The sequence below is a fragment of the Stegostoma tigrinum genome, chromosome 27 (assembly GCF_030684315.1).
Source record: "Stegostoma tigrinum isolate sSteTig4 chromosome 27, sSteTig4.hap1, whole genome shotgun sequence".
Classification (NCBI taxonomy): Eukaryota; Metazoa; Chordata; class Chondrichthyes; order Orectolobiformes; family Stegostomatidae; genus Stegostoma; species Stegostoma tigrinum.
Genome location: NC_081380.1, coordinates 8,042,807 through 8,186,985, shown reverse-complemented (window position 1 = coordinate 8,186,985; position 144,179 = coordinate 8,042,807). Strand labels below are relative to the sequence as shown.

Sequence of the window (144,179 nt, the reverse complement as noted above, 5' to 3'; positions counted from 1 at the left end):
GAGAGAGTTAACGAATCAAATTCAATGCTGTTTCTTTCACCAGGGAGATTGAAGTTAATCCACTAAAAACCAGTAAATTCAATTTAACAAAGTGATCAGTGTAACAATAGGTAATCTCCAATTAGCAGACTTCCTCGGCAAGACATCAGCAGTTGTAAAGATCATATTCTTAATTGTGACGTAAAATGGAGATAACAACTGTTTACAAACCAAGGATTGTGGAGGGAATTGTAGTACTTCTTCAAAAAGCAAGGATTGTGGAGGGAATTGTAGTACTTCTTCAAAAAGCAAGGATTGTGGAGGGAATTGTAGTACTTCTTCAAAAAGCAAGGATTGTGGAGGGAATTGTAGTACTTCTTCAAAAAGCAAGGATTGTGGAGGGAATTGTAGTACTTCTTCAAAAAGCAAGGATTGTGGAGGGAATTGTAGTACTTCTTCAAAAAGCAAGGATTGTGGAGGGAATTGTAGTACTTCTTCAAAAAGCAAGGATTGTGGAGGGAATTGTAGTACTTCTTCAAAAACCAAGGATTGTGGAGGGAATTGTAGTACTTCTTCAAAAAGCAAGGATTGTGGAGGGAATTGTAGTACTTCTTCAAAAAGCAAGACTGATATTCATTGTAAGTGTTGTTTACCCTGTTGCTTGTTCATGCATTGAGGGGGAGATTGCTACAGACAAGCTGGAGCTGGCGGGTCTATTCAAAGGGAGATTCAACTGGCAACAAGTACCTGATTGATCTTTAGTGTTGTGACCAGTGTTTAATGACAGAGGCCTTCTGATAACCAGCAACTGTGTGGTTTGCTCTTTGGTAGTTCAAGAAGATGGCTAGCAACCTTTAGACCTCGGAAAGTGGAGGTCGTGTTTTTATTTTCTGCAGTTTAAAAAAAAGCCCTAAAGCCTTTTTCCTCTATCAGTAGCTGTAAACTGTGGCATTTAGATACAGGTGATAGACTGTATTAGTTCTGAAATCATAGAATTGCCTTCTGTAAGCATACTAATATACCTGGAAAAGAGAGATTGAGGAGCAGGATAACCTGACAAGCCAGAAGGATCAAATCAGCAACCCCTGTGGATAGGGATCCCAAAATTCCCCTCTGTCTGCAAAACCCATTTCATTTCTGTGTGTATATGTAAAGGAGGGGATGGGGTGGAAAAGTTTGTTGTTTATAAGGTGGTCAGAGTTTAACTAATGAAGATATACGATATCAGCTCATAATTGTTTACCTGCAGCAAAAATCTTTTTTTTTGTAATAATTAGTATTTATTGTGAACTACAGAAAACTGGACCATACTTTCTCTTGGAGAATTTTGCACACTTGGCTACAATCTTTAGCATTTGCAATGACTCTGGGAAATAGTGGGGCTCCAGTGTGATACCTAACTGTGGTGTGACACAGTTACATTAAGCATCCCATCACTTAGGTAAGAGTCAGATCAAGTCCAGGTCATCCCTTAAGGTTTTAGCAAAGAATTGTGGCATGGGTTTTGGATGAGGTTGTCGACTTGCTTGCCAGGCTGGCTTGTTTTTGTTCAGAAATTTTGTCATCATGTTCGGTACCGTCATTAGTGAAGCCTCCAATGAAACAATGTTGTTCTACTCTGCTTGGAATTTATACTGTCCAGTCCGTTATGGTGAGTACTGCCATTTCTGGTTTTGTTTTATATGGGTTTGTATATGGGGTCCAATTCTATATGTTTGTTGATTGCATTACGGGTTGAGAATCAAGCTTCCAGGAATTCCTGTACGTGTCTATGTTTAGCTTGGGCTACTATGGTTACATTGTCCCAGGTAAACTGATTGCCTTCATTGTCCAAGTGTACTGATATTAAGGAGAGTTTGACATGTCATTTTGCTGCTAGTTGATGTTTGTGTATTCTGATAGCTAGTTTCCTTCCTGTCTGTCTGATGTAATGCTTGTGTCAGTTGTTGCATGTTGTTTTGTAAACTACATTGGTTCTGCATATTGTGGGAATCAGATCTTTAATCCTTGTGTTTGTTATAGACTGGCTGTAGGCTCGTGTGCCACCATGATTCCTAGACTCCTATGATCACTCTATGACAAACACTCACAAGGATTAATCGAGACTAATGACCAATTCCACCTCCTGGAAACTGCTAACTGTGTGGTTGGAGAGGTGGCTATAGGATTGGGATCATCAGCCACACAGTACCCTCAGAACCTATGACCAGTGATATGAAATTTTCTAGGTGAACAGTCGTACTCATTACTGAGTGATTACTAACGACGATGAATTAAGAGTTCTTCAATGAGATGGCAAGAGCTAATTGAAATTGTTTGAATCCCAACTTTGTGTGAAATCACCTCAGCCTTTTAAATTAGTAAGGGTATGCCCTTATTCAGTGTCCAAAGTAGCTGGCTCAGTTTTGCATTCCAATTAGTGTGTGTCATTACGTCTAATAGTATATTTTTCTTTGTTCATTCATGGGACAAGGATGTTGCTGGCTGGGCAACATTTATTGCCCATCCTTAATTGCCCAGAGGGCAGTTCAGAGTCAACCACATTGCTGTGGGTCTTGTGTCACATGTAGGCCAGACCAGGTAAGGATGGCAGTTTCCTTCCCTAAAGGACATGAGTGAACCAGATGGGTTTTTACAACAATCGTCAATGGATTCATGGTCATCACTGGATTCCTAATTTCACCGTCTGTCATGGTGGGATCCATGCCCGGTCCCCAGAATATTATCTGGGTGTCTGGATTAACAGTTCAGCGATAATACCACTAGGCCATCACCTCCCCAACTGGAAAATGTGATTTCTCTAGCATATACGCAATGATAATTGTGGCAGTGAAGACTGGGAAAACTATTTTCCAATGGTTGATTTGTTTATCTATGGAGAGAGTGGAGCAAAATCTGAACACAATATTTTAAACTTTGTGGTCCAATAGTTGTAGGTAGTATATAGTAAGATCCATGTGCAGATCATATTTTTCTATAACATTTCTTGCCAAGGATATAAAAAAAGGAAATAATATGCAAAATCCCAAAAGATGGCATTTCAATTTCAAGGCAAACAAGTGTATCTAAGCTGCTTTAAATGGAGTTGGTTCATGTCCAAAGTTTAAAACCTGCTGTTGAAAGCTCCACTTAATTTTGACACAAGCTTAACTAATGGGGCATTCAGAGATCACAGGAGACTGCTGGCCTGCAGGAAATGTGCTGAAAACAATTGATTTACTGATTCATTCTCTTCAAAGAGCCCATTTTGCACAAAAAATTCATAGCATCCAAGAACAAAGTACAAACAACAGTGGTCAAGGGCTGATATTGAGCTTGGGCAAATAGTACTTAACTGGTTTCATTTGGAAGGGATATTGTCCTGATTACTTTCTACACGGTGTCTACAGGGACTGTATTCAGATACATTTCACTGATACAGAAAGTGGAATCTCAGTAGTAAAGTTTAATACAGTTATTGAATCACTGAAGCTAAATATCAATGCATTGTCTGGGAATGAGACAATCTGTAGATAGATCTGTTCTGGATTTCAACAGAAATAACCATTGGGCAGATTCTATCCTGAAAATGCCAGTGTTATGCTTGAACTGTGATGGTGGAATTGACATTATTTTCACATGTTGATTTTGTGAGAATATGATGAGTTTGGCTTACTGTCCTGCTGGCAGAGATACCACAATGGGTACGGTTGGGTTTATCAATGTGCCACAGAGCGGGGAGCTGAAATTGCTTGTTTCACAAGCCCAGCTTCTAGATCATATTTACCACTAGTTACCTCAGGCTGTATGTTCCTGCTCTGACCACTGGTTACCTCGGGCTGTGTGTTCCTGCTGTTACAGCCGGTTACCTCGGGCTCTATGTTCCTGCTGTCACCGCTGGTTACCTGATCCAGTGGCTGATGTTGGGTCTTTCAACACATTATTTTGGTTCACATCCCCTCAACCATTAAAAGCCCACTTACGAATAACTCCTTTGAGCAAAGGATTCACTACAAATGGCCTCCAGTCAGCACTGCTGTTGAACTGCTGAGAGCCCACAGTGATCTTCTGAATAGTTGATCTTCACGTTCAGGAAACTCTCGGTCTAAGAAACCTGGAGAGAAAATCCATTATCAGCTGTTGCGGACAGAACAGGTTAGGATCTCAAAGGATCTGATACTTGATCCTCCTTAAAATCCTCAACACGATGTCCATCATATCAATGGAACATATAACTATTTTCTAATAAGAGACTCCTCTAGTTAGACCGTAAAATGACATTTCTCTACCACACTAAACTAAGCAGGACTTATTGTTTCCTATATAAAAAGGGGATAGAGGTAGCAACCTTTATCATGAGCAGCAGCTATTCCAGCAGAGTGAGCTAGCTGCACATACAACAGCAAAGACTGTCACTTCCAATTAAACTGAAGATTTAATCACCTCACTGTTTTCATGGTCATTCAATTAGTAAAATATGAGCTTTGATTAATCAGTTTAACATAGTCACTGGTCAGCTACCCAGGGAGACAATCAATCTGTCTCAGTACTTTGGAGAATAAGAATGAGACCTTTGACTGGACCTCACAAACCTTCTGTGGAATACACTGTTGCACAGCTTCCAAACCTCGATTGTTTCATAGAAACCATCAACCATTAAAAGCCCATTTATGAATAACTCCCTTGAGCAAAGGATTCACTACAAATGGCCTCCAGTCACCACTCCTTAGTGTCTGAATATCACTCCCAGCTCCTGGGATCTTGGGACCAGCAAAGAGTGAACACAAGGCTGGTGCAAAGTGTTAATGTTTATTATCTGTAATGCATGCACAGAAGCAAAGTGTTAATGTCTATTATCTGTAATGCATGCACAGAAGCCTAGGTGAGGCAAGCCTCATCAGTTTGATCCTCCATCAGATCTCATGCCCATGTGTCATGACACTGCTGTCTGTGCACATGCTCAGTAACTGTTCTTGGTACGCTTAACACTACATGCTAGGAAGGAGATTTTGGACTAGAATGAAATGTGGCTCCAAGAATTAAATTGATGAGTAATTATACAAATTAAGCTTGTATTTCCTGGGGTTTAGGCAAACAAGGGACATTTTGATTGAAGTTTTTAAGATACTGGCATGAACATCTGGGAGTATTCCCTAGGTGCACAGCAAAGTAGTTATCATTGATGTACCATTCAGTGTGAAAAACACTCCCAACCAATGTTTTCTGAAAGACAACTGCATGTACAGAGCGATCTTGAATGTACCACTCTCTATAATAAATAGGCCATGCACAGGCAAGAGAATTGAGAGGGAACATTGAAATTACGATTAAAAGAGAGAAAATGACTCCATTGCTGGGGATGGACAAAACCTAAAAATTAGATGCCCAGCTTTTCATGAGAGAGGTTAGGAAAGACTTTTACATGTAAACAGTGAGAGATGTTTAGAATGTCCTTCTGGAGCTTCCAGTGGATGCCAGATCAATTACTACCGTTATAGCTGTTCATTTCTAATGTCACTTGTCAATTTTTAATTTAAGACCGATAGCTTTCAGGTTTGAGAGACTTGAAATAAAAACTGAAAATACTGAAAAACCCCAGCAGGTCTGGCAGCATCTGTGCAGAGAGAGAGAAAACAGAGTTAACACTGGGTCCTGTATGACTCTTCTTCAGAACTAGAAGGAAGTGGAAAATGGTGTTCTTTATGCTAGTGACAGAGGGAAAGGAGGAGCAAGTGGAACTGACTATGAGGGTGCCCAGTGCAAAAGACAAATGCAGTGATCAAGTTGGGTGGATGGCGATGTAAAATAGGTGCAAATTAATTTATGAAAAGGAGAAAATAGGTCTGCTTTGCTGAAAGCAAAGACAATAAGACTCAGCTGGGGATGAGGGGTGTACAAAAAAATGGAAGATCATGCTCTGAAGTCATTAAATTCAATGTTGAGTCCTGAAGGCTGCATAGTGCCCAAGTGGAAAATGAGTTTCTGTACTTCCAGTTTGTGTTGAGCTTCACTGGAACACTGTAGCAGGCCCAAGGATGGAAATATTAGCCTTTGGGAGCCAAGTGGTTTATTTCAAGCGACTGGAAGGTCAGGGCTAAGGACTTCTCTTCCTATATGCAGAGTAGGAGGCCATTCAGTTTATCATGTCAGTGCTGGCACACCAAAAGAGCTATCCAATTTGTATCACGCCCCTGCTCTTTCCCTTCAACTCTATGGTTCTTTTTCAAGGTTTACCCAATTCCTTTTTGAGAGTTACAACACATTCCAGATCACAATAACCTGCTGAGTAGAACAATGAGAGGAATTTTCCCAGAAATTGTGAGGAGGGTTTCAAAGCCTGGAGGGGCTTGAGGGACTCACTTAGCTAATTCCTCAATGTATTTCCCTTTCCTCCTCCTCCTTTCCCAGAGGAGACCTCCTTGCAGCAACAACTCAGTGGCCAACACCAGCGAGAAGCCATCAAGGTTCATCAGCAGATATTATGGGAACTGCAGATGCTGGAGAATCCGAGATAACAAAGTGTGGAGCTGGATGAACACAGCAGGCCAAGCAGCTTTTGTGCTCCTAAGATGCTGCTTGGCCTGCTGTGTGCATCCAGCTCCACACTTTGTTATCTAAGGTTCATCAGCAAACATCCAGTGCAAGTGAGAGTTTACCAGCATTACACAGTATCTATCCTCTATCTACAGGTTATCAGGTAACAGGAAGCTCATACAAAGGAGGAGATCAGAGCACTGTGAAAACAATGCCAACTTAAAGTGTATGTAGTTAAATGTATACAGTGTTTCACTGAAGCACGACAAAAACTAGAGGCCACAGTCACTAGTGGAAACGGTCTCACTGTAATTAGGCTGGAAAAGCTACAGTTTTCACATAATTGAATTATTTCGTCCCTTCATATTAAACCTCTGACGTCATGTTCCTGTAAATCTTCTATTTGGTGTAATGTAAAAGTGTGTTCCCTGCCTGGGCTCATTTACCCTAGTGTACTATGTTCTAGCTGTGTATGGAGTCTGTACCATCATTGACTATTTGACTTCATTTGAAGGAGTAAATTTAAGATGTTTTTTAGTTAAATCTCCCCAATGTGTCTTTCCCAAGAAGAGTTTTGAACCATGATTACATGTAGATGTAGAAGTGTTTCCTAACTTAATTGCTAGTTCTAACCTTGAGGCTATGTTTACTATCTGAGATCTCCTACAGGCAGCCTTCTTAGTCTTACTGCTATGACATTGCGACCTGTTTCTGAGCTTGAAACCTTGTTGTGTGTCAATCAAAGTCATGTTAATTTTTATCTTTTTGTTGCTGTCTGAAAGTCATTATACTGATTGAAGACCAAGGAGACTTCGATATCCAGCCATGACTTTCCATCCAGCATGCAAGACATATTCATTACAGTGTGTCTTGATATCACTGCATATTAGGATGAGGAAGTCGACTTTTAGGAGGCTGAGAGCTCAGGTCTCACAATAAAAACTTGAACTGTTACAGTCAGTGCACTCCACTGCACTGTTGGCATCTTTTGGGGGTGAGTATTAACCCAAGGCCAAGTCTACCCTCGTAAGTGAACGTATTTTGAAGAGAGGCAGTGATTTCTTTCCTTGCATCCTTTCTCCCTCAGGGAACAAAGTGAGTGGCTGAACTAGAGGCTTCCGGATTCAGTTCCCAGAAGTGAGACTTCAGCAGAGTGCCATGACATTATTTTGGATTCTCCTGGTTGTCATCAATCCAAATCTCACAACCAACATCACCAAAAGCGTTAGGGCGAGCTTGCTGTGCACAAATTGGTTGCTCTATTTCCCACAATACAACAGTAACTCAACTTCAGAAATACTTCATTTGCTATAAAGATCATTAGATTCTGTTCTTATTCACTCACAGGATGTAGATGTGATAATGGGAACTGCAGATGCTGGAGAATCCAAGATAACAAGTGTGGAGCTGGATGAACACAGCAGGCCAAGCAACATATTAGGAGCACAAAAGCTGATGTTTCGGCCCAAAATGTCAGCTTTTGTGCTCCTGAGATGCTGCTTGGCCTGCTGTGTTCATCCAGCTCCAGAGTTTGTTATACAGGATGTAGATGTGTCTGGCTAGGTCAGCATTTATTCCCATCCCTAACTGGCCAGAGGGCAGTTAAAAGTCAACCACATTGCTTGTGAGTCTGGAGTCACATATAGGCCCAGACCAGTAAGGATGGCAGATTTTCTTCCCTAAAGGACATTAGTGAGTCAGATATGTTTTTCTGACAATAAAAAATGGTTTCATGGCTATTGTTAGATGACTTAATTCCAGGTTCTTCATCGAATTCAAATTCCACCATCTGCCATGGGGCGATTCAAACCCAGGTCCCTAGAACATTAGAGATAATGGGAACTGCAGATGCTGGAGAATCCGAGATAACAAGGTGTGGAGCTAGATGAACACAGCAGGCCAAGCAGCATCAGGGGAGTTTTTTGATGCTTCGGGCCTAGATCCCTCATCAGAAAAGGGGGATGGGGACAGGGCTTCTAAGATGCTGCTTGGCCTGCTGTGTTCATCCAGTTCCACACTTTGTTATCCCTAGAACATTAGCTGAGTTTCTGCATTAATAAATCTAATGATAATGCCATTGTGCCACAGCCTTCCATTAACTGTGGAAGGCAATTACATTCCATGTACTGTGGTTATAAAAGGTGGAAGTACAAATGCAAATCATTCTTCTCTCTTCAGATGTAGCAGGTTTTGGAATGTTTATTGTTCTAGTGTCAGGGTGCAGGATCACTTATGGAGTGATTATTTACCTAATCAACACCCTTTAAGACAAATGACATCATAAAAACAAATAAAACACAAAGCAACTGGTTTTGACATTCCTGGTAAAGTTATTACAGATTTGATCAGTTACCAGGAAAATAACTTGTTGTTACATTAAGATTAGCACCTAATTTGTGAGGACAAGTGCTCTTTTGATGACAGATCAGCTTGAAACATATAAACACTTCCCTTGATCACTCAACTCTGAGTTACCCATGGAAAGTTACACTTCCTTACGTTCAGTCTGACTAGACTCCATTCATCAGCAAGTGAATATTAACATAATGAGAGTTTGGACAATTCTCCACATTGAGAGAGAGGTTCAACAACAGAAACATTTCAATCATGTTGTTAACAGTGTGATACACAAACCATCCGATCTTCCAGTCTCACTGATCATGCTGCCTCAATTCAATCAATATCATTTTTTCCCCCAAAAGGCCATGAGTCTAACTCTCCCTATTAAGACACGATAATGGATATAATCTAGGCTGGTGTTTAACAGAATATGTTGTATTAAGCAGATTTTCAGACATTTACAAATGTTTTATTGTAAACCTAAAGTTTAGCACAAACACAAGTTTCCACCTTTCCCTGTCCAGAACTGGAGAAGAACACAGATTTTGTTTTAAAACAAAAATCAGCCATTGTCCATTCATGGGATAACTGGCCAGCTAGCATTTATTGTCTATCCCTAATTGTCCAGTCAGCAGTTAAGAGTCCAGCAGGTCTGGAGTCACATGTCACCTGTTTAAATATATTATGATACATCTCCTTGGTAGGCAGGTATTGTGGCCCAACGACAGGGATGCTACCACTGTCCCACAGCAGCCCTAAGAACCCAATTTATTTTATTTTAGGAATCCACCACCAAATTACCCCATCCATAAGACCATAAGACACAGGAGTGGAAGTAAGGCCATTCGGCCCATCAAGTCCACTCCACCATTTAAATCATGGCTGATGGGCATTTCAACTCCACTTCCCTGCACTCTCCCCGTAGCCCTTGATTCCTTGTGAGATCAAGAATTTGTCAATCTCTGCCTTGAAGGCATCCAACATCCTGGTCTCCACTGCACTCCATGGCGATGAATTCCACAAGCCTACCACTCTCTGGCTGAAGAAATGTCATCTCATTTCAGCTTTAAATTTACCCCCTCTAATTTTAAGGCTGTGCCCACGGGTCCTAGTCTCCCCGCCTAAAGGAAACAACTTCCCAGCAGCCACTCCTTCTAAGCCATACATTATCTTGTAAGTTTCTATTAGGTCTCCCCTCAACCTTCTAAACTCTAATGAGTACAACCCCAGGATCCATAGCCATTCATCATACATTAAGCCTACCATTCCAGGGATCATCCGTGTGAATCTCCGCTGGACTTGCTCCAGGGCTAGTATGTCCTTCCTGAGGTGTAGGGCCCAAAATGGACACTGTATTCTAAATGGGGCCTAACTAGAGCTTTATAAAGTCTCAGAAGCACATCGCTGCTTTTATATTCCAACCCTCTTGAGATAAACAACAACATTACATTCACTTTCTTAATCATGGACTCTACCTGCAAGTTAACCTTTAGAGAATCCTGGACCAATACTCCCAGAACCTTTTGTACTTCTGCTTTACCAATTTTCTCACCATTTAGAAAATAGTCCATGCCTGTATTTATTTTCCCCAAAGTGCAAAACCTCACATTTACTCTCACTGAATTTCATCAGCCATTTCCTGGACCACTGTCCTAAACTGTCTAAATCTTTCTGCAGCTTCCTCATCTCCTCAGTACTACCTGCCTGTCCACCTATCTTCGTATCATCAGCAAACTTTGCTAGAATGCCCCCAGTCCCTTCATCCAGATCATTAGTATATAAGGTGAACAGCTGTAGCCCCAACACTGAACCCTGCGGGACACCACTCATCACCGGTTGCCAATCCAAAAGAGCCTTTTATCCCAACTCTCTGCCTTCTGTCAGACAGCCAATCCTCAATCCAAGCCAGTAGCTCAACTTGCTCAGCAGCCTCCCGTGAGGCACCATATCAAAGGCCTTTTGGAAGTCTAGATAGAAAACATCTACTGCGTTTCTCTGATCTAACATACTTGTTACCTCTTCAAAGAATTCTAACAGGTTTGTCAGGCACAACCTCCCCTTACTAAATCCACACCATCACCCAAATACCAGGGGCATTACCAAAAATCAGAGGGGGAAGAAACATAAGAGGGGGCAAAATCAAAATGATATTGTAGGGCGGAAATAATGCACCTAGCCCCTGTGGTACCCATATCTCTCTAGAAGAGATTCATGGGTACTGGTGAACACCATTGGCTCTCACTCTAAAGATATGCAGGAATGGACTTATGAAGCCAGCTCTTAAATATAGAGTTAATGAGCAATCACCTCTTCACAATCAACTCTGGAGCTGTTCTGGTTTACTCTTAAAGGGACCTGCATTCCTAACACTGAGAGTTGGCATTCCTGCTGAGGGTGAGCTGCACTGTCAAAGGCGCCAACCTCCAGGTGAGGTATTATCGCGAAACGGCCTGACCTTGCTTTCCTGAACCTACTGTGAAAATCTTACCCTGTGTTCCTACAGTTTGCGCTGTTTTCATTGTACTGTTTCTTTGAGTAAACCAAATCTTAAAGAAAGCAAAACCTGCCCCCCGCCTCCTCCTTGTACATGCCTGTTGCAGGTTTCTCTGTTCACTGCTAACCATGAAACCCAAATCATGGAAGTTATGGGAGGATCACACTACATCAGCTGTCTTCTAAAATGTAGAAAATACTGTGTCAATAGAACAATAATACAAACAGGCTAAAACCAAAACCAAATATTTCAAAATTGGATTTAAAACCAGAAAAGTGTTTTCTTGGTCTTTAACATAATGTGGCATTAATGACTCAGCCTGCATTTATTGTCTATCTCTGAATGTATAAAGGACAATTAAAAGTAGCGGGTTTTGAGAAGATTTGTAGGTCAGGTTGAGGTTCTGGATGTGAGTTTGCTCGCTGAGCTGGAAGGTTCATTTTCAGGCGTTTCGTCACCATTCTAGGTAATATCATCATGATGACGTTACCTAGAATGGTGTTGAAACATCTGAAAACGAACCTTCCAGCTCAGCGAGCAAACTCACATCCAGAACAATTAAAAGTCAACCACTTTGCTGTGGGTCTGGAGTCACATGGATGCCAGAGCTGATAAAATCAGCAGTTTCTATCCCTAAATGACAGGTGGGTTTTACACCAATTGCTATATGATTACCACTTAGGCTAACTTTTTATTCCAGAGTTATTAAAAATTCGAACAACTATGTTTCAGATTTCCTGGATCAGCAGTGTTTTCATTTGATATGAATGAGGGAATTCCTTTTGGCTCAGGCAGCTGAAGGGATGGCTGTCAATGGAGGTGTCAAGCATATGAAGGTTGGATAAGAGGCCAGAATTAGAAGAATGCATAGAGGTAATGGTATGGGAGCTCCAGAGGGTTGAATCTGCTGTTGTTCATGTTTGAGAAGGAATGCAAATAGTTTTACCATTTGATAAACATGGATTCAGAAAACAATGGAGACTTGGTTGTGAAGACCTGACACAAATGGATGACTTTATATGGTGCATAAGGTGTGTCACATCTCCTGGACTGTGAATGTATCAGCACCTAACAGCAAAATGTGCCATTTACTAATTCCAGCCGCACACAGGGATGTGAAAACAATGAGGAGGCACTGTGTTCTTGAAGACAAACAACTGGGAAAGAATGTTATGGCAAAAGGCACAAATCAGATCTTGTGCTTCTGGATCAGAAATTATCAACAACAAGCAGTACTGATTTTATCTCTGTCATTTCCAATTTAGCTCAAATAACATGTCATGCTGCAGTGGTACAGATCATTGGTTAGGCCACTTTTGGAATACTGTGTTCAATTCTGGTCTTCCTGCAATAGGAAAGATATTATGAAACCTGAAAGGGGTTAGAAAAGATTTACAAGGATGTTGCCAGGACTAGAGTGTTCGAGCTGGGAGAAGCTGAATGGGCTGGGGTTATTTTCCCTGGAGTGTTGGGGGCTGAGGGGTGATGTTATGGAGGTTGATTGACAGAAGTATTGTCACATATACTGAAATACAGTGAAAAGCTTTGTTTAAGAGTGGTACATGCAGATCATAGTAAGCAAAGGATGTAAAGATCAAAGAGACTTAGACAGAGGCATATAGGTTACAAGTCCATTCATCAGTCTGATAACGGCCAGGAAGAAGCTGTTCCTGAGCTTGCTCTTGAGTATGTTCAGCCTTCCGTATCTTTTGCCTGACAGTAGAGGTTGTAGGAGATCACTAGCGGGTTGCAATGGATCTTTGATGATGTTGGCCACCTTTCTGTGGCAATGAGCTGTGTAAATGGAGTGCATGGATGGAAGATTGATGGCCTGGGCTATGCACATCACCTTCTGTAGTTCTTAGGGTCCTGGGCAGAGCAGTTGCTGTACCATGTCATTCTGTACCCAGACAGTATGCTTTCAATGGTGCATCTTGTAGAAGTTGATGAGGGACCTTATGGGCATGTCAAATGCACTGAGCTGCATGAGGAAGAAGAGGCGTTGTTATGACTTTTTGACTGTCACATCGACGTGGGAAGTCCAGGACAGGTTGTCGGTTATAGACACTCCAAGGAACTTGATGCTGTTCACCCTCTCAAACTCAGTTCTGTTGTTGTAGATTGGGACGTGTTCTCCTCCGCTCTTTCTGAAGTCAATGATCAGTTCTTTAGTTTTGCTGACATTGAGAGACAGATTGTTTTCGTTGCACCACATCACCAAGCCCTCTATCTCCCTTCTGTAGTTTGACATATTGTTATTAGATATCTGTCCCATTACAGTGGTGTTATCAGCAAATTTGTAAATGCTGTTCATTTAGAATTTGTCAACAAAGTCATAGGTGTAAAGGGAGTACAGTAGGTGGCTGAGGACGTATCCTTGAAGGTCTCCAGCATTGAGTGTTATTGTGGAGGAGATGCAATTATCTATCTTCACTAATTGCAGCCTGTGGGTCAGAAAGCTGAGGATCCAGTTGCAGACGGCGGAACTGAGACCAAGGTCACGCAGTTTTGAGATCAATCTGGAGGGGATAGTGGTGCTGAAGGCGGAGCTGAACTCAACGAGCAGGAGTCTGATGTAGATATCTTTGATGTCCAAGTGTTCCAGGGATGAGTGCAAAGCTAGGGATATGGCATCCTCTGTGGACCTGTTACATCAGTAGGCAAATTGTAGGGGATCAAGGCAAGTTGGGAGACTGGAGCTGATGTAGACCATGACCAGCCTCTCGAGGTACTTCATGGTTATTGAGATCAGAGCCACCGGGCAATAGTCATTAAGGCACATTGCATGTTTATAAAACGGGTTTATAAAATCAAGAGGGGCATGGTTCGAGTGGATAGCCAAGGTTATCTTCCCAGGGTAGGGAAGTCCAAAACTAGAGGACATAGGTTTAAAAAGGACCTAAGGGACAACATTTTGACACAGAGGGTGGTGCGTTTATGGAATGAGCTGCCAGAGGAAGTAGTGGAAGCCGGTACAATTACCCATCCAGATGCCTTTTAGATGTTGCTTCTGATTAGGGAAGGTTTAGAGGGATTTGGGCCTGGTAAAATGGACTACAGCAGTTTAGGATATCAGGTCAGCTTGGACCAAAGGGTCTGTTTCCATGCTGTACATCTCCATGACAAGTCGCAGCTTTTGAAGAAGCTATAGAACAAATCAGGTTTTGCAAGAGCATGTTCTGAAATCTCTGGATGAACACAGCAGGCCAAGCAGCATCTTAGGAGCACAAAAGCTGACATTTTGGGCCTAGACCCTTTATCAGAAAAAGGGGATGGGGAGAGGGTTCTGAAATAAATAGGGAGAGAGGAGGAGGCGGATCAAAGATAGGTACAGGAGAAGATAGGTGGAGAGGAGAGTACGGGTGGGGAATGTTTCAAGTCAGGCGACACTTCATCAGACTGATAGCAGCGGGAAAAGGAGGTATGTATGCTGAAGACAAGATTGGGGGTGGTGTGGGAGAGGATAGGTGGAGATGGAGCCCAGAGAGGGGGAGGTATGAAAATAATAGGCAGATGAGGAGATTATTAGTAATAGGTCAGAACAGAAGACTAGCTGAATAAGTGATGATGAGAACTGAGAATAGAAGAGAATGTGTAGGCTATGCTGAAAGCACAGGACCAGGGTATAGCGGTGGGTAACAACCATGGAAGGGTGAAATCAGTCTCTAAAGTTATTGAATGTGTTGTAGATTCCTAGAGGCTAAAGGGTCCTCAGTGGAAAATGAGATGCTGTTCTTCAAACTTGTGCAGAGTCTCACTGGAACACCACGGCAGGCCTGTGATAGAAATGTTGCCTTGGGAACATTGTGGTATGTTAAAGTAGCAGTCAACTATAAGTTCAGAGTCATTTTTACAGATAGAACGTTCTGCAAAGTGGTTGCCCAGTCAGCATTTCATCTCCCCAGTATCAAGGAGATCGCACTGTGTACAACAAATACAGTACACTAGATTGGATGAAGTGCAGCTAAATTGCTGCTTCTCTTGGAAGATATGTCTGGGGCCCTGGATGGTGAGGAATGAGGAGGTAAACAGGCAGAAGTTACAGCTTCTGTGACTGCATTGGGAAGGTTCCATGAGGTGTGGGGTGGTGTTGTGAATGGAGGAGGACTGGACCAGAGTGTCCTGGAGGGAACAGTCCCTGCAGAATGCTGACAGCAGAGGGGAGGGGAATGTATGCCTGCTGGTGGCATCCCACTGCAGCTTGTAGAAATGGCAAGTCTTTTAGAGACTGGTAGAGACTGGTGGGGTGGTATGTGGGCACCAGACTCCTGCAGTCATCTGGACTATATATCCTCACACCGTGTCTCCTGTAAGGAATCCATCCCACTGTTTATCTCTGTTGTATCTGTTCCGATTATGCTATTTTCTGCAAGGGACCGTCAGAAGTGTCCACCTTTTTCCTTGACTGAAGACTTTTCATTACCAAGGACGACAGGGCCCTGACCCATGTCTAACATATCTCCCGACTTCTGACCTAACCCATTCTTTCATCTCCCACAACAATGCTATATCCCTCTGGTCCTCACTCAGAGAGAGATGACTGGTGGTGGTTTAACTTGATGGTCACCATGCCACTGGCGAGGGGAGACGTTGAGAAGGAGATTTCTTCATTGGTAACCTCAGCTGGTGCAGAAATTGTACCCACCCAGTCAGCATCACTCTGCATTACAAACCAGACTTCCAACTACCTAAACTAACTGACCCCCTCCCTTGATTAAATTTCAGTCAGTCACTGAAAGTTGCTGCTTGGATTTGTCCTCAATACTTTCCAGTGATCTTAGGTTTATGCACGTGTAGGTTTGGCGATAGCAGTATTGAGCAGCCACTCGAAGTTAAACAACTGCAGCCAGGTTGCCACATGCAGCTGATTGCAGCAAAACAATGTAGGGGACTATCCCTTGTTAAGAGGTCACATGTTTACAAGGTTGGATGATACATCTCTTTGCTATGCAGCTTTGCCAGAAATCACCACTCCGTATCTCAGTTTGGCAGTGTGTGTGGTTTCTCAATTTCGACTGTGGCTGCTACTCTCCCTTTCACACACCAACTAACTGTGCAGCACCAACTTTGCTTTCAGTTTGATCTGTCTGCTTAAAACTTAACCTGTCTCTTTTCTCATTCTTTCATGAGATATAGGCATCACTGGCAAGGCTAACATTTGATGTCTGTCTGTAGTAGGCATGGGCAAAAATGAAATGCCAGCCTCGGCAGAAAGGCTCACATCTATGAAAGAAACATAAACTCTCAATGCACAAATGTAAAGATCCTGAACTGCAGAACTGCAACTTTAATGAAATTGTACAGAAATTAAATCTGAATCAGTTTCTGGTGCATCGCAGCAGATGGCACATAAACAGTGCACTGCAAAGGGAAAAGCTCACGGGCACCATTGAGGTTGTAAGAGAGGGGCACAGGTCCAGAGTACTCCAGGGATTGTACAGACAGTTAAAGAGTAGAGAGAGAGATACACAGACTTTGATGAGAAAGGCATCCCACACTATTCATTGAAAGAAATTAAAAGCTACTCGTTATTACGTGTTTTTGACTATTAATGTATAATCTGTAATTTTGTGTTTTGTAATAGCCAAATTGTCATGTGTTTAACCGTCTAAAGGTGTGTAAAACAACAAAGGAATTTTTTAATGAAATGGCAGACACATTCAATAGTAAATGATAAGCTTTTTCAGTACAGGTTAAAGAATGATACACACATGAGTAACCAGTTTGCCCTCTCATGACCTAGACTACAATGAGTAATACACAAAATATTGACTGGCCCTTTCCTACACATGCTAGATGCCTTGCTGTGTTCTTCCAGCCCCCTGTTTGTCAGCCTTGGATTCCAGCATCTGCAGCTTCTTTTTGTCTCTAATGTATGTTCTACCTTATATTATTGAGCCCCTATTTATAGTAGCCTACAAATTGGAGTTTAACCATTAAATATATTGCAGAGGGCTTCCTGTTCTAATTGATATTTAATACCAAATAAACGATTTTTTTACTGCAAATTCTTTGCAAGATGGATATTAAAATTACCAGTGCCTCTGAATACTGCTGGAAAAGGGTTGAAAGGTGCAGAGAAGTATGAAGTGTTCATGGTAGTTTTACAGTCAACCAGAGGAGATGCTTATTCTTCAGTTCCAGTGAGAATAACCCAAAATAGTAAATTACAGAGGCAAGTCACTTGATCTGTTCTTTCAACAACAGTGTGGTTTGCTTCATACTTTTAATGGATAAGGAAATTCTGAGCAATCTCACCAGAGGCGTGATTGAAAGCTACATGCTGATTTGGATCTCGTCTTTATCTACAAAACAAATCGCCTAGTGTAAAATATTCCAGGTGACCCAGCAACAGTGCTGTATGGGCAGCCCCATAGTATCAATTGTTAGTAATGCCTGTCTGATGATGTCTGTCTACAGAAGAAATATTAGTGACAATGTCAATGTGTGATTCATGCTCAGAAACCTTTAAATTAATCATCTACTGCCATCCAAATTGTATTGATCCCAGAATAACTGCTTCAATTTCATTCTTGATCATTTGTTTCTAAAACATTATAATGCCCTGATCAGGAGGAAGCTAGTCATCTTCATACTCCCCCCTTTCTGCTTCAGACAGTACCTCCCTGCACCACAGTCCCTCACTGTGCTCCAGATGGTCCTCATCCCTGCTGCAGACAATCCCTTCCTGTTCCAGACAGCATTCCCTCCCTGCTGCATGCTTTGGACAAGTGCCCTCCTCTCTGCTCCAGACGATGCTCCAGACAGTCCCCCCTCCCTGTTCCAGCCCCTCCCTGCTCCAGATAGTCCCTCTCTGTTCCCAACACACTCTCCCTGCTCCGCATTCCCAGTTGTTCCTCCAGACAGTCCCTCCCTGCTCCAGACAGGCCTTCCCTGCTCCAGACAGTCTTCCTTATTGATCCAAACAGACTTCCTTCTTTCACGAGTGATTTCCACACCCCCTCCTCCCCAATTCAGCTCCCTCCTTGCTCCAGGCCCCAAGTACATCTCCCCCACCCTGTTTATGCTGTAGTTTCTTCCCCCTGCTATGGACAGTCGCTCCCTTTGTATGTTTCAGATCACCCTTGTCTCTGACCCATCATACTCCAGAGAGGTGTCCTGTCTCTACACTCTCCTCCTTCCTACTGTATATTTCTTTTACTGTTTCAGACAGGTGGCCTCTCATTCCTCAGTACATTAGACATTGGTATTCCCCTTTCAGAAAACAGGCCTCCTCAATGTTCCATCTGTCTCCTGCTTCAGATAGATAGCCATTCCTTCTCCAGAAAGACGGTTATCGTTGCTCCAAACAGACTTCCTTCTTTCACGAGCGATTTCCACACCCCCTCCACCCCAATTCAGCTCCCTCCTTGCTCCAGGCCCCTCCCTGCCCTAAGTGCATCTCCCCCACCCTGTTTATGCTGTAGCTTCTTCCCCCTGCTATGGACAGTTGCTCCCTTTGTATGTTTCAGATCGCCCTTGTCTCTGACCCATCATACTCCAGAGAGGTGTCCTGTCTCTACACTCTCCTCCTTCTTACTGTATATTTCTTTTACTGTTTCAGACAGGTGGCCTCTCATTCCTCAGTACATTAGACATAGGTATTCCCCTTTCAGAAAACAGAGGCCTCCTCAATGTTCCATCTGTCTCTTGCTTCAGATGGACAACCATTCCTTCTCCAGACAGACGGTTGTCGCTGCTCTAGACAGCCAACCCTAGACAGACATGCTCAGGTAACAAAGGAACACCTTGGGACCTACAGAGATTGGAACTGGGAAATGTGCCAAGGTTAATGACAAGAGAGTCAGGACAAAACCTCATATTTTATCTTGCTGCCAAAACGTAGAACCTCAGTCATGAGGTCAGAAATGAGGAGCGGCTGCTTAGAGTGAAAGAAAGTCAGCAATGGAGGCAGCTCTCTATCAGAGACAGGGCAAGGTACATGTGGATGTGATGTAGATTCATGAGACTCACTGATAGGAATGATGGAATAGAAGACGTTTGAAGTTACTTCCTAGCTGCAAATTGTCGGAACCATTGCCAGTGGATGCCAACACGGTCTGGTGTGGGAGTGAGCAGAGGTTGGTGGGGGGGGGGAGTGGCTGGTGGGGTAAATAATTTCACAACTTGCTTTGCTGATCAAACATTCCAACATTTGGTCATGACGAGGGATGTCTGGATTGTTACAACACTCCCTCTGGCTTAGAAATCTGGAAGCAATGCCCCACCCAACTGCGTGACTCAGGTGCCTAGCCTAAGGCACTCCCCACCAACACACACATATGCATACGCACACACGCACACACATCACGCAGGCAAACTTAATTCAAAACAAAAACACCAGCACACACCACCTAAAACAAGTTTCAGCCTTGCAGAATGCCAGAGGCAATTATTAATCTGAGGACAACATGGAGGCAGGTGTAAAACTGACATGACTCAGAGGTACCAAACCCCATTAAGGTATGCCTGTGTTAACCATTGCTGTGTCACTGGAACTACCTCAGGTTATAAACGTCCAGAACAATTTCCCAACAGCTCATACAGCTACCTAAATCCACAGGCGTTCCTGTTGTAATCCTTATAAGCATTTCTTTATAGTGTTTCCTTTGGATACCAATTCTTCAGCCAGTGAAAGTAATTCAAGCTTTTAAAGCTTTGCACACCTTATTGAATCTTACATTAGCCATTTCTTCTCTAAGGAGAAATTAAACAACAACTTTAAGAAGTCCCATTTACCAAATTTGCATAATCTAACCTATCCTGTTCGATGCAACACAGTGGCTCAGTGGTTAGCACTGCTGCCTTGCAGTTCCAGGGACCTGGGTTCAATCCCACCCTTGGGTGACTGTGTGGAGTTTGCACATTTTCTGCATGGCTTCCCTCTGGATGCTCTGGTTTCCTTCCATTCCTTCAAAAATATGCAGGTTAGTTGCATTGGCCATGCTAAATTGGCCTATAGTTTCCAAGTGATGTACGGGCTAGGTGGATTAGCCAGGGGGTTCTGGATGGGATGGTCCTCAGAGGGTTGGTGTGGCTGAACGTCCTGCTTCCATAATCTGGACGTGACTCTTTAACAAGGACTGGAAACACATTTTCAGGAATTTGGTGAAGAATCTAGTTGCTATTACCATATAGTTGTACTAGGTACTATCTTAAGCAATCAAAGCAAAATTCGGAGTACACATGCTGCATCCCTAAAAATCAAACAACACATGAGAAAATGGAGAACTTTATGTTTAATTGACAAATGTAATACAGTGTCTAATGGTATGGCACCTTACTCAGCTACTACTAGCAAAATGGTAAAAGTGAAGGTCACCATCAGAGGTCATTTCAGAAATTCACCCTCCAGCCTTGCCTCTAAATACTTGAATTTTTTTACATTTACTTCACGTGCATCAGATTTTCCCAGGTGGCTCAGTGGTTAGCACTGCTGCCTCACAGCGACAGGGACCTGGGTTCACATCCACCCTTGGGAAACTGTCTCTGTGGAGTTTGCGCATTCTCCCTGTGTCTGCATTTCCTCCTACAGTCCAAAGATGTGCAGGTTGGGTGGATTGGCCATGCTAAATTGCGTATATTGCCCAGGGATGTGCACACTAGGTGTGTTAGCTATGGGAAATGCAAGATTATACAGAAGGTGGGTGGATATGGGTGGGACGTTCTTCAGTCAGTGTGGACTCAATGGGCCAAATGGCCTGCTTCTGTACTGTAGGGATTCTATGAAACCTGAATAGATTTTGCTGTATCTTTATTATATGAATGTTTATTAGTTTAAAATAATTGCCGTTAATTCTCAATTTTGTTTTGGCTTGAATGTACTTTACATAACACATTTGCACAAAACTTGTTACAGAAACAATATGTATATATTAATCAGATATGGTTGTATTAAACGAAGACATAAAATGCTGGAGAAACTCAGCAGGTCTGGCAGCATCTGAGTTAATATTTTGAGTCTGGTTTGACTCTCCTACCGACACAATATATTAACGTTGTTTCTCACTTCACTGATGCTGCCAGAATTGCTGTTTCTCCAGCATTCCCTATGCTTGTTTCAGATTTTCAACATCTGCAGTGTTTTGCCTTTATATGATTGGTTGTATTAAATTTAATTTGTTTGCACTCGTAAGTGGCGATCTGGGGGAGAGATCATGTTCAATTTCAAAGTGTGCTTTATTTTGTTCAAAGGTTGGCAAAAAGTGTGCCTTGTCTCCAAAAAAAAGTTAACAACATTCTACAAAAGCTAATAATACTTTTTTAAAAAGGGCAACAACACACTGGAGCAACATGGTACTACGCCAAGAGGAGGAGGAATACCTCTTCCAAGTGTTCAAGGATAATAGATATCCAAAGAACTGGGTCAGGAGATGCCTAAAGGCACAGCATCAGAAAGATTCTACACCACCCGACACACTCATCACACTACCCTACATAAGGAACACATCAGAACTCACCACAAGACTTCTATGACCGCTGGGCATCAGTGTGGCACACAAGCTCACATCAACCCTACGACAAGTGCTACCCTGAACTAAAGAACCACTCTCTGCCATGGACAGGACCAATGTCATCTACAAGATCCCCTGCAGAGACTGTGAGGATCACTACATCAGACAAACAGGAAGGAAATTAACAACAAGAGTACTTGAACACCAAGTGGCTACAAAAAGACATGACCAATACTCAATCATCTCAATCCACATGGACAAGGAGAACCACGACTCGACTGGGACAACACCAAGATCCTGGGACAGGCTAGGCAGAGACAGGCACGAGAATTCCTGGAAGCATGGCACTCCACGAAGCAGGCTATTAATAAATGCATTGAACTCGACCCCATATACGTTCCACTACGGAGGAAACCCGGATGTCAGGCAATCCATTGCCATGGACCTTAGAATTTAAAAACCAGGCAGGAAAACACACCAAGGCTCCATCAGAGGCTGCGCTGAGGATGTTACCAAGCATGATATCGAAATGTCTGCAGAACAACAAACCAGCTCAGCGAGCCAACCAATCTCAACACACATAACTGAGCTACAGATATACTCCAAAACCTTAGAGATGAGCTTACTGGTTACAGCACATAGACTATGCAGTACATATTATATTGTTTAAATGTGTTTGTGGTCCATTTTGAATTCATTTAAAACGTGAATGCAAGATGTGGTTGACCCTGGTCACATGTATTTCCTGGTCACTCTCCTTCCTTTGAGATGGTGTTAGGTGCAGGATTCCATGACAGTGATTCAGTGACACTAAGGTATGTCTTGATATTGTGAAGTGGCTGAGAGTGAATCTGCCGTCTCTCATCACTGACTCTTACTTACTTAAAATGGAAGTGATCTAAAATGGGGTTTACTGCTCACCTTATATTTCCATTCCTTCTTTGATATATGTCCAAATTAGAAAGCTGCACAACTTGGAGATGGTGGTAGTCCCAAGACTTTGTCTCATGCCGTAAAGGTGATGGAGGTCAGATCTGAAAGGGGTTTATGTGCTGCTGTCCAAGATCCTATTGATTGTCTATATTACGGCTTCACTGTACTTAGAGTGGAGATAGTCAAGTTCCTGGGCAGCGGTGAAGTGACCTCTCTGTTCAATGTTTCTATCAAGCTTCAGAGATGAGAGAGAGATTGAGAAATTAAGTAATTTAGGCCTATACTCTCTCGTGTTTAGAAAAATGAGAGGAGACCTAATTGAGCTATATAAGATGCTAAAGGGGAATGAAAAAGAACACTGACATCCTCGTGTGTGGCAATCTGGAACAAGAAATCCTAATTTTAGGTTAAAATAGAGATTATTTTCAATCTGATTAGTTCAGATTCCACATTAGCATTCCCAGGTCAAAAATAATATAGAAATGCATCCAAAAACATCAAAATATGAAAAGGAAACAGAAAGGGGAAGCTGATGAAGAACACATTACATTGGAAAACACACTCAAATAGTTAAAATTCAAAACTTCTGAATGGCAGCACCGTCTCTATAAAACAATTAAATGTTCACAGAAACATTATCAAACAAACAGTGACACTGAACCACGTAAGGAGATATCAGAACAGGCTTGGTTGAAGGAGGTTTTAAGGAGTGCCTTAAAGGAGGAGTGAGCAGTCATGAGACTTAGGGAGGGAATTCCTGAGCTTACAGCCCAGGCAGCTGCTCCTGTTTAATGTTTTCTATAGATCGAGGCATTCAGTTTCAAAGCCCCACCTTTTGCATAAGATAGTTTACTCTCTTCCAGAACAACTCTCTTTGGAAACAGGACTGCACGGAAACTGAATCTCGGACTATCCGAGTCTGACTGGGAAAACTTGGTGGTGGTGGTGGTGGGGGTGGGGGGGGGGGGGGGGAGCGGGTGGTGCTGTTGCTGAAAACTCTTTTATGAACTATTGTCTCTCTCAGAAACAGCCTTAGGTCATGTTAGCAAAGGCTCTCTCCAAATGCTTCGCATATTATAGCCTGCTATCAACATGAGCTGTACATTTACAAGAACTTTAAAATGCCAGCAACAATTCACAATGTTTACTGAGTAGTGGGTTAAGGGGTTTTGGAGAAAAGTGGAGGTTGAGTTGAGGTCAGCCATGTAGAAAGTGAAGAAAGAAAAGTACGAGGGCTCAACCCCCTCATAATTTATAGGTTGGTGCCCGTTTTGTCTGTTTCTTGCTTTAATTGTACTGGGAAATCTGTAAAGGCACCCACTGCATACAAAACTCTACGGAAAACACACCAGATGTCAGACTGGTGCAGGTATTAGTGATAATGGGAACTGCAGATGCTGTAGAATCCAAGATGACAAAGTGTGGAGCTGGATGAACACAGCAGGCCAAGCAGCATCTCAGGAGCACAAAAGCTGATGTTTCGGGCCTAGACCCTCTCTGATGAAGGGTCTAGGCCCGAAACGTCAGCTTTTGTGCTCCTGAGATGCTGCTTGGCCTGCTGTGTTCATCCAGCTCCACACTTTGTTATCTTGGTGCAGGTATTAGGGTGGGTACCACTGGGAAATTACACTGAGCTGCCAGGTTATTCTCTCTCTCTCTCACAAACTCACAAACACACACACACATACACACGCACAGAAAAATCTGTCAGGGAAATCATTTTATCTAAGATGTTTGTTTATTTGCAGATACATTCTAATTTGTTCAAAAAACACACAACTTGTAGTCACAGTCAGTCAGTGTGGTATCTTTTAAATTCCAGCTTTTGGAATAAAGCCAGCTTTATTCCAAGTTAAAACTCTGACTCCGATTATGAACAAGGCCCCATACCTACAATTCAGTGTCTGACCTGAGATGTCACCTTGTGTATATTCTGAAAGCTCTGCCTGATTGCCATACAGCACAGCATTGACATTGACTTTATAAACACTTTACACACTGTCTAACACTCTTGATCATCTGCAAAGACTTATCATCTGACACTCCACTCACACCAGTTATATGACCTTTTGATCTCTCTGCCCTTGATTTCTCTGCCTATAAACTCTGTATCTATGTGCCCTCCTCGCTCACTGCACCTGACGAAGGGGGTGCACTCTGAAAGCTTGTGTGATTGCAAATAAACCTGTTGGACTATAACCTGGTGTCATGTGACTTCTGACTTTGTCCACCCTAGTCCAACACCGGCACCTCCATATCACGATTACCATCAACGCTATAAACTGTGGCAGTCAGTGTCCAATGCCAGGAATGCCATTTTTGAGTTAATGATACAGTTAATAATTACTCATAGCCTTGAACGTTTGAAAGCTTGCAAACTTGTCCAGCAGCAGGTTAGACAATACTCCTCCCTCTCACTACACCCTCCTCACCACCACCACCTCTACTTACCATAAAACCACACATTCAGCCTACTGAGTCTGTTCCACCATTCAAAAGATCAAGCCTGTTCTCATAATCCTCAACTCCATTTTCCTGCCTTTTCCCTATAACTCTTCATTCATTTACTGAGCAAGAATCTGCTTATCTTAGCCTTGAACGTACTTAACACGACAGCCTTAACAGGTCTCTGTCACTGAGAGAAGAAATTCCTTCTTTGTTGTAACTGGGTAAACCGCTTATTCTGAGAGCGACCCCCTGGACCTAGATTTTCCCACAAGGTGAAACAGCTTCTTAACATCTATCCTGTCAAGGCCCCCCAAGAATCATACTTATGTACATGTGTACTTGTGGAGTTGATATAAAAGAACCTCATACTGATAAGATCGCCTCTTTCTTCTAAACTCCAATGAGTATAGGCCAAATTTACTCAATCTCTCCTCAGAAGACAGTTCCTCCATATCACTCCTTCTCTGGACTGCCCCTACGGCAGTATATCTTTCCTTAGAGAAGGGCCACAAAAGTGTTCATAGTATTCCAGCTGTGTTCTGACTACTGCCTTGTATAGTTTTAGTAAGACTTCCCTATTTTTATGCTCAACTCCCTTTGAAATGAGGCCAAAACTCCATTTGTCATCCCTACTACCCACTTAAATTTGACACTAGTTTTGTGATTCGCGCACTAAAACTCCCAAATCCCTCTGTGCTAAAGCTTTCTGCAGTGTGTCCCATTTAAATGACATTCAATTCCTCCATTCTTCCTGCCAAAGAACATAACTCCACATTTTCCAATGTTATATTCCATCTGCTAAGTTTTTGCCTACTCACCTAACTACTTTCTATCCCTCCTCACCATTTGCCTTCCCTCATTCTGAAACTTGGCTATAGTATATTCACTTTCCTCATCCAAGTCATTAATATATATTGTAAATAATTGCAGCCCAGCATTGTGTTTGAGTTTGAATTTGATTTATTTTGTCACATGTACCAAGATACAGTGAAACATGTTGGTTTGTGTGCTGTACAGGTAGATCATACCATACAAAGTGCAGTTGCTAAACTGAACATGTTCCTTTATGCAAACACTCTATTACTTAAACAGTCTTCTATCCATGGTAATATACTATCCCAAACACCGTGGGCTCTTATATGTATGTACCTCATCAAACACTATTTGAATAAACAAATATGTTACAACTATTGGCTTCCCATTATTTTTCCTTCTTATCACCTCCTCAACTAATTTGAACAGATTTACCAGACATGACATTCTCTTCATGAAGCCGTGCTGACTCTGCCTAGTTACATTAAGTATTTCTAAATGGTCTGTTATTACATGCTTCACAATAGTCTCAAACATGGCCGCATTGACAGATAATGAAATGTGAGGCTGGATGAATACAGCAAGCCAAGCAGCATCTCAGGAGCACAAAAGCTGACGTTTCGGGCCTAGACCCTTCATCAGAGAGGGGCATGGGGTGAGGGTTCTGGAATAAATAGGGAGAGAGGGGGAGGCAGACCGAAGATAGAGAGAAAAGAAGATAGGTGGAGAGGAGAGTATAGGTGGGGAGGTAGGGAGGGGATAGATCAGTCCAGGGAAGACGGACAGGTCAAGGAGGTGGGATGAGGTTAGTAGGTAGGAAATGGAGGTGCGGTTTGGGGTGGGAGGAAGGGATGGGTGAGAGGAAGAACAGGTTAGGGAGGCAGAGACAGGCTGGGCTGGTTTGGGATGCAGTGGGTGGAGGGGAAGAGCTGGGCTGGTTGTGGGGTGCAGTGGGGGGAGGGGACGAACTGGGCTGGTTTTGGGATGCGGTGGGGGAAGGGGAGATTTTGAATCTGGTGAAGTCCACATTGATACCATTGGGCTGCAGGGTTCCCAAGCGGAATATGAGTTGCTGTTCCTGCAACCTTCGAGTGGCATCATTGTGGCACTGCAGGAGGTTCATGATGGACATGTCATCTAAAGAATGGGAGGGGGAGTGGAAATGGTTTGCGACTGGGAGGTGCAGTTGTTTGTTGCGAACCGAGCGGAGGTGTTCTGCAAAGCGGTCCCCAAGCCTCCGCTTGGTTTCCCCAATGTAGAGAAAGCCACACTGGGTACAGTGGATGCAGTATACTACATTGGCAGATGTGCAGGTGAACCTCTGCTTAATATGGAAAGTCATCTTGGGGCCTGGGATAGGGGTGAGGGAGGAAGTGTGGGGGCAAGTGTAGCATTTCCTGCGGTTGCAGGGGAAGGTGCCGGGTGTGGTGGGGTTGGAGGGCAGTGTGGAGCGAACAAGGGAGTCACGGAGAGAGTGGTCTCTCTGGAAAGCAGACAGGGGTGGGGATGGAAAATTGTATTCGGTGGTGGGGTCGGATTGTAGATGGCGGAAGTGTCGGAGGATGATGCGTTGTATCCGGAGGTTGGTGGGGTGGTGTGTGAGAACGAGGGGGATCCTCTTTGGGCAGTTGTGGCGGGGGCAGGGTGTGAGGGATGTGTTGCGGGAAATGCGCATTGACAGATGTTAAGCTAACTGACCTAAAGTGACTTTTTAAAGGGACCGGAATCAAAGAATGGGCACAGCAGGCTCGAAATCCAAGAAGAAATTACTTACCTCCTCAGAGTATAATTGCTGGTTGATTTCTTCAAGCTGTTGCTACAATTCCAGAAGAGTTTGGTGCTCGCTATAGCTGTGTCACATTGCATATGTCTACAGGAAATGATGTAGCACGTGTTCAAGGAGTTTTTACTGCGTTGTGCACACAACAGTTGCCTCCAACTGATTCTGTCACAGTCACAGTCTCCATTGTTTGTTGGTATGAGGATGACCATGGCTGGTGAATGAGATGCCTTGTATTTGCAACAACAGTTTATCGTTCCACTGTTCCATAAGGGAGGTCACTGTAAAGCAGACCAAGTACACTTCATTCTTTGTCTATCCAGAGACAAGTGAACAGAACCGTATACAAGGTTCAAGGGTTTCCATTGACTGCATACATCATGCCTCATCTCCACACTGAAACTGACAAGGGGTTCCACTCTATCAAAGCCCAACTGACGTGTGACCATATTAGCAAACGAATGCCCAGTATTCTGGCTTTAGTCATGCTGCCTTCATTCTGTGCCAGCTGCATTTCACCTACCACAGAAAATCAAAAAGTGATGAGTATCAGCTGACATGGCCAATGATTTTCATGCAAAACCCATGCCTGAATGCACATACAATTAACGTTGCAGTGCTATCTGAATGAGTAGGGCATACTGTTGCCCAGACTCCACTATACCAATCCCTCCAATAGTAACAGAACACCTACAAAGCTCTGAGGTGGTCTGTTCCATGCTGGACACCCTCACAGTCAGAATGGTAAAATCCAGTCCACAAACTATTTAACAAACAACTGAGAATGAGGAGGAGGAGCAACTCCCAAACAACATCCTGGAGGTTACCATTGACTAGAAACTGAGCTGGTCAGAGGCTGGGAATCCTGCAATGAGTAACTCATCTCCTGACTTCCCACTGTCTGTCCACTATCTACAACGAGTGTGATGAAGTACACCCACTTGTCTGGAGGGGTGTAGCTCCAACAACACTTCAAGAAGGCCACACCATCCAGGACAAAGTAGGCCTTTGACTGGTAGCCTATCCACCTCCTCTAACATTCACTCCCTGTACCACATACTGGTAGCAGTCTGCACCATCTGTAAGATGCCAGATAGCAACTCACCCAGGCTCCTTCAACAACATCTTCAAAACCTGCAAACTCAACGCAAGGGCAGCTGATACACAGGTTCATCACCATGTACAAGTTCCCCTTTAAGCCACACACCATCCTGGTGTGGGACAATATCACTGTTCCTTCACTGTCAAGAGTAAACATCCTGGAATTGCCTTCCTGCGATTATCCCCACATCACGTGAACTGCAACAGTTCAAAAAAACTGCTCATCACTTCCTCCTCAACAGTAATTAGAGATGGGCTATAAATCTCGTCCAAGCTAGTGATGATATCATTATCCTGTTGTTGTCAGCTCTTTTCTGTCTGTGTTATTCATCAGTAGCTCATTTCAGTGTGTTATCAGTTACCATGAACCCAATAGTCCATTCACTACGTGTACCTTACCTTCCTTATGTTACTTCTGATCACAGCACTCGGTTACAAAAATAAATGCAACTGTTAAATAAACATTCTGAACCAAATTTAAATGAAATGCCATATTACACAGAGAAGTCAACTAAATTGCCTATGCATTCTCTCGGTGCCCATCCTGTATCTATTAGTCTTCATGCAATGTCCTAGCCCAGTGACTGCAGCATGGCTGATGGAATGTGCTGACTCCCAGTGAGGGAGACTGCAGATGAACGTGCAGGGCAGTCTTGAGCTGCTCTGGGAATACACTGGAGTGTGTGTGCATACGTACGTGCATTGGCAGATTGACAAGCTGGCAGAATGAACGGTTGTTTACCTGAATGAGGACTGCAGCCACTGACTCCATGGAAACACTTCTCGACCCACTTGGCAATTTGAGCAGTTCGGTGGAGGGCACGTTGCTGGATTAATGTGAAGCACTGCAGGCAGACTGCAGCAGTTGAAGGTGCCATCTCAAGGGCAACTATGGGCAGGCAATAAATTGCCAGCCTCACCCTGTGAATAAATAAATAAACAAATACCCTGCAGCACACAGTTACATTGGCAGCAGGCACAGCAGCAATCTGAGCTTTCATTGCAGCACTGGCTGTCCCTCTTGCCCTGCATTCTGTGCCAAGTTGGTCTCGAACTTGTTCATTAATCACAGGATCTCTGGCAGACTTCCTAAAGTGCCAGGTATCTCCCTGTGAGTTCCCATCAGCATTCTTTTAATCCAAGAACTTCTGCACTGGAACTTAAACATAACCACACCCTCGAGCGAGCTAGAATCAATTCTATCCTTTCCCTTCCTCCTGGCTTAAGCCCAACTGTGCATGATGTCTTCCCCTCATTCAGATCCTGTCTCTGCGCTATCCTCTGTAGATCTAACAGTGTAAGCATCCAAGTCACTGCCTGTGAGTATAAAAGCAAGTGAAGCGTCTTCAATATCAATTTCTTCATGATTCTTCCCATCGTCCCGCTCAGGTTGTAGCTCTTGGGTGTTTGAAAGGAAAACCACGCAAGTGTATGGGTTGTGACATGAGGAGGGGAGGACAGAAAGAAAGAGAACTGCAGGCTTACATCATCTGAAGCTGTTAAATCACAAGTGTGTGAGAGAGGGAAGTGTAACATATGTAACAGGATTAGATACACCTCGAGTCTTCTCTTGGTTCAGTCCTATTGCAGGTGACAGCCACAGCAATGGGCACCTTAAAAAAATAACAATGCTGGATAACTAATGGTTTGGAATGTGGATTTGAAGTTTATAGCAGCACCTATTGTGTGAGGATCAGAAAGAACTTTTAACTAATAGGTCTGAGCATTGATTGATACAAGTTGTTTGTTGAATGATGGGTTTGGAGTGGAGACAACTGGTTAGATATATTGCATTTGAAGATGCATTCACTGAGGCTGACCACTTATCTGAGGGGATTAAGCTTCTCACAGCACCACAGCCCGCTCCACTGCCTGAAATGTAATCAAGAGGCACAAATTACCCTGCAACATCATCTCTGTATAGATTTTCAGAGGGAAAAGAATTTATCCCCACCTTGTAAATATTTAACACACCTTATACACTCAAGAGTCAAACAGAATGGAAACCCTTTAGTCTAACTAGTTCATGCCGACTGCATTTGGCTCATATCCCTCCAAACCTTTCCTATTCATGTATTTATCCAAATGTCTTTTAAATGTTGTAACTGTACCCACATCCACCACTTCCTCTGGCAGTTCGTTGCACACACGAGCCACTCTGTGTAAACATGTTTACCCTCATGCCGTTTTTAAATTTTTCTCCTCTCACCTTAAAAATATGGCCCCTCATTTTGAACTCCCCCACCATAGGCATAAGACCTTATCTATGCCCTCATGAGTTTATAAACGTCTATAAAGTCATTCTCCTATGGTCCAGTGAAACAGGAATTCGACCTATCCAGTCTCTTGTCATACCTCAGACCTCCCAATCGGGTTACTCCATAGAGTTTCCCAGGCAATTAAATATATTTTGGTGTAGCCACTGACCTAAGGTAAAAAGAGGTGACAACCAATCTGTGCACAAGAAAAACTTCTGATAAAAACAAATTTCATGGTGACCAGATTATCTGTTTTTTAAAAAATTATGCTATTTGAGTGATTAATATTGGCCAGTGCACAGGAGAAATTTTCCCTGCTCTTCTTTGAAAGTTGTCATGGGATCGTTTAGTTAGGTACAGGGTAAGGCGGCGGGGGGGGGGGGGGGGGGGGTGGGGAGGTGGGGGGAAGGCTGCCTCAGGCCCCTGTTTAATGTTTGCTCCGAAAGGACCACAACGCTGGCCTTTGCAGTGCTCTGGCAGTCCTGCACTGGAACGTCAGCCTTGATTCTGTGCTCTGGCCTGTGGAGCAGGATTGAACCCACAATCTTCTGACACAGAGGTGCAATGAATATTTAATTATGTGTCATTGGTTTTAATGGATAATTTCTAGTTCTAGGAACTAAAGTTTAACTGTAGAAAGTGGGGTAGATGTGATTAAAGCAGCTTAAAGCTACGTGTACTAATAAGGTTGAGATCATGTTGTTTTAAGAGATTAACAGCTAAGACGATAACTAAATTGCCAGGCTTTAGCACATTGCCAGAATGCGTAAAATAAATGGTAGTTCATAAGGTTAACTGTGTTTGTTTAGTTGAATCAGATTAGAGGAGACAGATATAAAACAGGGCTTTGTTGAACTGGAAAAGTGTGATTCTGAGAGATGCTTGTTTAGGAGCAGACTTAGAATCCCTTCCAAATGAGACAGAATTTTAATAATGCAGAGAATGCAGCCTGATACCAGATTCAAAATGTTAATTCCATCTCTGTCTCTACACAGATGCTGCCAGACCTGCTGAGTTTCTCCCGCATTCTCTGTGTTTGTTTCAGATTTCCATCTGCAGTATTTTGCTTTTATTCAAGAGTTTTAATGACATTTGACGACCCAGAGTGGCACTAACATCACAAGGTATGTCCTGACTGCGCTGACCATTTAAAATGTAGTCTGAGAGGTGTTTGTTCACAGTTTTGTCTGTTAACTGTTATTTACCCCATATAAATCCTGATTGTTAGATTCTAAGACACAAAAAATGGGATAATGTTTCGGGTTCGGTGACCCTTCCTCAGGACTGGGTCTGAGGGTCACTGGATCCGAAACGTTAACTCTGACTTTTTCTTCACAGATGCTGCCAGACCTGCTGAATTTTAACAGCAACTTCTATTTTTATTCCTGATTTACAGCATCTGCAGTTCTTTCGGTTTTTATGTGGTGATTTGTTCTAGTTTTCTACCCTTGTACAGCAAAATCTGTTTGTTCAAAACTGGGGACTCCAGTGATTTGAAAGTATCTGGAATTTCAATCATTGCTTCAACTTTAAAGAAAAACAAAATTGCAATTCTGTTGAGGATATGAAAAAAGAGACAATATCGCCTGAGATCATATCAAGAATGCCACCTCAGATCCGAAATGGAATCAGGCAGTTTTAATTTGAATATTCAAATGTCAAATTAGTCGCAGCTCATGCAACACCAAAACGTGGTGCAACATTGGTAAGGCGTGGAATAGAAATGGAAGGAACCAGGCGATAGGATAGATGCAACAGAAGGGGCAAGATGTTGAGGCCAACATGATACAAAAAAAGAGGATTAAGCACAAGTAGGAGATAGTAAGAACTGCCAATGCTGGAGTCAGAGATAATACAATGTGGAGCTGGAGGAGCACAGCAGGCCAGGCAGCATCAAAAGAGCAGGGAAGTTAACATCTGAAGAGCAGGAAAGCTGATGTTTCAAGCCTAGACCCTGGGCCCGAAACGCCAGATTTCCTGCTCCTAAGATGCTGCTTAGCCTGCTGTGTTCATCCAGCTCCACACCTTGTTGTCTCGGATTCTCCAGCATCTGCAGTTCCTATTATCCCAGGAAAATTGACAGTTTGGGTCAGGAACCTTCTTCGGAAATCTGAAGATGAAGAAGGCTCCCGACTGGAAATGTAAACTTTCCTGCTCCTCTGATGCTGCCTGGCCTGCTGTCCACCTTCACACTGTTATCTTAAGCACAAGTAAATTACTTTAGTCAGCAAATGATAAGCTGCTATATATCAGAATGGTGTTGTGGAACAACTGGGAGAAACGTTATTTTGGTTTCTGGCAATGCTGTTCAGTCTGATGTTGACAGTATGTTGTAGGTCTGAAGTGTTCAAATAGCACAAGAATAAAACTTAGCCAAGCATTTTAATATTGCACTGTAATTGAGTTCGGTTGCACTTTTTACAGATAGGAATGATTCTAATTAATTGAAAACAAGAGCACTTGACTTTACCATCTTTAATGTAAAACATTTCAGGATGTATTATAAAACAGAAGATACATATTACAAGATGTTAGAACAAATGATCAAAAAGTAGTCAAAATGTTTTCAGCAGCATCTTAAATGTTTACAGCAATGTTCCCAAATGTTGTTCCCATTCAGATACCGCAAGTGTGAGATCCAACAAAATAATTTTCAATGCATTCAAATATACAGGTCTTTTGTGCAATTAAAATCTGTACCAGAGGGCATTGGTTGAGAGGTGATGAAATTGAAGGGAGGAAATTCACAGCTTAGGATCTTGGTATCTAAAATACACCAGCAATGGAACAGTAATTAAAATTGGGGATGGGCAAAAGGCCAGAATTGGAAGAAAGCACTGGAAGGTTTTAGGGCTGGAGAAAGTTACAGAGTTGAAGAAGGGTGAGGCCATTGAGGGATGAGAAAATAAAGATGAACATTTTAAACTCCAGGTGTTGGTGCATCGGGAGTTGACAAAGGTCAGCGAGTATGTGGAGGGGCAGAATTTGGTGTGAGAGAGAAAATTACTGCAGATGCTGGAATCTGTACTGAAAAATAAATAATGCTGGAAATCACAACAGATCAGGCAGCATCTATGGAGAGACAGCAAGCTAACGTTTTGAGTCTAGATAACACTTCATCAGAGCTGATGAAAATTCATCCTGACTCAAAACATTAACTTGCTGTCTCTCCATGGACACTGCCTGACTTGCTGTGATCTCCAGCATTTGGTCTGAGTTAGGAATTGGACAGTAGAGGTCTGAAAACATTAGATCTGGATGTAACAAAGGCACGGTTGAGGGTTTCAACAACAGGTGAACTGAGTCTTTGGCAAAGGTATGGAGATAGAGAAAGGTGGTCTTGAGCTCAACCAGGGATCAAATCTGATGCCAAGGTTGCAAAGGGACTGGTTAAGCCTCAGACAGTTACCAGGGAGAGGAATGAGGTCAACAGGTTGAGAATAGAGTCTATGACAGGACAAAAGTTAATGGCTTCAGCATTCCTGATATGTAGTTGGAGATACGTGTGTGCATGCACAACTGTTGGTTGTCAAATAAGCAATGTGACAAATCAGGGATAGTGAATCCAAAAGAGAAGTGGCAATGTGGTAAAGCTAGGTGTGATCACTGTAAAGCTCGATGTAAAACAATCTTATGTGACCCAGTCAGTTCTTCCAGCACTTTATCTCTGTCACCCACACAAACTTGTACCACTGAACATGTTGAGGTATCTATAACATCTTTGTTTCTACCAATTTCCAGGTAGCTTCAGTTGATAATACAAGCTTTGAACAGTGCTTTAATTTCAGATTACCTAACCAAGCAGACATCAGCTCATTTCTGACCCTCAATATCTGCACAATTTAATTAAGCAACCAAGAAAGTATGAGAGAATGTGGAAGGATGACCACAATTATTGATATTTCAAGTCGTACTCACATAAGAGTAAAAACAATTGGCATACTGTTTTGAACAAACTGCACTCGAATTCTGTTCTTCCAAATGTTCTCTCTCCCTTGGCAAGTTCACCTTCTCTGTTTATTCTCATTTAATGAAGAGTAGGCCAAGATAGTTCGTCATCACATTTTTCTCTCTCTCACTGTTGAAGAAAATCCTTGCCACTGTATTCTTACCTTCGGCCAGTAACCCGACTAATATGAGGCTTGACAGAAGGTGGAACAGTAACAGTAAAGATGGGGCTCTCCACAATTTCGATGCCACTTGGTGAGGTACTTGGAAGATCAGCATTTCTCTTCCACTCATTCCTTACTTGCTATTGTACATGTAGCAGCCTGCCCAATTAGCAGTCAAAACTCTCAAAATCATTTCCCAATAGTGCAAATCAGGTTCAAACATACAGCAGTTCTAAGACTCAAACTCAAGACTAGTTTAGCTGGAGGTACATCCTTCAGACATCTTGACCCATCAGCTGTCAATTCTTAAGCAGCATGTTTATCAAGTATAAATTAAGCCATTTCATACTCCTCAATTGCTCTGTTACCCTAGCTGTATTAATGTTGGTGCATTGGCATTGCCAGTGCAGATTGAAATGCACACTGTGCCCATATTAAGACAAGATGCATTTTATGATACTTTGCAAACAGAAGATAATGTTCCCATCTGTGCTAACAGTGATAATTACAGCACAGGTACAAACAAAAAATAATTAATGACTGTTAAAATAACCAGAAGGTGCAAAGTATAAAAAAGCAAAATTTTTAACACCAATATTTAGTACATACATAGTTGTAGGCTTTCAAGTCTTTGACGCTGAATTTGATGCCAATGATATAACTTACTTTGTAACAATACACACTTTTCTACTATCACCTTGGCTTGAACCAGCACTTGGAAAATTTTGCATTTCTATTATCTGACAATTGGCAATCTAAAAATTAAAAAAAAAGGCATCTTTGGCATTGACTGGTGATTCCATGATGGTGGCACGAACTCTACATTTTGCAAAGGTCGACGCCAACTAAGGACCTAGTTCATGACCACAGAACAGGAATCTTCAAAGTCTTTTCTAACAGATGGACTCGGATCATAACTCTGTTGGAGCCCAGGAGAATTGAACGGTACCTTGGCAGCATATTGGTAATCACCTTTATGATCACAAGTATGTGTATGTCCAGGATTATGGGCAGGATCGTGACTGTCACCATGCCCAGGTATGCATCCAAGATCATGGCTGTGCCCATGCCCAGGTGTGTGTCCAAGATCATGGCTGTGCCCATACGCAGGTGTGTGTCCAACATTGTGGTTATGTCCATGTCCAGATGTGGAGCCAAGATTATAGTTCTGTCCATATCCAGCATCATATTTAAGCCTACGAACATATTCAAGACCGTAACTAGGATTTTGTTGCTGCTCAGATCCAGACCAATATATCTTCGAAAATTGGTTGTACTGGGAGTCAGTGGCTGGAGGAAAGTAATAGGTTTGTGTGGGATAGGACCCTGGTCTAGGATTGCACCTATAATAAAGAGAAAAAAGTTATTGCAATGCTGAACTGTCATATGTATTTTTATCCTCTTGGTGTGTTGATTTCACATATGCAAGCCAACATCAATTCAAGCTTTAGACTGTGAAGTTGTGAAGAAAAAAACTAACATGAATCACAGCACCCAGGATCAATGCCAAAACATAAAAAATACATTTTTTCTTTGTAGGAAACTTGATGATGAAATGCTCTGCATTCCAATTGTACCAACTATCCCATATATGGATTGGTGCGCTGGAACCTTTGGCAAATCCTAGCCCAGTGAAAATATATACAGGCAAGTATATTCTAAATTCTGGGTTTTATAAACACTGAAATTAATTGCAGCGCTAAGGCTTATGACAAATAGTCAGAAATCACATGAAGGAAAAACACACAACCACTTCCAAATAATGAATGCACTCAAATTAATTCTTTCAGATATTTTGCAGATTCCTTCAGTAAAACCCAGTTGTGAATTCCCAAGATAAAATGATTGCGCACCTGTATCCACACCAGCCATTCTAATGACAGACAGATTTTCTGATCCAGGGACGTATGTACCGACTCAGGCTTGAGAAAAAACTTAGAGGCACAATAGCAAGGTATTACCCCAGCCCCTGCCTGGTGGAATGCAGCCATTCTCACAATATCAGCCAGACCAACGGATGTTTGACATCCATCCAGAATTGCGAAAATACCCAACAGGGTTATCCCATTCCCAGAGATGTGATTAGCCTGGTCCCCATCTCATCAAGTCTCCCTCTGAAGAATTCAATCGAGTGACAGTGACCTACCTACCAAAAGACAGTCAACATCACCAGCTCTAAATCATTTGGACTACCTGCAAATATCTCCATGACCAATATATGATGTATCAATGTGTGAATGTACATCGCTCCAAGCAGACAGACCTGTCATAACAGCTCAAAAGCCACACCCTTACCCTTCCTAAGATATACTAATGATCTGAATCTTGGTGTGCTGGGTACAATTTCCAAATTTGCAGATGACACTAAATTTGGAAGAATTGTGAACTGTGATGAGGTCAGTGTGGAACTCCAAAAACAGTGACAAGTTGGTGGAGTTGGCAGATGAGGTTCAATGCAGAAAGCCAAAAAGTAATGCACTTTGGTTGAAGAACATTGGAAGACAGTATAAAATAGGTAATGCAGGAGCAGAAAAGCCTGGATGAATATGTGGTCAGATCAGTTGGCAAGACAGGTGGAGAGAGCAGTTAATAAGGTGCAGTGTTTTGGCTTTATTAATGGGCATAAAGTACAAGAGAAATGAAGTAATGTTGACTTTGTACAAGACACTTGTAAGACTTCAGCTGGGGTACTGTGTACAGTTCAGGGTGCCACATTATAGGAAGGATGTATTGGAGAAAGTGCAGAAGCGATTTACCATAATGGTTCCAGGAATGAAGAACTTCAATGGTGAGGACAGAGTAAAGAAGTCAGGACAGTTCTCCATGGAGAGAAGAGGATGAGAGAAGATTTGATTGAGGTTTTCACAATCATTAGTGGCCAGTCAGAGTAGATACAGTAAAGCTGCTTCTGTTTGTAAAAGAAATTGCAATGTGAGGACATAGATGTAATGAGCAATGCAGCAAGGGTGATGTGAGAAACATCTTTTTCAAACCAAGAATTGTTAGGCTACTGAATGCTCTGCCTGGAAATTTGGTCGTCATGTCCAGTTGAGGCATTCAAGAGGGCAAAAGGATGATTGTTTGGATAAAAGGAACGTGCAAGGATATGGGCAGATCAGTCCTAAGTAATAGTGCCAGACTGGATAGTAGAGGCACGGCAAGCATGAGGGATGAATGGTCTCCTTCTGCACTGTAATGATTCTGTAATTCTGTGTTTGCTAAACGTAAACCCCATTGATAAAGAAGAACAGAAAAGAGCTCTTGTGGAGGAACAAAACCTTGGGATGATTACTCAAAGGCTGACTGAGAGAGTCAGTAGATGTGGCATTTGAAACTTGGAACATGCCAGTACCAATCAGCTGATCTCAGTAAGGCCAGGAAGGAGCAGCCTTCTTTGCTCACTGAGTTTGAGTTTGGTTTACTGTTGTCACATGTACCGAGATATAGTAGAAAGTGTTGTTTTGTGTGCTATACAGGCAGATCGTACCAGACAAGTGCATCAGGGTAGCAGAATGGAGTGCAGAATACAGTGTTATAGCTGCAGGGAAGATGCAGAGATAGAGATCAGAATGAACATTTGAGAGGTCCATTCGAAAGCAGATAACAGAAGAAGCTGTTCTTGAATCATCTGTGTATTCAAATTTTTATATCTTCTGCCCAATGGAAGAGTATAACAGGGGTGGGAGTGGCCTTTGATTATGTTGGTTGCTTTCCTGAGGCAGCAGGAAGTATAGATGGAGATAATGGATGGAAGGCTGGTTTGCCTGATGGACTGGGCTGTGTTCATGACCCTCTGTAGTTTCTTGCAGTCTTGGGAACAGTAGTTGCCAAACCACACTGTGATGTATCTGGATTGGATGCTTTCTATGGTGCATCTATAAAAACATAACAGTCCTTGTGGACATGCTGACTTTCCTTAGCCTCCTGAGGAAGTAGAGATGTTGTTGTGCTTTCTTGACTGTCGCTTCAATGTGGGTGGACAAGGACAGATTGTTGGTGATCGTCACTCCCAGGAACTTGACAATCTCGACCATTTCCACTTCAGCACCACTGATGCGTGCCCTCCACTCCACTGCCTGAAGTCAGTGGCTGGCTCCTGCAATTTGCTGACGTTGGTGGAGAGATCGTTGCCATAACACAATGCTGCTAAGCACTCAATCTCTTTCATTGTTTTTTTGAGATCTGAGTGTAGTATCATCAGCAAACTTGTAAATGGAGTTGGGGTTCAGTTTTGCCACACAGCCGTGAGTGTATAAGGAGTACAGGAGGAGCTGAGTATGCAGCCTTGTGGGGCACTATGTTAAGGATTATGGTTGGGGGAGATGTTATCGCCTATTCTTTCTGACTGTGGTCAATGGGTTAGAAAGTCGGAGATCCAGTTACAAAGGGGGAACTGAGACCTAGATTTCAGCATTTAGAAAGGAGGTTGGTTGGAATTATGGCGTTGAAGCAAAGCTGCAGTCAGTAAGTAGGAGTCTGATGTAGGTTTCCTTGTTATCCAGATGTTCCAGGGATGAGGGTAGGGCCAGGGACATGAGGTCTGCTGTGGACCTGTTGCCTGGTAGATGAATTGCAAAGCATCAAAGCAGTTTGATCAGCTGGAGTTGATGTGAGCCATGACGAACCTCTCGAAGCTCTTCATAATTACGGAGGTCAGAGCCACTAGGTGGTAGTCATTGAGGCATGCTGCACAATATTTCTTTGGCACTGTGATTATGGTTGTTTTCTTGAAGCAGTTAGAGACTTCAGATTGTAGTAAGGAGGTTAAAGATGTCTGTGAATACTCTGTTCAGCTGGTCCGCACAGGATTTGAGTGAACACCAGGGACTCCATCCAGGCCATTCACTTTCTGTGGATCCACTCTCAAGAAATCCGATCTAACATCTGCAGTGCTGACTGTGGGTACAGGTGCATCTAAGGCTGTTGGAATAGGTGGCATTGTTTCACTGACGTCTTGTTCAAACCAAGCGTAGAATGCATTGAGCTCATCGGGTAAGGATGTCTTGTTACTTGTGATTCTGTTCAACTTTGCTTTGTAATCCGTAGTGTCTCATCAGTGTCTGTGTGGTCAGGGAGAAGACAACGGGGTAGGCTGTTTTGATCACTGGTGATACATACTGGAAGTAAATATGTAGACCCTAAAAAGAGGGTGTGAATCCAGAACGTATGTGGGTTCTCACTCTCTGGCAGCCTTCAAGAGGGAGCAGGATCTGCTGTAGGTGAGGGGTACAGGTCACATCATAAAGAAGGAAGATAGATAAACAGTGTTTGCATGTGATATTCAGGACTTGTCTCAAGAGCAAATTCCACAATGCATTTATCCGTCGTTGGCCCTGCGATTTGGCTTTTCCCAGGATGTGGTTGTGGTATTCAAGACTGTAACATTTCCAGCCATGAAACTCTAGCCTCCATGAGTGGATCACTTGTTATGGACCAGCATGCCTTTTCCTACTCCTTATGTTGTGTGCAGCAAACAGCTGAACAGCCCATTGACACACACTGTCGATGTGGAAAACAGTACGTTGGCAAGCAACCGAAGTATACCCTGTGCCTAGCCTCTGTCCTAGAATACCCTAGCCTCTTATGGTGCTGTGGTAGTACCCCTACCTCTGAGCCAGCTGCTGCAGAGGTGTGTAATGACATCTCTGAACAGGCTGCTTCAAAAATATTGATCCTGTACCTGTGGAACAGGAAGTCAACACCTTCAGACCAGGAAATGACAAAGATGAGTGCACTTATTTACAAATTTTAGAACAGCATTTTTCTTAACAGATGTTTTAGAATATCAGTTAGAACCTTAAACACATTTACTTGCTTAGGTTCATCAATTTTTCATACCATAATAATGCTAATTTTGGAGTAAGAATAAAATGGTAGCCCTGCCATGAGGTTTAGTAGCCTGAACTGCCCTCCTTGCCTCAGCACAATGAATTTAAATTCAAAAGGCTGGAAAACCTATCTAAAAACAAAACATTTGGGTTAGGCAGCATCCATGGAGAGAGACCAGGTTAGTGTTTTGAATCTAGATGATTCTTCATCAGAGCTCTGAGGCTGCCCGAACTGCTGTGATTTCCAGCATTTTTTTGTTTACAGTACAGATTCCAGCATCTGCAATGATGTGTTCCTACACCTTGAAGAAACAATTGGTAGGCAAAGAATCAGCTGCAGCCAAAATACTACAGTTGCATTATGCTAAAGCTCACAAGCTAAACAGAGTGAACACACCAGAGAACAATAATTTTCCAGAAGGTGGATATTGAGGGAATGAAGAGAAAACCAAAGATTATTGATTTGGAACACACTCTTCAAGGGAAGCAAAGTGACAGTATAGAAGCATATTTTTTATATTTTACAGAGGATGCACACTAACTATACACAATGGGATAAGGAAACAGAGAAGGGGGAGAATAAATTGATACTTCTCTCTGTCCAATGAATTGTCGATTTTCAGCTACTGCAGCTGTGATAATTAACCTGTTTAATATATCCAATAAATTGATATATCAAAGAATCACACTACAACATGATATATGAATGATTACAATTTATTCATTTTGTAGGATGTGGGTGTCATTGGCTGGCCAGCATTGATTGCAAATCCCAAGGTAATGATGTGAAGAAATCAGATAGTTTAATTGATACAGTAATAGAGTAATGGATACCAAGAAGTGGCAAGACAATAAACTGAGTGGCTCATATGGACTATGATATCTGTGACTTACAGTCTCCTTATGCAGTTCGGTTTCATACTGTTTTTGTGAAATACCTTTGGAAAAGGCACTACCTAATACAAGTTATTTTGTTGACAGAATTTCAATTACAAGAGTGGATGAGAGTGTTCAGGACAGCGTGCAGAACCATAACTGCAGTTTAATCTTGAAGTCCACTCTACGGAATCATTCACTTCTTTTGCCAAACTTCTGGCTAGCATTCATGAGAGGAGATGCGGTGACCGAAAGGTATATTGCTAGGGTCTTCATCCAAAGACAGAGGTAATGTTCTGGGTTTGAACTCTAACATTGCAGATGATGGAATTTGAATTCAATGAAACAGAAATCTGGAATTAAGGCATTAATGGTGACCCTGAAATGCATGTCAGGTAAAATAAAAACACTCATCTAATTCACTAATGTTCTTTAGAGGAGGAAACTTTGACTCCAGGCCCACAGCAATGTGATTGACCCTTAACTGCACTCCACCCAATTAGGGATGGGCAGTAAATGTTGGTCTAGCTAATAATACCCATGATCAATGAATGAAAAAATTCATTCTGAACCTCCAACGGATCATGCCATCTAAACAGCACACTTCACCCTATCCTTGGTTGCCCACTGTCTGCATGCCGTCTCTCAGTAAAGTGATCTGATGAGATGATGATGGAGTTCACACGTACTCAATCCCCTACAGCCCCTCCAAATGCCTGCATATAGTCTGATTGCTTGTTCAATAATCTGGTTTTGGTCCATCTGTAGGTTTCTTCAACTAACCATCAAGATGATCAAAACCATTGATTTTGGTGGCACCACAAATTCCATTTTCTCAACCTCTCCCTCACTGGTAACTGTAAAGAGACTAAAATAGATTGCTCTCAGTCTTGGAGTCCTATGTGATTCTAAGCTGGACTTCCAACCTCATTCTCTCTCTCCATCTAAAAACTAACTTCACCTCCTTAATTCACACATTCCACATGTCTTCAGCCCTACTGTTGCTGAAAGTATCTTTCTTTTTATTGTTTCATCCACTGGCCATTAATGCAATGGTGTCCAAGCCAGTCTACCATCATTCATTGTCTACAAACCTGAACTGATCCAAAGCCCTTTGCCTAGACTCTAACTTACAACAAGGCCAGTCTCTGGGGGTGTCACAGCTCTCAGGCCTATCTTGGCATACAGTCCACTAACATCTGGATTAAAATATTCATATTTTCATGCTCAAGACACTCCAAAACCCATTCTACAATCTCCTCCAGCACCTACAAGAACCTCTGGGTTCTCCCAAACCTGGCCTGTTCTGCATTCTCTTACAACTGTCCCAGCACTCTCAGTCTTTGTAGAATCAGTTCACAGAATCCCTACAAGTGCAGAAAGAGGCCATTCAGCCCATCAAGTCCACACCAAACCCCCAAAGTGCATCCCACCCAGACCAAGCCCCTGCCCTCCCCCTGTAATGCTGCAATCTCCCTGGCTAATCCACACTGCCTGCCACGTCCCTGGATACAATGGGTAATTTAGCATAGCAATCCATCTGACCTGCACAACTTTGGACTGTGCGAGGAAACCTATGCGGACGTGGAGAGAACGTGCAAATTCCACACAGAGGAGGCTGGAATCGAACCCAGGTGCCTGGCACTTTGAGGCAGCAGTGTGAATCACTGACCCAATGTGTGCCTAAAGTGATTCCCTTACTACTGGACACATAGAATATAGGAGGAGGCTATTCAGCCCTTCGAACCTGCTTTGTCATTCACTGTGATCATGGCTGATTATCCAAAGCAATTCTCAGCTCTTGGTTTCAGCTGTCTAGGGCCCTAACTTTAGCAATTTCCCCTCCAAATTTCTCCACGTCCAAAGTGTTCCTTAAGATCTACTTCTTTGATTGTCAGGTCCCCAAAGCAACGATCCCTTGACTAGGTGTTGATTTTTGGCTGATTACTGCTGAGTGAAGTGCCTTGGAAAATTCTGCTACATTAATGATGTTACATAAATCCAAGTTGTTTTTTGTGGCTGTCCATTACATTTAAAGTCAGAAATAAGAATGTGTATAACCAGACATATGAAGAGACGAAGTATGTAGAGTTTCTGTAATTTGAAGCAGAAAGAATCTGCATTTCTCCACAAAGTCTCAGTCCCATAACAGGCCAAAATGTACTCAAAACAGAACGTGGTGCAGCATTTTCTGTCTTGGCGATAACTTGCTTCGTACAACGGGCTGAGTTTTCCACTACACAATTATAATAATTGAGCAAATTGAACACAGACAATCCTTCTCTGCAGCGAATTTAATAAAAAACAAACTATAGATTTCCACATCCCGTAGCTGTAAAGCAATATGTATCTAATAATTCATCACTGTAATGGCAAATGTGTATGTCTGGTGGAAACAGGACTTGTGAATGTTATAAATGCAGTCTCTCAAGCATGCAGCCGTTGCATTTCAGAGAACGAGCTGGTTATCAAAACAAGCTCCGTTTAAGTGGGCAGGTGTTGTAAACATCAATGAGAGGTTCCACAGAAAGAAAATCTTTCATGGGAGATTTGGACAAAAACAATAGAGAAACACGAACCAAACACTGTACTGCTCTGTGTCCCAAGAGCATCACAGCTGAAAACTATCCATCAAAATAAAGTCCCCATTATATAAAACCAATGCTCAAAGCAACTTGGATTTTGCTTTTTTGCAAGAGTTCACAGAATCATCATATAATTCCTATTGTGGAAACATGCCATTCATCCCATTGGGTCCACACCAACCCTCCAAAGAGCATCCCACTTAGACCTACACACCCCTCCCCACAAATCTTTCTCTGTAGCCCTACATTCCTATGGTTAATCCACCTAGCCTGGACACTATGGGCAATTTAGCATGGCCAATCCAGATAACCTACGCATCCTAGGACTATGGGAGGAAACTGTAGCTGACTTCACCAGCTTCAAAATCTCCCCTTCCCCCACCGCATCCCAAAACCAGCCCAGTTCGTCCCCTCCCCCCACTGCATCACACAACCAGCCCAGCTCTTCCCCTCCCCCCACTGCATCCCAAAACCAGCCCAGCCTGTCTCTGCCTCTCTAACCTGTTCTTCCTCTCACCCATCCCTTCCTCCCACCTCAAGCCGCACCTCCATTTCCTACCTACTAACCTCATCCCACCTCCTTGACCTGTCCGTGTTCCCTGGACCGACCTTACCCCTCCCTAACTCCCCACCTATACTCTCCTCTCCACCTATCTTCTTTTCTCTCCACCTTCGGTCCGCCTCCCCTTCTCTCCCTATTTATTCCAGGACCCTCTCCCCATCCCTCTCTCTGATGAAGCGTCTAGGCCCGAAACATCAGCTTTTGTGCTCCTGAGATGCTGCTTGGCCTGCTGTGTTCATCCAGCTTCACACTTTGTTATCTTGGATTCTCCAGCATCTGCAGTTCCCATTATCTCCAACTCACACAGCTGCAGGTGATCTCTCTCTCAATGCAAAGTTTTAATGTTGAGTCTTGAGTTGTGCAATTTGATTCATTTCATGCAATATGGGGGAAATGGGACCCTTGCCATACCAGTAATCCCGCCCTGTGGGAGGCTCGGAAAGGACCAATGCTGTGGAACCATATGCTTACTGGTAGCTGGATGGACCATAAGAACCAGGAGGAGGAGCAGAACTATCAGCTCACTGACTCTACCCAATTATTCAAAAGGATTGTGGCTGATCTGATTGTGACCATATAAACATAGGAAAAAGAGCAGTAATAGGCCATTTAGCCTCTTAAGCCTGCCCAATATTCTATAAGATCAGAGATAATGGGAACTGCAGATGTAAGATCATGGCTGATCTGCCTGAGCCTCAATCCTTTTTTTCTATCAGCTCCTCATAGATTTTTGAAATATCAAGGAGTTGACAGCTATCTAACTTCTCTTTAGATACTGTCAGTGGTCTAACCCGAGACATTCACTACCCTCAGAAAAAATTCCCTACACATTTCAATTTTAAATGAGTATCCCTTATTATGTAACTATGTCCCCAGGACTCCTCTCTAGTGGAAACATCTTACACAGAAACACAGAATATAGACTCGTGGCTTGTAATGGTGGAGAGGCTCTGGGGAATTGGGAAATGGAACTCTTGCCTCAGAATACCTGGCCTCTTTCTGCACTTGTGCCATGATATTTATGTGATTGGTCTGGTTAGGTTTCCGGTAAATGATAGTCCCATGGATGTTGTCAGTAGGGGATTCGGCCATTGCAATGTCATTGAATTTTAGGTGGATGTAATTAGACTCCTTCCTTGTTGGAGATAGTCACTGCTCAACATTTATACACTGCAACTATTACTTGCCACTTAACAGCTCAAGCTTGAACTTTGCTCAGATCTTACTGTGTATGGACACAGATGTTTTAGTATCAAAGGAGTCACGGATGGAACTTATGCTACTGTCCAATCATTAACAACAGCCCCATTTTTAACTTATTGTGGCAGAAAAGTCATTGATGAAGCAACTGAAGATGGTTAGGCCTAGGACACTACCTTTCGGAAATGCAGTGGTGTCCTAGGGCTGAGATGATTGGTATCGACCAACCACTAGTGTCTTCCTTTGCACCAGAAAGAACGCTAGCCAGTGGGCAATCCCTCCACACTCGATTCTCTTTGTCATCAATTTTACTAGAACTCCTTGACACTGCACTTAGTCAAACACTGACCTTTTGTCAAAGGCAGTCACTCTCATCTCACTTCACCTACCAAAAATATAATGAAATCTGGAGCTAAATGGTTCATATGAACCCCAAACTGAGCACTGCTAAGCAAATTATTAATGCTGCTTGATAGCGCCGGTGATAACACCTTGGATCACATTTTAGGATGATGGGGTACTTATTTATCAAGCTGGACTTCTGCTTTGTGTGGAAAGTGTGATCAATTTTCCAATTTGCCAAGTAGATACTAGTCTTCCAGTGAATCATTGCATGACAGAGGGTAACCATTCAGTCTAGGCTGTCTGCATAAGCTCTTCATATGAGCATCATGACATAAAGACATTCATTGCCTTTACCCCTTACACTTGCACATTATTTCTATTCAATTAATAATGAAATACTCACTTGAATGCCTTGATTAAAAATTCCTCCAACAAACTTCCAGTCAGTGCATTCTAGACCCCAACCAATCGTGGTATGAAGAATGGATTATTTTCTCCACAGACATTTGCTTCTTTTCCAAATTACTTTAAATCCGTGCCTTTCATCCTGTTCCTCTTTGAGGGGGAACAGTTTCTCCCCACTTACGCTGGCTAAACCAGTCTTGGACTCCTCTTCTGTACTCTCTCCAATTCACTCACATCCTTCCTGAAGTGTGACTCCCACAACTTGTACATAATATTTTAGCTGCAGTGTAACTAGTGTTTTATACAAGTTCAGCTTAACCTCCTTGCTCTTGTTCTCAATGTCCATATTAATAAAGGATTCAACATGCCTTATTAACTGCTGTTGACACTGCCAGTCACCTTTAATGAAATCATGCACGTCACTCACATCTCCCTTCACTTGAGAGTTGTATTTATTTTATACAGGCTCTCCAAGTTTATTCAAAATATATCATCTCATACTTTTCTGCATTGAACTCCAACTGCCATCTACCCACCCATTCCACCAATTTCCTATGACCTTTTACAGTTCTACACTGACCTCCTGACAGTTTACAATACTGCCACATTTTGTACTGTCTGCAACTTTTGAAATTGTCTCCTGTACACCAAGGTCAGTAATATATCAGGAAAAACTCCCAGTATTGACCCTGGAGAACTCCACTATAAACCTTGCTCCAATCTGAAAAATATTACTAACTATTACTGTCTGTTTCCTACCATTCAGCCACTTTTTAAACCAAATTGCTACTGACACTTTGCTCACAAGTCTGTTAAGTGGCCAGTGTATCAAATCCCTTTTGAAAGTCCATGTACACCATATCAATTACATTACCCTCATCATCCTCTGCTACCACTTCAAAAACACCAGTTCTCCGTTAAGATGTGCAACTAGTTCTGCAGAAACTACTCTCCAGCACTCCAGTCAGGGTCTTATCAGATTTTGTTTTATCCAACACCCTCAGGCATTTCTTGAATTTGCTTAAGAGTTAATCAAGTTGGCTGGAGACTGACCTCATAGTGGTAAGGGATCCTAGAAGGATGATTGCTCATGCTTCAGCATTACCTTTTACACTCATGTTATGGCTTTTGCTATCACTGAGAATGGAGGTGGTCCAGGGAGAAACCTCTTCTGGTTAATAAATGTAGAGCGAGAAACACACACAGCAGGTCAGACAGCATCCAAGGAGCAAGAAAATCAACTCTTTTCAGTCCAAAACCCACTGTCTTCTCCTCTTCTGCTTAACTGTTTATTTGCCCAGTGTCATTCGTGACTGGATGTGACTGGACAACTGGGCTTAGATCGGATCTGTTTGTTGTGGGATTGCTTTGATCTATCCAGATAACACTGCTTCTGCTATTTAGCATGCATAAAATTGTACGTTACAGATTCACTAGGCTATCACATTTTTTGTAACAAAAGGAGAGTTTGGAGCAGAAGTTGACCATTCAGCTCTTGAGCCTGTTCCATCATGCAAAAAGATCATAGTCAATCAGTTTGTATCTTAAATTCCAGATTCCAGAATCTCCATGATCACCCTCGATTCTCCAAACAAAAATCTATCTACTGCTATCTCAAAAATATTTAATGAACATCACCCGACCCCCGCCACCCCCCCGACCCAACCTCCACCCCTGATAAAGGATGGGCGCTCCAAAGTTGCATAACTTTGCAAGAGAAAATATTTCTTCTTATGTCTGTCCTCCAGAGGTGACCTCCTAATTTTAGACTAGTTCTGGACCCCTAGTTCTGGACTTACCCACAACAGGAATGACTCTTTCTAAATCCGCTTTGTCATCTTACATACTCCAACCAAGTCACCCCACACTCTCCTAAACTCCACTCTGTGTCTGTTGCTGCATATCTGTTGCATGTTCTTCCATACACCTCACTATATAATGGTCGTTCTCTAGACTTGAGGCCGCTACTAACATTTTCAGACAGATGCATCTGTGACATGTAGGTTGGTAAGGTCAAGGTCAAGTTAATTTTTCCATGGTGTTGATTCTCTCACCCCTTGCTGAAGATGCAGACATGCAAATATATCCTCGAGCTCAGACAGTAGTGATACTGTCATTGTTGATAATGGACAATGAAATTATTTGCTCAGGAGTTCATACTATACCTTTGCCAACCACAGTGTATTTTCCAAGTGTTCAACATGGAGTGTTATTGATTTATCAGCTGTTGGGGGGGTGGTAGTGGGTGTAAATAAGCAGGAGGTTTCCTTACATCAGGTTTGACCTAATGCCATGAGGCATCATGAGATTCTGAAGAAAAGCTGAGGAGCCCCAGGCCAACTCCCTCCAAACTACGTACGCTAAGGGCTGTGCCGCTAGTAGGTCAGGACTTACCCTAGAATCATGGGCGGTTGGATCTGGGCTACTGCATAGAAAATATGGTACCGTGAGGCTGTTACTTGACTAGTCTGTGGAATAGCTCATGCAATTATGATACACATCCTAGTTTCTAAAGAGGAATGCACAGGGCCAACAGACTGTGCTTTTTTTTGTTCCTGAAACCCATGCCTAGCTTCATACAGGATGATCTGATGAGGTTTGTTTTTGTATAACAAACCATGAGGGGACTAAGTACAACTGAGTGGTTTGACAAGCTGTTTCACTGAGTAATTTCACTAGACTGACAATCCCTGGGAGTATCGCCTCAAATTCTAAGTGACTACTTCAAAAACACGTCATTTGGGATGTCCTGCAAAGATGTTACATAAATGCACATCATGTTTACATTCAAAAGCCCAAACTGAGACAGCCCTGAAGCTGTAGACGGCCATTGATGGCATTCCTCATGTATATTTGCTAATAGAAAGCTACAATATCTAGAGGAAAAGAAGAAACAATGGTGTTTTGGACAACAAAAAGCCATTCTATGGCAGTGTTTGAGCAAGATTATCCAGAAGCAACAAATAAAGAGGAATCACCAAACCACTGTGTTTCAACTTTAAGCACTGGGTAGGGCAGCTACTCCTGGGAGGATTACTGTAAAACTCAAAACTCCTGGCACCCTGAGATATTTGACTGCACAGAGCGGGTAAACTAGAAATGCAGTGGTCATCAAGGTTCAATATTTGTGTCAAACAGATGCGATTCTCCAACAGCTATCATGATTCTCAAATAGTATATTGTGTCTCTAATGTCAGAGTAAAGGATATATCCAAACAGGTGTAGGATACTAGACACGAATTTGAACCACAGCCAGAAATATGGACCACACTGGAACCAATGACAAGAGGCAGAAAAAATGTTGAGGTCCTTCAAGGCAGAGTTTCAAAAACTAGCAGAAAAAGAATTTAAAAAAACAGGACTTCACAATCACAGGATTACTCCCAGACCACATGCTAATGAGTCTGGATGAGGATGGCTGTGCAGTGGAAATGTATGTTTGGATACAGAATGGAGTGTTTCAGATTCTTACAGCTTTGGGACCAGTTCTGGAAAATGGGGCACATGTGCAAGCTGGGAAAAATACTCTCACTGAGACATTAAATATTACTGTTTGGGGAGGTGGGACTGTAAAGGGAAATAGAAGCAGCAGAGAAAAGTAAAAATTGGATGACAGGACAATCAGACAAATAATTAGAATATCCAAAAAAAAGTTGAAGGAAGTGGATTGACAAAAATAACAAAAGTGACAATAGTGGTATTTAAATTTGTATCTACAGTAGTGTCTATAGCGTAACAAATGCTTGGTGAGGTGCAGGCTCACATTTCTACATTGGACTATGACATGTTTGCATTACCAGAAATGTAGCTTAAACACAGTGAAGAATGGGTTCTTGATATTCCTACTTACCAGGTATACAAGAATGTTTGATAAGAAAGAACAAAGGAGGGCTCTTGGACCATGTATTCACGAGTACATGATGAAATAGATTGCAGTTTTGGAGGAGATGAAATAAAATGTGACAGAATGATGGTAGTGACAATGCATTATAGTTCACTCAGGGAGTCAGAGTGGCTGTGGAAACATGCACTTTTTAAAAACTTGCATATTATAACCAGGAGCTACATATCAATGACTGCCAAGGAACCTTTCACAGTCTTGTTGCTTACCACTGATGTGTTGCAGAAGGATTAATAAGTTGACAATAAAACTATTTGGCCATGTTATGAATTATGTTCTTTGGCTATCAAACCTGCAGTGGGACCTGAATCCAGAATGAATCTACTATGACATAATGACCTCCACAGCAGAGCTATTAGGAGACTTTAATAACACATGGACAGCAGCGGTTCAATTGGACAGTTCACCACCACCTTCTCAAGGGCAACTAGGGATGGACAATGAACGCTGGCCCAGCCAGTGATGCTCAAGTCTCACGAAGAAATAAAACAAAACTTTTATGTCCCTGTTATAGATTAGGAGAAACAGTGCCATGGGTAAGGAAGAAGAAATTCTGAATATTTTTAATCAACCTATTCCGAGATGTTTTGACACCTCTCCAGGATAGGTGAGGCATAAATCTCGATCTTCAGGCCCATATTAGTGGATATTCCCAGTCCAACAAGGAAACAAGTAATGTTGTACCCGGTACTGGGCAGGTGGAAGGTATTATCACGGAGATCATTTAGCTAACTGTGACCACAAAATATTTAAATTACAAGTAATTATAGAAAGAAATGGAATGCTTTGCCAGTGGTAGTTGTGGAGGCGGAGTCATTAGTGACATTTAAGCAACTGCTGGACATGCACATGGACAGCAGTGAATTGAAGGAAATGCAGGTTAGGTTATTTTATTTTTGGATTAGGATTAATCCATGGCACAATATCGTGGGCTGAAGGGCCTGTACTGTGCTGTACTTTTCTATATTCTATGAAATCAGAAAATATTAACAATAATAGTGGTCAATTGGAGAAAACTGATTTCAGAGATTTAAAAAACCTAATAAAGTTATATTAGCAAATATGATGGCAGGGACAAACAGTAACAGGCTGACAGAGGACATTCAGAAAGAAGCAGTTTAGGTACAAAATGGGATATTCCTTTGAAAGTTAAAGGTAGAATATCTAAAGCCAATGTATCCTGGATGATAAAACGAGATAAAAATTCAAATCAAATGGAAAAAGGGGACTTGAGGCAAATATCAAGAGCAAGTTTTGGTTAATGATCAGAAACATGACAAAGTAAAAAGGGGGAAAAAAAGGGAAGCAAATCTCAAAATTTACCAAAGGAAAACTTTCATTCTGAGCAAGAAGAAATGGCAGAAGTACTACGAAGTACTTTGGATCTATCTTCACAAAGAAAGCAAATGATGCGAAAAACACAGTAAAAACAGAGTTGTCTACAGGCAGATAATTTTTAATCAGTCAGGGAATCAAGGGTTCTGGGGCTATGACAAGAAAGGGAAGCAGAGGATTATCAAATCAGCCATGATCTCATCAAATGGTAGAACAGACCCAATAGGTTGTACCGAGTCCAATGGTCTTATAATAATTAGACAGGCATACTAAATTAGCATTGTTGAAAGTTTGATAACTTTGATAAGTCACCACGTCCAGGTAGAATGCAGCCAAAGACAAAGAAGGCAGTGAAACTAGAGGAATTGGTCACAATCATACAATCCACACTGGACAAAGGCGTGATGCTGCAGGATAAGGATTCTAATGACATATTAATACTGAGATAAATAAGATGGATAAACCAAGAAACTACAGGCCAGTTGACCTAACATCAGCAGCATGAAGACTATGACTATAAAACCATCATACTGTGGATGTTGAAATTTTGAAACGACAACACATAAGGGCTCATAACATTCAGTAGGTCACCCAGTATTTTCAAAGAACCAGAGATAACTTTCCAACTGAATGACCTTTAGTCAGGACTGAAGAGAGATAGACATGCAAGGTAATTTTAAGCAAGTACAGTGAGAGTAAGGTAATGAAAATTAAGTTCTCTGAAAGAGTGGAAAGGGTTTTCTTTTCTCTGTAGATATAACTTCTCAGTTCTGTATTATTCTAGTTTTTGGCACATCTCGAGGGCCACCATGTCATTTTTGAGATATGGAAATCAGGATAATTCATAGTGCTCCAAGTATGGTTTAACCCAAGTTCTACACAGGTTTAGCATCCTTACAGACATGAATCATGGTGTTTTTTTGTTGTTTTTATGACTGTACTAACCTACATCATTGCTTTGAATGATTTGTGTGTCAACTCTAAAGATATGCAGAATTCTTCTTCCCTACCCATGGCACTGATTTTCCTAAACTGTATCAAGACACACAAATCAGGTTCTTCTGCTCTGCTATCCCTTTACAGACTTGGAATATTAACTATGGAAAGTAGATGGAGTTAAAATGTTGTCCTTTGCTTTCAAAGAGAATGTGACATCTATATACTTCCTACCAAATTATTCCACTTCACTATTATATATCTGCCTGTTGGGCATCCATTCTTCAAGTGGATTAACGTCTTCTTGTGTTTTGTCAAAGTTTACATTAACTGCAGCATGTAGTGTCCAAAAATTCCAGAATTGTAATTCTGACTTCCTAGTTCAAATCATTTACACATAAAGAGTTAACAACAGTGATCCCAGCAACAATCCGTGTGAAACACCATGTTTCATCTTTTGGCAGTTTAAGTGGCATAATTTAAACCCTCCTCTCCATTTTCTCGTCATTGCTATCTATTTACTGCTGACCATCCACCCAATAAAACATACTATGTTCTGGTTTGATCGTCCATCTGAAAAGCAGCACCAATAACAGCTACACTCCTTCAGTCCAGATTATGTACTCAACTCTCTGGAAGTGGCGTTTGAACATACAATCTTTACCTCAAAGGTACATGCGAACTAAATTCAACACATAAAATAACAGTAGCTATTAATTTGCATTTGTTGTTTGCTTCTTTCAAAAAAAAAGGTGGTTTAATATGCCAATACCTGCCAGGTGCAAAATACTTAACTGTTAAGTATTAGTGTCCTAAATATTGCCTAGTTAACTACAAGGTTCCTGCATTCACAGATAATTCGAAATGACTGCAGCAAACATGTGATGTAATTAATACCTTGTGAGTCTTTCTGAAGTAGGTTGTTTGATTGACAGTTACATCTGAAGAATTTGCAATTCATTTGGCAATGTAGCCAGGAACTGCTAATTTGTGGGTTTGCATGTCAACCAACACCCAGCTCACTGGGCAAGTCTGAAGCTGCAGTGGTACTAGTACTATAATTACATAACAAAAAGATTGATTTGTCTGTTCTTGGAGCAATGTGCTATGAATGTGTGCAAGTTATTGAAGTTCCATAGGAAATGCATTAAAATGATGCCATAAAATGATATAATTCAGTTCACTCAGAGTTGGTGTGGCCACGTGCACTTCTAACACATGTTATAGTCTATAACCATGGATACTGAATGGCAGAAGCTCCAACTCATTTCCCATCATGGGGCTAACCAGGAATCGCTTCTGCTCTTAGATCCTGTCACTGGCTGTGTTTGAAAGATTTGCAGCATACTAAACCTCCTTGGGCACATCATAAATACACCTTCTTTGGCCATCAGGTTCTGTGGGACACATCAAACCTGGAGCCTCTGGCTCTTGAGGCAGGGGTGCTATTCATTTTGCCCCAAGACCTCCATTTCTCGAACGACACCTATGTAAAGTACAGCAAAGGCTAAAAAAAAGTTCTTAAACAAAAAAGCTCAAAAAGAAGACATGATAAATGTACTAAAATGGTTAAAAACTTAGATTCTGTCCAGCTTGATAAGTTACTGCAGATGAATTTGGATGCTTGTACTGGAAGACAAACATCAAATTAAATCGGCTATGTTAGGTAATATTTCAAGATACATTTTTCTTAGCTGACAGTCTGGAATAGAACACGAGAGTGAGTATATATTTACTGCTCTCACATAAATTGTGCTCACCTAATTCTGGAATGAAAAGGTTTCTGGTATAAAAACATATTGTTAACTAATTACAGATGTTACAAACATTGGCTTTTAAGTATTCTGAAAAGAAAAAGCACTGGAGATCACAGCGAGTCAGGCAGCATCCCTGGTGAGAAAACTAATGTTTCAAGTCCAAGTCTAGATGACTCATCATCTGAAGTTTTCTGTTGCCTAATTTGATTGCACTGGGTAGTCACAGGAATATCCAGAGATTTGCTGCAAGTTTTTGACTCGTTTTAAATTTCTGTCAAGATTGCATAACCCAGGTGCAACATACCTGGGCAAGGCAGGCTTGGTGGGTTTGACACCTTTTCTCATGCAAATTTTTAAAATCACAAGCAGAAAGTTGTCTTATCGCTTATGTATCTGAGATAATAGGAACTGCAGATGCTGGAGAATCCGAGATAACAAAGTATGGAGCTGGATGAACACAGCAGGCCAAGCAGCATAAGCTCCTAAGATGCTGCTTGACCTGCTGTGTTCGTCCAGCTCCCCACTTTGTTATCGTTTACGCATGCAAGTTAAATGTTTTAGCTCAAGCTCAAGTATCGGGTTAAGTGAGAATGCAAACAGAAAGAACTGTCGATGCTGCAAATGAGAAACAAAACAGAAAATGTTGGAAAAGTTCAGCAGGTTTGGCAGCATCTGTGGAGAAAAATCAGTTAGCACTGGATCTGAGCCATTAACTCTGATTTCTCTCCACCAATGCTGCCAGATGTGCTGAGCTTTTCCAGCAAATTCTGTTTTCTTTCGGGTTCAGTGAGATTTGTGTTAGTTTCCCCAACTAATAAAGTTATATCTTTAACTCTGTTCTTTCTATTTCACTTTTTAAATTTCAAATATATTTCCTCAGAATCCAATCGGCCTCTTTCACTGGATATTGGGCTCCTCTTTGCCCAAACATCACTCGTATAAAGTCCCAGTTATCAAAAGTGCAACCTATGTGTGTGAGCACTCACAGTGCAGGCCAAGTGTTTGTTGAATTAATATAATTCATTACAGCATTGCAGAGAATAAATTGATTTGTATAGACATCCAAATAGCAGCTTATGTAAACAGCACCTCATCATATTACTAAGTTTTAAATGCCCCATCTTTCATATTCCTTCTCCAAATGTTTTTCATGATCACAGGACAAAGTCTACACAATCAATTTGCTTGGACAACATTTGCTTCATGGTCTTGCAAATGTCTACAATAGCTAACTTAAATTGCTCAGCAGAAACGTGAACTATCTCGAACATTAGAGATAATGGGAACTGCTGATGCTGGAGAATCCAAGACAACAAAATGTGAGGCTGGATGAACACAGCAGGCCAAGCAGCATCTCAGGAGCACAAAAGCTGACGTTTCGGGCCTAGGCCCTTCTTCAGAGAGGGGGATGGGGTGAGGGTTCTGGAATAAATAGGGAGGGGGAGGCGGACCGAAGATGGAGAGAAAAGAAGATAGGTGGAGAGAGTATAGGCGGGAAGGTAGGGAGGGGATAGGTCAGTCCAGGGAAGACGGACAGGTCGAGGAGGTGGGATGAGGTTAGTAGGTAGATGGGGGTGCGGCTTGGGGTGGGAGGAAGGGATATGTGAGAGGAAGAACAGGTTAGGGAGACAGAGACAGGTTGGACTGGTTTTGGGATGCAGTGGGTGGAGGGGAAGAGCTGGGCTGGTTGTGTGGTGCAGTTGGGGGAGGGGACGTACTGGGCTGGTTTAGGGATGCAGTTGGGGAAGGGGAGATTTTGAAACTGGTGAAGTCCACATTGATACCATTAGGCTGCAGGGTTCCCAGGTGGAATATGAGTTGCTGTTCCTGCAACCTTCGGGTGGCATCATTGTGGCACTGCAGGAGGCCCATGATGGACATGTCATCTAAAGAATGGGAGGGGGAGTGGAAATGGTTTGCGACTGGGAGGTGCAGTTGTTTGTTGCGAACTGAGCGGAGGTGTTCTGCAAAGCGGTCTCCAAGCCTCCGCTTGGTTTCCCCAATGTAGAGGTAGCCACACCGGGTACAGTGGATGCAGTATACCACATTGGCAGATGTGCAGGTGAACCTCTGCTTAATGTGGAATGTCATCTTGGGGCCTGGGATAGGGGTGAGGGAGGAGGTGTGGGGGCAAGTGTAGCATTTCCTGCGGTTGCAGGGGAAGGTGCTGGGTGTGGTGGGGTTGGAGGGCAGTGTGGAGCGAACAAGAGAGTCACGGAGAGAGTGGTCTCTCCGGAAAGCAGACAAGGGTGGGGATGGAAAAATGTCTTGGGTGGTGGGGTCGGATTGTAGATGGCGGAAGTGTCGGAGAATGATGCGTTGTATCCGGAGGTTGGTGGGGTGGTGTGTGAGAACGAGGGGGATCCTCTTTGGGTGGTTATGGCGGGGGCGGGGTGTGAGGGACACGTTGCGGGAAATACGGGAGACCAGTTTCAAAATCTCCCCTTCCCCAACTGCATCCCTAAACCAGCCCAGTTCGTCTCCTCCCCCCACTGCACCACACAACCAGTCCAGCTCTTCCCCTCTACCCACTGCATCCCAAAACCAGTCCAACCTGTCTCTGCCTCCCTAACCTGTTCTTCCTCTCACCCATCCCTTCCTCCCACCCCAAGCCGCACCCCCATCTACCTACTAACCTCATCCCACCTCCTTGACCTGTCCCCTCCCTAGCTCCCCACCTATACTCTCTCCACCTATCTTCTTTTCTCTCCATCTTCGGTCCGCCTCCCCCTCTCTCCCTATTTATTCCAGAACCCTCTCCCCATCCCCCTCTCTGATGAAGGGTCTAGGCCCGAAACGTCAGCTTTTGTGCTCCTGAGATGCTGCTTGGCCTGCTGTGTTCATCCAGCCTCACATTTTGTTATCTCGAACATTACCCTTCTTTCAAAACCTAACAGCACAGACTTATGACAAGGGTGTTCAAATGTTGATTCGGAATATCAAACTGCTGAACAATTACCAGAACAGCACGTAGTCAAAAAAAGATACATACTAATACTGTGTCAACAGCATGCCTGGTCTGCTTATACTTATGATCCAGAATATTTTCTCACTGTACAAGCTTGTACATTGGATGATTATTTTTAAGCAAAACACTAATTTATTACCAAAGACTACATTTACAAAATGCCTGCCAAAGGTTTAAATGTCTCCTGGTGCCCTTTTCATTATTTGCATGTCAATTTGTGTTGATGTAGGTCTTGAGATCTTAAATTTTTTTTTAAGAGGTCTGCTTCTACTTAGTTTCAGTTTTCATATTTGGATTTGATACAGTTGTTAAGTCTAAAGCCAAGAACAATACAGATTTCCAAGATTGTAAGAGAGTGAACTTAGTCCTTGCAGGAAGTCCTAGGAAATCTCTCTCTACGTGGGAGGTAACATTTGAAACTAAAACAATAGAAGCATATTTTAAAAGGTCAGTGTATGAGTGGTTAAAAAAAAGAATGAAAGCAGCATTGAACTCAAGACCAGTAGCTCAATTCTGAGCAATAACTCAATAACAAGATAAGGAAATACCAAACTATCACCAATTGATTCAAAATGCACAAAGCATTCACCACAAGGAATTTATTAAATATGCAGTAATGGAAAGGCTGCCACCTTTGCTAAAATTGCTGCTATCTGGATCTTTAGTGAGGGCACAAGTTGATTCCACTCTGACGCCATTGCAGTTGAACAGCCAACACAATGTCAAGGCTAATCCATTACACCAACCATGTCCAGCTGAATGCAGTATTACCAGACGTCCATGGAACTATACCTCTCAGAAAGGAAGGGAAGAAAAACTGGCAACATTTAAAATTATGCTAAATTCTGTGGCCCATGTCATAATTTGCAAGAAGACATTACAATAGCATCCAGTTAGATAATAGAATACCTACAGTGTAGAAACAGGCCATTTGGCCCAACAAGTCTGTGCCAGCCCTCTGAAAAGCATCCCACCTTGACTCAACCCCATCCCTGCAACCCTGCACCTCCCATGGCCAAATCACCTAACCTGCACATCTTTGAACTAATGGGAAGAAACCAGGGCACCTAGAGGAAACCTATGCAAACACAGGGAGAATGTGTAAACTCCATACAGACAGTCGCCTGAGGCTGAAATTGAACCCTGCTCCCTGGTTCTGTAAGGCAACAGGGCTAACCACTGAGCAACCATGCTGCCCCTAACTAAGCACCATCTTGATTTTAAAATGCTCATTCTTGTTTTCAAATTGCTCATAGCCTTGCTCCTCTGCATTGCTGTAATCTTCTCTGGTCCCATATACCATTGATGCTCCTCTAATTTTAGCTTCTTGAGCATCCTCGATTTTAACCAGTCCACCACTGGTGACTACTCCTTCAGTTGCCTTGGCCTCAAGCTTGAAATTCCATCCCTACATTTCAGCCACAATGCTCTTATTTCATGTGCTCCTCAAATCCTAATTTCTGAAGAAGGGTGTAGGCCCAAAACATCAGCGTTCCTGCTCCTCTGATGCTGCTTGGCCTGCTGCGTTCATCCAGCTCTAAACCATGTTATCGCCAATCTAATATATGCAGCTTGGTGCCATTTTTTGCCTTATATTGCTTCCATCAAACTCCTTGGAGCAAGTTATTCGATTGAAAGGTACTATAAAAGAGAAGCTGTTGTTGGTAGAATTGAACTATAAGTTACAAGACCAGTTTGGGCTCCATCATTAAATTTGAAGCCATAGGCACTGCAGCTTTGAGAAGAGTTTTGCAAGACCAGCAAGATGTTGATCCCTCAAAAATGCAGAAGAACCAGACAGGAAGTCCCCCAGCTCCATCCGTCCCAATTTGGTCACCAAAAATGCTAAGTCTTCAGCTGGCCGGTCTTTGTCATGTCTGCATACACTTCCCCAACTTAGGAAGGAGAGAGTCAAATAATGTACTTTATAATTATGTAAAGTTAGCATAGATTTTGACACACAAAAAAAATCACAATATTCAGTTTTAGAATCTAACATTAAATGGTTTATAGATTGAAAATAAGGGTAGATACTTCTTAAATTGTTTAGGATATGCTTAAGTGACAGATTTGTTTGTACATTTTTAAGTTTAAGTTTAGAGGCCTTCAACCAGAACACAAATCTCCAACATGTTAAAAAATCTTTCATCCGCGTACACTTAAATTATCCCCTCATTATAAACACTGTGACATGAAGTTAACGAGCCTATGTAAACAGCTCATGCTGTAATTACACCTTTCTGCCTATGGAGGCGCAATAATATAATTACAAGCAGGATACTACTGATAAACAAATGCATGTAGCGAGTTTCTATTGTAAATGTAAACACGAAAATTAATAATGGAAATATAAAAATATGTATCGAATTCAAAGCTTTGCAAACTAAACTAAATTACAGTTTCACACTCTGATTCAATTAACTCTTAGCCTGACAATCATGCAACCCTGGCCTTCCTCTGTGCATTGTCATACCATAATCTAATTTTCTCCCTTCATATCTAAGTATACACCTTTATTTACATTTCTAGAATGATAAACTCCTCATTCCTCTAATAACACAACATTTATCCATGCTGACCTTGTGAAACCAACACCCGACAAATTAATAAAAGTAATTAATTAATTCCAATGGAAAATCTCCTAGGACAATATAATTGACTGGTCTTCCTGCACGTTCCAATATAAAGCAGATTTTGATAGTTCCACATTAAAACCACACAAAAATCAACACAATAAAATGTGATAGCCATTCTCTGGTGACTCCTTAATGTAAACAACATTTTGCAGTTAACTGTCACTCATCACTAACTGCAGCATTCTCCATGGTACTACCTCTGTCGGTCAGAGTCCACCTGCTAATTAATCAATGCTCTCCACTCAGAAAATAGAAATGATTTTCTTTTACTTTGATATTTCTTGTGACTTGCCCTGATCAGTAAAACAAAAAACTTTAGCAAAATGGGTCTTTTTCCAACAAACTCAAATGTTATAGAAATACATTAATTGTAAGGTGGGAAAGAACTACTTTGAAAAAAGAAAACAAACATGACTGACTAAAATTACTGCTTTCAAAAGCTGTTTTTCTGAACAGCTTTACAGTTTAAATTTCTTTCGTTGCTAGGTAGACTCAATAGCCACCCACAATGCTGCAGCTCGCCCATTAAGAACACATGTGGCGTAGCAAAATATCCCAAGCATTTCACAGTATGGAAAAAAAAATCAGATCCAAGCAACAGCTGGAGAAAGGATTAGAAAGGTCAATGTGGTAAGTATTAAGGAGTAGCAAAGATAAAAACACTGGAGACCGACATTCAACCTTGCAACATCTATTCACAGAACACAAACTACTTCCCATTCACATATAACCTTGATACTCAAAACTTTTAAATGATTAAAGTTCCCTCAACATTTGTTGCTTGAATGTAACTAGTGTTTTCCATTCGGGTGGCATGGTGGCTCAGTGGTTAGCACTACTGCTTCACAGCGCCAGGGACCCGAGTTCAATTCCACCCTCGGGTGACTGTCTGTGTGGAGTTTGCATACTCTCCCTGAATCTATGTGGGTTTCCTCTGGGTACACAGGTTTTCTCTCACAACCCAAAGATGTGCACACTAGGTGGATTGGCCATGCTAAATTGCCCGTGGTGTTCAGGGACGTGTAGATTAGGTGAGTTATGGGGGATGGGTCTGGGTGAGATGCTCCGAGGGTCAGTGTGGACTTGTTGGACTTTCTGAAGATAGGTCAAGGCCGGAAACGTCAGCTTTCCTGCTCCTCTGATGCTGCTTGGCCTGCTGTGTTCATCCAGCTCTACAGCTTGTTTTTTCAAAAAACAAAAGTTACTTTGGCAAAACTGGAGAGATGCTGGAATGTTTTGGGGTACAGGTAGAATTCTACCCTGTACTATAGAATGTGGAGATACCTAAATTTTGAAAACAAGGAAATCCACAAACTTTCAGCACCTACCATTAGGAAGTGCGGATAAAAGAGGCAATACATGGTGATGAGCTTGCAGTCATCCTGGGCTTTATGAGTAATTCTGGAGTAGCAAATGTGGTAATTGAATAAAGTGAAAGTTGTTCAGGTTGACAAAAATGTAGATAGTATCGTGATTGAAATTTGGAAGGATGTGGATAGCTAGGGAAAAAGGTACTGATCTTTGCATTTATGTCACACACTACTCTGTCTTAGAAATATGTATATTAGATATCTGCCTACCACCACTATGAGAGCCATAATGACTGTACCTGCACATGACAGTAACCTTGCTGGTGAGAAAGGCTTCATGTGATGTTAGACAGTTGACTGCAGTGTGTCCAGAGGAAAAGACACAGAAGTGTTTGGATGCAATGTGAATGCACTAAGGATGAATTATCACTCAGATGTCTCGCTGTAGAAAATAGATGAGGAAGTTGTTGAAGAGCCCAAGAGACAATGGATACTGAGAACTTTGTGAAAGCAGTTTATTGTGATGATAGATATTAGCCAAATTTTATTATAGGGTCAGGGAAACCCAACCTGTGCACATCTGAGCCTTCAAAAATGCACACAAACTCCTACATGACTCTGCCCAGGATTTTTCATCCTTTCACACAGTTTGAGTTCAGAGTCTCATCTGTGAGCCGGGATGGAGGCTGAGTGAAGTAACTTATCAGGGGCCGTCATCCCATCACCAATCACCATCTACTTACAAATGCATAGCCTTCGACAAAAGCACCTACCTCCCACCAAATCAGACAAAATCCCTGACATTCTCCCTTTTATGTCAGCAACGTCTCCCTGATTGAACCAAATTAACAGCTCCAATCAGGGAACACATATTCTATGAGGTCCAGCAGGTTACAATCACTACAGTGAGGAGTGTGGGTGTGAAAGTGGGCCAATTATAAGGCCAGATCCGATTCTCCAGCACAGCACCACAGATCCAAATATCATTTATAAGTCCCCCAAACCTCACTTCTTCATTCCTGCTCAAAGCACCCACGCCACAGATGCCTCTTCACCCAAAGTCCCACTGCCCAGGTCACTCCATGCCTCCTTAGATCCCATAACTTATTCAGTATGCGCTATATACAGTCCTCAGGAGTGATGTATTAACAATAGGAATTATTTTTAAATAGTTGGGCAAAACAATTAAATCTCTAACAATCTAACAAAATTCTATACATACTGTAATAAATAATGACCGAGGGGGAAAAAAACTACTCTAGTGCAAAAAGTAACTGTTACCTTTTAGATGCCTTATGATCATTTTAAAAAAACACCACAAATCAGATCAAAGACATATTTTGTTATCAGTCTCTTAAATGTTTCAGTCATTCTTAGATTAAAAGGCCAATGCTGGGCTGAAACTATTACCACATCTTTCAACCTAGCCAAGCATTTTTAATGGCTAAAGACATCAGAATAAAAACTTTGAGCTATATTGCCTAAAATTAACAGAGCAGAATAGTGCCTCATTTTCATTTCAAGGCTCAACGTCTGTCAATAAATGGAGAAAAACAGGGGCAGAGATTTGTTTCAACTCTTCAAAAGCAGTTTTTCCAAGGACACGGGTAGTCCTTTACTCTGTTAATTTACTTCATTAAACAGGTGATTTGGTGGTAGTTTATTATTTTAAAAGAACTGAGTTTTTATAGGAGGTCTTTTGGTGCAATGGCAGTGTCTTTGTTTGAGCCAAGAGGCCTGGGTTCAAGTCCCACCTGCTCCGAACATCTCTAAACAGACTGATTGAAAACATCTACAGGAGTTGTGTCCTTCCCCAATGGAGTGTTGGTTTCTGGTCTGGGAAAGCATCCAGAAGATGAAGGTGAAAACTAATGCTTATAACTAAACCACAGCTGTACAATAAAACCCTGGTAAATCTTTCAGAGGTATTCTTTCTGCTTAGCCCAGAAAATTGGTTTATTATGTCAATCGTTGCCATTACTTTATTAAATGCAGTATAGCTGAAGAGGCACTGATAACAAATCTCTTGCAACTTACCCAAGTGACCAATTTTCATAGATGAGCCAAGACTTAAATGTCAATTGGTCTGTTTCACCTGAATAAACAAATCAGGAATGGATCACTAGTTTATCACTTATAACCCAGGAATGCTGAGGTTAACTATAGCATCAAGATGACCACCCTGGACAAAACTGGCTACGAGGCCAAGAATCCAATCTTTGATTTTCCTAGTCACTGTATCTCCAGAAAGTGTTAGTAAGCAAATGGGAAACACACGGCAGTATCAGACCATTCAGTCAGATCTGTACCTCAACTCCATTTACTTGGTTTAGCTCCATAATCCCTTGACCGTCTGAAATTAAATCTCTCACTTTGTCTTGAAAGCTCCAAATCTCCCAGCAAGGGAAAGGTGGAGAGAGAGAATTCAAGATTTCTACTGGCCTGTGTGTGAAAAGGTAATTCCTGACTTTTCTCCTAAATGTCTAGCTCTAACTTTGTGTCTTCTCATTACTTATTTCTCTTACCAAAGGGGATGGGATATGTCTCCACAACGTTTCAATGTTAGAGCAGAAAATGATGAAAAATTGCAATGAAAAGCACTATGCATTTTCTAAATCTGACCAGCTGGACCATCAGCTCATTTGTCATCCTCCAAAAAGACTATAGTTGACAATCTGTTACAACCAGAAAGTCCAGATTCACATTCCACTTGATATGGAGGTGTGCCATTACATGTCCAAACAGGTTGCTTAAAAATACTTTACATGATTCTTCAGTACTTTTAAAGAAGGAAGCTTTCAGGAACTTTCTCACTGTTATATTAAATCACTGCCTTGATGGTTTTGGCTTATGTGGCTTTCAAAAAAGATGCAAAACTGAACTATTTAATGAGCCAGTCCTACACAAGTTACTGAATGTAATTTTTTTCCATGGGAAACATTCTTGTAATAAACCATTTTTTAGCTTGAGCACAAATGATACAAGATTACTATAACAGAGAGGTACTTATAGTATATTAAGAAGATTGAGTTAAGAAGATTGATTCAAGAAAATAAACTGATAGCTTGAAATCCTTGTACAGAATTAAGAACCTACTCCTACTATATCAAGTGTATTTTACTTTAAGTATTTTTTTGATTGCAAATATTCTGCAGTATAGTCTTAAAACAAACTAAATAAACATTATTGGTGAGTCTACATCTCATAAGAGAATTCGCTTTCATCCTTAGCAAGATAACTAACACACTGACAAGTTGCAATAATCATAGTCGAAGACTGATAATAGAATATTTTCAGAAATACTTTTCTTGCAAGATTTAGTTCCTTCATGAGACATAAAGAAAGTCATTTAAATGGATTTATACGTTTAATAATAAACTGCGGCATAAAGTGCTCCAAAACAATGCAAGGCATATAATATTGAACAGAAGATAGCTGAATGCAGGGAGAGAGCGCTAATGAAAACTGAAAGGGAAGTAAAGTAAGTACAGATTTTTCGGCTGGTGGGTTTTTTCAATTGTTGCAGGAGTCTGGGTTGCGCATTTATTTTCTTTTATTTTCTGTTTATGCAGTTTGAACGCAGGCACAAGAATGTGTTTGAAGCATGCTGACAATATCAAATTAGAGGCACAACAAACTGTGAAACCAAAAGAAGAAAACAGTATGACAAGCTAAAATGAGTGGGCAGATAGATAGTGACAGAAATATGAAGGAGCAAATTTAGGAAAAGGACAAAATGAAAGGAAACAATCCATTAAACAGAGTAAATGAGATCGGAATCCAGCAATATATACAGACTTGTCTTTAAAAGTTGGGAACGCAGGTAGAAAAGGGCACATAAAAGGAAATTTGGATTCTGGATTGCTGTGTGCAAGCAAAAACTAACAGGAACTGACATTGAATTGGTCATGAAGTTGGCTAAATTATAATGTCATTTCATAGAACATAGAACAATACAGCGCAGAACAGGGCCTTCGGCCCTCGATGTTGCGCCGACCTGTGAACTAATCTAAGTCCATCCCCCTGCACTAGCCCATCATCATCCAAATTCTTAACATCCTAGTGCAGGAAGGATAAATTCAGTGAAAGGTTATGTAACTGAATCCAGAAACATACCAAAAATTAGAGGTGATAGAACTGAAGAAACCCTAACAGAGACAATTCTTGGAGAATCTAACAGAAATTGTTACAATTATGAGTAGCTTTGGAAAAGCAAATAATGAAGCAAACTATGCAAAAATTTGGGTAAGGAAGACTGGGAAACTGCACTGACGGGATGGTAGTCAAACAATTGGTGGAATTAAAGAATTAATACATAGTTTGCAACAAGTTCCTTTCAGGTAAAAAGACCAAACAATGAAACTCCAACTGTGGCTAATATGAGGTTTATAGTGTTGCCAGAAAGAGTAGCAAAACCGAGGATCTGTTAGAATTCAACAGGAAATCAAGAATTTGATAAGGAAAGTGAATAAGAAGGTAAGCAAAGGTATGTAAATAGGATACTGCACAGGCTATGGCCCCAACAACATTCCAACAGTAGTCCTGAAGATTTGAGCAGAACTAGTACAACTGCCAAGCTGTTCCAATACAACTAGAACATGGCATCTACCAGGCAATGTGAAAAATTGCTCAGTTATGTCCTGTCTACAAAAAGCGGGAAAAACATAATCTGGCCAATGATCACTCCATCAGTCCACTCTCAATCATAAGCAAAGTAACGTAAAGTGTCATCAGCAACATTACCATGTGACACGCAACTACAACCGCAGGTTGTACTCTTGGTCCAAACATAGTCATAAGTAGTAAATTCAAGAGGAGAAGTAAAAGGTGACAGCCGTTGAGATCAAGAGCATTGACCTATGACACCATCAAGGAATCCTGGCAAAAGTGAAGTCAACGGGAATCGTGGGAAACTCCCTACTGTTTAGAATCATACCTAGAACAAAGGCTGTGGTTGTCCTGGCTGGATATCACAATCCTAAGTCTGTGCTTCTGGAACCCCTCAGGTATCCTGATAATTAGGTCAGAAATGAGGGTGTTTGCTGATGTTTGCACTATGTTCAGCACAATTCAGAACAATATGGATACTAAAGCAGACCCTGTCAATGTGCAACAAGATCTGGAGAAAATCAAATTTCAGGTTGATAACTGGCAAATAACATTCGTGTCAAGCAATCAGCATGTCCAACAAGAAAACCTAATCATCTCTTCTCAATGGCATTACCATCCCCCACCATCAACTTCTTGGGATTACCACTGACCAGAAACAGAACTGGAACAGCCACATTCACCCAAATACTGTGCCTACATCCAGATCAAAGGCTGGAAATTCTGAGATGAATAACTCACCTCCTGTCTCCTTAGAGCCTGTCCACTATCTACAAGGCACAAGTCAAGAGTGTGATGGAATACTCCCCACTTGCCTGCATGAGTGCATTTCCAGCAACACTCAAGAAGACCAACAACATCCAGGACCAAACAGCTTACCTGACAGGTACACCATTCACCAACCAAAACATTCATTGCCTCCACAGATATGCAGTGACAGCAATGTCTATACACATAACATACATTGCAGCAACTTGTCAAGGCTGCTTTGACAGGACCTTCCCAACTCCCGAGCTCTACCACCTAAAAGTGCAAGAATTGGAGACAAATAGGAACGCGTTCCCTAAAGATTCTCCTCCAAACCACACACTACCCTCACTTGGAACTATACTGTCACTTCTTCACTCTCACTGGGTAAAAAATCCTGGAACTTCCTTCTTAACGCCAGTGTGTACGTACACTTGCACGAGATGGACCGCAATGGCTCAAGCCAAATTAAGGATGGGCAACAAATGGTGACTTTGCCAGAGAACATCAGATACCATGAAATGATTAAATAAAAGTGATTGGTGGAAGCAATGCAAGCCCATTAGATGCAAAGAAAATTTAAATTGTAATGGGGAATAATAACATATTAAACAAGCGCTTTGCAACCATACTTAAGTGGAAGACATAAGAAACATTCCATAAACAATTGGTATCAATGGCACTAATGAGCATCAGGAATTCTAAGAAATGAGTCTAAGAAATATTTCTGAGCTAACGAATGCAACTAGGCAGCAACAAATTCCCTGGACTTCAGGGTTTTAAAAGAGATGGTTGCAAGATAGTGAGTGCATTGGTTTTTATCTTCCTTAAGTTCATAAACTCTAGAACAGTTTTCAAGAATTAGAAACTGCAAACATATGCCAGGAGGAAGAGAAAAATTAGGTAACTATAGGCCAGTTACCCTATTAATCTGGATTCTATCATTAGGGATCAGGTAACAGAGCAATTAGAAAATCATCCAATGATTAAGTGAAGATGTATGAAAGGGAAATATTGTTTCAAAAATTTGTTACAAGTTTTGTAATGAGTAAGATGGACCTAATAGGCAAAGATAACTTAGATGAAGAGTTCATAGCATGTTTTCAGGATAGATTTTTAGAACAACATGTTATGGATCTCCTGGGGGTGGGCTACACTAAATGTAGCATTGTGTAATGAGAGGTGATTAGTCAATGATCTCATACTGAAGGTGCCATTTCATAGCTGCAACCATATGACTGAATTTTATATTTGAGATAGAGAGGAGTGGGTGCAGGACCACATTTTTAAAAAGTGACTATGAGGACACGAAAGTGAACTCACAAAATAGGTTAAAAGACGTCAATGGAGATGCAGTAGCACATGTTTAAAGGGATATTCCATAAATCACAGGATAGATACATTTAAAAAAGTAATAAGGAACTCCAAGAGAGGGCCAATATCCATGATTAACTAGAAATGTTAAATATAGTATCAATCTAAAAGAATTATATATAGTTGTCCAAAGACCAGTGGCAGATCAGAAGAGGGTCAGAATATATAAACCAGCAAAAATGTTACCATAATATTAAGAGGGAAAAATTAGAATTACCAGACAAAGCCAGTCGGAAATATAAAATCACAGACCAAGAGTTTCCACAAACATCTAAAGAAAAAAAAGTGAACAAAGTGAGTACAAAAGGTTAGTATGCAGGTACAACAAGTAATTAGGGAAGCTAACACAATGTTACTGTATTTTACAATGGGAATTCAAATGAATAGCTCCAGTTAAAGCATGGACACACACATAGTTCACTGGAAGACCACCTCGAATACTTCAATTTCAATGGCTCACTATGCCAGGATGCTCACTACGCTCAACAAAATGACATTAAAATATAAATAGAAAATGTTATCCCAGGAATTATTTTGCTGTTTTTAGCATTATAAATTGCTAAGATAGATTGCTCTTGAGTCTCTGCTGTTACAGTAAATAAGGTTCCTAACAATCTAGCAATTAAGAATCAAATAAGTAAGTGATGTGCATCGCCCTGGTACTACTGGATTGATCCATCTAAGGCAGCTTCATCCACTCCACATATGCAGTAGTTCTTAATTAACTCAACAATGATCTAAATTCCTCATGTGATCTTCAAAAAAAAGTTGTTGAAAATGTCCTTAATAGTTGTATTGATTTGTAAATAAATAATATAAATATATTAACAGAAGTTTTGTGGTTTTGTAAGGTCATCCTATTGTTTTAAGTATTTTACACAGGAATATGACCTTTAATCCAATGTAATCTCAGAAGTCACTTTACGCAAACAAATTTCTAAAAGAAAAATCACTACTCAATAGCCGCTTAAATGATTAATATCCTTAGTGTTTATTAGTGAGGAACTGGAAAAATATCAGAAAGGGAACTCAGCATGAAAGAATAAGACAATTGATACAATAAAACAGCCAAACACCTACTTCAAAGCAACAGAAAGCATTAGATATGAATAAACAAAGCCCAAAACTCACTTAACATAAAAATACAAATCCCTTCTACTAAATCAGACAACACGCAAACTATATCAACTGCTGGTTTTCTGGATACTAAACGCAGGGTAATGTTTGCCAGGGTGGCCTAAACACCTTCCATTTGTTTGTTTAATGGGAGCCTGATTGCCTTTGATTGGGATCTTACCCAATGGCATGGCTGAAATTGGAAACTACATGAGTTCCCAATGGCAGTAAATTTTGGGTACATATTGATCTCACTGCAATACTATTTACTGCAAAATTTCTTAATCTTTGAACCTTATTTTTGGGTTGGTTTGATTAACCTCAGTGATCACATTCCTGCTGTTTGGTTAAATCTACCTTTCAAAGCATTCCAAGACTGTAACACTTCAAGGCAGGAGGTCTTTATGCTTGGATTCATTTCTTGAAAAAGCTATTGTTATAAGCATACCGAAGAATGGCACAGCAACTTTGGAATAATGGATACAATCATATTAACCCTTTTGAAATAGTGGCTTTTCGTAGAAGCTAGTGACAGAGTCTTTTTGGGAAAATTCAGCACATAGCTGAATTGGGGAGTACACATGCCTAATGATGAGCAGTAATAAGAGAGAAGATACAACCAGATATAGATAACGTGCTTCCATTTGGCAAGATTGTACAATACTGAATTAATTTGGGATTGCTCAGCCAAAATTTGATTTGGCAGTCGAGGCTTGTTAATGAATATTGCTCTTCATGCATCTGACATTAAAGAATATTCTTAAAATATTAAGACGCTGCAGAAGCTATGTGTAATTTGAAGACTTATTTCTCAAAGTACAAATCATTAAATTATAAAGAATGGCCAATGGTTAGAATTAGGAAAACAGTGTTTTAACACTTGGTTGGCTTTGAATAAAATCATCTGGATTGAAGTCGATGTAAGCGTGCAATTAAATACATAATTAAAACCTAGATTTATAGATTGAAAAATTAAGAGCTCAATTTTTTTTAGAAGTCACTTGATAGCTCACAGGCTTAGTTTTGTTACCGTTACTGCCACAAAATCCATCCTCATTTGTCAACAGCACTCCTTCAAAATTGACGCAATTTCTACATCTACAAGCGCAATTTTAGCAGAAATCCAGAGCTAGTTATCAGAGATTCATTTTTCTTCATAGATGCACTACTGAAGTCCACACAGACAAGTGGTAATGAAAACGCTGACAAGAAATTATCATTGTGTACCATTCATAACATAATAAAAACCCTTCAAAAAGCATCATCTTGTGACTGAGATGTAACTGGGTTTTTAAATGAGCTGCTAAGCACATAATTACAACTGAACTGCTTCATTATCTCTGAAAAAACTACATTTGTGGATGTCAAATTTCTCAATGATGAAGGTGACGTTTTCATATTTCAGCTTCTAATTTAATCGCTTGTCTCAGTCCCTTCTTTTGTTATTCATTTAGGGGACGCGTTTCACAAGCTGGACCAGGACTTAAAACCCATCTCCAATTGTCCTTAACTAAGTTGCCTTAATGAATCACTGCAGTCTGTATATTTTCGGAATACTCGCAGTGCTATGAGGTCGTTGCAGGATTTTAACCCAAAAGCAGTGAAGGTACAGCCATATATATATCTAACTCAGGATGGTGTGTTATTTGGAGGGAAACATGCAAATGTTTAGATTCCCATATGTCTGTTGCCCTTGTCCTTCTATGTGGTAGAGGTCATGAGTTAGGAAACAGCTTGGTGAATTGTTGCAATGCATCTTGTGGATGGTATACACTGTAGCCACTGTACATTAGTGGCACAGGGAGCGAGTACTGAAGGTATTAGATGGGGTGCAATGAAGCAGGCTGCCTTCTCCTGGGTGATGTCGAGCTTTATGGACTTAGACGGAGCTGCACCCATCCAGGCAAATACAGCATACTCCACCACACTCCTGGCTTGTGCACAGTGGATGATGGACAGGCTTTGGGGAATCAGGAACTGAGTTACTCACTACAGAATTCCCAGCCTTTGAACTGTTCTTGCTACCACAGCAATAATTTGGCTGGTCTCGCGTGGTTTCTATTCAATGGTAATTCCCACAACGTTGAAAACGTGGGCTCAGTTATGGCAATATCATTGAATGTCGATGGGTTGAATTTTCTCCTGTAGGTGGTGGTCAGAGGCTGACATTTGTGCATAACATTTAGGAATGTCACTTGCCACTTGTCAGCCGAAGCCTGAAGATTGTCTAGGTCTTGTTGCATATCAACCTAGGCTGCTTCAATATGTGAGGAATCGTGAACACTGTTGAGTAAACTATTTAAGTGTGTTTCATCATTCCATAAGATCATGGCTGATCTAGTTATGATCTTAACTTCACTTTTTCATCTGCCCACATAACCCCTGGCTACCTTATCCATCAAAAATCTAATTAAGCCTTGAGTAAATTCAATGACCCACTGGAACAAAATTTCACAGACTAACAATCCTCTGAAACAAAAGTTTCTACACATCTCAATTTAAGAGGTGCATTCGTAATCTATGTCCCCTGCTTCTGGTCTCTAAGCTCCAGTAATATCGCCTCGCATTCTTATAATTTCCAACCGATACAATTTTTCTTCACAAGATAAACCCCTCATTCTAGGAATGAGTTAAGTGAACCTTCTCTGAACTACTACTAACACAATTATGTATTTTCTTAAACAAGGATACCAAAGCTGTACACAACACCCCACAAGATCTCACAAAGGCCCTGTACGGTGCAGTCAAACCTCAGTTTTTGTATTTCATTTGCCATCCTACTTACTTGATGGGTCGCCCTTTCGTGATTCATGCATCAAGACACCCAGATCTCACTGTACTACCAGTTCTGTAATTTCTGTTTAAATAAACAACTTTTCTATTCTTGCTGGCAAGTAGGCAAGTTCAGAACTATCGTTGTACACCTTGTACTGGCAATTTTTCACTTAGGCATTCACTTAACCTATCTACATCCTTTTGCAGAATTTCTACCTCATCTTGATAACTTGCTCCCAGCTACCTTGGACTCATCATCAGTTTTAGCTAGCATATATTTGGGCCATTCATCTAAGGCATTGATGTAGATTGGAAATAGTTAAGGCCCCAGCACTGACCTCTCACCAATGGAACAGAACAAAAGATGTAACTCAGCCCCCTACCGATGTTGTCTATCACTGTCTTCTGCAAAGTCCATGGCTTTGAGGCTGTGAAAAGTGCTATATAGTGCAACACTTCCTGTTCTTATTTTTATGACGTAAGCCTAATTGAATAGAGCAAGAATCAAAGCAATCTGAGAACAACAAGCCAAACCAAAACACCCATTTATTCTTACTTTCTGATTCCTATTAGAAAATCTAAAGATCTCACTAATGTCAATTCTACCACTCTACGATAGGATACGATGGATGTTCTAACTTTAAACAAGAAGAACTCCATTAACTGCTGTACTCTGTAGCTACCTCCTTCTGTAGAAATGTTATAATGATCTTATCTAACAGATGTTAATACTTAAACTGCATTTGAAACACATTCTGACATGTTCAATTAGATTCAGTTTTGATTCTTCCTCATAAAAATGGGTGTTAACATTGATAAATGCATGATTAAACTGTAATACACTTGTCTGGTGGCACTGTCTACTGGACCATGTGAGTTTACACATTCACTTCCCATCTGGTGAGTCCTGAGCTCTTCCATGAGAGTAGGAAGAGAGTAAAGAGTGAAAAACAAACAGGGAGGACGAAGAGACTGAACAAAAGAGGGTAAATGTAAAAAAGTAGAGAACTGAAGGATAGAACGTGTGTCGATTAGAAACTTATACAACAGAGGGAAGAAAACAGTTAAATATTAGTTGTGTGGACTGACAAAGACAGAAGAAATGGACACTATTGGGCAGGAAGCACAGTTAGAGAAGGAGCAAAGAAGATTTACCAGGATGTTGCCAGGACTGGAGGGCTTGAGTTAGAGGGAAAGGCTGGAGAGGCAGGGATTTTTTCCACTGGAGCACTGGGGGTTAAATCATGAGGGGCATGGATAAGGTGAATAGCCTTACTGTCTTTTCCCTATGGTGGAGGAGTTTAAAACTAGGGGACATGTTTTAAAAGTGACGGGGAAAGATTTAAAAGGGAGCTGTTTTTCACACAGAAGGTAATTCGTTTGTGGAATGTGCTAGCAGAGGCCATGTTAGATGCAGGCACAGTTACAACATTTAAAAAATACTTGGACAGGTACATGAATAGGAAAGGTTTGGAGGGATATGGGCCGAATGCAGGGAGATAGGACCAGTTAATTTGGGATACTTGGTGGGCATGGACGAGTTGGACTGAGGGGTCTGTTTCTGTGCTGTATGACTCTATAATTCTATGACCTATAAAATTAGCCTAAAAGTATAACTATGAATACATAACTGTAAACATATAAACTATTAAAAAAAAACTATGTATAGGTTATCTAACTCTTTAATTTTCCTTGGTAGAGAGAATGTTGTACAGTTGGTTCTCATCACCTTGCTTCTCTGATATCATCTGGCCTGTACAAATTTGACATGGTTGACAGCTATTTAAAGTGCATCAGGCTCCGAGTCAAAAGGACACCAAATTGATTACTGAAAAATTCCTCTCCCTGAATTTATGTAACAGTCACTCCCACCTGGCAAACCACCTGAAAACAAAATATTTCTGTTAGGCAGGGTTTGACATAACACTGCATTTGAAGAGAATGAGTCTATTACCCCCTCCCGCCCCCTACAATGGAAGGATGGCCCCACGGTAAATACAATTAGTTTTTCACAATTTGGGCAGCAAGCTTGAAATTAGGGCATTGTACCAGAAACTTTTATTGACCAACATATTCTCTTCCTCAAAAGAATTTTGTTTGTCAGGTAAGCAATGTTAGGGATAGGTATTAGGGATAGGTATTTATAAGTGCTATCAAAGAATTAATGTTAAAATTTAGCATGGTTAGCATTAGCAATAGGGACCATCAAAACTGTCCCACCATCAGGACTACAACTCCAAATGAGTTAGTGAGACCTTTCTTCCATTTCCCACATCTGTTACCAATGTGCCACAATATCATAAGTTTTAAACTTAACAACTTCAGTTAATTAATGGCAACAGAATTCCATTTAAAGTCCTTGATGATTTCTAGCTGTGCAATCAGCTACATTCTAGCCATATTTACACTGGTACACTTTAATTGGTACTGAGAGACTGAAATCTAGTTGTCACCTCGGCAAGTTCACACTTCCAAATGTACTTCTGTTAGGAATTGGTCTTACAATTTCAACTAGTAGATCTATAATGAGGAGAAAGGGAGTTGGATTTAGGCTAATACAGGAAGTAAAATAGTTGATGTTGGATTCATACTGCCAGTGTAAAGCTGCCATTATTATGCATTCCCATCAGAACACATGTTTTTGTAAAATAATGTTTGACTTAAATCACTGTTGGAAGACATAATTTGGAATTGTCTGTTAATCATTCCTCTGGGAATTCTGCACTTTTTGATGAATGGATTGTGTTCTTAAATGTTAAGATTCCAGTGGTATTATGTTGTGCAAAATTTCATTCACTAGCATTTTCAATGCTAAGAAACTCCAGTTTTAAAAAAGGAGTTTCAAGTGTCAGTGACTAGATCACACTGTGAAATATTATAACAATCTGACTTTGTACGGCAAATTCATACTTCATTTACAAACACAGTATTAATTATTGCTTGACACCACAAAACATAATAATCATTTAATCTGCTGCAATGACAGACAAGGAGAGCAAATACCAACTATACAGGAACACCACAATATTCTGGTTGAACAAAAATGTGGAAAATGCCCAAATCATGTTTGAAAGAATGCAATTATTTTAAACACCTTATTTGGCTGATCAGTATCAAGTTGGTATTTTGAGGACACCACACAAACACTTGAAAACAAATGGGACAGGATCTTGTGCTAGTTTGGTGGAGTGGGAAGACAGTGGCTGGGGGCCCACCTCCTCCATTCAGATTATGCCTGTGGCAACAGGGTAAGGGACAATTAATCCTCCCTTAATGTCACTGCTGATATTAAGCCATCAATGGGGTGGGGAACTGTTTGCCAGATTCTTCATTCAACAGGTATTCACTGTCTGATTGAAGGACTTCATATCAGGAAAGCAAGGGAGTTCTGGGATCATCTCACAAGCCCTTACTTCCAACTCTGCTGCCCCATTGACTCACAAGCCATAACCTGTAACACCCCCATAATCATTCACCTGTAGCTTGGAATACAATGATGATCCATGACCTTGAGTGCCGCAAAAGCAACACTACCGCCTCACAGTGCCACGACGTCTAATTGGTCAACAGTTCTTTACCCTTGGATCCTGGATCCCTAAGAGAAGGCCTGCTGCAAGCCTGTCAGCACCCAAGCGGGACGAGACGCAAAGGAGCTTCATTAATAAGGAAGGACTCTTGCTGGCTCTCCAGCCCATGACTGAGACCTCCCCCGCCTCAATAGGATTCCTTCCATTGCGTAGATAATTATCCCATGATATCAACAGCATTCATACATTTAACAAAAAATAGTGAACCAAAACAAAAATAACTTAATTGTAACTATTATAATAGATTTTTTTAAAAGGAAGAGGAAACCTGAGGATGCTATGTCTCACAGGAAGTCTGTAGTTATTTTGGAAATTCATTCAGAAGTTAAGGCTCCTATTTGTGACATCTCAAACAATATGAACAGAATTGGAGGATAGATAGGATGGACTCAATTTCAGACTTCAATTTGCCTCCTGCAAAACGGTATCCCTCCACACTACATTCTCCAAGATACACTGCAGAGCATGAAGTTTACAAGTCAAGTTCGATGCTGAGCTCGCATTCACACCCAAAAAGAAACTGTAGCACTGTCCCAGAAACAATGGCTCAGTTGCTTACAGTTCTGTCTCAAAGGATAGTCACATCATTTCATAACTCTCGTAGCATACTTCTGGAAATTGAGTATCGGGGGGGAATGATTCAATTGCATCATGTACAATGCAGAAAATAACACAATTGAGAGCATTTAATTTGAATTTAAAAAATACTTTAAATACAAAATTTAACAATACTTTAGAAAAAATATTAAAGGCATCTCAGCATTTTTCTGAGCACAAAAGTTGGACTTTTTATTTGCAGTATAACTCTCCCATTTAAAATCTGTGATAGGCCTGGCCAGGACAAACTGGAATGAAGTACTGGCAATTGAAATGGAACAAAGGACAGTCTTTTTTTATTATTATTCATTCATGGGATGAGGGCATCGCTGGCTAGACAGCATTCATTGCCCATCCCTAATTGCCCAGAGAGTGGTTACGAGTCAATCACATTGCTGTGGGTCTGCAGTCACATGTAGGCCAGTCCAGGTAAGGATGGCAGTTACCTTCCCGAAAGGACATTCGTGAACCAGATGGGTTTTTCCAACAATCAACAATGGATTCATGGTCATCATCAGACTCATAGTTCCAAATATTTATTGAATTCAAATTCTACCATCTGCCACAGCAGGATTCCAACCCAAGTTCCCAGAACATTATCTGGGTCTCTGGGTTAACAGTCCAGCAATAATACCACTAGGCCATCACCACCCCTTTGAAGAGGGAAATGTTCAGACACAGTCAACGTAGAAGCTCACAACTGGAACAGGCAGGACAAACAAAGCTAGAGCCCTCTGTGTGAGAGAAGAGATTGGGATGAAGTGGCAAAAACGATGTGAGATTGGTAACAGAAATAAGAGCCAGGATGACCACAGAAAATTCAGGGGTCAGGGAAGAGTAAAAGAAAATAAGAGAGGAAAACACAGATTATGAGAAGAAGCTGGCTGCTAACATTAAAAAAGGGAAGCCAATGGTTTTTGTCACGGCACACAAACAGCAAGAGAGGAGGGATAATTAGGGGCCAAAATGGGGACCTGTGGATGGAGGCAGTGGGCATGGCTATGATACTAAATGGCTAGTTTACATCTGAAGGTGCTGCAAAAGCCACAGTGAAGAAGGCGGTAACTGAAAGAATAGATGAACTAAAAAAAAATACTGCAACATGGACTAATAAGTCACCAAGACTGCATGGAGTTGAGGGCAAGGCAGAAATTGCAATGGTGGTGGCCAAAATCATCCATCCTCCTGACAGGATGCAAAGAAACTGGAGAATTCCACTTTTTAAAAAAAATCTTTCACAGGATGTGGATGTTGCTGGGCTGGCCAGTATTTACTGCTCATCCCTGTTTGTCCTGGAAAGGTGCGTTACCTTCTTGAAATGCTGCAGCCCATGTGAGGAAGGGAGCTTTTTGAGGAGCCATTTTCTCATTTGCACAACCTATAATTTAAACATATTTTATGTCTCTATCTCCCCTTTACCACACTAACACTCACTTTGTCCTTTGCTCTGCGTACCATGAAAATCTGTTCCACTCGCTTCTCTATCAATAGCATAAAACCATCATTTTTCAGCCCCTTTCTGTTCTGAAGAAGTCATGTCAGACTCAAAACTTTCAATTTGTTTTGATCTCTACAGATGCTGCCAGAACTGCTGAGCCTCTCAGTACTTTCTGTTTTTACATGCAGGACTTTAACCTTTATAAATCAAGGCAGAGAGTATAAACGTTAGGAAATTAATTTATAACCTTTAGAAAACATTGGTCCATCTCACTTAAGAGTGTTGTGTCTAATTCTGGTTACCACATTTTAGCAAACTTAAGAGGCTTGTAGCTAGGATAAAGTAAAAGGTTTGTTAACATAATTCCAGGGATGAGAAGAAGATAGACTTGTGAAGCCGGAGTAAGTCGCCTTAAGGGAAAAAAATGCTAAGCGGGAATTTAGTAAAGGAACTCAAAACCATGAGGGATCTGGACAGCACAGATAGGGAGAAGGGTTCCCTTTGGCAGCAGGATCAAGAACCAGAAGACATTGATTTAGAGACAGTAGGAACTGCAGATGCTGGAGAATCTGAGATAAGGAGGTGTAGAGCTGGATGAACTCTGCAGGCCAAGCTGCATCAGAGGAGCCAGAAGGCTGACATTTCAGGCCTAGACCCTCCTTTTCTGAAGAAGGGTCTAGGCCCAAAACGTCAACCTTCCTGCTGTTCTGATGCTGCTTGGCCTGCTGTGTTCATCCAACCCTGACATTGACTTAGAGCCAGTCACAAAAGAATTGAAGATGACATGCATAAATGTGGTTTTTATGCAATAAGTGGTTGGGAGCTAGAATGCACTTACTGAGAAGGTGGCGAAGGCTGTTCGACTGTGACTTTCAAAATCGCATTTGAACAGAAAGGATTTACAGGGTTACCAGAAAAGGGCAGAGCAGTGGAACTAACTGAATCCTGCATACAGTCAGCACACAAACACAACAAGCCAAATAGCCTCCTTTGTGGTGTATAAGCTTTTATGATTTTGCTTTTTAAATATGGAGCAGGGTCCTTTAATGCCTGCATCCGTATACTGGACACCTATTGTGGCAGTGAACCGGATAGAGCTTGCTCCATCATCCAAAAGAAATAAAGATAATTGTCATTGGGAAGAAAACTAACCAAACACTGGCACATCTCATCATTGTGCAGACATCCCTACTTGTTCGTATGTGGGCATAATCTGCACTAGCTGTGCAATTAACCAGTGCTCACTGCTTAGGCTCACATCTCACTGCTTACAGCAGTCATTTTGATTAAGTACAGAGCCTATAAGAACCTGTGGAACCATGCTTACAGGAATCCAGGCCCTTGGGCGACCAACGATAAAAAGGAAGAAAGATATACTCCTAAAAAAAGTAAACTGTGTTGAAGTAAAACAGCCACTTACCTGTCAGTTATTTCGACGTTTCTCACCTCCCACAAGGCTGAATAAAATGTGATCCCTGGTATAACCTTCAGATAAGTAAAAGGAAAATTCCTTTCCATTGATGCAGCAGTCATCTCATGCAAATCCAGGTAAGGAAAGAACCGTCGACCATAAACATCTTGCAAAGGGGGTGTTATTAAGGATAAATAGTATTGGTTTCATTAAATATAACAACTGACTTTGTTTCTTTATTCAGGCATTACAGTTAAAGATTTCTTCAAGAGTCTAAGGTGAAAGACTCACAGTGAAGAAAATTGGCAAGGCTGAAAATAGTAGAAGGAAATTGAGTGAGCAATAATTAGATGAAGTCAAACTTGAGACTGTAAAAGCCTGTAAACTGTGACAGTAGGACTTTAAATAATCTTATGAAAGTACTTGCAAAGAATTAAATAAAACCAACAGTTTTTGACTTTATCACAAGGATTGAGTGAGTAGGAACAGTGTGTAGGTTAGCTGATTTTGAGTTTAGAAAGAACAAGAGAGGGAAATTCAGCAGCAACAGAAATCTGTGTGAGAATATCAGAGAAAAAGAAAGGCATCAGAAGATGCAGGCAGAATCACCAAATGGAACTTAGAAGCGAACAGGGATTACCGAAAAGATGACAATTTTTTTTCTCCAACGCTAGAGTCTTAGAAGTATTCGAAAAACAAGTCCAGATGTGCAAGGAACATTCAAGTAAAGAGACAAGTAAGGAACATGAAACATACACACAACAAAAAACCCAGCCGATCAGGTACACCAGGGGCTAAAGCTTCCTGCATTATTCACAAAGTTTCTTAATGCTGATGATGGGTTAAAATGTCTCAAACCTTGCTGTCTTGGCTGAAGAAATCTCTGTCTGAGGTATCTAAAACTCCTGATTTACCACATCGGTTTGGAGTACTGTTGGTGTGGTGTCCACAGAACAGTCAAAATTTTAATGACAGATTATGGTTAGACCATCAAACTCCTGGAGAAAGGATATATTTTAGCCAAATACAAAATTAGAACAATAATTCAGATTTAGCTAGCAAGACGTTTCGAAAAAAAAAAGGATACATGCAACTCCTGCTCCCAATGCACAAACATTGCCAATGATCGATGATTCCGGAATGAAAATTGCAATGGCAAGTAAAATGAATGGGAGGTAAATCAATTTGATAGTTGTTATAAAGACAATGTACTTCATAGGAGACAGAAATACAGACATCCCCACACAGGCAAAAACGAGTGTAGTAAATCCCTGAATTTCTTTTAGGTTACGCAGTCCAAAAATCATTGAACCAATGAGGAGATAGATGATTCCAGTGAGAATTGTGAACAGGAGAGTGAGGTATGCGTACTTTACTGTTCCGATGCTCTTCTCCATAGCACCACCGAAATACCACAGCATAAGAACATTGCACACCAGCGCGCTCATACTCTTATGGATGAACACATAACTAAACAACTTGTACACTGTAGTTAAAAAAAAAGAAAAAGATGTTAGTGATAAATATACAATGTAGTTTTTAAACAATTGCACAGGTAGTGCAGAACTTAGCTTGTGATATCAGTGCTGCTGAACATTTATATCAATGAATATGGCAACAAATACCATGACAACGGTGATGTGGTCTGACTTCCCCTGATTATCCTGCCCTACAATGGAGCCACTAAATTTCAGGTATACTCCCCTGAAGAAGCTGTAATTGAAATCTCCTGCTAGAAATGTAGAGCTCTGTCTTGACAGAAATGAAGTAGGAGAAAAATGTTAGTCTGACTGGTTGTCTGTCTGAAGAATGGCAATCAAGCTCAGTCAGGTCTGGGGGAGTATCCCATCACAACAGTCGAGCGTTGGGTTTCATATAGGCTTGCCCTCTATATATACACCACATACCCAGCTTAAAGTCTTCCTAAAGCCAAAAATAAAAAAAAATGCACTTGCAAAGGTGTACTGAAATCACTAGAAATAAGAAAGATCACTACAGTAGTTAAGATCAAAAACAGAAAAATAGCTCATTTTAGTACAATGTTTTCCTCTCCAAATTTCTGCAAAGAAAAATGAAAACCTACCATACTGTACCTAAACTGTCCATTTAGGGCAAGAAAGCAGATTTTTACTACTCTGGCCTTATTCAATATTCCAGTTTTAAGATCAAGAGGTAGACAAATCACCATCATTTCCCTAATGTTGTTGCATCCAATGAGGTTAACAAAACCATACCAGGGTCCAGCTTGAGCTGCTACCTTAGACTTCAGACGAGACCAGAAGAAAGATTATCTGCAATAAATATATGTGGTTGGAGAGATGAGATTCACTGCTTACAATCACATGAAGAATGGTATGCAGATAACAAAATCATCATTTATTAGAACCTTTCTGTCAAGCAAAACAATTGGCTTCCAATTACTAGGCTGGGTAAGAGCAAAGTGGAATTTCATTTTTAAATAATCTTTCTGGATACATGAATAAGCTACAGGAGCAAAGTGACACACATAGGTTCTGTCTGCCTGCTCAGCTGGCGTGTGAAAGATTTTATCACAGTATCCAACAATGAGTAGGGTATTTTGCCCAGTGTGCTAGTAAACTTTATGCATCATTCAACACAATCAAAACTCTAATTGGTCATTTGATGCCTACAAAACAAGTGAACATATTTCAAAAGTAATTAATTGGCTGTGAAATGCTTGGCAGACTCCAGTGATCATGACAGGCGGAACTCAAACATTAATTACGAGGGTCTTGTGGCAGAGTCAACAGGTGTGAAGCTGGAAAAACACAGCAGGTCAGACAGCATCTGAGAAGCAGGAAAGTCAACATTTCAGGCCGAAACCCTTAGTCAGAACTGGGGAAGGGGAGGGGAGCACAGAAGTAAATGGAGAGGTTGGGGCTGGTGGGGGGGGTGTTAGGTGGCATGGTGATAGGTGGATGCAAGTAGGGGGTTATTGTGAATAGTCAGTGGGAAAGCTAGAGTGGATAGATGAGTAGGAAGACAGACGGGTTAGGTCATTAGGGGCAGCCCCGTGGTTCAGTGGTTAGCACTGCAGCCTCACAGCACGAGGGACCCGGGTTCGATTCCAGCCTCGGGCGACTGTCTGTGTGGAGTTTGCATGTTCTCCCTGGGTCTGTGTGGGCTTCCTCCGGGTGCTCCGGTTTCCTCCCACATTTCAAAGGTGTGCAGGCTAGGTGGATCGGTCATGCTAAATTGCTGGTAGTGTCCAGGGGTGTGTGAGTTATGGGGGATGGGTCTGGGTGGGATGCTCCAAGGGGCGGTGTGGACTTGCTGGGCCGAAGGGCCTGTTTCCACACTGTAGGGAATCTAACCTAATCTAATTTCAGGGAGCTGAGGAGGAGGGGGAGGGATTTTGAAGCTGGTGAAGGCAATATTGAGGCCATTGGGCTGTAAGCTCCCAAGGCAAACTGTCAAGTGTTGTTCCTCCAGTTTATGTTTGGCCTCATTTAGAGTGCAGGAGGCCGTAAGACTATAAGACATAGGAGTGGAAGTAAGGCCATTCGGCCCATCAGGTCCACTCCGCCATTTAAATCATGGCTGATGCGCATTTCAACACCACTTCCCTGCACTCTCCCCGTAGCCCTTGATTCCTTTTGAGATCAAGAATTTGTCGATCTCTGCCTTGAAGGCATCCAATGTCCCGGCCTCCGCTGCACTCTGCGGCAATGAATTTTACAAGCCCACCACTCTCTGGCTGAAGAAATGTCATCTCATTTCAGTTTTAAATTTACCCCCTCCAATTTTAAGGCTGTGCCCACGGGTCCTAGTCTCCCCGCCTAACGGAAACAACTTCCTAGCGTCCACCCCTTCTAAACCATACATTATCTTGTAAGTTTCTATTAGATCGCCCTTCAACCTTCTAAACTCTAATGAGTACAATCCCAGGATCCTTAGCCATTCATCACACGTTAAACCTACCATTCCAGGGATCATCCGTGTGAATCTCCGCTGGACACGCTCCAGGGCTAGTATGTCCTTCCTGAGGTGGAGGGGTGGCCAAGGGTGGGCATGTTGCCAATGAAGTGGAGTGAGAATTAAAATGGACGGCAACTGGAAGGTTGTGTTGGTTGGTGCGTGCAGAGCACAGATGCTCCGCAAACTGGTCCTCGAGTCTGTGTTTGGTCTCCCAGATACAGAGAGACCATACCAGGAGCAACAGATGCAATAGCTAAGTTTGGATGAAGGGTAGGTGAATCTCTGCCAGATCTGGAAAGATTGTTTGGGGCCTTGGATGCAAGTGAGAAGGGAGGTGTAGGGATAGGTGTTGCACTTCTTGAGGTTGCAGGGAAAGGTACTGGGCATCGGGAAGTTGGTGGAGAGTGTAGAGCTGACGAGGGAGTCGTGGAATGAACGGTCCCTATGGAAAGCAGACCGGAGTGGGGGGGTGAAGGAAACATCCTTTTGGTGGTGGGGTCAGATTGTAGATGGCGCAAGTGTCAGACCATGATGCATTGGATTTGGAGGTTTGGAGGATGTGGTGCATGAGGATAAGGGGACTCTATCTTTATTGTTGTAGGGGGGAGGGGGTTTGAGGGCAGAAGTGCAGTAAATGGAGGTGATGCAGTTGAAATAGAGCTGGGGAAATTATGCTCCCTAAAGTAGGAGGATATCTGGAACGTCCTGGATTAAATGCCTCATCGTGGGAGCAGATGCAGCAGAGATGGAGGAATTCAGCATATGGGATAGCATTTTTATAGGACAGCGGGTGAGAAGAGGTGTAGCCAAGGTAGTTGCGGGAGTCAGCGGGTTTGAAATGCATGTCAGTGGTGAGGCGGTTTCCAGAGACGGAGGCGGAGAGGTTCAGGAAGGGGAGGGAGGTGTCAGAAATGGTCCAAGTGAATTTGAGGGTGGGGTGGAAGGTGTTGGTGAAGTTGATGAACTGCTCGAGCTCCTCATGGGAGCACAAGGCACACCAATGGAGTCATTAATATCACGGAGAAAGAGGTGAGGGATGATGCCAGTGTTGTTGTGGAAGGGGGACCGTTCCTCAAATCCTACAAAGAAGCAGGCTAGCTCAGGCCCATGTGAGAGCCCAACACCACTCCTTCAGTTCGTTGGAAGTGGCAGGAATCAAAAGAAAAATTTTTGAGAGTGAGGACCAGTTCTGCCAACCAAATGAGAGTGTCAGTAGAGGGTGACCGGTTGGGCCTACAGGAGAGGAAGAACCGAGGGCTTTTAATACGGGTATAAGGGGACTGTACGTCCACGGTGAAGATGAGGAGTTGGGAGCCAGGGAAAAGGTGGAGGGTGAAGGTTGTGTCATGAATGTAGGTGGGGAGTTCCTGGACTCAGGGGGAAAGAATGGAATCAAGGTAAGAGGAGATGAGCTCGGTGGGGCAAGAGCAGACAGAGACAATGGGTCAACCAGGGCAGTCGGATTTATGGATTGTGGGAAAGAGATAGAAACAGGTGGTACAGGATTAGAGAACTATCAGGTTGGAGGCTATGGATGGGAGATCTCCTGAAGTGATGAAGTTGTTTATGGTCTGGGAGATGATGGCTCGGTGGTCAGAGGTGGGGTCAAGATCAAGGGGATGGTAGAAGGAGGTATCAGAGATTTGGCGTCTGGCCTCAGAGATGTAGATGTCAGTTCACCAGACAATGACCATGCTCCCTTATCGGCAGGTGTAGTTGTGAGGTTGGGGTTGGAGCGAAGGCAGTGGAGGTCTACACGTTCCGATGAGGAGAGGTTGGAGTACGTGAGAGGGATGGACAAATCTGAGTGATTGATGTCACGGCAGCAGTTTGAGAGGAAGAGGTTGAGGGAGGGTAGAAGGCCAAGAGGGGTGTTGGGATGAAGTTTGCTGGGGGGAACGGGAAGGGGTCATTAGAGCATGGGTTTAATTCCTGTTCAAGAAAATAGATGTGGAACTGGCAGAAAAAGAGCTCGACATCATGACATGCATGGAATATGTTGGTGTGTGGGCACAGGGGAATGAGTTTTTTTGCTGAGGACTAACCATTCAACCTCAGTGAGGGGGAAGTCTAGGGGTATGGTTAATACCTGGCAAGGCTTGGAACTGGGGCCAGGAGTAGGGGGCAAAGACTTCATCCAGAGTGGGTGTGCGTGCAGGAGCAGTCACGTGGGCAGAAGTAACCCAGTCACCAACGATGTCAGCAGTTACATGGACTTCAATGTCGGCAGAAACAGCAGTTACATGGTTTTCAACGTCAGCAGAAGTGGTGATCATGCCATCTATAGGAGTGATTGCAGCATCTGCATGGTCAATGGCATCAGGCTGATCCCAGAGAAAGTCAGAGATGTGGTTAGGATGAAGTATGATTGAGGAGGTCCATGTCTGGTGGTAAGTACGACAGAGTTTGGCATACTTATGGTCTTTGATGTTGGATAGAGTGAGGAAAAAGCATTTGTTGATGGTGTGGATCCTTCTGAGAACAAAGAACAATTGAGGTCCCCTGCAGATCTGGGAAAAAGAGGCCCTGAGCTCGGGCAAAGCTGAATGCTGGGAGAAAGATGTCAACGCATGGCAGAGCGCGTAGACCTGAGAATCCGCAGGGACAATCATTTCTAGAGGCACTGGAAGTACTGTAGATAACAATTGTCATGGTTGGGTCCAAATTGTGAAGGTCTGAACATTATTTGGTGTCCATGGGGGAGCGAGCCAGCTGTGTAGACAGGCACTGAGGAAGGAGGCCTGACAGTAGTAGCAAGATTGCTTCTGAATGTGGTTGAAGAGCTTCAGGGCAGAGGAGACAACTGGGGGGTTGCAGTGGGAGAGAGACTCACTGAGCTCTCTTCGGAGGGAGGATGAAAACTTCTTCAAGGTGGACATCCTTAGAAGAGACTTTGCAGTGTTGGTTATCAGTGATTTGGAGACAGTAAGGACTCCAGGTGCTGGAAGCCAGAGTCAATAGATGTAAAGCTGGAAATGCACAGCAGGTCAGACAGCATCCGAAGAGCAGGAAAGTGAACGTTTCGGGCCAAAACCCTTTGTAAAGGACTGGGGAGGGGGACGGGAGCACAGAAGTAAATAGAGGGAGGGAGGTGGGGCTTGGGGAAGGGTAGGTGGGATGGTGATAGGTGGATGCAGATGGGGAGTTATTGTGAATAGTCAGTGGCAAGCCTGGAGTGGACAGGTGAGTAGGAAGATGGATAGATTAGGTCAGGTCAGGGAAGCGAGGAGGAGGGGGAAGACTGGACATGGGCTAAGGCTGGGGATGGCAGGATTTTGAAGCTGGAGAAGTCAATATTGAGGACCTGGGCTGTAAGCTCCCAAGGCAAAATATGAGGTGTTGTTACTCCAGTTGACGTTTGGCCTCACTCTGACAGTGGAGGAGCCCAAGAAAGGATATGTTGCCAAGGGAGTGGGGAGAGGGAAGTAAAATGGATGGCAGCTGGAAAATTGGGTTAGTTGGTGTGTGCAGAGCTTAGATGCTCCACAAACTGGTCCTCAAGTCTGTGTTGTCTGCCTGATACAGAGAGACCGTATTGGGAGCAACGGATACAATAGATCAGGTTGAACGAAGGGTAGGTGAAACTCTGCCGGATCTGGCTTCAAATCCCATTGTTGCAGATCTGTGTTATAACACGTTTGAATGAGTTCATAAAAATCCATGAATGAACATTATTGCTTCCTTCCTTGAAATTTTAAAGGAATTTACTTGTTTCATTGATTCCCAGTTTATGGTTTCCATACTGCTGAGGCAGCATTTGGGCGATCAGAGGCGAACACATTGCAATTCCTAAAACCTCAGCTGAAAAGCTCTTGTGGTGCAGTGGTAGTGTCCTTGCCTCTGAGTCAGGAGACCCAGCTTCTAGTCATACCTGCACCACGTGTGTTGTCAAACACATCTGGGCAGGTTGACTAAAAATGCCTGAAATTGCAGATATTTTTATTTTCCAAGATTGTGCATGGTTCCATACGAGAACACAAGAACTAACAGCTGCAGTGGCTCAAGTGACCCTTCATGTTGCTTCACCATTGAACAGGACCATGATCAATCTTTTACCATTATTTCACCTTCCTGCACAATCCCTTTGTACCCAGTACTCCAGTGACCTTTGTCTCAAATACATAAAACAATTGCTTTCTGAGGCAGAGAACAGCAAAATTTCACAACCATTTGAACAAATAAATTCCTCTTCATCTCAGTTCTCAGTGACCAGCCTGTCATTAGCAATCATCCATTACCAAGTATGACTGACCACCTAGGAAAGGCAGGGGACGTCTTTTAACATGGGAATACTGTTGCAGATCAGTAGATACATGGTCCTTGACGAAAGTGGATTCCATTCCATTGACAAGCAAACCTCAGTGCCTGGAGATCTCCCTGTTATTGAAGCTGTTGATATTGCACAAGGGTCTTTTGCTAGGAACACTGTTAAGAATTTGTTTTGGGTTGTACTTTGTCTGTTCCTTCCCTGTGACTTTACCATCATGGTGCCCCTGCCAGAAGTTGAGAACTCTTTATGGCATCACTCACAGGATCAACAAAATACTCAATACTCTCTACTGCAGCAAGGAGGCAGTCCACGGAAAGCCCATTATTCCAGGATTGTGACACTGTGTTCTTGATCCTGAAAGATTGTCTCAGCAATTTTTAATACCTAATCAGTATTTGCTCAGCTGATTATTGTGCTTCAACTTCTGTGCAATCATAAATCTTGTAAATGAGCCTGACTACTATATTTTGCACAACCTGACTTATCAGTGTTTTCCAATTTTCAGAGGAGCATGCTTACAGTCTAGCCATGGATCAGTGATAAACATCCTGATACTCCAGAGCAGTATAGGGGAATTTGGGCATGGTTGGACACGCCTTGTTTCAATGAGACGTTAAGCCAAGCTCCCATCTACCTGTCTCCGAAGTGATTGTAAAAGACCCCATGGCACTGTTTTAACTCCTTTCTAACGCCCTCAGCAACATTTATCCCTCAGCCTACATCACTTTAACTGATTATCTGGTAATAATGTGACAACTAATTATGTAATTATGTTTTTGGGACCTAACTGTGTGAAATTTGGCTGCCCGGTTTTCTACATGACATCAGTAGTTATTAGTTGTAAAATAAGTTTGGACATCCTGAGATCATGAAAGGCACTATATAAATGCAAATTTTTCTTTTCATTCTCTTTCAGGATCTCTAACAACCTCTAATGGCGTAAAATTATAAATAGAAACTCTTGACATGCTTCTTCCAAACAGAGCAGATATAAGGAAGTACATTTCTGATTTCAGGATATGGCAACACACGTATGCTCTTTGCTTCCCTTAGTGAGCAGTGTTTCTTTCTTCCCCCAATGTGGCTCCCACATTCCTGGATTTCATTCAACATTGAGACTAAACTTCTGCATTGGATACACGGGAAGACTCAGCTGCTATGTCACTGATCCTAATTTTAAAAGTAATTTTGATCAGCGTTAAACCCTTTCACCAATGCACCATGTCCCCTCACTGCTATTCCCTACCAAGCCTGTGATTGACCTACTAGTGTAAATAGCTATTCAGCTTTAGTGACAGTCTGTTTCCTGGCCAGGAATGTACCCCATCTGAGCATCACATTCTGCATGACTTCTGGATCTAAAAGCGACATCCACTCAGTCACTTAATTTTTCGGCCCCACCCATCTCCTGTATCTTCATTTCCACAGAAATTCCTTAGTTGGTGCTTCTACCTTCTATAAACCTAAGCCTAGCCAAAACTCTGCAGCCTACATTTTAACTCTGTCATATTCACCCAGCACTCCTGTATTTGCTGACCTACACTGGCTCCCAGTTAAGCCGCACCTCAAGTTTAAAATTCTCATCCTGGTTTTAAAATCTCTCCACAGCCTCATCCCTGCCTATCTCCACAGTCCCATAAACTTCAGAGATGTCTGAACACTTCTAATTCTGATCCTTTGTATGTTCCAGATTTAAATTACTCCATTATTGGTAGCTTTGCCTTTATTTGCCAAAGCTCTAAGTTCTACACTTGCCTCACTAACCTCTTTACCTCTCTTCTCTCCTATAAGCTGCACCTTAAAAACTCTGTTTGATCAAGCTTTTGATCATATGCTGTAATATCTCAATTACGTTACTTGGTGTCAGATTTTGTTTGATAAGGTTCCCATGAATTGTCTTGGAACATTTAGCTCTTTCTCCATCATACGTAGACCCTTAGGGATCAAGGAACCACTCTAGTTGGCTGGGTTCTGAGGTGGTCAGTAAGTCCAGAGCAGATACTGCCACATGTAGGATATCTGGCACTCAAAGGGTAGATAGGAAGGGATGTTTGGACATTCAGACATATGCTCCAATGCCTTGACTTATCTCTGCATACTCACAACAAACAATCTCAATGGGATCACTGCATTCCCAAATAAAAAATATACAATTTTGTTTGTGGCAAGCCGGGGTCTCCCAGGTCAGTGAATATGTCTGGCCCGTTCATGTATACTTTGAGGGTTCCTTTTCCCTTGTCTTCCTGACAGTGTCCTGCCACAACTGATTTCAAATCAGAATGACGTTAGACATTCAAATAACATGGTCTGCTCAGCAGAACTAATTTTAAATGACTGGTGTCTCAATGCTGGGCAAATTAGCTTGGGAGAAGACACTGCTGTTGTATTGTCTTTCTTGCCAGTGGATTTGGAGCACCTTGCAAAGGTAATTCTCCAGTGCTTTGAGGTACCTGCTGTAGACTGTACAAGTCTCTGAAACCTATGAAAAAGCAAAAATCACCGCTGCTCGGTAAATCATGACCTTAGTCTTCGGTTTTAGATCCTCGCCCTCAAATACCCTTTCCCTAAGGGGGCTGAAAACCGAGCTGGTACAATGGAAGTGACGGTGAATTTTTCCAATATTTGCTTTTGTCAAAGGAAGTCTCCCATGATGTGAAAATTGTTACCATTGCTCTTAATCCATCTTATGCGGGACATACAGGCAGTAATTTGGGAGGAATTTTGTTACAGGAACTGACTGGAAGAGGGCCTCTGTTTTTCAGGTGTTCAGTGAAAGGTGTATTTTCCTCATTTGCTTCAAGGAAGGAAGTAACAATGCCGAAGAGCTCATCAAAAATGGTCGTGATGTTCCGTTCCAAATCAAGACAATGTTTTCTACATTGGCCGTACTCCAGGTCCTAAATGCTTTTCTGATATTATGTGATAGTCAAAGTATCACAACAGTCCACTGCAATCGTGACACACTTTACTCCCTTGCTGAGTCTGTATCTGGTTCAGCTGGTTTTACAGCTTCAGCCTGTTTTCATCCAGAGGTCACATACACATCCATACAACTCTATGTACAGACCATGCTAATATCTCACATCAACATGCATTAACTCATCACATAGCTAATCTTCCAAATGTTTTGAAGATTGGGGAATATCACAGATTATTATAGGGTCGGTAGGCGTTCTTCAGCCCGTTGTGCCAGTGGTAGCACCCCAAGGTCATCTCACCTAGCATCTTTCTCCCTATAACCAGGTACATTGATCCTCCTCAGATAAAGACCTTATGCCCTGTTGAAGGCCTCAACTGCCCTGGAACAATTTCAAGCACAGCATTCCAAAACCTAACCACTCAGACGTGGAAAGATATTTCCTCATGCCTTCGTTGCCACAATCAAACAAAGCTTAGATATTTCACGCCACTGAAGTGCATAGAGCCTGACTGTATCAGACCCTTCCAACACTGACCATTGCTATGTCCAGCATGACTCCCCTTCCCCCTTACCTTGCAGGCGGCTGGTGAAGTGGCCCAGGGTGAAGGTGTGCTCATCGAACATCTTGTACCTGCAGGTCAGGTAGAACATGATCCACCCGAGCAGGGCTGTGGAGACGGTGGCACAGGGCAGCACAGGGATCACAGACTTCACCATCCGCACCAGGCTGGGCGGTGGCGCATGCTGCTGCTGCTGTTGTTGTTGCTGTAGCTGTTGTTGTTGGTGATGGTGATGGTGATGATGATGGCCAGGAGCATGAGGAGGCTGCACCTCGCTCCTGTCCGCCATGGCCCGCTGGCTCTCTGGAGATTCGGTGCGAAGACGAAGAAGAGGAAGAGGCGGCGGCAGCGGAGGGCCGGGCCGAGTTGGTAGCGGGCGCTGCGTCTGACGGCAGGCGAGCACTAATTTACAGTCCGGCTTCACAGGCCCCAAAGTGACGCAGTACGCATGCGCGCCGGCCTCGGTGCTGCCCGTTGTCATGGCAACCAGCTACTGTCCGCCCAAGACAACTGCAAACTTCAAATATTGTTCCACATTAGATCATGGCACCACTATGTAACTATATTGACATTATCTCATCAGTTGTTGAAACACGATTATTTTAATTCTGAAGTATGTCTTCTTCCTGCTTCTCTCTAACTTGTTGCTTGGCCCCAATAGAAAGATCGACCTGGCATTTCTTTAACGAAATGAAGAACTGAAGATGCTGGAAATCTGAAACAAAAACAGTTCTGGCATCATCTGTGGAGAGACAGCACAGTTTGTGTTTCGTGTCCAAACCAAAGAACTGCAGATGCTGGAAATCTGCTCCTTTACAGCCAACTTAAGTGCTTTTTAAAGTGTGGCCACTAATGTGAGATTGAAACATCAGCAAACAGTATGTGCACAGCAAACTCACACAAACACAAATATGGTAATAATGAAATAATCTTTTTTTTCCTGATGTTAATTCAACTACGTACGCTGCCCAGGACACTGGGGACAACTCTGCTCTTTGAGGTAGCGCCTTGGGATCATTCACTTTCAAATGAGGTGAGGGTCCCTCGATTTAATAGCCCATAGAATTGTACAACACAGAAACAGACCATACAGTGCAACTTGTCCATGCCAACCAGATATTCTAAATTAATCTAGTCTCATTTGCCAACATTTCACTGATATCCCTCGAAAACCTTATTCACGTACCCATCCATATGCCTTTAAAATGTTATAATCATAATTCATCTGTCCTATCTTCCTCTTTTGTACTCACTGAATGTAGCTCTGGGAGTTTTCCAGCGTTTACTATCTTTGAGGTTGTCCGTGTTAATTTTCTATCTAGCTCCCTAAATTCTGATTTCAGGGCGCCTTTCCCCATCTTACTTATGTTGTTAGTACTAATATGGATCATGACTTTGATTGTACCCCACCCGCTGAATGCCCTGCAGCTCCTCAGTCACTTCCTTGATCCCAGAACCAGACACAATCTACTATCCTGGAGTCATACTGATGGCCTGAGCTGGTAGCGGGCGCTACCAGTAGAATGTAGATGTACCAGTAGGGAGTAGAATGTAGATTTACGAGAATGATATCTGAACTTCAGGTGTTAAGTTATGAGGAGAGAGTTTCCCTAGAATTTACAAGGTTAAGGGACGATCTGATTGAAGTCTTCAAGACATTGACAGGAAAAGACAGGGTGGATAAAGCTAAACTACTTCCACTGGTTGAGGAACTAGGGGATCATAATCTGAGAATTAGGGTGAGATTGTACAGGACGGATGTTAGGAAGCACTTCTACATACAATTAATGGTAGATGTTTGGAACTCCTTTCCTCAAAATGTCTGCCTGCTATGCTAACTAAAAAATGCCCCTCAGTACTGCCCTTACACTACAATTCCCTCCCTTCTGTATAGATGGGCTACCTGTGGTGCTATGTGCTCGATTGTTGCTGCTCTCCTACAAGGATCCCACCACTATCCAGAATGGGAAAGTGATTAGTAGTGAGACCCTGCATCTACCTGTCTGTTTCTCTTGGTCAGTCTGGTGATCTACATTCCCTATCTGTCTGCTTGGCCCCAGCTGCAAAATGACAACTTCTCTGAACATCATTTCCTTGTAGTTCTCTGCCTTATAGATACAGTCCACAGTGACTTCTGCCACTCCAGTGCCAAAATTCAGAGCTCAAGCTTTTGCAGCTGGTGACACTTGTACACATAGGTTCATTTAGGTCAGAGATATGTTCATGGCTCCCAATGCCACCAGATTTACAGGTATTTACTCAGTGATTTCTGCTTCCTCCCCTCACAACTTCTTCTTCACTTGCTTAGGCCCCACATTCTTTCCATTTAAACCCATCTACGCTTCAAGCTCTTTCTTCCTTTTTGATACTGCACAAATCCACAATACTCGATCAAGTGTCCATTCATTCCTTCCTAATGTTTCTTTTTCATTCCAATGCACCTTGATATGCTTACATATTTCAAATGGTATATAAATGTAAATTATTGTTGTCTTTTCTCTGAACTCTGTTCAGAAATTAAATCTGTCAGCTTCTTCACAAATAGACTGCACAACGGGCAGTTTGAGTGCAACTTCACATTTTGATTTCTACAAAATAAAATCTGTGAGAGTATAGTGCTCCCTTACTACTGTACTGGAGTTACAGCGTTGATTTTTGTTATCAAGCATTAGAGTGAGACTTGAACCCAGAGGCAACTGAACTATGCCTTTACACTAAAAATCCCTCTCTTCCTGGTAATGTCATGAAATATGTACATATAATTACATATTACTGTATGTGTTTGTGTATTATGAAGCGGATACATATGGAACTATATATTATATATATTTCCGATGACAGGCAAGAAACATCAATTCTGTTTCTCTCTCTGAGATGATGTCAGATCTATTTCTCCTTGGAATATTTCAATCATTTTGTTTTATTTATTTCAAGATTTACAGTATTCAAAGTATTTTTGTCTGTTTTAATCGTTTTGTTAACAATCCTTGGACTGGAGGACTGCAAATCAAGGTTGTAGTATAAAAGAGTGAAGTATGATTATTCTATGCTAATGATACACAATACACATCATAAGAGTAGCAGTGCACTATCACATGATTTTGTTCAGATTTGTAGCCACTTAGCAAAATGATGCCACTGTAAGGTGTTATTTAATAAAGTTAATTCTTTCCATATATTGGCAGACTAAATATTCTTTAGCACAAGACCAAGAATATTATAAACACTACTTATTGTGGTTATCAATAGGATGATTAAGTGATAAATGTGAAATAATTAAACTCTGAATCATAAGTGGCTTCTTTCCATTGAAGCTTAAACAATAACTTTCAAATTATGACAAATCGAATATTAAAGGAAGTCTAGATCTATAGAATGGTAGTTAGAAAAAGTCTAATTTGCTACCCCACAATTCTGAACCACGACAACATTTCAAAACAAATTAACTGTTCTTAAGTACATGAAAAGAACAAAGGAATGGCACAAAAGACTATAATGGGTATAATCTGCCATTGCAGAGCCAATTATGGAGCCCAACGTAAGCAAGAAAGCTAATGGAATGTGGCAATATATTCTAGAGGACTGGAAAATAAAGATACAGACGCTATGCTGCAGTATACAAAATTCAGGATACCTCCATTGGAGTAATATGAGCAGATCTGGGCACCACACCTTAGGAAAGGTATATTGACCTGTCAGGGAGTAGAATGTAGATTTACGAGAATGATATCTGAACTTCAGGTGTTAAGTTATGAGGAGAGAGTTTCCCTAGAATTTACAAGGTTAAGGGACGATCTGATTGAAGTCTTCAAGACATTGACAGGAAAAGACAGGGTGGATAAAGCTAAACTACTTCCACTGGTTGAGGAACTAGGGGATCATAATCTGAGAATTAGGGTGAGATTGTACAGGACGGATGTTAGGAAGCACTTCTACATACAATTAATGGTAGATGTTTGGAACTCCTTTCCACAAATGACAATGGATGCTGGTCAGTTGTTAAATTTAAAACTGAGATAGACAAGTTTTTATTAAGCAATGGTATTAATAGATGTGGGCCAAAATCAAACGTATAAGGAGATAAGGCACGGATCAACAAGATCTCATTGAATGCTGGAGCAGAGTTGAGGAATTGATTGGCCTACTCCTGTTCCTATATTCCTATGACATGGTTATGAGGAGATTAAATCTGGGAACTGAATATTCAGGAGGATGTTACTTTCCAAAAGAGCAGGTAGGAGGGAAAGGGTGATGGGGTATCTTTGTTAATACAGGATAGATTCAGTATAAAACAAGAAATTATCTTGAATCGAAAGATGTGGAATCCATATGGGTGAAGATAAGAAATAACCAGGGAGGACTCTGGTGGGTACAATTTATAGGCCCCGTGACAGTAACTTTAGTGGAGACAGAGAAATCAAGAGATAATGGTGCATGTAAAAAGGCAGGATTTACTTTGAGAGTCAGAAAACATGGCTCGGACGCAACTGTACTAAACAAAGATAAGGACAATTGCAAATAATGAGGTCAGAGTTGGCTGGAGTGTACTGGGAAATGAATTTAGCAGAAAAGACAGTTGATGAATAATAGCACATATATATAAGAACATAGTACATGACTTATAGCAAAGTTATTATCCCAGTGAGGAAAAAGGATTCTGGGAAGGAAATAAATCAACATTATTAACCAAGGAACTTGAGGGCAGTATCGAATTGAAAGAAGAAACATACAATGTAGCATAGATGGTGGGCAGCCAGGATTGGGAAAATCTGAAAAACGAAGAAAAGTTAACCTGAAAAAGGGAGAAATTAAACATTAATGGTAAAATAGCAAGTGATAACAAAACTAACTGCAAGCGCTTCTTTAAATATCCAAAAAGGACGACAAAATGCAAAGTGAACATCAGCCCCTTAGAGAATAAGCCTGGGGAGATAATAATGTGAAATCAGGAAATGACAAAGGTGTTGAATAATTACTTTGCATGAGTCTTCATGGTAGGAAACATGAATACTAAACATTCAAGAGGAATTAAATACAATAACTACCAATAGTGAGAACATACTAAGGTGGCAAGGTAGCTCAGTGGTTAGAACTGCTGTCTCACAGCACCAGGAACCCATGTTCAATTCCATATCTTTGTGGGTTTCCACTGGGTTCTCTGGGTTCCTCCCACAGTCAAAAGATGTGCAAATTAGGTGGATTTCCCATGCTAAATTGCCCACAGTTTCCAGGGATGTATAGGTTAGGTGGATTAGCTGATGGAAATGCAGGGATTAGGGTAAAGAGGTGAGTCTGAATGTGGTCTTTTTGGGCCACATGGCCTGTTTCCACACTGAATGGATTCTATGAAATTTAGTGGAGCTAAAAACCAATAAGTCCTCTGGGCTTGATAGGGTGCCCTCTAGAAATTAAAGGAATAGCTGCAGAGATAGTGAATACATAGATAGTTGTCTTCCAAGAAGTATTTGATTCTGAAAAAGTCACAGAGGACTGGAAAACTGTCAGAGTAGCATTCATTTTCAAAAATGTAACTGTCGGCCAATTAGCTTAACATCCATCATTGGGGGACATTGCAGTCTAGTATAAAGGATGCAATAGCATAACATTTAGAAATGCAGAATATAGTCCAGCAAAGTCAGCATGCTCCACGAAAGGGTAATCACATCTGGCAAATGTATTAGAATTCCTAGAGTAAGTAACGAACAGGATAGCTAAAGGGTAACAGTGGGTGTAATATTTTTAATATCTAAAAACCATTTGCTAAGGTACCTCAAATTAGGTGACTTAATAAGAGTTCATGATACTGGGGGTAATATATTAACATGGTTAGATGGTTAGCTAACCAATAGAAGACTGAAAGCTGAAGGAAATGGGAGGCATTTTCAGGGTGGCAACCTGTAACTAGTGGAGTACTGCATTGATCAGTGCTGGCCCACAATTATCTACTAAAATATATTTCACAAGATATATTAATGAATTGGATGGGGGTCGTGGATGTACAATGCCAACTTTGTGCATAATGAAAAAATAGGTGTGAAGGCAAGTGTTGAGGATGACATAGAATCTACAGAGGAATATAGAAAGATTGAGTGCGCAAAAACTTCATAGATGAATATAATCTGGGAAAATGTGAGGTTATTCATTTGGAAGCCAAGAATATAGGAGCTGAATATTATTTGAATGGAAAAGAGTGTAGGAAACTACAGCGCAAAGAGATTTGGGAGTCCTCATGCATGAATCACAAAAAGCCAGCACACACGTTCACACAGTAATGGGAAAGTTAATGGAATGTTGGCCTGTATTTCTAAGGGAATGGAGTATAACACTAGGCAATAAAAACCAGAAGAACTACAGATGCTGAAGCAACACTTCATCTGCACTGCCCAGAATCTAGTTGACTGCATTCGCTGCACACAATGTGTCCTGCTTGACATTGGCGAAATGAAACATACACTTGGCGACTGCTTCGCAGAACATCTATGTTCTGCTCGCAAAAAAGATCCTGAACTACCTGTTGCCTGCCACTTTAACACACCACCCTGCTCCCTGGCCAACATCTCTGTCACTCGCTTGCTGCAGTGTTCCAGTGAAGCCCAATGCAAGCTGGAGGAACAACACCTCATTTACAGCTTGGGGACCCCACAACCCTCCGGACTCAATATTGAATTCAATAATTTTAGGGCCTAAACTCTCCCATGTCCCAGCATCCCCACACACACCAGGCCTTGCTACCATGTAGCCTGTCATTACACCCCTGCTGTTGTTAGTCACTAACAGTCCCCATTAACAACTATTCACCCTTCCCAGCCTGATCATTAGCAACTCCTTTGTTTGTCCAAATGTTTTTCTCTTTCTTTGGCCTTTATCCTGTTGATTCCTCCCTACCCCACCCACCTCCCTATTTTCTGCATATAAACTGACATTTTCCCAGCCACCATCAGTTCTGAGGAAGGGTCACCAGAACCGTAATGCTAACTCTGATTTTTCCTCCACAGATGCTGCCAGACCTGCTGGGCTTTTCCCGCAACTTTGTTTTTGTTCTTGTTTTCATATAGCCTGCCATTACACACTATCTATTGTTGGTCACTAACAGTCCCCATTAACAACTATTCACCCTCCTAGCCAAATCGTTATCAATTCCTTTGTCCACCCAGCTGTTCTTCTCTCTCTCTCTCTTCGGGCTCTATCCTATTGTTTACTCCCTACCCTATCCCCTCCCTATTTCCTACATATAAACCAACGTTTTCCCAGCTACCATCGGTTCTGAGGAAGGGTCACCGGACCCAGAACGTTAACTCTGATTCCTTTATCCACAGATGCTGCCAGACCTACTTTTCCAGCAACTTCTGTTTTTGTTCCTGATTTACAGCATATGCAGTTCTTTCGTTTTTAATTTCATAAAATTGTCGAACTCAATATTGACTCCAGAGGGCTGTAAAATGAGATGCTCTTCTTCCAGGCTGTGCTGAGCTTCGCTGGAGCGCTGCAGCAAGCTCAGAACAGAATGGTAGCCGAAAAACAGGGTGGTGTGTAGAAGTAGCAAGTCAATGGAAGCTCAGATAATAAAGTGTGAAGCTGGATGAACACAGCATAGACCCTTCATCAGAGAGGTCTAGGCCCGAAACGTCAGCTTTTGTGCTCCTGGGATGCTGCTTGGCCTGCTGTGTTCATCCAGCTTCACACTTTATTATCTTGGATTCTCCAGCATCTGCAGTTCCCATTATCTCTGATACAATGGAAGCTCAGAGTCTTTTTTATGGGCAGAACGTAGGTGTTCTGCAAGGCGGTCACCCGGTCTATGCTCTGTTTCCCCAATACACAGAAGAACGCATCATGAGCAGCAAATGCAATAAACTAGATTAAGTGAAGTGTAGGTACAGTGTTGCTTCACCTGGAAGGCGCTGTTTGTACTCCTGCATACTAAAGTGGAAGGAACAAAACCGGCAGGTGTTACACCTTCAAGGCAGAGATTGACAAATTCTTGACCTCACAAGGAATCAAGGGCTACGGGGAGAGTGCAGGGAAGTGGAGTTGAAATGCCCATCAGCCATGATTTAAATGGTGGAGTGGACTTGATGGGCTGAATGGCCTTACTTCCACTCCTATGTCTTATGGTCTTCTGCGCTTGAGTAGGAAGGTGCCATAGGGCTGTGGAGCGGTCTTGGAAGTGAAGGAGGAGTGAACCAGAATGGGCGTGATGGAGACAGAAGAAATGGGAGAATGGATTAGAGTCCTTACAGGATGTAGTGTGTGAGAATGTATAGTCCATCTAACTGTGGAGTTTGGTGGGTTTGCAGTGAATAGTGGTGGCCAGCTTATCCCCAGCAATGGAAACAAGAGATTTCGAGGAAGGGAAGGGAGGATTCAGAGATGAACTGGTGAAGGTGAGAGCAGGGTAGGAATTGATGCGAAATTGCGAAATTGGAATGCTGACAGGAAAGGGGAGGGAAATATGTCTCTGGTGGTGGCATCATGCTAGAAGTGGTGGAAATGGCGGCTAATGATCCTCTGGATGTGAATGCTGGTGGGATGGTAGGCGAGGACAAGAGGGACCCTTTTGCTAATGCGAGAGGGAAGAGCGGGGTGAGGGCTGAAGTGCTATCGGTGGATCAAACCTGACTGAGGCCTGTCAACAACGGTGCTGGTAAATCCTTGGTTGAAGAAGAAGGTGGACATTTGGGATGCTCCCTTGTTGAATTTGGCATCATCAGAATGGGCGTGATGGAGACAGAAGAAATGGGAGAATGGATTAGAGTCCCTACAGGATGTAGTGTGTGAGAATGTATAGTCCATCTAACTGTGGGGTTTGGTGGGTTTGCAGTGAATAGTGGTGGCCAGCCTATCCCCAGCAATGGAAACAAGAGATTTTGAGGAAGGGAAGGGAGGATTCAGAGATGAACTGGTGAAGGTGAGAGCAGGGTAGGAATTGATGCGAAATTGATAAATTTCTTCAATTCCAGACGAGAGAGGGAAGCAGCATCGATGATATCATTGATATACTAGAGTTGTGGGTGGAGGCCGGAAAAGGACTGGAACAAGGAATGTTTCATGTACCCCACAAAGAGATAGGCACAACTGGGGCCCACGTGGGTACTCATGGCCACGCCTCTGACCCGAAGTAAGTGAGAGGAGTTAAAAAGAGAAGTTGTTCAGGGTGAAGCAAATTTTGCTGAAACTACAAGGCTCTAGGTATAGCCCAGCACTGTGGACAATTTTGTCTCCTTGTCAAAGGACAAATATACCAACACTGGGGGTAGTCCAGAGAAGGTTCATTGTGTTGTTCCCAGGTATGGAAGGTTCTTTTTGTGGGGTGAGGGGGAGTAAGGTGATCTTGTATTCATTGGAGTTTGCAAAAATAAATGTTGATCTTACTGAAATGTTACATATATTCAAGGCTGAGACAGATAGATTTTTAACCGGAAAGACAATCAAGGGTTATAGGCATAAGGCAGTAGAGTTGAGGATTTTGAGATCAGCCATGATTCTGGATGTGAGTTTGCTCGCTGAGCTGGAAGGTTACTTTTCAGACGTTTCGTCACTTTTTTTTAATTTGAAAAAATATACTTTATTCATAAGATGTACAAAAAATAAAACATATTTATACACCTACCCAGTCATGCAAGCTGCTCCGGGTTACCCAGGGGGTACGTACACCAACTAAAGGATAAGAACAAACAAAGAAGAAAAAAAAAACAAAGCAAAGAAAATACCCCGGCAGTCGTCTCCCCGCACAGTCCCCGTTGGCCCCCTGACCAGTTGGGGAAGGCACCAGCTGGGCCCAGTTACCAGATAGGGCCCTTTTTTTCTATTCTGGACGAGGGGTTTCATACGGTGGTCTTTCCCCACCGCGCCTTGGCGGCGGCTGCCCTAATCTTTAGCGCGTCCCTCAGCACATAGTCCTGGACCTTGGAGTGCGCCAGTCTGCAACACTCGGTCGGGGCCAGTTCTTTCAGCTGGCAGACCAGCAAGTTGTAGGCAGACCAAAGAGCGTCTTACACCGCATTGATGGTCCTCCAGGTGCAGTTGATGTTGGTCTCGGTGCGTGTCCCGGGAAACAGCCCGTACAGCACGGAGTCCCGTGTCACGGAGCTGCTCAGGGCGAACCTCGACAAATACCACTGCATCCCCCTCCAGACCTCCTGTGCAAAGGCACACTCCAGAAGGAGGTGATCGACAGTCTCGTCCCCTCCGCAGTCACCTCGAGGGCAGCATGCGGTGACGCAGAGGTTCCAGGCATGCATAAAGGATCTCACTGGCAGAGCCCCTCTCACCGCCAGCCAAGCAATGTCCTTGTGCTTGTTTGAAAGTTCTGGCGATGAGGCATTCTGCCAAACGACTTTGGCAATCTGCGTGGGGAACCACACGACGGGATCCACCTTCTCCTTTTCCCGAAGGGTCTTGAGGATACTATGTGCTGACCACTGCCTGACGGCCTTGTGGTCAAAGGTGTTTCCCTTCAAAAATTTCTCCATGAAGGTCAGGTGGTACGGGACGGTCCAACTACTCTGAGCGTTCCTCGGCAACGAGGCCAGGCCCATCCTTCGCAACACCGGGGACAGGTAGAACCTCAGTAAGTAGTGACACTTGGTGTTTGCGTACTGAGGATCTACGCACAGCTTGATGCAGCTGCACACAAAGGTAGCCATCAGGGCAAGGGTGGCATTCGGTACGCCCTTTCCCCTATTTTCCAGGTCTTTGTACATGGTGTCTCTGCGGACCCGGTCCATCCTCGACCCCCAAATGAAGTGGAAGATGGCTCGGGTGACCGCAGGTCCAGGGAATAGGCCAGGCCTGCGCCACATACAACAGTACCGAAAGCCCTTCGCACCTGACAATCAGGTTCTTACATGCGATGGAGAAGGACCGGAGCGTCCTGCTGCCCAGCTTCTGCTTCAGTTTGGTGATACGCTCCTCCCAAGTCTAAGTGCATGCCCCAGCTCCACTGAACCAAACACCCAGCACCTTCAGGTAGTCTGTCCTGACGGTGAAGGGGATGAAGGAGCGGTCGTCCCAGTTCCCGAAGAACATGGCCTTGCTCTTCCCCCTATTGACTTTGACACTCGAGGCCAGTTCAAACTGGCCGCACACGTCCAACAGCCTACTCACCGACCGACGATCAGTGCAGAAGACGGCGACATCGTCCATGTACAGGGAGGTCTTGACCTGAAGGCCTCCGCTGCCTGGGATAATCATGCCCTTCAGGCTCACGTCCTTTCTGATGGATGCAGCAAAGGGCTCCACACAGCACACGAACAAGGCAGGAGAGAGTGGGCAGCGCTGCCTGACTCCAGATCTGACGGGAAAACTGTCCGATTCCCACCCGTTGATCGAGACTGCGCTAACGATGTTGGTATAGAGTAGCTGGATCCAATTGCGGATGCGCTCCCCGAACCCCAATTTGGAGAGGACGTCCCTCATGTAAGCATGAGAGACCCTGTTGAAGGCCTTCTCCTGGTCCAGGCTGATGAGGCAGGTGTCCACCCGCCTGTCCTGCACGTAGGCGATCGTATCCCTAATGAGCGAGAGGCTCTCAGCAATCTTCCTGCCTGGCACAGCACAGGTTTGGTCAGGGTGAATCACCGACTCCAGGACAGACCTGACTCAGTTGGCTATGACCTTGGCCAGAATTTTGTAGTCCACGTTCAATAGTGAAATGGGGCGCCAATTCTTAATTTCTTCCCTCTCCCGCTTCCTCTTGTAAATGAGGGTGATGATGCCCTTCCTCATGGACTTGCACATTTCCCCTGCCCAAAACGCACTATCGTACACCTCCAGCAGGTCCTGGCCGACGAGGTCCCACAGAGCGGAATACAGCTCGACCGGTAAGCCGTCGCTCCCAGGAGTCTTATTCCTCTCCAAGGACTTGAGGGCTCTGGTCAGCTCGTCCAGGGATATTGCCCGGTCCAGCCACTCCCTCGTGCCGTCGTCTAAGACCTCCGTGATAAACGACAAGAACGACTCAGAGGCCGTGCTGTCCGTGGGCTTCGCGTTGTACAGTCCGGCATAGAAGGATCTACTGATCCTCAAAATGTTGGGCTGAGACGACGTCACCGAGCCGTCGTCCTCCTTCAGCCGGCTAAGCACAGAGCTGAAAGAAGAAACGCGAGCACGTCTCGTCCTGTTCCATGGAGCGGACCCTGGACCGGAAGATTATCCTGGAGGCCTCCGCGGCGAACAGCGAGGCTTGCTGGCCCCTCACCTCGCGGAGGTCCTCCGTGACATCGACCCCCATCAACTGCAGAAGGAGCAGGTTCTGCACCCTTTTCTGGAGTCGCGACAGCTTTCCCCGCCTCTCTCTCGCCTTCCGAACACCCTTGAGGACAAAGAACCTCTTGATGTTCTCCTTCACCGTCTCCCACCAGTTGCCCGGAGACTCAAAGAGGGGTTTCATGGTTCTCCAACCGGCGTACTCCCTCTTAAACTCCTCGACGTTCTCTGGGGTCAACAGAGTCGTGTTGAGCTTTCACGTCCCCTTGCCGGCCTGCTGGTCGTCCTGTAAGTGACAGTCGGCCAGCAGGAGACAGTGGTCAGAGAAGAACACCAGCTCGACGCCGGTGGACCTGACCGAGAACGCCCGTGACACAAACAGGAAGTCTATCCTTGAGCGGATAGACCCGTCTGGCCACGACCAGGTGTATCTCCGCTGCGCTCCATCTGCAGGGGTGCTGAAGACATCGAGCAGCTTGGCGTCCTTCACCGTGCCCATCAGGAATCTGGACGTGACGTCCAGTTGACTCCCCCCACCCGCTGTCTCCGCGCCGGATCTTCCATCTGCATCGATGATGCAGTTGAAGTCTCCGCCTAGGATGACCGGCCTGGATGTAGCCAGCAGGGGTGGAAGCCGCTGCAGGACGGCCAACCGCTCACTCCGTACCGCTGGGGCGTACACGTTGATCAGCCTCAGGGGAGCGTCCCTGTAGATGACATCAGCCACTGGGAGGCGCTCCCCCCACCACCTCCTGAACTTGAGAGATGGTGAAGTTGCGTCCCTGCAGCAGAATAGCCAGGCCCAAGGACCGACAGTCATTACCCCCCGACCAGATCGAAGGCCCACAGGTCCAGGTGCTGGACCAATTCCCGTACCTGCTGAGGTGCGGTATCCCGCACTCCTGCAGAAACAGGAGGTCCGCCTTGACGGTGGTCAGGTAGGCCAACATGGACACACATCTTGCGGTGGACTTGACGCTATGTACATTAATGCTCGCAACTCGTACCCCCATTGTGGGCAGTGACCGCAGTACCCTCCCCAAGTCCAAGGTCCAGCCCCTCCATCTGTCCCTTCATGCCCATTGCCTGGGCTAACTGCTAGACGCTCTCTGGGCTCAGGAAACCATCCGTGCTGCCTTCCGGGTGGCATCCCCCTGTTGGGGGTACGGAGGCAGGAGAGTCCGGCTCTGGGTCAGGCTGGGGACATGCTGTTTCCTCCTTCCAGCCTGGAAGTTCCGGGGGGCCCTCCAGGGCCCCAGCGGCACGTGGCTGGGTGTTGGAGGGAGCCTCAGGACGCCTCCCCTCACCTGGAAGCGGGGTGCTGCTTTCCTTCTCCCTTGAGATCTTTAGCTTCTGCTTTGGGTGGACCTCCTCCGAATCTCCCTTGTCAGAGGAGCTCTTATAGCCCCCCAGTAGCTGTTTCTTCCCGCCTGATGGTTGCGGTGCCTGGGCCCACCGGCGCGCCTTCCTCCTCGCTTTCTGGACCGTCGTCCACTCCCCTGGGTCACCTGTCACCGCCTCCATTGACTCTGGGTTGTCGGGGTGGGGGGAGCAGAGCCTGCAGGGGCGCTTTGCTGGCCTCGGGTCCAACCTGCGGGGCTGGGCCCTCCTGCACGACCTGGCCCTCCTGCACATTAGGGGGGCCCTTGCAGGGCCCTGGTGCCTTCCTCTCCTCCAGGGAGGGGCTTGCCCTGCATTGCCCCTGCCAGCGACCTGGGCGTAGGTGGTCCCCTGCCGCGGGTATGCCCTATAGAGGTGGCCCACTTCCCCGCAAAGGTTGCAGCTTTTATCTTGTGGGCAATCTTTTGCAAGGTGTCCCTCCTCCCTGCAGTTCCTGCAGATGGTGGCTTTGCAGTTGGCCGCCACGTGACCTGACCTACCACAGGCATGGCAGACTTTAGGTTGCCCTGCGTAGGTCAGGTAGCCCTTGCTCCCGCCAATCGCGAAGCTGGATGGTGGGTGTACAATGTTCCCCTCTGCGTCCATCCTCAGCGTCACCTTGACCTGCCTCTTACTGGTCCAGATGCCGAAGGGGTCCATGATGTTGGTTAGGTCCCCTTCCACCTTCACGTACCTTCCAAGGAAGGTCAGGACATCAACTGCTGGCACATGTGGGTTGTACATGTGTACAGTCACCATACGGCTCCTCGGCGCTGGCATCACGAACAACGGGACAGCGGTCAATACAGAGAGGGGGGCCCTCACCTCCTTTCTCCTTGAAAACCTCCAGGAAGCGCTCGCAAAGCTTGGCACTCCTGAAGGTTACATCGTAAAAACCTCCTCCGGGGAAATCCTGCAGGCAGTAATGTCCGCAGCAGCGAACCCACAACAGTCCAACAGGACCCTCTTCACGAAGACGGCGCGGTCCACAGGTGCACCTCCATCCACTTTCTTCACAGAAACGCGGATGGTATTCCGGACCCCCTGAACCGGGGCACGAGCACTCGCCGCAGCCATCTTTGCAGGTTGGCTGCTCCCCTGAACCAGCTTTAGGCCAAAGCCAGCATTAAGATCCACCGGTTGCAAGGGTGCACAGCCAACCCGACGTCTTCCTTCCAGCTCCAACACAGTCGTGCTCTCCTCTTCTCGGTCAACAAAAGAGTGGGTCTTTATTGCGTTCCGGGTGTGAGCTGATTCACTGAGCTGGAAGGTTAGTTTTCCGACGTTTCGTCACCATTCTAGGTAACATTATCAGTGAGCCTCCGATGAAGCGCTGGTGTTATGTCTCGCTTTCTATTTATCTGTTTAGGTTTCCATGGGTTGGTGATGTCATTTCCTGCATTGGTGATGTCATTTCCTGTTCTTTTTCTCAGAGGGTGGTAGATTGGCTCCAAATCAATGTGTTTGTTGATGGAGTTCCGGTTGGAATGCCATGCTTCTAGGAATTCTCGTGCGTGTCTCTGTTTGGCTTGTCCTAGGATGGATGTGTTGTCCCAATCAAAGTGGTGTCCTTCCTCATCTGTATGTAAGGATATGAGTGATAGTGGGTCATGTCGTTTTGTGGCTAGTTGATGTTCATGTATCCTGGTGGCTAGCTTTCTGCCAGTTTGTCCAATGTAGTGTTTGTCACAGTTCTTGCAAGGAAATTTTTGTAGATGACGTTCGTTTTGCTTGTTGTCTGTATAGGGTCTTTTAAGTTCATTAGCTGCTGTTTTAGTGTGTTGGTGGGTTTGTGGGCTACCCTGATGCCAAGAGGTCCGAGTAGTCTGGCAGTCATTTTGGAAATGTCTTTGATGTCGGCGAGAGTGGTTATGGTTTCTGGGCCCGTTTTGTTGCTGAGAAATCAGCGGACTGTGTTCACTGGGTACCCGTTCTTTTTGAATATGTTGTATAGGTGATTTTCTTCTGCTCTGTGTAGTTCCTCTGTGCTGCAGTGTGTGGTGGCTCGTTGGAATAATGTTCTAATGCAGCTTCGTTTGTGGGTGTTGGGATGGTTGCTCCTGTAGTTCAGTATTTGGTCCGTATGTGTTGTTTTCCTGTACACGCTGGTTTGAAGTTCCCCATTGGCTGTTCGCTCTACTGTGACATCTAGGAATGGCAGTTTATTGTTGTTTTCCTCCTCTTTTGTGAATGTTATGCCAGTAAAGGGTATTATTGATGGTCTTGAAGGTTTCCTCTAATTTGTTTTGTTTAGTGATGACAAAGGTGTCATCCACATAGCGGACCCAAAGTTTGGGTTGGATGATTGGCAGAGCTGTTTGTTCGAGTCTCTGCATTACTGCCTCTGCTAAGAACCCTGATATCGGAGATCCCATGGGTGTACCGTTGGTTTGTCTGTAGGTTTTGTTATCGAAAGTGAAGTGGGTGGTAAGGCATAGGTCCACTAGCTTGATGAAGTTGTCCTTGCTGATGAGGTTGGTGGTGTCGGCTGTATGTGTCTTTGGTTCTTCTGATAGTGTATTCAGTGTTTCTTTGGCCAGGTTGATGTTGATGGATGTGAACAGGTGTGAATGATGTGAATCCATCAACATCAACCTGGCCAAAAAAACACTGACTACACTATTAGAAGAACTAGTATCCTTACATACAGATGAGGAAGGACACCACTTTGATTGGGACAACACATCCATCCTAGGACAAGCCAAACAGAGACACGCACGAGAAACCTAAACAGATAAATAGAAATCAGGACATAACACCAACGCTTCATCGGAGGCTCACTGATGATGTTACCTAGAATGGTGATGAAACGTCTGAAAACTAACCTTCCAGCTCAGCGAGCAAACTCACATCGAGAAACTCAACCTGAGCTACAAATCTTCTCAAAACTCGCTATCAGCCATGATTTCATTGAATAGTGAAACAGACTCAATAGGCTAAACAGTGAAACAATGAACCAGTTCGGCGAGCCAACCAACTACAACATCCACAACCCAAGCTACAAATCTACTCTAAAAACTTTGAGACCTATGGGCAAAGCATGCTCAAATTGGCATGAAAATGTGAGAACGATGCCAAACGATGATTTGGGGTTGGGGACCAAGTGTGGTGTGTCAAAATTTACAAATAACACTAAGGTGAGTGGTAGAGAAAAGTGTGCAGAAGACACTGAAAGTCTGCAGAGGGATATAGGCAGCCTAAGTGAGTGGGCAAAGGTCTGGCAGATGGAGTACAATGTTGATAAATGTGAGGTCATCCATTTTGGTGGGAATAACAGGAAAATGGACTATGTTTCAAATGGTAAAAAATTGTAGCACGTTGCTGTGCAGAAGGACTTGGGTGTCCTTGCGCATAAATCGCTAAAAGTAGGATTGCAGGTGCAGCAGGTAATTAAAAAGGCAAATGGAATTTTGTCTGCCTTTGCTAGAAGGATGTAGTTTAAAAACAGGGAGGCTATGCTGTAGCTGTATGGGGTCCTGGTGAAGCCACACCTGGACTACTGTGTGCAGTTTTGGTCTCCTTACTTGAGATGGGATATACAAGCACTGGAGGGGTTGCAGAGGAGATTCACTCGGTTGGTTATGAGGAGAGACTGAGTAGACTGGGATGATACTCATTAGAATTCAGAGGAATGAGGGGAGATCTTATAGAACCATATAAGATTATGAAGGGAATAGATAAGGTGAAGGCAGGGAGGTTGTTTCTGCTAGCAGGTGAAACTAGGACTAGAGGGCATCACCTCAAAATAAAAGGAAGCAGACTGAGGTCAGGAGGAACTTCTTCACACAAAGGGTTGTGAATCTGTGGAATTCCCTGCCCAGTGAAGCAGTTGAAACTACCTCTCCGAATGTTTTTAAGGCAAGGCTTGATAAATTTTTGAACAGTAAAGGAATTAAGGGTTATGGTGAGTGGGCGGGTAAGTGGAGCTGAGTCTCAAGAAGATCAGCCATGATCTTATTGAATGGCGGGGCAGGCTCGAAGGGTCGGATGGTCTACTCCTGCTTCTAGTTCTTAGGCTCTTATTTTCTTATGACAGAGCACTACCCGCGAACAAATCTACTTCCTATATGGATGCCACAAGAACCAGGTATTACCATGAAATGTGAAATACAAACACCCCATCAACAACCCACAAGCTCGCAAAACAGCCAAACAAAACAGCCGCAGGATGGTAAAGGTGATGATAAACCATGCACACAACTGGCTCCACAGATACAACAACGAACTTACGTGCCAAAAACTTTATTCCTGGAAGCTACCAACCAAGACTGAACAACGGACCTAGAACAAGTCATCAACTTCAGTCAACAGACCAAAACAGCCAGGAAAAGACAGGGCCTTCAGGACAAATTAGCCAAACTAACCCACAAAAACAACAACAATAGAGCAGACACCTGCATAAGAAACCTCTCAAACAAGAAACTGACAGACACAGAGAAAGCTGTTCCCATCCGCGGACTTAACTACAACTAGAGCGACGCCAACAAAACTGAATTCCTTGCCAAGATAACAAAGTGTGGAGCTGGATTAACACAGCAGGCCAAGCAGCATCTCAGGGGCACAAAAGCTGACGTTTCGGGCCTAGACCCTTTAGAGTAGCACACAAACCCACATCAAGCCTACGACAACTGCTCACCCGAACCAAAGACCCACTACCCACTATGGACAGGGCCAATGTCATATACAAGATTCCCCGCAGAGATTGTGACAAACATTACATCAGACAAACAGGAAAGAATTCCTAGCCACACTGAGGTCCAACAGCATCAATGAACAAACACAAGAAACCATAAGATAGACAGTGATCCCAAAACTGAAAAAGTGAACTCAACACCCTCAACACCTTGGAGAGGAAAGGGCAAGAAGGACTAAAAAAGGACAAGAATATTACAATACTGTCAGCAGACAATGAGCGCATGACAGTAATACTAAATAAACAGGACTACCTCTCTAAGGCACATGCACCACTAGCCGATGAGAACACATACCAGCAAGTGCAGACGGATCCAACACCACAACTAGTCAACAAGATCCTCAACACGCTAAAAAGACTCAAACAGACCAGACAGATAAACAAAACAGACTTCTTAAGAATGAAACCTGAAGGAGCTAGCATCCCACCAATTCTAAGGCCTCTGAAAAGTACACGAACTGGAAGTATCCCTTAGACCCACTGTCTCCCTACCAGGCACATCATCACACAGATTAGCCAAGGAACTACAAAGGACACTAAATCACTTTGTCAACAAGTCACCCCACTCAATCCAATCAGCCCAAGAGTTCCTCACCTCCGTCAAGGATATAAAAATAGATGATGACAAGACAATGGTATCATTTGATGTTACTGCCCTTTTTACATCGATAGACATACCACTAAAAGGGGAACACTGACAGTGCTACTAAAACAAGAACAAGACCCTAGTGACACCATCTCCACAGACAACATGCTGAAGCTACTGGACGTATGCCTCACCACCCACTTCACCTTTAATGGCAAATATACGAACAGATCAACAGGACACCCATGGGATCACTTATCTCTGGACTAATAGTTGAAGCGGTGATACAGAGATTTGAAAGTATGGCCCTTCCGCTAATCCAACCCAAACTATGGATACACTGCATGGATGACACCTTTGTCATCATAAAATGGACCAAACTGGAGGAGACACACAAACTAATAAACAACACCCTCACCGGAATCAGATTTACCAGAGAAGAGGAGAAAAACAAACAGCTCTCATTCCTAGATGACATGGTAGAGCGCAGGGCAAATGGGAAATTCCGAACAAAGGTACACAGAAAAGACAAACACACAAAAGCGGTGCAGAGCTATGCTGAGAAGAAGAGTACATCTTCCAGGCTTTCAAAGACAACAGATACCCAAAAAATTGGGTCAGAAGATGTCTATTACATGAATGATACCAGGAAGATACTACATGCCCCGACACACTCATCACGCTGCCTTACATCACGAACACATCTGAACTGACCACAAGACGCCTGCAACCACTGGGCTTCAGAGTAGCACACAAACCCACATCAAGCCTACGACAACTGCTCGCCCGAACCAAAGACCCACTACCCACTATGGGCAGGACCAATGTCATATACAAGATTCCCCGCAGAGATTGTGACAAACACTACATCGGACAAACAGGAAAGAAATTAACAACAAGGGTACACAAACGCCAGTTGGCTACAAAAAGACACAACCAATACTCACTCATCTCTCTCCATATGGATAAGGAGAACCACCAATTTGACTGGGACAAGACCAAGATCCTGGGACAAGCAAAGCAGAGACAAGCACGGGAATTCCAAAAAGCCTAGTACTCCACGAAGAAAGCCATCAACAAACACATAGAACTCGACCCCATATACACTCTACTGTGAAGGAAAACCAGAAGTGAGATAATCCAGCTCAAAGGACTCCAGAGTTTAAATAACAGGGGGTAAAACACAATGGTGCTTCAGTGCAGGCTGCACTGATGATGTTACCCAGCTCAGTAATGAAACATCTGCGAAACAACAAACCAGCTCAGCGAGCCAATCAACCACAACATCCACAACCCGAACTACAAATCTACTCTAAAACCTTAAATGGACCTAATCCTGATCATACATCTTCTGGTCTTGTATATTAAAAAAAACAATGAATTGCAGTCATTGTTGTAAAGCTACTACCAACGGCCAATTTGCATTTAGTAATTATATTGTTTATAGAATAAACATTGCCCAGGTTAGCGGGAAAATTTTCTGTTCTTCAATTAATATCATGATTTTTAATATCCATACCAACTACTGTAGGAGAGAGGATGTTGGTTTAAACTAAAAGGCAAATATGAGAACACTGGGCAGTACAGCACCCTCTCTGAACTGCACTAGTGTTTATCATGAAATCTTGGGAGTACATATTGAATCTACAGTCTTTTCACTCCAAATTGAAAGCCCTATGCAAGGCAGAGATGATACTAGAGATATCTTACCATCAGGAAATAACTTGCAATTGCATAGCACCATATTATGGCTCTCAGAAACATTCCACATGATTAATTATCTTGAAGTATGCTTGACATGTTGGCAAAGGAATGCTTTTTTTTGGTCTTGCCTGTGATTTAGAAGTTGTTGCAACCAATTAGTTTACATAGCCTGTCTTAGAATCATAAACACCATGCTGACAGAATAAGGACTTTGAGCTCATCATTATTGTCCCAGTTCTCCAAAAGAGCTATACAATTAAGTAAGGGAGTGGGAGTTTCTCCATAGTGCTACAAATTGGTGCTTTTCAGTGTGCATTCACTTCTCTTTTGAAAGCTACAACATTGAATGTTTTCTTACAATCATTTCAGACAATGCAATCCAGATCAAAACTTGCTGTGCTATTCTTGTTAGCATTGGAACAAATTCATAACATTGTTGATTAATAGAAGTTCTAAATGATATTGACTATTTAGTGAGACCTCGTATTTGTGCCAGATTTATGGTTATCTTTTCCCATCTCCATAACATTGTTCAATTTTCCCTCTGTTTCAGCTCAACTGCTCAAATCATCGCCTGTGCATTCATCATTGCTACACTGGACTATTCCAAAGCATTCTGATAGTCTTCTACTTTCTACCCTCTATACTCTAAACTTGAGGTTATCCCAAATTCTCCTGTCTTAACTCACAGCATGATCCATTTCATGTCATCCCTGTGTTCACTGACTTGGTTGGCTCCCGGTCAAATGACATCCTGATTTAAAGATTTTTATCCCTTTCAAATCCGCCATGTTCTTGCACCTTTCTATCTCTGCCATCTTCTTCAACACCACAACTCATCGGGTTATGTGCATTTCTTTAATTCCTGCCTCCTGTGTGTTTCAGTTATAATCGATCCATCATTGATGGTCATACCTTCAGTTGTCTACTCTAGCCTTGAAATTCCCTCTGTATTTCTCACTATCTCACTTTCCTACTTTAAGACACTCCTTAAAACCTATCTCTTTGACTATACCTTTGGTCTATAGATCCAATATCTGAGATTGTAGGTTCATGTAGTAAATTGTCTTACAATTTTACTATGAAGTGCCTTGGGACATTTCATTAGATTAAAGGCACTATATAAATATGAATTAAGTTGATGATTTAGTGTGGTGTTTGCTGAAGGACACCAATGAGACCAGCATTGGGACCACTTATATGCTGTTCATAGACCTAATTAAAGCTGTTAAGAGTGAGTGTCATCCCAATCAACAGCACTTATTCTACAAGGTGGTATGGATATGCCACTATTGAAGAAGACATCAGTGCCTGTGTACAAAAAGAGTTCTACTCTTGTCACAATCACGATCATGTCTGGAAGCAGCATTTTAGAAATTAGTTTCATAAACTTCAGATTTGCAGACCATTTCTCTTGGAAAAATACTTCAGAGGACACATAGAACCAAGCACAGAAATTTGGTTCAGTATGCTTTGTGGATCATCAAACCTGCAGCATCTAATGTGCCCAGAAGAATGCCAGAGATAACATATCTGCAGAGGTCCCCACAAGCGTCAACAACAATACTTGACAATTTTATGGATGCCCATGCTATCAGACTCTTCAGTCATGACAGAAAATGTAGAGGACAATGAAGTCACTGACAGTTTAGATATAGAGATAATCGGAACCGCAGATGCTGGAGAATCCGGGATAACAAAGTGTAGAGCTGGATGAACACAGCAGGCCAAGCAGCACCTTAGGAGCAGAAAAGCTGATGTTTCGGGCCTAGACCCTTCATCAGAAATGGGGGAGGGGGAGAGGGTTCTGAAATAAATTGGGAGAGAGAGGGAGGCGAATCGAAGATGGATAAAGGAAAAGATAGGTGGAAAGGAGACAGACAAGTTACAAGAGAGTTGGAGTGGGAGACAGATCCCCTGAGGTTTGTAAATGCTGCAGATGCGGAGAATCCAAGATAACTCCTCCCCCATTTCTGATGCAGGGTCAAGGCCCGAAACGTCAGCTTTTCTGCTCCTAAGATGCTGCTTGGCCTGCTGCGTTCATCCAACTCTACACTTGGTTATCACGGATTCTCCAGCATCTGCAGTTCCTATTATCTCTGATACAATTTTAACCTCACTGTGAAACCTCTTCTAGGGATGCTTAACCTGAAGAACTTACCCTCCTCCCTCCCACTGCAACTCTCTTGTAGCTTGTCTGTCTCCTCTCCACCTATCTTTTCCTCTATCTATTTTCAATCCACCTCCCCCCTTCCATATATATTTCAGAATCCTCTCTCCCTCTCCCATTTTTGATGAAGGGTCTAGGCCTGAAACATCAGCTTTTCTGCTCGGCCTGCTGTGTTCATCCAGCTCCACACTTTGTTATCTACAGTTTAGATATGCTTGAGTAATGAGAAATTTCCTGCTATTAAGTGCATGGCTTTCTGATAAAGGGAAGACAACAACTTTCAATCCAAAGTAGTGAATTTGACGCCGACATAAGAAGGAAAATTGGAAGAAAGTCTATATCCTGGCTGCCCACAACAAGGCTACAGAAGACAACTTCTCAAGTGCCGCCAAAAACTGTGATCTCCAAATTAGCATCTCCAAGACCAAGATCACATTTCAACCAGCACCAGTCACATGCTATGAAGTTGGCTGTCAGCTCATGAACTGAACATTGTTTGGAATGATGTTTATAACTCTAATGTGAAGTAATATTTGTGCAAAGCGTACAGCTAGCCATGATATTTTCTGTCTGTTTGCCTCTCAGATGCAATAAAGTTTTCTGAACAGCAGCATTTAATTTCTTGTAGAACTTAAGATTCATTAATGTTTCCCTATTACTTATCTCCTTTACGATAATGATATTTCTGTAGCTGTTCTCCATTAGCTGCTCATCGTTTATAAGGCATCAAATGCTGAACAGTAGAATCATACAGAAGGAGACATTGCCCACTATGTCTGTGCTAGTTAGCAAAGAGTCACCAAAAGCTAATCCCACCCTTTTACACTGGTTAGAATTGGATGGGTTGGTCAAATAGTGGAATTTGAAATTTAACCTTGAAAAGTGTTGGGAGGGGCACGGTGGCTCAGTGGTTAGCACTGCAGCCCCACAGCCCCAGGGACTCGGGTTCAATTCCAACCTCAGGCGACTGTCTGTGTGGAGTGTGCACATTCTCCCCGTGTCTGCGTGGGTTTCCTCCGGGTGCTCCGGTTTCCTCCCACAGTCCAAAGATGTGCAGGCTAGGTGGATTGGCCATGCTAAATTGCCTGTAGTGTTCAGAGGTGTGTGGGTTATAGGGGGATGGATCCGGGTGGGATGCTTCAAGGGGCAGTGTAGACTTGTTGGGCCGAAGGGCCTGTTTCCACACTGTAGGGAATCTATCTAATAAGTGTGAAGTGGTGCACTTTGGAAGAAGCAATAAATACTCAATGAATGCCAGGGCACCAGGAAGATCACAGGAATAGAAAGGTCTTGAAGTTCTGTCCACACACCCCTGAAAGTAGCAGGGCAAGAAAACAGATCATCACAGAATCCCTACAGTGTGGAAGCAGGCCATTTGGCCCATCGAGTCCACACCAACCCTCTGAAGAGCCATCCAGACCCACCCACCTACCCTATCTCTGTAACCCTGGATTTCCCACAGCAAATCCCTGGGCATGATTGCATGGCTAATCCATCTAACCTGCACATCTTTGGACTGTGGGAGAAAACCAGAGCAAACCTGCACAAACTCAGGGAGAATATGCAAATTCCACACAAACTGTTGCCCAAGGGCAGAATCAAACCTGCATCCTTGGTCCTATAGGGAAGCAGTGCTAACCACTGAGCCACCATGCCACCCTATTAAGGAGGCATACAGGACATTTACCTTTATCAAATATGGCATTAATTATAACAGCTGGGAAGTTATGTTGAAGTTGTTCAAAATGTTGGTTAGGCCAGAACTGGAATACTGTGTTGAGTCCTGTTCACCAAACCGTAGGAAGGGCGTAATTACACTGCAAGGAGTGCAGAAGAAATTCACAAGAATGTTGCCTGGGTTGCAGCATTTTAGCTATGCAGAGAAACTGGTTAGGCTTGGCTTATTTTCTTTGAAGAAGAGAAAGCTGAGGAGGTACCTGACTGAGGTGTACCAAATTATGAGGGGCATGAATATTTAGCAGCTGTTCCCCTTCATTGAGCAATTAAAACTGATTAACCCCTTCAGGCCGCTGACCAAGCTTGATTACCTTCATTGAAGGGTCAGTGCTGAGTGGGCATAATTTTCAGATGAAGGACAGGAGGTTTAGGGGGAATTTGAGCAAGTGTTTTTTTTTAAATCCAGGGAGTGGTGGGAATCTTGAATGCACTGCCTGGGACAGCAGTAGAGGAAGAAAAACCTCACAACCTTTAAAAAGTACAAGGATGAGCACTTGAAATGTTGTAACATTCAGGGCTATCAGACAAGTACTGCAAAGCAGGATAATTGTAGATAGATCTGTACAGATTTGATGGGCTGAAGATTCTCTTCTGTATTGAATGGCTCCTTGAAACTATGACTATATGATTCCATTTAGCCCCATAAAACACAGTATAGGCTATGTGGACGTAAGTCATACTCACATTCCACTATAGATTCAAGGGAAGGAGTCCATGACCTATATTCTCATTTCAGCATGGAATTGACAGGTATGTGGCTAATGTGAATGCAAAACAAATTAAGTTCTAATTATAACAGGAGCCAGAGCCTCCAGAATTCCAAGCAAGTGTAAAGGTGATTGATTCTGGACCTTCATCCAGCTCTTACGCAAATTGGAAGTGCTAGACAAGAAAAATAATATACAGTGGTAATAATACAAACCATATAAAAACATATAAGATCATGAAGGGACTTGATAGGGTGGATATCAGGAGAACGTTTCCTTTCATAGAAAGACTATGAACATCGAACAATAGTAGGCCCCTGGGCTCCTCGAACCATGGCTGACTTTAACCTCAACTCTACATTCCTGCATATCCTTGATAATCTTTCATCCCCTTGGTAATCAAGAATCTACCTACCTCTGCCTTAAAATATTTAACGATTCTACATCCACTGCCTTTTGAGGAAGGGAATTCCACAGACACTCAATGGTGTGAGAAAACATTCCCTCGTTTCTGTTTTAAATGGGCACCTGCTTATTTTTACATTATGAGCCTTAGTGCAGATTTTTCCATGCCAAGAAACATCTTCGCAACTTCCACACAGTCAAGTCCCTTCAGGATCTTATACATTTCAATTAAGTCAACGCTGACTCTTCTAAATTCCAGACGACACATGTCTAACTTGTCTAGCCTTTCCTCCAAAGGCAATCCACTCATTCCAGCTATTAGCGTAATAGTGTCTGGACTGCTTCAAACACATTAACATCCTTTTATAAGTACAGAGACCAGCACTATAATGCTAGAAATAGGAGACTTACTTTAAAAATAAAGGAACTCTCATTGATGACAGAGATGAGGAAACTTTCCTCTGTCAGAGAATTGTCTTTACAAGAAGTCGGGGGAAACAGGATAAATTATTTATGGCTACGGGAGGTAGATTTTAGATCGACAAAGAGAGTCAAAGATTATAGGAGGGGTTGACATGAGGGTGGATTTGAAACCAAATCAGGTCAGCCATGATTTTATTAAATGGCAGTGTTTTTGTCAGATGGAGATACTGCCAGCTGCCCAGAATGTCGTGGCAGAGAAGAGCAGACCCTCATTGACAGGCAGGGACAGTTGAAACACCCTGAGAGAATGACGTGGAGGTAAACGGAGCCAAGAAGAGCAGGGCACATCTTGAATGAAACAGAAATTGCTGGAGAACCTCAGCAAGTCTGACAGCAGCCGTGGAGAGAGAGGAGAGTTTAAAATCCTGACCTCAGTGACCCTAATTCTGGAACTTACTGCAAGTCCACCAGGCCAATCCAAGGTTCCACAATGTGGGCGTATCCCCAATGTGCCACGTGCTCCCTGTGTAACCGGTCCCAACTCGTTCGAGAGTAGGGTCACACCGGGATCTACCACCTCACATTCGGGGGGGGGGGGGACATTGGACACGTGACATCTGCTTTTTGACTTAAAGGAGTGGGGTAATCAAGCGGCGGCCCGAAAGGGTTAGTTCGTTTTATTTGCTCCAGGTGAAGTTTCCCTAATTTGCTGAGTCGCGGTTTGACGTATCGGGCGGTTGGTTTGACAGGTTGAGTTCCCCCGCCGTAGGTGTTGGTGTGAGCCGGGGCCTCCTTCAGCTGCTGAATTCGTGTCGGCGGGAGCGGCGGAAAAGAACAGCCACCACCAGAAGCAACAGCATGTCCGGTAAGGGCCTTCATCAGGATGTTATCCCCGCTTGCAGAACCAGCATAGGTGTTTTTGGGTCTTCGGCCCGGCCTGTAAGGTTTGACGACTGTCCTCGGCCCCCACCCCTCGCTCTTCCTCAGCGCGTAACTATCTCCTGCCCTTTCTGTACCCGATTTGAGGCCTAGCCCGGTACCGCAAGTCGCAGTCGGGAGGGCCGCCCGTGTTCAGGGGTATGGGGGGGGAGGTGGGTTCCCTAGGTCCCGGTGGTGAAGTGAGCTGATCTCTGACGGGCTGGGGGGACCTCGGGCGGTTTTTGATCCTGTCTCCCGGGCCCCTGTTACTGCGGCCTGGCGAAACAGCGTGACGCAGTTCCAAATGACCCGGCCGCCATCTTGATGGGCGGGCGGGAAGGGAAGGGAGACTGCTAGCCTCTCTGCTCTTTCCTCCTCCTCACCACCCCCCCCCCCCCCCCCCCCGGTTTCCCTAACTCTGTGGAACGTCAAGAGTTACCCCATCTCCTCCTTCCCGACTACAAAAATGACCCCCCCCCCCCCCACCCCACTGGATCCCCTATCTTTTGCCGTATTCTCTCCTAGGCGATTCCTAACGTGCCCCCCCCCCCCCCGCCTTGCTTAAGCACCATTCCCTCACTTTCTCTCTCATATGTGCCTTCTGCAGGAGAATGCAACGAAGTCATTAGTTTCTATGATAAAATTTGAGCTTCTGAAAACAACGTTCGCTTTATTTGAATAGTATGGGCCTAGATGTAATACAATTGTTTGGAATGATACTTCTGTGAATCAAATTTCTTTCTTCTGACACCGAGTTAAGAAAGTGGCATACTACCAGAGTTAACAGCTGCTCTTGAAGATACTAGATTGCATGCTCAACTTGCTGGCTTAAAGCTGGGCAAATGTTTGTTATGTGAAGTATTGCAGGATTTGAGGATGAGGTTATACCTCATTAATAATTGGAATGCACCATCCTTCAGATTAAATTGTGGGTAATTTAAGATGACTGAAAATGAAAGGTAATGAGAACAAGTGTGTTGTGTACAGTTGCAAATGGATTGTGGAAATCTAGAGGTGTGAACGTAGTGTAGAAAGTAAAGTTTAAAGTTGGGGATGGTGTGATCCAGTAGACGACTGGATTTTTTGGGTGGTGTTCGAGTTCTAAAATGTAAAGGTAAGCTTGAACTTGTACCAAACTGTCTGTATGGCTCCCCAAAATCTTGGGCAATCTAGTTTAAAAGACTTAATTGAAATAGAATAGCCTCAGCATGCAAAGTGGAATGATAAACTTTTGCGGTTTAAGGTTTGGTGTTCTCAAACCTGAGGGTCAAGTGGCAACCACCTTCAAGGTTCTGAGGAATTAGAAAGGAAGTAACATTTTGTGACTTGACATTGGAAGAAGCAGTTAGAATAGCTGTAGAGTAAACTTGAGGATACGTAAGTATCTTTGTATAAAAGTTGGGCAGAGTGTACGCATTGGAGATAGCAAGAACTGCAGATGCTGGAGTCAGCCAGTACGGTGTGGAGCTGGAGGAATGCAGCAGATCAGGCAGCATCAGAGGAGTAGGAGAGCCGCTGTTTCAGTCTTCGACCCTTCTTCAAGACTTGATTCCAAAGTTCTGAAGTAGTGCTTAAGCCTGAAATGCCGACTCTCTGCTGACACTGCCTGACCTGCTGAGTTCTTCCAGCTCCTCTGTGTATCGACAGACTGTGAATGTTCTGCTGCAAAATACTCACTCAATTGAAAGTCTCAATTACTCCAAAGGAAATTGGGTTAGTGCCTTAAAGTATACTGAAAGGTACAAATTCATTAATTTCCTCTTACAGTAGAAGGGAAAGTTTTTTAATAAACATTTTAATCTCAATTCAAAATGAACATTTGCATCATTCAAAGTTGCCATTTGGACATTTTTGTTTTCACTTAAATGTAATCTTTTGACAATCTCACTGGTATTAGCAGCATTGGATGAATTCCTGCACCAGCTGAGGTTATCTTGAAAGACTTTTTTTTTCTGAACTTCTCTCCTTGTGTGAGGTGTTGTGACCCTCTGGTTAAACTCACCACCACTGTGTCTCTAATGAGAGACTAGCCCTATGGTTGGTCCACTTGTACTATGGTGACATTACTTTGCGCCTGATGTGAGTCTACCTACTATATTGAATTTTTGATTTGGAGGCACCTATTAGCTTGTCTTAGTACTAATTGACTGTTGTAAGACTGCTACCGCCCAGCTTAAGGTGTAGTTGAATTAAACTGCTAAAAAATTATTTGGGATAAGGACTTGGAAGCTGGAGTGCTTTGTAAAGAATTATTAATTTAAATGAAAATTTAAAAACGATGACTGCCGGAGAAACCATCTTTGCTTATGATTCTTATTCAGCATAATTTGCTCCTGGTTGAGATTGCAGCTATTTTTGTGCAAGTTCCCTTATGTCAGTTTCCTTAAAATCAAGGTGGTTTGCGTGTAGTTGCTTAACTACTATAATTTTGACAGACTAACCTCTAATATCCATGCAGCCACTGAAACACTCTTACTTTTATTTCTTGTGAGCTGAACGTCATGAGTTTTCACTAAACTGGGCAAAGGGAACTAGTTCTGACCTACCTTTCCAGGGCCCTTGCAGGTAAATCTTTTACAAGTGAGCAAGGTTGCGACGTGTTGGCTGATAGCACCAGCAGTCACTGAATTTTAAAAAAAAAACTCTCTTTTAAATTAACAGATTATGGAAATTACAGTCAACCTGGAGCTCAAGCACAAAGGTATGCATGCATGTCAGGACTTACAAAAAAAACCAAACCTGTAAAACTGAAAACATTTAGAAATTTGAAAGCCAGAAAGTGCTGGAAATACAGACTTGTCATTTTTACAGTTGAATTTTTGAATAAAAAGCAAAACATTGCAGAAATTGGAGATCTGAAACTTTAAGTGCTGGACATAATCAGCAGAAGTTCATAAGAAGTCGAGCACTTTGGCACCTCAGGGTTGCTGCACCTCTCAGTAGGTTCATGGCATGATCTGACGTTCGTCATTCTACTTTGCTGCACTTCACCTGCTCTGCGATTCCTCAAATGATCAAGAATCCATATCTGTGTGCCTTAAGTATACACAAGGACGCTGCGCCACAAGTCTGTGGCAAGAAAATTCAAAGAATTCACATAGTTACCTGCTTTTCCCTCGTGCCAGCAGGTCTAGCAACATCTGTAGACAAAGAAGTAAAGATTTTTTAGTCCAATTTGCTTTCTTCAGATTTTGTGTTCCAAAGAAGTCACGTTGAAATCTACGTAAGATGCTGCTAGACTTGCTGTGGTCTTTTTCTAGCATTTGCTTCTTATTTCTGATTATCAGCATTGTGGTTCATTTTTAACTGAAAGATTAACATTCCAGGTTTAGAACCTAACTGTGTTTCTCTCAAGTCTGGTGTATTTCAGTTTTAACTGTTTAAATCTTTTGTACTACATGTGCTTTGCTTTGCAAGACCCGCATTCGCCACTGAAGGTGATGAGGTGCCATTTTAGACATCAGCTCTCCATGTGATATAGGTGAACCGTCAGTGGTGTTAAGGAGTTACAGGGTCAAAAATGTACTGGAACTTGATATTTACAAGTCAGGATGGTGTCTCACTTGGAGGGGAACTTGCTTGTCACCCACGTGTCATCACTAAGTACAAATGTGTTGATCAGCCTGTGCATATTTAATCGGGTTATAGTTTTTCAGGTTTTCTAATCAAAGACAAATGTTAGTTATAGCCGATAACTTGATTGGAATAAGTGAGTTCTGCCATTTTGGTATATGGGCTACAGTATCATCAAATACTGAAAATTCAGAACCAAAGTGTGGTTAACTTTTTGAACTGTCCAAAATTTAACATGTCACTGTTTTAACAAATGATTTACAGAAGGTACTTTTTTGAAGCACTGTTGTAAACAGCTCTAAAGATTACAAATCCAGGAATCAAACAAACTCAATATTTTAATGAATTCTGCAATGTTCTAGGTGTAGTGCGATTACATAGCAATCTCAAGGATAGGGTAAAAGAAAACTTGATATAACTAAACACTTTGAACATGTAGCCATTTGACTTGAGTATTGTCAATGAAAATTTGTTTCAATATCACTTTTTAAAAAATAAAATCCTAGCTGAAAGGCAGTACGTTGGCTGAAGGTCAGTTCCTGATGATAAGGACTTTGAAACCATAGAACTTTTGTCAGGATACTGCATTCACTTTTGAACAACACTGAATATTGTGATATATGTGATGTCACTGTTTGTAATTATGTGCTTCACAGCCCAATGTTTTAGTGGCAGTCTCTAAAACGTGGTTTTTTTTGTTTCTAAAATGATATTGTTTTTTTCTCTCTCTTAGCTATGGAGCCTATGGTACCCAGTCAAACCAAAACTATGGGCATGCTTCACAGGTATGTTCAGCTAAATGACTTGGGTTTGAGTGATTTGGAAACCATCATGACTCTGCCTTTTGGTTAACTTTTTCCTCTCTGGTGTTCTTTGTTTTTTTTCCATGCAAGTGTTTTGACTTTACAAGATTAGTCCTACTAAATGGTTTTGGATTATTAATGCCCAAGTGCTTAATTAAGTAGGCATCTGAGATAGTGGCTGTAAATTAAAATAAAAATCCTACAATCTTGAAACTTAAATCTGAGTATCATCCACTCAAATATGTTATAGTGAGAGTCACTTCTTTGCGTGAATTATCATTGGTAATCAGTTGCTAGCAAGTATGATTGTTCACCTAGGAAATTCTGTACTTAACTGGTCAGGTCTGAGTTCTTGCATGGCTGAGGGCTGATCCTATAGCAGTCTTTCTGACCTCACTTGGTAGGTGCAGTTGGCCCTTGGGATTGATTTGCTGGCATTCTTTTCTCTGGTTCCTTTTATTACTTCCTCTTCCCAGCAGGTATTCTTGAAGAACCCTGTCTCCTCCTACAGGAGATGTGAATTGTATATTTGCAGCTAAGAGCTTTCCTCTAAGATGCTGACTGAATAAGCATGCAATTTAACTTAATGATTATTGTAGATCAGACTTGAGCCATATCGATTATTGCCAACATAGCTACTTCTGATAGCTCAAAAACAAGATTCATAAAGGAAGCCATGGGCTTTGTTATTCAAGTAAGTTAATAGCCCTGTTTGAGTTACTTTGTTCTTTTTGCCTTTCAGACAACCTATTATTTCTAGGTACAGGTACAAGAGTTAAACTTGTTTGTGGTTTTCTCCTGCTTGGCATCAGAACTACTTTAAAAGAATTATGGATATGTTACTGTGTTTCCCTATATAACATTCTGAATGTACAGTTTGGTAGTGTTCCTATCTCTGAGTCAGGAGACCTGGGTTCAAGTCCCTAACCTTCTCTAGAGGCGTGAATAATATCTCTATCTGGCTTAACAATAATTGAGTTTTCTGTTAGAGCAGGTTTTATTCTGATCTCAACTCCATTTTAAGCAAAGGTCATGATTATGTTTTGATCAGCTTGCCATTAGTGAAATAAACTCTTCATATCTGATTACACCTAATACCTTTTGATACTTGTGCAGTAAACTGTAGGCTTTCAAATGATTTGTGGACACCAATTTTAAATGTCTTGGTGAAGGCACAACTGGCTGTTAATATCTTGAACAAATACTTGATGTTTGTAGTCATATTTTCTGTTGCACAATTTTATAAGTCACATTTTTCATTACACAATGCTATGAAAGCTGAAACCAGTATCTATACTTCTACTTCTGGCCTTGGTTGTTCCAGTCCTCTGGCTATCCTCCTCCATGATCTGACCTTCACTTTACCCAAAATTGTTCCGATGTAGCAAAAGCTTCATTCGCTCATCACTATGGACACGATGTATCTGTAAATTGGTTTGACTGCCTGATTCATGTGTGATCTTGCCTTTCCTACCCCAAATCCTACACGCTGATCTCTACACTCCATTTTCAGGCCTCTTGTACATCCCCTCCTTCTGACACTGCAGTAATTGCAGCTGTGCTTCTTAGATTCGTGGGTCTAAATTTTAGACCATTCTCCTTATTTCCCCTCTAATTAATTCTGTTTATAACTTAACTCTGCTGAAATGTCTGCTGTCTTTTAAATAAAACTTGATGCCTAACATCTTGTGCAGCTTGGCAATGTTTTATGTGAATAGCCTGAGACATCTTTACTATTTAAAGATGATGTTCAAATGTAAGAAGGCCATCCTGGTGATGTAGCACTGCAATTTTTAACTCCGTACTACCTGGTTGAAATACTGAAACAGACATTTTGGGTCAGTGTGTTCATCTTGTGATCTACCCTGCTCTAGAAGCAAATAATACTAATTCCATATTCCACTTGTGTAATATAATTTTGAATCAGAGCACTTTCTGCTTCAATTGTCAATGCTGGAAATGAGTTCTAAATTTTAATCCAAGGCACATCCATCATTTATACATAACTCTTCAATATAAAACTGAGATGGAAATGCCTATTTTGAACATATTCACTAATGCAGTGAAACAGCTAATTTTGTGGAAACAGCAATAAATGCATTTAACTGGGTGCTTTGGTCATATTTATTTTTTTAATTGAATTGATATTTCACACTAACTCAGGTGTTAAAATATTGGGGAATCTTTTTGTTCCTATCTAGTTCTACCATCATTTTGAAGATGGTAATTTTACAGCCCTGCACTGCAGTGTACTGTTGCATGGACCTATTATTTAGTGGGGCTTGGCTGTAAACATTGATTCATGAGCAGTGTTCCTCAGAGACTGGCAAGAATGCATTTTGCTCCACACGGTGATTTTCATAATTTTTTTAAAACTGTTTTTGGCGTATGTTTGTTTTCAGCCATAACTCTGATTGCTTAACCTCGTGTCTCATTGCAACCTGCATTTAACAGTGGTGTAATTTTGAGTTGATATGCTTTTGAAGGCATCCAAATGCACCAGTAATGATTTCATTACATGTATTGAAAAGATGAGATGACATTTAATCTGTCACTTTACTTCCAACTTGTTATCTATTTGAACAACTATCAACTTCTTTGGAGTCAGCAATGAGACTTATTCAGCTCAATTCTTTGCAAGTCAACTTTCTCTCTAACTCTTGAGGATTTTGGTACAGTTATTAACCTGAACGTTTGTTTTTTGCTTTCCAACTTCTAAAATGTGAACTGCATTCCTGTTTCCCAGGTCTTTCTAGTAGTTAGTGCTTTTGTTGGGAAATGAAGAATTTCTTTTTCTGGATGATCTACAGATCTGGCACGCACTCATTCTGCTTGACATCACTAGAGCTGATCTTGAAATTATACTGTTCTGAGATTTCACTGTTACCAAGATTTTGGTTGCTGTGCTCCTTTTTTGTATTAAAGTTACAATGGCTTTCCTATCAACTAGGTTCAATAATGGAACAAATATGAATGTTAACCAGAGGGTACCTAATTTTTCTGCAAGATGTTGAACATCTTAGTATACTAACCATTAGTCATTTTCATGAGGAATTTTTTTGAGCATGGCAGTAAATCATTGCATTTTGTCTTGTATTATTTCAACACTTGTATACGTTTCCTCAGTTGGCAAAGAGGACAGTCGAGAGGTGCTTTTCAGGTCTTATGCTCTTTTTTTTTCAGTTTAAAATTACCCAAGACATTCATGTAAACCTGGTCTCCTATCTGTGAGTGCTGTCATTTGTCCAGGAATTCACTTTTGACCTGGTTTTGTGTCCCTGAGATTCTTCCATATCTCCATTCATTGCAAAGTTTTAAAATAGCGGTCATTTATTTGAGATAAGGAGGTGTAGAGTTGGATGAACACAGCAGGCCAAGCAACATCATGGGAGCAGGAAGGCTGACGTTTCGGGCCTAGACCCTCCTTCATTCCTGATGCAGGGTCTAGGCCCGAAACATCAGCCTTCCTGCTCCCATGATGCTGCTTGGCCAGCTGTGTTCATCCAGCCCCACACCTCATCTCTGATTCTCCAGCATCTGCAGTTCCTGTTATCAGTGATTTTATTCAATTTTTAAAAAAAAAAATCAGCTAAAGTGTAATAAATAGATTATTTTCATGCTTTACAATCAGCTGAACTGGCCCATGCTGCTTTTATACTCCACATGAGCTTCCTCCCAGCGCCGACAACATTTTCCTTCTATTTCTTTTTCACCACTGTTCGGATAACTTTCCTTTTTTAAACAAATCCTGTGCTGTTGGGCAATGGTGTGAGGCTGGATGAACACGGCAGGCAAAGCAGCATCTGAGGAACAGGAAAGTTTGACGTTTCGGGCCAGGACCCTCCTTCAGAAATAGTCAACACGGAAACGCCAAGCTTTCCTCCTATGCTGTTGGCCTCTCATCCTGTGGTTTTGAGTTTTACAAGCTAATCACGGAACAAAATTTCCTCCGAGTCCCCTGTTAGATTTCTTTGACTTGTTATAGTTCTTTGTTTTGATCTCAAGTGGAAGTATGTTTAAGTTGGCCAGTCAGTGATAAAGAGCTCTTCCATCAACTTTAAATTTAGCTGGGGTAGTGTGGCTTGAATGGAGGGACCCAAGTTTGTTTAGCCTTTTATGAGCAAATACCTTCTTGTTCTGGTGTTATCCATGTCAAACTTTGCACCTTCTCCGCTGTGTGCCTTTTTAATAAGGGACAGTTCTGGTTTATGTGTGGTAAAACTAGTTTCTGTACAGATTATTTTGCTGTCCACTGGAATTTGACCCACTGTTACTTCCACTACTGCCTTGTTCACTGATTATGGTCTTCTGCTTTTGATTCCTTTATCCTTGAATCTCTACTCCTTGGAAAGTTGTCTCTCTTCCCTAACAAAATGCCTGACTTCATGATTTTGTCTTGAAATTCAAATGCTAGTGGTGACAGTTTTTGCAGATTTGTCAAAGTCCCCTTTACTTTGTGACCACTGTCTTCATTAGGTATAAACAGTTATGGTTCTCCCAAACTTTGAATAGCAGTTAAGAACTGAGCGGCATAACTATCTCCTAATGAAGTAGATAGTAACACTAACACTGAATGTGTTGGTCTACAGCTGATCTTTTCAATGTACCCTCAAATTTTGTTGTGCTCGCATTATTTTTGACATAACAGGGTCTTTGGTACATTCCAGGTTGCTGTTGGGCTTGGGAACGTTATGCAGTTTTCCTTTCTTCTACAGAAGCTCTGATTTGAAAGTTTAAGTCTTTGGACAGGACCTCCTAACTTTCAAAAGTAGGAATAATTTTGTCAATGACACAAAGCTGGCATCCACACTAATTATACAAGTATATTTTTGTTTTGAATGGATTCTTTGTGCACCAGAATTAAATTCTATCCTTTTTTCTCACTGAATTTTGTGAAAAATGAAGACTTGCAGATTTAATGGCTTCTGTGCATGTAACTTATCCTAATTGCAGAGATGTAGCAGCATATTTTGTGGATGAGGGGGATTAAAGTTGGCAAAAGACTACCTTTTTTCCAAATAAATCAAATAGTTTGTACAGTAGTGATGAATGATTTGAGAATATAAATAAAAAGGAATAAATTCCCTGGCAGAGCATCCTACTAGGAAAGGGCATGCTGGTGGTTGGGATGGTATGTATGAGTGAAACAATTTTATAATGTAACTAATGTACATCTCTCTGCCAAGGGTTATAGTGGATATGAGCAGTCTGGTGCTTCTGGATATGGACAAAGCCAAAGTGGGTATGGCTCAAGCTATGGACAAGGACAGTCAGGTATACCATGGCTTTTGTCTGAATTGTAGCTTTCCCTGAATAAGGGAAACTTACATTGATTCAGCTACGTTTTCTATTTTACAGGGTTGAATTCTTCTCAGTCTTCAACAGGCTATCGACAGAGTGGACACAGCTATGGAAGTGAGAGCTCTCATAATACTTACGGACAGCAATCACTGTATGGAAATTATGGGCAGCGTTCGGATTCCCCTAGCAGGTAATGTCCCAGTAATTCAAAAACACTCAATCACACGAGTTTATTTCTTTAATTGTATGGAATGTATCATATTTTCAGTCGGAGTAAAATACTCCTTCAGACTGCTGGTCCTGGTTCGGTTCGTTTAAAACAAAAAATCGCTGCTATCCTTTGTGGAATGCATTAGATTTCTTAATTGTCTATTTATTTAAAATTGCTACCTTTAATTGCCGCCTCACTTTTTTGCATCTGGTTGTCATTTAAATCACATTTGCCTATAATTGCCATATTTTTGGAATTCTTCAAGGTAGTGGCATTGCACCCTAGGGTATGTTCAGCCCTTCAACTTATCCCACCATCTGGAACCCCCAATGACTTGAGTGTAGGACAGTTCCTACTTAAAGTGCATTCCTTCTGGGAATGTAGCCTCATCAGAAAGTGCTGCTGTTTTGGATTTGCCATGGTAAAAGTGACTTTCTTGAGAGCAGGATATTTAGAAAACTTCTTTCCCCTTCTCTTCCTCTACCCCAAAGAATTTTCTCACCAATTATTCATAATTTTTCCAGTTACAGTGCCCTTTGCACCTCCCTCCTTCCAAACACATTCACATGGTCCTCCTGTCAGATTCCAAGATCACATGTACAGGGCACAGCTGTTTGCCACATCCCATGTCACCATGTGCAACAGGATCGGAGGATTACTTGTATACATTACAAGATTGTGTATAGCGCATGCCTTGCCAACTTCCTGTACCATTTAATGCCACACTTATATAACTAAATTTATTTTAGCCTAGGCAAATTTATTCTACTTACCCCTGATTGACTTATTGTAACATGGGATTGACTCCGAGCCCTGGTCCTCCCAATCCCGACTTCCACTTTGAACAGCTGCAGCACAAGAACTTAAACGGTAAGTAAACCTTCATCCTGCGGCTATTGCATGACCATTGTTAAAGTACACTTAATGTATTTGGGTGCAGAGTGCTCCTATCCACTACAATCCTGAATTCACATGCAGTTGTGTAGTTGTACCTTCCCTAGCAATAACCCATTCCTGCTGTGCTGATTTGTATCTTGTTTCTGCTTTAAAATCATGTGTGAGCTGTATTATCAAATTGTTTTGAATAGACACTTGATACCAGGTTGTGGAGCAGTTTTGCATTTCAATTGAAATCCTGTTGATGCCAAGCTCATAACTTTATTCCACCATAATCTTAACTCTTGGAGCCCAGTGACCTTTTTTGGTTCCTAGGACAGGAGTTTACAGCATTTTCTTTTCTGCTTCTCTTCCTCTTATTTGTTAGTGGTCACACCAGCTTGCACAGTAACTTTCCCTGAAGCCTTAATGACCATGCCACAATTTTTACCACTTCAAGTACAGGTTCCTCCGAGGACAAGACTGCATCTTATCTCTTGAACAGTCTTATGAAATATCCTGTAATATGATGCAATTGGTGTTGTAGTTTTCAAAGCTTCTGTCTCTAATTGAGAGCTTGTTTGTGCTTGCTATCTGGTATTGAGTTTAGAATTACTTTTAAATTCCAGGTTGTCTACACTTTTCCTATAGCAGCAGCCATAACTTTATATTTACCTGATGCTTCAAAACGTGAATGAACTCAGATTCTGTCTTGCCTCAACCTCGAGTCAATTAATAGAAAGCTTTATGGAGCATTATATAAAAGGCTGTATGAATGGATGCTTGATATGCACCCTATAAATCATGACCCACCAATGCTCCGAAACTGGAGTTAACAGTTAACTTCATTAAACGCTGAATAGCCTCTGAACGTTCTGTAGCCAAGTTCACCACCTCAGATGGGAACAGTGTCATAATTAGAACAGTGCCTCTGACTGCTAGATAAACCTTGGTCACCATCTAAAAGATGCTGGCTAGTCCATTTAATAATAACTTCTTTTACAGCTATGGCTCAAAGTCTGAGACACAATATAGTACCCAGCAAAGCCAACCAAGTTACAGCCACTCAACTTCGTATCATCCACCTCACGACAACTATGGCCAACAGACCTCAGGAGGTAAGGGCAATGGGGAACTATAGAAACATTGTTTTTTTTTAAATGTACTAATCCTGAACTCTGCATGTGGGAGAGCCAGAGTGAATGGGATGAATTATGGGTAAAAGTTGAAAATTTTCATACCTTCACTTGCTCAGTGAAAGTTTGAGGGTGGAGGGGTAGAGAGGGCAAGCAGTACCAATTTGAGGTCACATAACTGCTTATCTTGGAAACTAACTTGAAAAATTGAGCAAAATATTAATTTTTGAGAATGGAGGCTTGTGCAAATTACAACTAGTTATGTAACACAAAATACTATCTAGAGATGTTTCAAGTGACTATTGTTGGTAACCATTGAATTTTCTTTCCAACTCCAAGATGACTATGAGCAAGATAGACCTAACAGGAGTAAATTTGGAGATGACAACCGGAGCTTTGGCAGATCACAGGGCAATGGAGGTAGAGGTCGTGGAGGATATGGTCATGGTGGCTTTGACAGTGATGGTAGAGGGGGACGTGGTAGAATGGGGTAGGTGCTTCTTTACTATATTTAATTAAAAACATGCCAGTCAGGTCACATCTTGACAATTTGTTCCATGTTGCATAGAATATGGGAGTTAATTTATGTACTGCACTGTACTTGATTTAAATCAACTTTAAACTGGAAAGTTGTGTAGTATCTACCAAATGGTAGATGACATTAGTTAAGACAAATGATTTCTAACCCGTTTGTTAGAGCTTCTCTAAAACTTGTGCCACTGCATATTGTGTAAGTGACTGCTGTCTTACACTTGGGTGTGTTGACTTGTTTCATAGCTAATTGTTATGACAGTCTGGAATATCAGTGTGGTTATCTTCTAGTATGAGTCCACTTGCTATTTTAGACTGCATTTCTCCCACAAACTTGTCTGCTGTGTCCATCTTCATGTATATACAGATGTTTGAGCAATAATACTGCTATGGTCACTTGAATTGACTAAAATGTAAATGCAGTAAAAACACTTGTATTACGTGCTGCATTTCAGTGTGTGGAAGCTTTCAAATTTGGGTTGGGCTACACTAAGCAAATCAAACAACTTGAATTCAAGTCGTAGCTTGTAAAGTACCTAGACTGAGGCAACCATTTTTAATCTTTTAAACTACGAACAAAAACAGGACTGAGGAAGTATTGCCAGACCCAAGAAGTTAACTCTAGATTTTTTTTGCTTTACAGATGCTGAAAGACCTGAGTGTTTCCAGCAACTTGTTTTTGTTCCTGATTTCCAGCATCTGAAGTTCTTTTAGTTTTTGTTAATTTTAAAGTTATTTTAATTGTTTTCAGCTGTAGGTTCACTTTTCTCCCAGAGTAGTGTGACTAGTTTTTTAGTTTTATGAAGCACTTATCCATTTAAGAAATACAAAACTTTAACAGGGGCAGCACGGTGGCTCAGTGGTTAGCACTGCTGCCTCACAGTATAAGGAACCTGGGTTCGATTTCACCTTTGCACAAACTCCCCACGTTGCCCATTCTCTCCATGTTTGCGTGGGGTTGCTCTGGTTTCCTCCCATGGTCCAAAGATGTGCAGGTTAGGTGGATTGGCTGTGCTAAATTTCCCTGTAGTTTTCATGAATGTATAGACTTGGTGGGTTATAGGGGAATGGGGTCTGGGTAGGATGCTGTGAGGGTCAGTGTGGACTTGGGCTGAAGGGCCTGTTTCCACACTGCAGGGATTCTATGATTTTTTTAAACCATTTCTTCTATAAATATTGATTACTGCAGCTAACAAAGCTAAGCTTGGTGAAATAAATATAGTTTAGCTGCATTTATTGTTGAGCCTCCCTGAGGTGATGCTTTCTGTCCATCTGTGTAAATGATACTTGACAATCTAAGGCTGCTGCACCAAAAGAAATGTGGCTTCCTCTGCAATAAACGTCTATAATTGTTTTGCTATCTAAGTTGCTGTATGGCTTATTTTGATGTCCAAGTTCAAGATCCTGTTTTCACACTAACGTGGCACTTCTGAATACCGCACTGTTCAGTGGTGTTACACTTTTGGGTAAGTTTGTAACCTGGTGGTCTCTTAATGTGGGAGTTCCTGTGTCAAAGCTATATTTTGTGATTGTCAAAGCTGCCAAAAATACTAAATCATTCAGTTGTCATAGGTTCACCAACCCTGCCAAGATTGTTCACATGTTGGCATGCTGACCGTGACATTTGCTCCCAGTTTGGGAAGTTGATTTCATGCACAGACCTGAATCCTGCACAGCAAAAAGAATTTTACACTGGATGTAATTAGCTTAAACGTCTGTGCTGTCAGTTGCACTGGGACCTGAGCTGAATAAGTTCATATTGCATTTTGTCCATGGTGGGATCAGTTACTTGAATTGTTCAATATAATGGGATTTTTTGAGTCCCAAACTACCTGTGAATGGAAAGACAGTATGAACACTCTCTACTATTTTTGGTTTTATGCTTCAGATAGGATTTTAGTGACTCTTTGTTTTCTACATTGAAGGTGCAGGACCACTTTTAAAAGTGGGTCTACTACATATACTGGCTAAAATCTGCAGATTTTTAACATATAGGTTCTTCCATTAAACTATATTTTGCATTTTTAAATGTTGCCCTGCACATTATTAAACTTTTCCTTGGGTTTAGTGCTGTGAGTTGCTGGTGCAAATTAACGATCTCCCAAATTAACTAGTGTTGTGCCTCAAGCTGGGTGTGAGTTTGCATGATGTGGCTAACACTTCTTCTGTAGTTGAGCATCCTAATTTTTTTGGAAACTAGAGAAATGAGATGGGTTTTTACTTTGATCACTGTTTAACGTTGATGCTGTCTTTTCACTTTAAATTTATGCCAGTTTATCTCAAGGTGGGACAGTACTAGCAGACTTATTCAGATGTTGCATTTATTGTGATCTCTTGCTGAGAAGGCAGGGCAGGTTTGAATTCACCAGGACTAAATCATTTGTTTTTGCTCTCTCTTCTGAAATACTATAGGAATTGGATATTTGTCAGTATACATTGCAATTATGGTGTGCTGACACTTGTCAGTAAGGTTAATATATTTCACAAGATTGTGGTGTGTTCAGAGTTCTTGAAAGAAGAACTTTTGTGTGGAACAAAAGAGTTTTTTTGCCACTTTTTCCATGTTGCAGTGCTGCTTGTAATTGTTTTACTGTTACATATGTTCAGTGCATTCTACTGTGCAAGCAGTAATGTCAAATTTATGTAATCTAAGTTACTTGTTTGAAATATTGTGCCCTTCTTTCTGCCATGAATGAAGTTCTAAGCCATCTACAGCAAAATTTTCAGAGGCTGCAACGTACCTCCAATTCACAAAGTCAACTGCATTTAGATTTATTCAATATAGTCAACTTGTGCCTAAGTACAGTGAGAAGTGGATAGAGTTACTGCCTGCACTGGAAAAAGTGAGACTTCAGGTTTTTTCCAAATAAATCCAATCTTAAATTTTTCATAAGGTCATTTTTCATTTCAGTTAATAAACCTTCAGTTGTAGTGCTTTATGGTAACTGGTGGTCCATTTATTAATAGTTGTAATGGAGGGTATTTTTGGGTGTATATTGTTATATTGTGCTTGCCTTTGGTTTATGATTGGGCTGTGCTGCAAATGGGAGAATTTAGCATGGGTTTTTTCTGGTCATGAGTGGGAGCAAGTGAAGCAATGCCACCTAAATTTGAACAAACCTAAGATGTATTATGCAAGTAAAGTTGCTACATTAAAGCTGTAGAATTTTTATCCTCCCCAGGGAAGTGTCTGGTTTCCACTTGATCAAGTATTTTGGAACACTAATCAAAAGTTCAGGATGAAAAATAATGATCACCAACCTTCCAAATGTGTCCCTCAGCAATGCACTGTTGCAGTCACTAATCTTGCCATTGGAAGCTGTTGAACCTGGCTATTGTACTGGGGTGTTCTATCAGTTTGTTTAGACGTAGGTCAAAACAAACATCGAATGCATACAGCTTCTCGCTAAAGATTTGGGAGTTGCTTCTGCACTTGGGTTTATAGTAATTTCATCTTCACTGGTAAATATTGAATTGGTCTCTTTAAACTACTTGTGTATTTTCTTATCTCTCTCAATTGCTCAGCTGATCCTGCTAGCCCTGCAGATAATTATAACTCCACATGGAATTAAACTTCCCTTTTGTCTGTTAACTGGTAAATATTTTAGTACTGAAATAAAAGTTGAAAATTTTAGGAATTATCTGTTTTAGATTTCCAATATCCAAATTACTTTTATTTTGAATTCTTGGGCCAGCATTTATTGTCAGCCTGACGTGCTGGTGGTGAAGGTTGTTTGCTTTAATACCTTCTAATTAAGGTAAGCAGTAAGGACATGTTTGTCCAAGGGTGAAATAATTCAGTTATTTAAGACTGGAGGCTGTACATATTAGCACTAGGTTCGTTTGCTCAACTTCTTGTTCTTCCTTTGGTTTTGAATGTAGACCTGAAAGAATCCAAATATGTACAATCTTAAAGAAGACATTCATATTACTCAAAATACCATAGTTCTTCAAACTGTCAGTTTGGATGTAGGATATCCCTTTCTTTCATTTTGTGGTTAGTGTAAATTTTGGTGCAATTAATGAAACTTTTAAAGCCAAACTTAAGTGAAGTTCAAGGACTAGGCTTATACCGGCCATGGCACACCCTCATTGGCTGTGCTACGAACTAATGACTGTGTACTAGTTCAATTCTTAACCATACACTGGTTATGTAAGGGGGAGGAAAAAAACTTATTGTAAGATTATAAAACTTGTTTTGTTAATTTGCTTTTTTTTGTGTACCACAAGTTTGAATGAGTGAGCTAGTATGCTTCTCAACCTCAACTGAATTTCATGCATTTCACCCCTGTGGCCTCTGAAGCTTAAACCCATAAATTGTTAAAGCTGTTGTAGTAGCCTTGGCCATATTTCACACAAATGGTCCAAAAGTCTGCTGGCCACCTTGTTTTGAGCAAACTGTACCATACCTAAGGGCTAAATAATAGGTTTACTCTGGTAGAACTCATTTTTTTGAAACATGGTTTCACTTGCCCTAACGCTAGACACTAAAATTGGGTAATCTCATCATTTCTGAAGTTGAATGTTGCTGTTAAAGTTTCAGCAATCTCCTCTGGGGGTATTGAATGACCTGGTTACTCAACTTGTGACAGGAATTATCAAAGCTTTCATTATACCAAGATAAAGCCTTTTGGTTTAAACCTTTTTTAACTGGCATGAGGAAATCATCACTTCTTCAATTTCTTTTTCCTCTGCAGTGGTGGTGATCGTAGTGGCTTCAATAATTTTGGTGGTAAGTTTTTGAGTATTAGAACTTTAAGTGAAATTCCGTATGAAGCCTGTGACACACAGCCACCATTTCCTCGTAATTTGCAGGTGGGAATGTTTGGTATATACCAACCTGGAAACAGTGACAGGTTCAGCCAGCAGCAGTGTTGAGACTTGATCCTAAGTTTGGGGCGGTGGCCTAAGTATGGAAAGAAGCATGGAGGCAATGGGTGGTGAAAACGAGACTAGATGCAAACTTCTGCAATTGATTCTAGAGATGCACAATCTACTAGAAAACAAACCTAGAGGCTTGATATTTCAGTCCCATCACTCTGCCTTCCAGTCTGTAGGCACTTGTAGCGTGCATAGCAACCTGGAAACTATTGAACAGGTTGCTCTTAAGGTGCTGTGCAAACATTTTTAAGATTCAGTTTTAAAATGAACTGACCCTCTGAATTTCTGTTGTAACCAATGGTCCTATCGTTTTAGTGGGTAGTGCTTGTTCAAATATCTCTGCAATCATCCAATATAATATCAATTTGAAACTTGCACCTCAAGTGTTTACTTTGGGTAGTAACAGCTGTATTTGCTTAAAATACATATGCTGGGAAGGGTGTGGAGGGAGAACCATCAATCTGATAAATTTTGGGATTTATCAAGGAAAGCATTGTTTTGTTTAATTAGCTTCATAAACATGTTTTGTTTTGAAACACTGCATTAAATTTTGTGCTAAGTCTTCACTGTGCTAGAGTCTATAGAACAAGGTCATGATATTTAGCAATAGAAGTTGGCTGAGTCACATTATCCAAGAGTGTTTGGTCCAGGCAATATTCTGAATTCAGTCTGTGACTGTCTTCTATAAGAATTTTCTTCAGACTTGTGCTGTGCTTTGACCTGTGGCATCAAGATAGAAACTGTTCTTCCTTCTAAAGATAGAGCTGACTGTAAATCGCTCCCATCTGTGAATAAGTTCACTTAGTTTTGTCTACTGATACTCACTCACCTGCCATAAAGTCCAACAACAGACAATCAAATTGTATGTAGGCATTAAAACATTAATTTCAGATGCTTTTGTTCTGTCAGCCAATACATGAAGGGCAAATCCCTTTTCACACAATTAACTGTGGGGATGCAATCAATATGGTTCAGGCTTCAGCTTGAAGAAATGAAGCAGCATGCATGCCTAATGTATATACTTTCCTCTTGGAGGTTAACTCAGGACTTAATAAATTCAATGGCCTTTGTTCATGATAGTAAACTGAAAAGAGTTAAATGATTGTGGTTGTCTTTTTATGAATGCTCCCCATAAATGCTATTTAAAACAGTGTTCAACTTTATTGCATTCTACAATGTTAGGGGAAAAAAGTAGTTTCAGCCTCTCTTTCTTCTTTCCAGGCTCAAGAGACCGTGGGCAAGGACCTAATCCTGGTAGGCAAACTTCAATATTCTGCAGAAGAGTGGTGCTTCTGCCGTTGCTTTCTCTAAGTAGTTACTGCAGCTAGTTATTACCTTGATACTTTCAGGACTTTAATTCACCTGAAACAATTGTGGAGTTATTTTATCATCTCCACTAAATCAGTTTTAGTTAAAATGAAATTCTTTTGACTGCAAGCTGAAATTTGAAATAGTAATCCTATTTTCTGGTTTTAATTTGGTGTAGATCACCTGAGGATCCTTGTTTTGAAAATGTACCTCTTTTTGCACAGCCCATTAAGTATGATGTGCTTTCTTTCATGATTCATTTTTAACTAGTTCCATATGATATGTTGAGTTTTATATTTGGTACACAGTCACAAAAACTGTACTTCAAAGGGGAGCCAAGTGCTTGCATTTTCAGTATTTCAACTTGGCCTCGGAACCAAATATTCAAGATTTTTATCATGCAATAACTTGAACATCTAGAAGGAGGGCTAGCAAGATAATAACACTTCCTTTGTATATCCACAGCTTCTGATGACAACTCTGATAACAACACCATTTTTGTCCAGGGTCTTGGAGATGATGTGACAACTGAACAAGTTGCTGATTTTTTTAAACAGATTGGCGTGATTAAGGTTTGTATGTCTGTCTAATTTTATATCATTCTGGGGAAGGGCATTGAAGATCATTCTTATGGAACCTTTCATTCTTAGATTAATAAGAAAACTGGAAACGCCATGATCAACCTCTATACGGACAAGGTTACAGGCAAACTAAAAGGTGAAGCAACGGTGTCTTTTGATGACCCACCATCAGCAAAAGCTGCAATTGATTGGTTTGATGGTAAGATCCTTTTTTATATTGGATTCGCATTCCACTGAACTTCTGGACCATTGGCCGTTTTCTTGAGTAGTGGGTTGCACTGCTAAAATGTTATAGTCCATAATCAAGTATTATGCAATTGACTAAACTTGTGTAATCTAACACATGTTTTTAGTACCCCCTTTTTTTAAAGGGCGACTTTGTTTCCATTGTAGTACAGTCATGGTGAAATTTTTTCTTGCCCCACTGTGACCTGCTTTTCTTTAGGATGCTATAAACACAACTTGGCAGCATCTCCATTCAGAAGGATTTCATTGACACATTTGATAAACCTGGATGTAGAAATTCATAATGCATGCTGATATGATTTGCATTTAAGTACTTCCACGTGATTTAATGCTACAGTCTGACAATGTAACTGCAGCAACTGTCAACTTACAAATAAGTATGTGAAACAGAATTCAGTAGCCCTGCTGACACAAGTGTTTGCCTTTTTAGGAAAGGATTTCCATGGAAACATAATAAAAGTTTCCTTTGCAACAAGGCGATCAGAGTTTGTACGAGGTGGTAGAGGCGGTCGTGGAGGTATACAAACTTGTCTGTATGACAATTTTTAACACTTTTTAAAAAATTTAAGCTAAATAGTTTCTGCAAAACATGACTTATGGAGGGGCTCTTTTGCTTGTTTGTTTTTTGTTTTAAACAGGTCAAATGGGCAGAGGTGGTCGTGCATTTCAGGGTGGTGGTGGTCCAAGGGGTGAAGATTGGACTTGCCCAAATCCGTAAGTGATTAGTTTTTAAGCAGAATTAAACTTTTGTCAATGTCACAGTTGTTAGCTTAATATCTCAAAACAACAATTTCAGGACATGCTAATTGACAATTAAGACTAACTTGAGGTATAATTTGAAATTCTAGTTAACCCAACTGTTTGGATGTAAACCAATTTTATTCCTTCTAGGTCATGTGGTAATGTCAACTTTGCTTGGAGGAATGAATGTAACCAGTGTAAAACTCCTAGAGCTAATGGTGGTATGTATTGGCTTGTTTTTTTTTTTTGAACGAACATTTTTAACCTTGATTCTGTTTTGTATTTCTCCAAAAGCTTTGAAAGAGGGTTGCATTATGTCTTCCTCTTGTTGATCACCCAGATGCCTAAACCATTCAGTTAGAGTACTTTTTTAAAGTATGGCCACTTTTTTTGCTATTTGTTGAAACCTGTACTGTACGCTTGAGTAGACTGGTTTTGTGGCATTGATTTGTGTCTCTCTCTGGGACACTGATTCTCCTGCTCCTCTCAATGATAGTGCCATCAACTGATCAGACAAATGTTTTTTGGTTTGATGTCTTATCCAAAACCGAGACTCCAATAGTGTAACATTCCAACAGGCCTGCATTGAAGTATCCATGGTAGTGGTAGCAGTGGTATGGAGTTTGTCCCCACACCCTTTTAATTTGCAAGTGAAACTGCTTCCCACTAAGCATCAGGTGAACTAACTTCTATGGCTGGATTTTATAGATGACTCTAGAATCATTCAAATCCAAAATGCCACACTTCACTGCTACTTTTTTGGAATGTCTAAATGCTTTAATGTTGAGGCCATTGGTGTTTGTTCTTTTAAATTTCAAGTGCCATCTTTCAAATATAGAAACCTTGCTGTTGTGCCCCCTGCACCACCCCACGCGCGCACACCTGCCTTTCAGTTCTTAAAATCACTTGCTTGTTGCTTAGAACATCATGGAAGAGGTGGCTTTAGAGGTCGTGGTGGATTCCGTGGAGGCAGAGGTAGTGATCGTGGCTTTGGCTCAGGAAAAATGGGAGGAGGAAGGTATGTACTGAAATAGAATTCCTAGGTGAAAGAAAAACAACCAATCTTGTCTCCTTTCTGAATGCCATAAATATCCTTGACCTGAAACAACTATTTATAAATTAAATTTGGAACAATGTTTGCCTAATGCAAGGATGTGCAGACATCAAGCTTTATTTCCTCCTTGTTTACATTAAGTTGGACTTTTTGAAAAGGTCCTTTAGATAATAAAGTCAACAATAAGCTGTAATTACACTTGCCAGGTAATTTTGAGTTGTTGACTTAAGCCAAATGATTTATTGGATAGGATGTATACTTAGTTCAATGTTCCAAATGATTTGCAGACCCTTTCTTAAAAGCAGATCTGACCTTCACAATGCTGAAAACCAAAACTCCATTTACCTCAATTTTCAAATCCAAGTTTCCAGAATTAATTTTTCTTTCTTTGTCTCAACCTTGATTTTAAACTCTTCAGTTGTGGGCATTTGTCAGAATTCCATGCTACTTAATTTCATGCAGGCATTACTATCTAATAGAAACTTATGGAAGAATTTGAAGCATTGTTAATATTGAAATATAACTTTGTGGGGATAATTTTATTTTATTTTTTCAATTTCAGAAGTGATCACAGATCAGATCGACGTGACAGGCCTTACTGAAAGCATGCTGGGAACCAGAATTTTCTTTTTGCTTTAGTGGTGCTTTAACATTGATGCAATGTAATGTACTTTTTCATAGTATGTATTTGAAGACAAAGATTAAAATGAATTTTTAATAAATTGCTTGTACAGTGACTTGTCTTTGACTACTCTTGTTGGGTCAGTAGCATTGTCATTGGTTGTTTCCTGTGAACAGTACACTTGTATGCAACAGTGTGTGGTTCATTTACCTTGTCATTTTTGCGTGGTATCTTTCCCTACTTCTGTATAGAGGGATTCATAAATTGTATTTAAAAAAATGACTGCAGTCCTTTCAGTTGAAGTTGGTCTTAACTTTTAGTAATGGATACTAAACATGTTGCTTTTTTCTCAACTTGAAATCTGCAATAAAAGTGTATGTATCCAATGGTTTGGCTTCTAATGTCCTATAGCAATAAGCGTGTTGCCAAATGATGACTTTTTTCAATTGGTACTTACATGTCTGCAAGGATTCATCTGGCTGTTCTTCTTAAGTGTCCTTGGTGAAACTTGGCCTTTTCTACTGTACTATAAAATCTAACCTAGGAATGTAGTTGCTTATTTCAGTTGTTTAACATCTTTTGTATTGCAGAAGATGAAGGAACTGCTCCGCAATGGATTTTACTGTTTGTTATGTATAATTAAAACAGTTTTAATGTGTTGGATTTGAGGCACACCTGTACGTTTCCAGTCCCCCTCCCTTAGGCTGACACAGTGGTTAGCATTGCCTCTCAGCGCTCTGGACCCAGGTTTGATTCCAGCCTCTGGCGTCTGTCTGTGGAGTTTGTACGTTCTGTGTCTCAGTTTACTCCCAATGTGCAGTTTAGGTGGATTGGCTGTCCTAAATTGCTCAGTGTCCTAGGGTATGTAGTTTTGGTGGATTAACTGTGGGGAAACGCAGGGTTAAAAGAATAGGATAAGTGTGTTGGGCTAGGTGGGCTGCTCTTCTAAAGGGCAGTGTGGACTCAATAGGCTGAATGGCCTGTTTCCACACTAGGGATTCTATGCTTCATCTTCAGCTGATAATATTTCTGAATGTTAATTTGATGTCCAATATAAAAGTTAGTGTGGGCCCACCTCATGTCATCTTATTGTGTGCTATGCTGCTACTTCTGACAATAACAGCCAAGTTGATCTCCTAAGCATTTTTATTGTGAAAAGAGCAATGTTTTTGTCTTGCTTACAAAGTCCTGGCACTCAATTGTGGGCATCATGGATTTCCTTTCTTTCAGTGGGGTGGGCAGGGTTGTTTTGTACTACTTAGGTTTAACCTAAACAGATAAATAGAAAGCGGAACATAACACCAGCGCTTCATCGGAGGCTCACTGTTACCTAGAATGGTGACAAAACGTCTGAAAACGAACCTTCCAGCTCAGCGAGCAAACTCACATCCAGAACTACTTAGGTTTTACTGACAGGCTTCGAACAATGCAGCAGAGTTCATTATTTCCTAGTCTGGTCTACCATTTTTTCTAACTTTTTAACCACAGAGCATCACCCATTTTAATTGGGCCAGTAATGAAATTTCAGTTTATGGTATACAAACAGCTCTTTAGTAAGAGTGGAAAAAGTCTGCAGGAGTGTAATGTTGAGGGAAACAAATTTTATTGCTCATCTTCTCTTCCAGTGAAGAGCATTCATACAGCTTCTTGATTAGCTGCTGCTTCCACTAAATGACCTGAACCCAACTTAAATTTGCTACTTGTTTTTTCACTAGTCATCTCTAGATTATTGGTCCAGTGATATCCATTGCAGTAGCTTAGTGATTGCACTCCAATTTTATGGCCGTCTTTGTACACTCAACTCTGCTTTTTACAATCAACTGACAACTTTTTGCATAATGCTGCTCTTGGTTTTTTTTTACTTTGTCTTTGAGCCTACCTGATTGTGACACCCCTGTGTTCTGATAAATAGGTTTTTTAATCACCCTGTTGAGGTATGCTATGATGCACTGTTGGAGCAGGTGGAACTAGAACCTAAAATACTGAAAAGCTTCATGAAGTGCCTTTTGGTCACAATGGTGTGCTTCAAAAGAGTTATGAAACATGGACTGTGGTTCTGGGATAAGTCTGCTAAGTTGTAAGGTGGTTCCCCCTACTTGGTCAAGATAATTATGCTGATCTGTTACAGTTCTCCTGGATCTAGAAAGAAAGACCCCCCTCAAACTCCCAGATTCGTAGATTAGCATTAGGTCACGTGTTTGTTTTGCAGGTTTTTTACCATTTGTTATTCAGTGATAACCACTTGATAAAGCACCTGAGTTGAGACATTGCAGTGACCATGTTTGGGATGTGGCTGGTTAGTACCTGTCAGTTCTTGGATGCATCTACAATGGTTAGTCCAAGCATTTTTGTGACACGTGTGCCTAGAAGATGCATTTACTATTTCTTTTCATGGAATACTCTCAGTATTAGTACTAAATTTCTTTTGAATTTCTGCTTTTGATTTTCTATTCTCTCTTTTTTGCATACTTATTATGGAAAGGTCATTTAGTGTAAACTTGACATTTCTCTGGGGGTTGGTGTGCTGTGGTGTCTGCAGTGGAACATGGTAGGTCTAAGCTGATACATCAGTCATAATTAACTTTGTACTTTTTGTCTAGAATAAGCTCTGTTCATGTGTCCTGGTAGTCCAAAATACAACTGTGACCTATGTTGTTCAGTATTTAATTGAGTCTTACCTTTGACACTGCTTAGAGTTTGTGTAAATACTATTTTCATATTAGTCTAGACCTGGTGTGCTAAATTTTTAATAACCCTGGAGAGTTGTTTAGCTTGTCTCCACACACTTTCAATATTCTCTCTCATATTTTTAGCAGTCTTTAAAAGTAGAATGCAATTGGTTATTTGGCATCCCTGATCAAAGTTACTGGATTGATGTTTTAATTAGGAGTCAATAATTTTTACTAGTGTGTGGTTAATTCCTGTTGTGGATATTCTCAACCATTTTGTTCAGGTTGCTTTGTCATACTAATTTTACAAATTGAGATGTCCTCAAAGCTTAACCAAACTTGAGTTGATGTGAACTATTTCTCTTGGCTTTCTTTTTGTGGTAAAACTGCTGTACTTTCACTACAGCTCTGGATCTTTGACAATAAGGTATTTGTTGCCAGTGTAGATAGGGAGTTAATGATTCTGTCGGACTCCAGCAACTGGTATTTATATTGCACTTTTTAACCTAATGAAATGCATCATGAGCTCTGTCAAACTGAAATTGGCACCATTCCACACCACCTAGGGCTGATATCAAAATATGTAAATTGAGTAACTGAGGTTTGGAGAAGACATTTTAGAGCTTGAGTCTGTTCTGGTGATGCTTTCAGCTAACAGTAGTTGAAAGATTAAAATCATCTGCTGACACTAGAATTATTAGGCTGAGACCAAAATACTCCAAAACTGATTTGCTGTGGACTTCGCAGTGGGACCTTCCATATGTAAAAAATGGAATACAAGATGCATTTGTTAAATTGAATAGCTTTCCATTGTCAGCTGATTAATTTTGGGTATACAGTGGCGGGGGGGAGGAATTGAACAAGCCACAATTAAGCGTGCACAAGGAAGAGATGTGCATTGGACTGACCTCCAGCCCTGTAGCAGAGCCCTTGTAATATGTGCTTTTTGGCCCCACTAGTTAAGACTGTGCTGCTGTTTGTTTTTTTTCTCCCAATTCAGTTTGAAGTCAGTCAGACTCTACTTTTCAGTTATCAGCATTCACTTACACAAAATAACAATTTTTAGATGCAAGCTAAATTTTATTTCCTGGACTTGAACCAGCGTTTATTGTTCCATCACTAACTGCATTTTGAGAAAATAGTGATGTGCTGCTGTCAGTGTTCCTGTGTACTCACTGTACCTGCTAGGTGTTCCAGGATTTTGACCTAGTGATAGTAAGATACAGTTCCACATTAGGTCTTGGAGGCAAACCCAGCTGTTGTAGTGGTCGCCTGTTCTGCCTTTTTGTTGGAAGTAAAGGTGATCTGGGTGTGTTGTTGAATAAGCCTTGGCAAGTTGGTGCAGTGCAACTTTGTAAATGGTACACTCTCTCTAATGCCATTGCATACCAGTAGTGAAGGAAGTCAACCTTTAAGGTTGAAGTGATGTACTGATCAAATAGGCTGCTTTGACTTGGCTGATGCTAAACTGCAATCATGCAGGCTAGTTAATGAAGTGAATAAAA

General features: G+C 42.1%; 2 protein-coding genes across 6 annotated transcripts; one reads left to right on the top strand and one right to left on the bottom strand.

Moving 5' to 3' along the window:
* Positions 1 to 33,578: 33,578 nt before the first annotated feature.
* Positions 33,579 to 117,825, bottom strand: rhbdd2 (rhomboid domain containing 2). 3 transcript variants are annotated; one of them, XM_048557597.2, is made up of 6 exons: positions 117,681 to 117,825; positions 91,224 to 91,926; positions 80,610 to 81,008; positions 79,532 to 79,688; positions 68,816 to 68,869; positions 33,579 to 36,568 (listed from the first exon to the last, which is right to left on the bottom strand). In XM_048557597.2, the coding sequence occupies exons 2-6, from the start codon at positions 91,690 to 91,692 to the stop codon at positions 36,079 to 36,081; spliced, it is 1,569 nt and encodes a 522-aa protein (XP_048413554.2). In that variant the 5' UTR covers positions 91,693 to 91,926; positions 117,681 to 117,825; the 3' UTR covers positions 33,579 to 36,078. The 3 variants fall into 3 exon arrangements, with proteins under 3 accessions (XP_048413554.2, XP_048413555.2, XP_048413556.2); XM_048557598.2 differs by lacking the exon at positions 117,681 to 117,825 and having other exon boundaries at positions 91,224 to 91,928; XM_048557599.2 differs by lacking the exon at positions 68,816 to 68,869 and having other exon boundaries at positions 33,580 to 36,568.
* A 22-nt stretch (positions 117,826 to 117,847) lies between these two features.
* On the top strand, positions 117,848 to 140,105 carry LOC125464777 (TATA-binding protein-associated factor 2N-like). 3 transcript variants are annotated; one of them, XM_048557601.2, is made up of 16 exons: positions 117,850 to 118,088; positions 120,803 to 120,842; positions 122,448 to 122,499; positions 127,712 to 127,791; positions 127,876 to 128,008; positions 129,911 to 130,023; positions 130,381 to 130,531; positions 135,270 to 135,304; positions 136,675 to 136,707; positions 137,227 to 137,333; positions 137,412 to 137,541; positions 138,019 to 138,105; positions 138,227 to 138,302; positions 138,480 to 138,550; positions 139,251 to 139,347; positions 139,946 to 140,105. In XM_048557601.2, the coding sequence occupies exons 2-16, from the start codon at positions 120,806 to 120,808 to the stop codon at positions 139,983 to 139,985; spliced, it is 1,242 nt and encodes a 413-aa protein (XP_048413558.1). In that variant the 5' UTR covers positions 117,850 to 118,088; positions 120,803 to 120,805; the 3' UTR covers positions 139,986 to 140,105. The 3 variants fall into 3 exon arrangements, with proteins under 3 accessions (XP_048413559.1, XP_048413558.1, XP_048413557.1); XM_048557600.2 differs by having other exon boundaries at positions 117,853 to 118,088; positions 127,704 to 127,791; XM_048557602.2 differs by lacking the exon at positions 139,946 to 140,105 and having other exon boundaries at positions 117,848 to 118,088; positions 127,704 to 127,791; positions 139,168 to 139,271.
* Positions 140,106 to 144,179: the final 4,074 nt, after the last annotated feature.

Coding starts and splice junctions, on each gene's coding strand:
- rhbdd2 (XM_048557597.2), bottom strand. CDS start 91,692: ATGACAACGGGCAGCACCGAGGCCGGCGCGCATGCGTACTGCGTCACT. Junction 68,870..79,531: donor AACGTCGAAATAACTGACAG/GTAAGTGGCTGT, acceptor TTTTTTCTTTAG/ATGTTTGTGGAAACTCTTGG. Junction 36,569..68,815: donor TTTCCGACTGGCTTTGTCTG/GTAATTCTAATT, acceptor TCTTTATTATAG/GTGCAATCCTAGACCAGGGT.
- LOC125464777 (XM_048557600.2), top strand. Junction 120,843..122,447: donor CCTGGAGCTCAAGCACAAAG/GTATGCATGCAT, acceptor TCTCTCTCTTAG/CTATGGAGCCTATGGTACCC. Junction 135,305..136,674: donor TGGCTTCAATAATTTTGGTG/GTAAGTTTTTGA, acceptor TCTTCTTTCCAG/GCTCAAGAGACCGTGGGCAA.